The sequence below is a fragment of the Lissotriton helveticus genome, chromosome 5_1 (assembly GCF_964261635.1).
Source record: "Lissotriton helveticus chromosome 5_1, aLisHel1.1, whole genome shotgun sequence".
NCBI lineage: Eukaryota > Metazoa > Chordata > Amphibia > Caudata > Salamandridae > Lissotriton > Lissotriton helveticus.
The window spans coordinates 658056573-658200751 of record NC_136065.1 but is presented as its reverse complement, the minus strand read 5'-3'; the positions used below and the strand labels follow the sequence as shown (position 1 = coordinate 658200751).

Below are 144179 nucleotides of genomic sequence, written 5' to 3'. Positions count from 1 at the left end.
CATCTCTCGCAACATGTGCAGGACCATAGTAGTTTCTTGCCATTGGTGACAACAAACTGTCAGGTAAGACTGGTCTTCCATCTGTGTGCACCCACACCTCATCTTCGTGTCTTTGTGTGCAACCTGCTTTGGTTCATCCTTGTCTTTCTGTTTCTGACACTTCATGCTGTAATGCTTTTATTATCCTCCCATGTTTCCACAGCTGAAAACACCAGCCTGCATTCTGTGACATCAGGTTGTCGTTTTAATGGATCCCCATTGAAGATTTAACAATTTAGGGTGTAATAGCGCACGGTCTCAGCCGCATAGCGGTTGCCGACAATCACACGATCATTTCCCTGTTGATGGGCTGGGGATTTTAGCACTGAAATTTGGGCTGACAGTTGTAATGACAGCAGTAGGTTTTTCACACTCTCTCCATTTCAGATGGGTGAACCCGAAGAGGTCATGAACCCATGCTGAGACCGCAACTGCCCAAAATCATGGACAACCTCAAATTCGTATTGGTTTTCCGCGAAAATGGTGACTCAAAATTGTTCACTAATGCTGCAAGTCCTGGTAAGCACAATAGGCTCAGCCACCAGGGCTGAATACACTCCTTGCAACCATGAAGCCTCACCACTCCCACAACCATACAGATGGCATATGCATCTCTCAAGTTTTTCCTCCTGCATCACTCAAACATGATCCATCCACATACAACACATGGTCTGACTCAGGCAATGGTACATCCAGAATAACCAGATGAGGCATTGTGCATAGCTCAGTCACATCCAAGCAATCATGATCTGCTTCATCGATCACAACTTCATTTCCTGGTATGGGCATCACTGTAGCCAGATTAAGACCAATGACATGTTCTCATCACCCAGAATCACCTGCTCATACTTGGTTAACTGGCTACTTGTGAGATGTTGCAAGCGGGTGACCCATCACAATGCTCTAACACTGTTTCAAACTCACACATGTGGCAGCAACTGCCTTTAGACATCCAGGCAATGCCGCAGTTACAGGATCTAATGTAGCTGAAAAGTATGCAACAGGTCTGTGTGCAGTTCCGTGCACCTGCATTAGAACTGACAATGCACAGGATTTGCACTCACTACAGAACAGAGTAACGTTTTTGTTAAAGTCGGGCATTACCAATCCTGGAGCTCGACACAGATTCTCCCACAGTGCATTAAAAGAGCGCATGTATTCATCACTCCATGGAACTGGATCTGATACATCAGTGTGCATCAGTCTCTGAAGTGGCTTAGCTGTCAATGAGAATTTTGAACTCCACTGGTGGCAATAGCCAACCATTCCCATAAACATGCAAATTTATTTTTGTGTGCTTGGTAGATTCATCTGCAGAATGGCAGTAATCCGATCCTGTGACATCTTTCTGATTCCCTTCTCAATGTGATGTCCTAAGTAAAGGACCTCCCTCCTGCAAAACTGTAACTTTGTTGGTGACACCTTATGCCCACTTACTGCCAGATGATTTAGTAATGCAATGGTGTCATATATGCAAGCCTTCTGAGTACCTGACGCTACTAGCAAGTACACAATGTACTACACCAGAAAAGAATGATTTGGCACTACCAATGATTCCAAGTTCCTTTTCAAAATTTGATTGAAAATGGAAGAACTCTACGTTTAGCCTTGTGGAACTTGGCACCATGCCAAAACACAGTTTACGAACAGGAAAACAAATACAAATTGGCTATCCGGGTGCAAAGGGATGGAGAAGAAAGCTTGAGACAGATTTAGTTTGTGAGAGCGCTTCCGTGAACAATCCTGCCGAGGGTCTGGAACGAGAGAAATGTTGCCGTTTTCGTGGCGCTATCCGATCTACTGCTTCCTCTAACCATGCCAAGACTTGCCGGTTACTGATCTGTGGCCAGTTTTCTAGGCATGGCGGATGGCTGCTCAGGGCATATAGAAAAGACTCCTGACTAACCTTATAGCAATTCTGAGTTTTATTGGATCAGGCCTGTACAGGTTTTGGTAGGGGACTAGTGTCCGGAGTCTGAAAAGGGATAATATGGTGATCGGACCAAGCAATGGGAATCAGGGCAGCAACTGTCACTAAATCAGGATTAGCAAAAATAGGATCAAGGATATGCCCCCAAATATGTGTTGACTCCTGTACCAGTTGTTGGAGCTTGAACGACTTTAAGTTATCCATTCTACACTTGTGTGTGAGGTTGGATCATCAAAATGTAGGGTGAGGTCCCCTAAAATTAGGAGATTAGAATGTTGCAAAGCGAAGGCGGAATAACATCAAATAATGCCAAAGTGAAGGAAACTGCTGCCCCAGGAGGCCCATAAATCAACAGGTCATTGAGAGAACAGCGGCCTGTGATAGTTAGGGAGAAAAAGGCAGCTTCAACGCTGCTGATCTCGTACCAATAAATTTCCTTGGCGCTGTTGTTTATATATCACTGCCAGCCTGCCTCCCCTCCCCTGAGGTATAGCCAACCTAGTATTTGCTTAGTCCATAGGAATAGCATATAAAATATAATATAATATAAAATGTTCGGAGAGGACTGCGTGTGAAGCCAAGTGTCTACCAAGAAGAGAGCCGTCATTTGTCTGGCCACTATGAGGTCAGCAATTTCAAATCTGTGCTTAGAAAAAAGAACAAAAGTTTATTAGAAAGTATTGGGCAACCTTCAGACCACATGAAGTACTGGAAAGACGTGGGTGTAACACAAAAGAACACACCGAGCAGGCACTTTGCCCCATATCAACCATAACCAAGTGCTGACATGTGGTTTTGTGCTCGTATTTCAGTGAGCGCAGCTCATCTGATGATAATTGCACCAATCCTGGGCTAAAAGATGCAGGGTGCCTGGCCCCTAGTGCTGTCCAGGTGCAGACTGGTGCAGACGGGCTTGCCTTAGGCACACCTACGGCACGCCCACTGCGCGATCGCATCAGGTTTCTATTTTTATAGCCTGCACAACTAGAACTCACAAGTTCAAAGATGGCGGCCCCGCCCCACCCTACGTGAGCCTAGACGGACCCCACAACAACCTCCCAGGTAAACCAGAAGATATAGCGTGGTAATTCAAATTCAAAAGTACATTTCACAGGTAATTCAAAAATATGCAAGTTATGCCAGTTAAACAGTTAAAAAGATTCACCAACCAGTAGTTTTTTTAAAGCGATCAGTCAGCCTCTGCCACTGACTTCCTGACCGATAATGCCATCCACATAAGGACCACTCTGGTCTACCTCTAAGGATGTGGCAAGCATGAATTACCCCCTTCCCCCTCAGGCACCGTCAATGGGATAAGTCAGAATCACTGTCATCAACTTGTATCAAGTATTGTTGGGTTACATTTGGGTTTGTGTCGATTTGATCAATTGTATAGAATCCCATGTTTACATTATATTTCTGCACCTGACCATTCATGTGGGGCATAGAAGCTTGTGGCATGGTCAAATTAAAAATGTTCTGCATTTGAGTCTGCTGATTCTGCATCATATCACCTGCTTGGGCCTGCATAGTGGAGGAGTGTGGCTCACTGGTTAGAGGAGGCAGACCTGGAAGCAGAGGTCAGCCCGGGACCAGGGTTCAATTCCCGGCTCGGCGGGGTCTTGAGTCCTAAAATGTCCATGGACTCGACAATTCTCGCTCCTGTGCCTACTCGATTTATGGGTTCACACTCTGCGACTCTGGGCAATAGCTTGCTTAATCTCCACAATGGCCCCTCGCGGCGGGATGCCTGGCTTTCACCTTGCGGATACCCTGCCGGGGTTATCTCACAGGGGAATACCAGGACGGGTTCCCTAAGCAAGCGCTTAGAAACCGCTCGGTGATTTGCGCTATATAAATTCCTGTACATTTACATTTACATTTACATTTACATAGTCTTACCCTATGTCACCTGCTCATTATTCTGATTCAATGGATTAAACCTGTACTCACACTTCCAATGCCCGAACGTGCCGCAACTGTGACATGAGTTAGTCTTCTTCAACATTTCTATGGATAGATCAGACCCGAACGGTGAAGAGCTGTGACCGTCCTGACCTAGTCAGAACCGTTCGCTCCACCCGCTCCTGGTCATCCTCTCTGTGCCAGACTGTGCCCCTGCCTCCATCGTGCCTGCTGCATCGCGTGGTTTCATATTAGTGCCAGCATCGTGCCCCTGTCTCCATCGTGCTGCCTGCTGCATCGCGTGGTATCGTATTTGTGCATTGTGCTTTAATTCCGAGTAGTACTCTGTGCCAGACTGTGCCCCTGCCTCCATCGTGCCTGCTGCTTCGCGTGATTTCATATTTGTGCCAGCATCGTACTCCTGTCTCCATCGTGCTGCCTGCTGCATTGCGTGATATCGTATTTGTGCATTGTGCTTTAATTCCGAGTAGTACCTGTGTCAGACTGTGCCCCAGATCTCGCCCGGCATTGTTATTGTTATTGTTGGTGCCATTTGGTTGTCCAGCCCATCTCTTTTCCCCCCTCACTGCCGCTGCACCCCCGCGGCCCCACCCCCGCTCCCTACAGCATTTCCAAACATTCACCTCCCCACTCGCCACCCTGCTCCCGCCTCCCAGCTGCTCCTCCCTCCCACTGAACTTAAGATCAGACCCGAACGGTGAAGAGCTGTGACCGTCCTGACCTAGTCAGAACCGGTCGCTCCACCCGCTCCTGGTCATCCTCTCTGTACCAGACTGTGCCCCTACCTCCATCGTCCCTGCTGCATCGCGTGGTTTCATATTTGTGCCAACATCGTGCCCCTGTCTCCATCGTGCTGCCTGCTGCATCGCGTGGTATCGTATTTGTGCATTGTGCTTTAATTCCGAGTAGTACTCTGTGCCAGACTGTGCCCCTGCCTCCATCGTGCCTGCTGCATCGCGTGATTTCATATTGGTGCCAGCATCGTACCCCTGTCTCCATCGTGCTACCTGCTGCATCTCGTGATATCGTATTTGTGCATTGCGCTTTAATTCCGAGTAGTACCTGTGCCAGACTGTGCCTCAGATCTCGCCCGGCATTGTTATTGGTATTGTTGGTGCCATTAGGTTGTCCCAGCCCGTCTCTCCTTCCCTCTCCCTGCCGCTGCACCCCCGCGGCCCCACCCCCGCTCCCTACAGCATTTCCAAACATTCCCCTCCTCACTCGCCACCCCGCTCCCGCCTCCCAGCTGCTCCTCCCTCGCTCCGCCCCCCTCCACTCGCCACTTATGGTAGAATGGCAAACGCGCAGCGGGTGCACCCCATGCGCGCCGAAGGCACGCCAAAGTTAAGCCCGTCTACGCCCGTCCGTGCCTGGACCGCACCCAGCGCCAGACCCCCTGCCCCCGCAGAGGCCATCCCACCCGCCTAACGTACGCCGCCGCCACCCTCACTGCGCTCAACACCAGCCGACTCCCCGACTGCAACCTAGCCGCCCCAGGACGTACCCATGGACCCTTCACCTGCCAATCCTGCAAGTTCTCCTGCATCAAGTCCCACACCACACCCACAAACGCCAAACAGAGATCCGACAATAACCACCTGAAGTGCATCCTACTCAACACCCGCTCGGTCCACAGACACGCCATTGAACTATGGAACTTACTCGACACCACATCGCCGGACGTCCCCTTTCTTACGGAAACCTGGATGAACGCCTCATCAGCGCCCGACACCGCCATAGCCATCCCGGACGGTTATAAGATCGTCCGAAGAGACCGCATCAACCAAACAGGAGGAGGAATCGCCATCGTCCACAAGAACACCATTCGCATCTCGACCAGCTCTGAAGACACCCTCATAGCCACCGAAAACCTCCACTTCCAGATACACACCGACCCCAAGACCACACTCAGAGGCACCCTCATTTACAGACCCCCAGGACCCCGCACACAATTCAGTGAAGACATCGCTGACTTTATCAATCCACACGCCCTCCCCTCCGATGACTACATTCTCCTAGGGGACCTCAACTTCCACCTAGAGAATAACAACGACAACAACACCACCACCCTACTGGACAACCTCGCCAATCTCGGACTCAAACAACTGGTGAGTACCCACACCCACTACGCCGGACACACGCTTGACCCAATCTTCTCCTCCAGCAAGCACATCTCCTTCAATCACGTCACAAGACTCCACTGGACAGATCACAGCTGCGTCCACTTCAGCTTCAAAAAGACCACGACCCACCACCACCCGCAACAAGTTCCCCGCAGAAACTGGAACAAAGTTACCACCGACCAGCTCACCACATCTCTGAACCAAAACCTTCCCGCCATATCAACGGACCCAAATAAAGCAGCCATCAATCTCGCACAGTGGATCACCCACTGCGCTGACGAATTAGCACCCTTGAAAAACCATCACAACAAGCCAGGAAACAAAAAAGCCTCTTGGTTCAACGACGACCTCAAGAACTCCAAAAAGAACTGCCGCGCCCTCGAGAAAGTCTGGCGAAGAAACCCAACCACAGATAACATGACCGCCCTCAAGGACGCCACCCGCAAACACCACCAACTGATCCGCTCCACCAAGAAATCAGCATTCAAGGATCGACTAGACAACAACGCACACAACAGCAAGGAACTCTTTAGCATTGTCAAAGAGCTTACCAATCCCAGCGCCGGCAACAACGATATCACTCCCTCTCAAGACCTCTGCGACTCTCTAGCCTCATTCTTCCACAGCAAAATTGCGGATATACATAACAGCTTTGGCGACCAGTCCACTCCCTCCACCACCGAACTGAAGCCCCCCCCCACCACCCTTCGCGCCTGGACCCCGATTAGCACCGAAGACACCATCCGCCTGATGAACTCCATCCACTCCGGATCTCCAACCAACCCATGCCCCCACCACATCTTCAATAAGGCCGACTCCATCATCGCACCCCAACTCCGGAACATCATCAACTGCTCCCTCAACACCGCTACCTTCCCGGAAAGCTGGAAACACACCGAACTCAGCGCCCTCCTGAAGAAACCTACTGCAGACTCCACCGAACTTAAAATCTACCGCCCCATCTCACTCCCATTCCCCGCCAAAGTCATAGAGAAGACCGTCAACAGTCAGCTCGCCCCCTTCCTCGAGTCTAACGGCTCCCTCGACCCCTCACAGTCCGGCCTCCGAGCCAACCACAGCACAGAGACCGCCCTCATCGCAGCCACAGACGACATCCGGACACTACTCTATAACGGGGAAACAGTGGCCCTCATCCTCCAGGACCTCTCCGCAGCATTCAACACTGTCTGCCACTGCACCCTTGTACAACGCCTCAGGGACGTCGGGATACAAGATAAGGCCCTGGATTGGATCATCTCGTTCCTCCAAAGAGTCCGCCTCCCCCCTTTCAGATCAGAGGCCACCGAAGTCATCTGCGGCGTACCACAAGGATCATCGCTTAGCCCCACCCTCTTCAACGTCTACATGAGTCCCCTCGCATCCATCGCACGCCAACACAACCTCAATATCATCTCATACGCTGACGACACACAGCTGATCCTCTCCCTCACCAAAGACCCAAACACCGCCAAAACCAACTTACACGAAGGAATGAAAGACATAGCCGAGTGGATGAAGAACAGCCGACTGAAACTGAATTCAGACAAGACGTAAGTCCTCATCCTAGGATCATCCCCCTCTGCATGGGATGACTCATGGTGGCCACCGGCCCTAGGAAGCGCACCCAAACCAACGGACCATGCTCGCAACCTGGGATTCATTCTAGACTCCTCCCTCTCGATGACCAGACAGATCAACGCCGTCTCATCGTCATGCTTTAACATCCTACGTAAGCTCCAAAAAATCTTCCGATGGATCCCAACCGAAACAAGGAAGACTGTCACCCAAGCACTTGTCACAAGCTGACTGGACTACGGAAACACCCTCTATGCCGGAACCACAGCCAAATTGCAGAAAATACTTCAACGCATTCAAAACGCCTCCGCTCGACTCATCCTAGACATACCCCGCCACAATCACATATCCGGCCACCTGAGAGACCTTCACTGGCTCCCCATCAACAAGAGAATCACGTTCCCTCTCCTCACTCACGCACACAAGGCCCTCAACGACCTAGGACCCAAATACCTCAACACTCGCCTGACCTTTTACACCCCCACCCGCCAACTACGATCGTCCAACCAAGCCCTCGCCACGATTCCACGCATCCAAAGAACCACCATGGGAGGAAGATCTTTCTCCTACCTAGCGGCCAAAACCTGGAACTTCCTCCCCACCCACCTCGGTCTTACACAGAACCACCTCTCCTTCAGAAAACAACTCAAAACTTGGCTGTTCGATAAGTAGCGATCCCCTCTCCCCCAAGCGCCTTGAGACTCTCTGGGTGAGTAGTGCGCTATACAAATTCTTGACTTGACTTGACTTGACTATGGAAGCCCCTCTTCCTCTGCCTTGAGTTGTCGCAATTTGTTGCTGACCTCCTGCGACTCCTCGTATACCAGCATTCATCTGACCATTTGCCTATACTATAACGGGACAATCGGCACCAACTCTCCACATAACCTTTCTTTGCTGTCTTCATCTGAGCCAACATCCATTTTTCCTTCAATCGCTTATGTTTGGAACCCACTTCATCGTCACAATATTTTGCATACTGAAGAATCTCATCTATGGGCTTGCTTTGCCAGCAAATCAAATGTTGCTGTATAATTGCACTTATTTCATATCTTAATCCATACACAAATCGATATACAAAATGACCAATATCTTTTCCTGACACATTTCTATACCACTATGCTGTTTAACTGCCTGAAGAAGTCTCTCATAATATGCGTTCACTGTCTCTTTCAATTCTTGCATCGACCTGTCAATCTTTGCCTAATCAGTTTACTTTGGAGAAATGTTTCCCTTTAAGTAAGTAATGACCGGATTATATTTTTTAATTACTTCAGGTGATGGTGCACCAGTTTTCAAATCTCTTGCAGGTTCTTTTTCTGACCAATCTACTGCAATCTTGCACTCAGTGCACAGATCACTTGGTACCACAATGTCAAACAAGGTAGCTAAATCCCCCACCCTGTCTATACCATTCAACTGGTTTTCTCTTAACTTTGGGAAACCATTGGTAAAGGACAATATGTCTGGTCTAGTTCAAGGTACATGAACATACCCACCTCCTGGCACTTCTCTTATTAGAAATATTTTTGTTTCTGAAGTTCTCGGTTTACCCTTCGAACATTGGATAATATGGAATTGTTGCCTTCTTTGTTTCCTTCTTTTTAGCCCATCAACCTTCTCATCTTCCTAACTCATCCCATTTCCTAAGTGGCAACAGTAATTCCTTAATCTGTAATCTTTTTCCTGATGGGTTTAAACTCTTGGGATCTTTATCACTGAAATTCAATTGATACGTTTTTATACTGCTTTCAATTTCTATATATCCACCCCATATTTCTGTGCAGCCCCAGTCAACTTTTCATGGGTATTTTCAGCTCTCCTAGTGATATCTTTACATATGAATAATAATTTATCATCCCGATAATTGACAATTCTTCCAGGATTATAGCTAGTAAAATCATTTCTTGCATTTCCACCTTAAGCTTAGCAACACCAACTGTATTCTCACTTAAATTCCTCATCCCTAGAGTTCCCTTCTCTTTCTCGCCATTGTCAAAAGTATAAGGTGCAATATCTTTAATCCAATCATTGAGCTCTTGTGGGGTAGGCACTACTGTTTTATTTGTTACACCCTCGTGTGATCCTCCACTGGCTCCGTCAATCTGTGGTGCGACACAAATTTCAAAACCTCTAGTTCCCATTCTTAAAGCTTTTCTCACCACAACCTGTGGTCCTCTATTAGGAGTTTACGTAATCCCTTCTTCAGTATTAGATAATGAGATTGGTCTCACTTGATTATAAGACACAGTAGTTTGAATTGTCCCTGCGCTGACTCCTGATTCATTCCCTTGGGGAGAGCTATCTACATAAGGAAATGTCAAACTGGAATGTATTTGATCTCTACTCAATTCCTGTGAAACACTATTTACCCCCCCAAATCCAATGGGAACGGTTAGTGCATGTATTTGCTGGTCACCCATACCTGACTGATAGAAGGGAACCACAGGTCCTATGGTTATGGTTACTGGAACTGAAAGAGCATCTGGAGCATTTGGTATTATGGGGTTATTATACCCTACTCCATTAGGCATCTGCTCAGAAAGGATTTACAGAATGTAAACTATTTGGTAATGCAGGTGCATCTGGTTGAATTCCCACAAATGGATTTAATCCTTTCTGTGACTGATCCTAATTATATGGTGGAGGTCAATTCATCAATAATTCAGTCAGAAACTCATCATCGATCACTCATCAACACTCTCATCAGCTAACGTGAGAGCTTGAGTGTTTTCTAGATGTTTCTTCTTCACTTTGCATTTTTCTCCCTCATTCTTTTCTGCGACTAATACAGGATACTTTTGTGCTCCCTGTGCAATATCCCTTCTCTATTTCTCCATTGCGAGTCCCAATTAGCCTTGACATAATTATTTAAAGTATTCTTATATCAGCCCTTATATTTCTCCTTTTCTTTCTGATGGGCCACATTTTCCCATTCTTTAAGATCTTCAAATTGCGTAGGTCTTGGTGATGGCCCAATATCATTCATCTGTCTCCTTATATTTTCAAGAATTCGTACATTAAAGGTACCATATTGAGGGAAAGCTAAATGTTCATCTTTCTCAGTATATTTCATACAATTCTTTAACAAAGTACATGTATGGTATCCTTTCTCTAAAGACATGTACAAAGCAGGCGTGCCTTCAGGTGAGAATATATGACGTTACAACACAAAAATTTACAAGGCATGCATTTACAATGTTGTTTTTACATCGCAACTACCATTACATCGCACGATTTTACAACGCATGCCATTACAACGCATTTTTAAAAACTACCATTACAACGCATTCCATTATAACGCATACCATTACAATGCAAACCATTACAATGCATAATACTTTTATTTTAACAGTAGGGTAAGTGTTGGATAGTGTAGGGGTAAAAATTACTATTCCCATTCCAGTGAATGCAACAGTAGGGTAAGTGTTGGATAGTGTAGGGGTCATAATTACTATTCCAACTCTAGTGTGTGCAACACTAGGAAAAGTGTTTGATAGCGTGGGGTAAAAATTACTATTCCCATCTACCCCAAAACCCATACCCACACTAAAACTAAAAAATCTCCATTACTTACATTATAATGCGTTGTAATGGCATGCATTATAATGTATGCATTGTAATGGCATGCATTGTAGTGACATGCGTTGTAATGTCATTTGTTGTAATGGCATGCGATGTAAAGGCAGTTGCGTTATAACAGTTGCGTTGTAAAAGCAGTGCAATGTAATGACTGTGGTGTAATGGAGGTTTCCCTTCAGGTGCTAATGTTACTCCTTCTCTATTAGGTACCAACACATCTCCATTTATCAGTGTTTTCAAGCTCTTTCAAATTTGCATGATTCCCGATTAAAATATTTGAAAGTCCTTCACAATTATTTCACTCATATTTCAAGAGAAATATGCTTCCTTATTATCGTTTCTAGCTTCTAATCACTGTATGCTCTCTCTAACACCCTCAACCCATCCCAGCACATCTCTACACCAACCGTCCTATCACAGTGCGACACTATGGAGTCAAACTAACTCCTCGCAGCAACTGACCCCTCCTTCACAATTCAACTTCTTCAATTCTGAACTTAAACTACCCATTAAACACAAATAAATTCCTGTCTGCTCCACTAAAAGAAATTATAGATCTCCATACAACCAGAATTTATTCATCAAACCTAAGCAAAATCTTGACCAGAGCGACAACACCTGGAAAAATCCTTATGATTAATCTCCGTGCAGTAGAGAAAAATCCCAATTATTTTTAATCTTCACACTCTCACAAAGTTCCCTTCTCTGGTGGTACTGCTGATGATGTCACACACACAGGACCTGCAAAACAGCAGACAAACTTACTCAGCATATGCCACACTGATTTCACCCTTCGGCATATATATCCCAGGATCGTAGGCCACTTCGGAACTGATAGCAGCCTCAATACAACAACTCTATTCAACATAAAACACTAAAACATTTCTCTATCAATTCTCATTTGTAACACATTTAAGCAACACTATTTCACAACCCTATTGATACTTACACCACTTGTCCTGTAGTCCTGTTGTCTTCAGAACTGGCATTCTGTGAAAGGATCACTGAACTTTGGGTTTGGGGAAATCTGTAGTGGCCTTATTACACATTCCCCTTCTATCCCATTTTTGTCAGACAGTAAACCATCCGACACACTACCAGAAAAACTGTTGTAGCGTCAGAATAGTGGGCCTTGTGAATTCATTTATTTGATTTAGTTTTCTCTAGTCACTGAATAATCTCAGCTACCATATCAAACCACCTAGGTCCTCCGATGGATCTTGTTCTGTGGTGATAGGGACTGGAATATTTAGGGGATGAGCGATTATCATATGAGGACCTCAAATAGATTTGGATAAAATGAGATGATGTAGTAAATAAAAAGTATACAAATCCGGAAGAATAAAGTAATCCATAACACGCAATTTCCGTTGGACCTCTGTAGTATTGCCATACAATCGTTTGTTGCATTTAGAAAGTAGGCAAGTCCGTGCTCTCCTCTCTTGTCAGTCCATTATCAAGCATTGCTCTAGGAAGTAACACTTTTGTTGAAAGTTTAATCAAATATGCTACAAATGTGAAAGGAGACAATTTAGTGTTAGAATAATAGTGGACACCTTACAAAAAGTTCCCATAGGCTTCAGAGTATTCAGTTCATAAGTTCATACTAGGAAAGAAAGCAAGGTTAGAGGCCTTCTTGAAACTAAGCTCATACACGATGAAATTGTGCTAAAATATGAATCTCAACTTACACAGAACAGAGCATTAATTATTCTATTAAGTATATTAATATCATTATATTTCAAATGGTAACAAATTCTTGTAAGTATTGGGTACTCATACAATTTTAACACTCACCATCATTTCACATATAATTTTGTAAATCTCTTTTGCGTGTTATATGCCAATAGATCAAACAGGATTGAAAGGCACCCTTGAAAAAAAATTTTTACGAAGTACAAATCATAACATGACATTGGGTAACACCTACTTCTATCAATATCAGTGCTCACGTTATACATTCTAGTGCTATTACCTATTATCAAATACATTAAGCAATTTATATTCTTATATAGAGCTTTCTGTATTATCGTTTATTTAGCATGTACATTTATGCATATGAACACATATCTTTAAGATGTCAAATTTCACATCAACTTATTTACTGTTAGTCATTATCCGAGATCTACTTCCAACATTCTGCATGCTTTAAAGGTGCAGTATCTAAATCAGAATCTCATTGATGTGGTTCTTGAAACAAAGAAACCTAATGCACACTTTGTCATTATCATGTAAAATAGTGTCACAATCCATTTTCTGTTCAAACGTAGTAAATAGGTGAATGACAACATCTCTGCTCCATCAGCACTTTAGCAGTGAACAGTTAGACACATACAGTTGGAACAAGATGGGCCCCGAGGTGAGCTGCAAGCGATCAGGTTCAATATCTGAATAGGCTGAAGACCATAGAACATATCCTGTTTTGTTGTCCACTGTAATCTTCAGCGCAGACAAAATGGCTGAAAACCTGTTGTCAGAGTCTGGAGCTCTAGCATTTTTTACCCTCTTTTTGAATCTTGAGCTCTGACATGAGCAGATTAACTGTTTTCTGGTTAAGCAGATACCTACTGGCACTGGGTGTGATTAGAAAGTGACTCCATCTTCTGCTATAACACTACAGCTCCGTGCTTTAGCTGATGTGGCAGTGGGATGGATCAGGATGCAACTCAGCCTCCCGCCTTTGTTACAGAGCACTTGTACTTTACTTAACTTGGTTGCCCTGTGGGATTATGTAGGGTATGTATTTGTACCTGTGTTGTGATATGAGAGCCAATGTTGCTAGCTTACGTTACGCCTATGCAGTAATATTTTAGAGATGTACTACATGAGTTTTATCTTGCACACTAAGGAGACTATTATTGATGTTTACTGGTGTACTTTTCTTTTATTGTAATCATTTATTTGATGTGCCATTGCACCTAAACTCAAAATATTACTTATACTATGATATGCATGATACTTACCTTTAGACAAGGCATACCACTTTAGGTTTTCATCTATGTTCTGCGCTTGTGAATTATCTTTCATGTCGTCAGGCCAACAGTGGAGTACTTTTATGCCTACAGCTAAAATAAAGTATCTTACCTACCTACAAAATTACTCTACTAATGTAATCCAATAGTTATTCTTATGTAGCATCTGCTAATTAGGCTAATTTCAACCAATCACAATTACGATCAGTGTACATTCTTCCATGTTGCTTAAATTTGTAAATTTGTAACAAAAGTGGGCATCTACAGTGAATGAGCATTTCTGATCTTTGTTTAGCAACAAGCCATTTTCCCAAACCAGTTCTATGTTCTGATGCTGTGCAAATGAGGATGTGTTATGTTTATGTTAATGTTACTGGCGTGTTCCAAGGGAATACTTTGGAGTGGAACATGACAGGTCAGCTGCTTCGATGTATTGGAGGTTTGTGAAGGTTCTATCTCTGCCCACTGTATTGCAGTAGCAGTTGGAGTCTTCTTGTTATGCTGTCATGTTTTGGTGAAGGCTTTATAGAAATAACAAATAAGGGAGAGAGAGAGTAGATGTGGATTTGTTCTCCCTGTTCAGAGTTTCAAAAACAAATTGAATCCACTGCTATATTGTACCCAATTCACTTCATTAAAGGAGGTTTCTGCGAATAGCGAACTCATTCTCTTGACGTGGTTCCAGCAGAGCAGCGTCGGGGGCAGCAAGGCAGAAACTCTTCCTCGTAATCGATGCATACTGGCTCGATTGGTCCCCAAAGTTAGGAGGCTCATGAGGTACATCGTACAATGATAATGAGTTCGCTATTCGCAGAAACCTCCTTTAATGAAGTGAAATAGGTACAATATAGCCTTAATTTATAATGTTCACTTTTCTATAGAACACAGATTTTTTGTAGTATACGTGAGTAAGGTGGTGATTTGTGCACCCCATGTCCTGAAGAAGGAGTTTTCACTCTGAAACATGTTGACGCACACATGAGGCGATGTACATTGTAATACATAAGAACCTCAAAACACACCATTTTAACAGTAAATTCAACAATGGCAACAGTTCAAAGGAGCGCACAGCAAGTATAGGAAAAGTAAATCCACTCAGTTTAGTTGGTGCTCGAGGTGGATCAGAGCCTGTTACCACGACTCCAAAGGACCACTAGGGTGGTTCAACCACAATTATAAATGTTCCACCAAGCACTCCAGTTATTAAATGTAACAATATTATGTTGTAACAATATTATGTTGATACATAGTGGGAAGCAAGCCGAATACTCCTGAGCAGATGAGAATGCCCGATCGTAAATAATTGAATTTTAAATCTGTAGAAATTTAAATAATTAATCACGAATACTCAAGATACTAAATATAAGCCAGTCGAATATTCATGGGCCGAAGAGTATGCCCAATCGTAAATATTAGGATTTTAAAACGGTAGAAATATAATCAATCAATCGCGAATACTGAAGATAATAAATAGAAATATAATTTGCTGATATATTCGGGCAAACTAAGAAGTGAAAGAGTGCTTGACAGGTGGGATAATAATAACCTGTGATAATTATTCATGGTACTGGGATATTAGACTAAAATAGATGGGACTAACAGCCCAATTCAAAATGGCGATACCGAAGTTCGCCGATATTTACATTATATTATATATACCCTCCTGTACGTTCTATAATATGGTTAGAGGTAATAAAGACTTTAAAACCAGTTAGTAAACGTCTCCGGCCAAATGATAATGATCGACAAATCTAATTCTTGTCGAAATACTAGGCTAAGATGGCGCTAGTAGCTGAGGACTACATAAAGCCATTACAAGATAGCGACGGTGTAGCACGCGAATATACCATGGAGGTTCATGCCTGATACACGGTAAGCAGCACTCGGAAGGGACAGTAATTCCGAATATTTGTTAATAGAATACTGAGTTTGGCTATATTTATATTCACAGCAATATGGACCGTGACTAATACTTACTGCGGGACACTGAAAAGAAAACAATTTACAGGTAACGAATTTGATCAGTTTCTATAAACTGAAAATAAGATTGGAACCTGGCGCTGAGCCTTACCAGGGGTATATGTATTTTACTCCCTTGTTTTATAGAAACGTGCCAGATGAACAGATACCTTGATTTACATTACAGAATTTTGAAATCGTGCTACAGGACCTTATATATTTGAAATAAGGTGAGCCACAGGAGGTATTCAGAAAAGGTATAATAGTGAGATGTACACATCAACTACATTTAGAGAATAGTTTTTGATTGGGGTCGTTTTTTCCTTTTAGCACTATATATTAATTTTGGAATTTTGCGGAGCGGATCTATTGTATAGAATTAAATTGGACCTCATAGGGGTAGGTCATACATGCAAGGAATTATTAGTTTTTTCTAAAATCTTGGGAATCTAACTTGGGTCCTGCCCACTTGGCAACTATATATTTATTTTTTTTGATTAAAAACTTTTATTGAGCAATCAAATAAGGGTTACAAGGATGGCCCTACAACCACACGGGCCGGCCGCTAAAATCAAGGCACCATGTAGAAAGGCATACGATCACTCCCGTGGTCAGGCACAAATCAGATACCAAATGTTGCTCGAGATATAGAACAGGACACAACAATTTTCTGTTATATACACACAAAAAAACAAACTACAAAAAAGGCGAATGCATACTAATCAAAGTCAGCCCAGAAGGCGGAGGGGAAACTCACTAATCAGGAACACGAAATCACAATCAATGGGACTCGGCAAGGTGGGGGGGGGGACAGCGGGGAGGATAAGAAAATCAGAGAACAGCACAAGAAATTTCGGGAACACCAGTCTAGGGAGATAGGGCAACATCGGGTGCGTCAACCAAGGGAGGAGTACAAATGTTCCCACGATATTCGTTCCACTGACCCCAAATCTTCGTCCACGCCCTGGGCCTGCCCCTAGCTATATAGACGGTCTTCTCGCGGAACATGGACCAGTCCATGTTGTCCTCCCACGCCGAGACATCGGGAGGTCTAGATGCGCCCCAGAGTTGCGCAATGTCCCGCTTTGCAACCATGTATCCCAAGGTCGCCCATCTGGTCTGGGCCACAGAATAGTCGGTGGGTTCCCACACATTCAACAGGCATCTTCGGGCCTCAGGCCGTAGGGCAATTCCAGTCACAACAGTCATCACCGCAAGCACATCAGTCCAGTAAGCCGCCACCCCTGGGCACTCCCAAAGAATATGCAGAAATGTAGCACTCATTCCACATCCACGTTTGCATAGACCGTCCGGGGAAAAACCCATCACAACCAGACACGGACCAGTAACATACACCCGGTGGAGGATCTTAAGCTGAACCAAACGGAGACGGGCAGGAATGGCGACCTCTTTCGGAGAAGAGAGTGCCGATTGCCAATCTTCGTCATCCAATTCCAGCCCGTCGCCGACCCAAACCTCCCTAAGTCGGACAAGTAGATCAGCGCGGTTATTGATCAGCTTTTTGTAAATCAGGGAGATAGTGCTATCGGGAAGGTGGCCATCCAGAATGCGATCTTCGAGGGGGGAGGACTCGGGGAGGGCAACACCAGGAGTCAGAACAGAGGCAAGGGCATGGCGGACCTGCAGATATCGAAAAAATTCCCTATCACTCAAGTCATATTCGGTCCGAAGGGCCTCGAAGGACTTCACTCTATCGTTCACACAGACATCACCCACTCTGCATATACCAATCATATCCCAGCGGTCAAAGCCCTTAGTAGACCAGAGACATCCCAAACGCTCGGAAGCATAAAGCGGAGTCGCCAGAGTCAGCCGATTCTCACATCCCAGACTCACATTCGCGGCGCGCCACACACTGACTGCAATCCTGGACGGGCCCGTAAGATGGCGCCCAGCCGACCTGGAATAAAGCGCTCTATTAAAATCCCCTCCCGGCAGCTGGAGTCTGTCCATTTCAAAGGCCGGATCTCGACCCGGGGAATACATTGCGTGGTTAATGGCAGACAGTTGGGTGGCCCAATAATACCTCTTGATATCAGGGAGCGCCATGCCCCCGTCATACCAAGGGATGGTAAGTTTCGCAAGGGCGATACGCGGACGCCCGTCCCAAATCATTTGCCTTTGGAGACTCTCAATCTCTCGGAAATAGGCAGCGGGAATGTCATCATAGGAATTCTGAAGTGCGTAGAGGAACCGTGGCAAAGACATCATTTTGAAAAGGGCAGCCCTGCCCAGAGGAGACAGGGGTAACTTACGCCAGCGAGCCACATCCAGTCGCAGTCTAAGAAGCGGGGGGAGGAGATTACGTTCAAACCGGAGTGAGGAGTCCAGCGTAATAAAGATCCCTAAATATTTGAAGCCAGACTGGACAACCTGGATAGGAAATCTATCCGGCAACGGGGGCAGAACACCCGAAAGAACATACACACAGGACTTAGCCCAATTAATAACCAGACCAGAGTTAGCGCCGAACGAAGTGAGAACGTCAAATAGAACATTTAAAGATTTGCGCGGGGAAGTAAGGTAAAGAAGAATGTCATCCGCGTAAAGCGAGACGCGGTCCTCAAAATCTGGTGACCAACGGATCCCTTTGAGTGAAGGTTCCCATCGAAGCCACGCAGCTAATGGCTCCAAAGCAAGAGCAAAAAGTAGCGGAGACAAGGGGCACCCCTGTCTGGTCCCCCTACCGAGGCAGAAGGGAACAGAAACTCGACCGTTAACCACAACCTGCGCCAAGGGTTCGGCATATAGCAACTTCACCCATCCAATAAATCCAGGGCCGAAACCAAATTTCTCAAGAGCCGCCCAAAGATAGGGCCACTCTATCGTATCAAAGGCCATCGAGGCATCCAGCGAGGCCAAAATGGCCAGCTCCGCCAGAAGCCCCGCCCTCGCAATGGCTCCGTGGAGACGACGCAGATTAAGAGCCGTGTTACGATGCGGGATAAATCCGGATTGGTCCGGATGAATCAAGCCGCTAATAACCGTCAGGAGGCGGGTGGCCAGGAGTTTAGCCAGAACCTTGGGCTCAACATTCAACAGGGAAATGGGCCTATAGGACGAACAAAGGTCCCGGGGTTTACCTTCTTTAGGAATAACAACGATCGTAGCCAGACGTTGATCATATGGGAGAATGCCCCGCTCCCGGGACTCCAAAAACATGGTACGAAGATAGGGCGCCACCCTATCAGGACGTAGCTTGTACAACTCAATTGGCAGTCCATTCGGGCCCAAGGCCTTGCCCGAACGGAGTGAGCGAATGGCCGTCGCTATCTCGTCTGTGGAGAAAGGAGACTCCAAAGCGACTCGGTCTAAGTCGGAGACACAGGGCAGAGCTATATCACGCAACAAGAGGCGAGAGTCATCAACATCCCGGTCAGACACAGGGGAATAGACCACACGAAAATAGTCAGCAAAACATTCTACTATTTCAACCGGGTCAGTCACTCCCACACCATTCAAATTCTGAATCACCGGTACCACACGATTCGCCCTCTCCTTCTTGTCCAACCACGCCAGCAATTTACCCGCTTTGTCCCCCACATCATACAAACGACCCTGTTGCTCCCGAAACATCAGTTTAGCCGCGTCCGTAACCAGAGACCTATAAGCAAATTGTTTCAGACCCAGGGCGTGGAGTCTATCAGGAGTAACAGTCAATTCCAAGTCGGCCTCCATCTCAACAATTTCCCTCTCGAGTTCCACCACCTCCCGATTCCTTGCCTTCTTGGATTCAGCAATAAGGGAAAGGGCCTGTCCACGGATCACTGTCTTAAAGGCCTCCCACAGGGACACCGCAGAGGAGACGGACCCCTCGTTGTCTAGAAAGTAATTGTCCAACGACTTAATCAAGGGACCACGGGTCTCGGGGGAGGTTAGATACCATGGATTGATAGGAGCTACCCGGCCCGCCGCCTCCACCCCCACCTCAAAACAAAGCCAAAGCGGAGAGTGGTCGGAGATGCCCCGGGGGAGGTGTCTAATCTCCCGAACAGCCGACGACTGCGCCGCTGGCATCAGGAAATAATCCAGTCTAGACAGACTCCCATGGGCCCCAGAATGGAAAGTGTATTGAAGCTGAGTAGGGTGCATGAGTCTCCAACAATCCACCAAACCAAAAGTATCCAGAAACCCACCCAGCCATTGTTGGGCCGAAGGAGTGTCCCTAGGGGGGTGACGATCATGTAGACCGGAAAACACAGAGTTAAAGTCACCTGCTATGAAAAGATGACCGTCTGGGAGGCTCAACAACACTCGGCCCAAATCGGAAAAGGTAGAGGTCTGTAGACCGGGGGGTACATAAACGGCAAACAGGGAAAGGGTCCGACCCTCATAGCGTCCCACGAGGACGGCGTAACGCCCCCGATCATCAAGGATCACATCATCAATTGCCAGGGGGAGGGAAGCCCGGACAAGGATGCCCACCCCCCTTGAACCCGTGGTAAACCCCAAATGGGCGACTAGGCGATAGCCCCACCTGTTCATTGCACGACAAGTATTGCCCACTAGATGAGTCTCCTGCAGAAAGACAATGTCAGGAGACAGACATCGCAGACATCGCAACACCACACCCCGCTTTATACGATCCCCCAGACCATTGACATTCCACGAAATAAACCTCAACTCGCTACCCCCATCCCACACAATGATGCCGGACCCCCCCCCCCAATGAGCATGACATCGAAAATACCATTAGCAAGATAGAGTCGCCTTGAAAAAACAAAACACAAACATCAAACTTCCCATCAACCCACCCCCCAACGACCAAAAAAACACCCCCCACCCTGCACCCCTGCAAGAAGCTAAAAAGCCACCCCAACATGCAGTGTGCCTGTCGCCCAAGAACCCCCATTCTACAAAAAGACCCCGGAGGAGGAAAGGCCCTGTCCCACCCGCCACCCCGATCAAGATAAAGAAAGAGGAGAACACACAGAAAATAGAGGCACTTAGGCATAAAATCCCGGGAGAAGTTACGTGGCACGTTGACCGGGGAATAGACAATAAGTTCAGCTTTCTACACCACCCTCGGCACCACCCAGGTGTTCGGTGGGCTCAGTCCCAGGAGGTCGGTCCGGCAGAGAGTCCAGCCAGTCAGTCACGGAATCAGGCCGATCAAAGAACAGGGTCCGTTCATTGTATTCAATTCGCAGCCTGGTCGGAAAAAGCATTGCGTAGCGCAGCCCCAAGTCCCGGAGACGCTTCTTGACTCCACGGAAGCCCATACGCTGTTTCTGCACCAGTTGAGAGAAGTCCGGGTAGAAGTTCACCGTGGCATTCTCAAAGGCCACCGGGCCCTTCACTCGCGATGCCTGCAGGATAGCGTCCCGGTCCCTATAGTGAAAGAGTTTCGCAACAATAGGCCTCGGCGGGGCGCCCGGCTTGCCCTGGCCTCCCGGAACACGATGGGCACGTTCCACTGCGAAGAATTTAGTCAACCCAGACGGAGAGAGGTAGTTCTGTACCAGGTCCTCGACCAGGAGATCAACAGAATGCGGGTCCGGATTCTCCGGGACGCCAACCACACGCACGTTACAACGACGTGCTAGGTTTTCAAAGTCCTCCAAGCGCCGGGTCATGAAATCGTTCACCCTTCGGAGATTGCCAATCTCCGTCTGTATCTCCGAGACGTCGGCCGTGAGGCTGGATGACTTGAGATCCAATGACTTCACCTTCTCATTGGTTTTAGATAGGTCGGCCCGAATCAAGTTCACATCAATGGCCACTGTGTCGATTTGGTGGGCCAAGGCTTCATACTGTTGGCCTATTGTTTCCTTCATGCCAGAAATGGCGCCCATGATGTCCTGCAAGGACGGCTCCGTCGACGCCTCCACCGTATGGTCAACTACACTCGGGCCAGGCAAGGCGGCTCCAGGGGACCCCTTCGAATGGGTGTACCGGTCCATGACGTTAGACTGGACCGGGCCCCCGCGAAGGGGCGTTTTGGTCTTCCGAGTCTCTCGGTCCCCTCTGCCCGCCATGTTGGAGACCACCTCCCAGGGAACTCACTCGACCCAGTGAAAATGGCCGCAGGAGAGCAGGGCGGCGTAGCCAAAAAGCAACGGCGAGGGTACCTCTAGGTGTGAACCAGCCTGGAAGGACAATAGGCAAGCCAAAGGCACAACAGCAGCCTCGTGCCGCTGGACCCAGGAAGGGCCAGACTCCTCTGCCAGATGTCGTAGTCCGAGGCAGAATCGAAACCGAAACTTAAGAGGGGGACCCACAAGTCGAAACCCCCTGCCGCTGTTGTTCAACTCAGACACGGCCACAGCGCCTCACCCAGACCCGGGCGCACCTCCAGGGCGGACCCCGAAAGTTCGAGTCGTCGTATCTTCGGTGCCCCTGGTCCAAATCAAAATCCAAAAACAAAAGGAAGATCAGCCCAGCGTCCTCTACACAAATCCTCGTGAAGAATCAGGATATAGTCAGGATAGTATGCCGGGAGTGGCGGGGGTCCGGAGAGCGCTGTGCTCACGCGGCCATCACGGATGCCCGCCAAGCTCCTCCTCTGGCAACTATATTTTATTGCACTACGGTGATTCTTATCTCTCTCTTGGCACCAGGGTCTTCTTGATATGTCTATACTTTGTTCCACTATAATTCGGTGGTTCTTAAATGCAATGACTTGACCATTGCAAGAACTTGTTGTAGATAGTGTTAACATAACCAAGGTTAAATGATTATTATAATTACTTACAGCCCTGAAGAAGTCTGTTTGTCAAAGACTGACTAAGACGAAAGACTTGTTGGCTGTTGGCTGTTTTGAAAAAGTTATTTTGGAAGAAGAAGGACAAAGAATAAAGAAAAGACATTGAAGAGAAACAGAGAATACATTTGTGGACTGCATTTAATAACTGGAATGCTTGGTGGAACATTTATAATTGTGGTTGAACCACCCTAGTGGTTCTTTAGAGTCGTGGTAACAGGCTCTGATCCACCTCGAGCACCAACTAAACTGAGTGGATTTACTTTTCCTATACTTGCTGTGCGCTCCTTTGAACTGTTGCAATTGTTGAATTTATTGTTTTGGGTTAGGAGCAGCCACATAGGATTATGAATAGGGATAAAGAAGCTGAGCAACTTTTTGAGAACTTAGTCTCAGGCGGATCTATAGGGACCGCCATGAGACCTCCTAAACAGACCAGTAAAGAAGGCCTTAGAGCTAAGTTTGTTAAACTAGAATCACTTAAACGTACTGAACTTAATAAGTGGTGGGATGCTGCGACTTTGAAGCAGTACTTGAAGTTGAATAGAATTCCTCGCGGGCTCATATCACAAATCATACCGACGTATGAAGATCTTGAACCTGATCTATATCCATCATGGGAAAAAGAATTGAACACAAACTCTAGAAACCTCATTGGGATATTGATAGAAAACGCTGAAAGAAATATTGCAAAGTTGCTGATTGAAATCTCTAAAGTGGAGGAGGAGATTAAAGAAATAAACCTTCCTGAAGCAACTATTAAAAACTACAATATATTGGATGAAATATTGAACGAGTTACAAACTGATATTAAACAAAGAAAAGCTAGAAAGTTAAAACGCGATGAAAGAGATTACTGCTCTGGCCGCGTATATACTTTTGCTAAAAGATTTGACTATTTTATCAATAAGACATCTACTGGTAAACAAAAGAGCGGTACCCCATCCACAAGCAAAACTGAACCTGGGTCTAGCAATGTATCAAGTAGTGAAAATGAAGATACTCCTGAACCCCTAGTTCTCCCAACACCAGAGACATCTTTTTTAGACGAGGTTCGCAGACTGAGACGTGGGAACAGGGATTCAGAAAGGAACAGGGATACAAATATAATAAAACCAGGAGAGGGGGGAGAGGCAGGAGGAAGTCAGGGAGGAAGAGTAGGGATGAGACTGAGATCATGGAAACCTTAGCTGAAAGAGATGCAAAGGGTATAGAAGAGATTGAAATTGTGAATCTGTCATCCATAGAGCTAACTGATGATATGAGGAGTTTACTGAGTAAAGGTATGGGCTTCTGCCCTACGGCTATCTCTGATTGGTATATGACGAAAATAGACCTATTCAGATTTGTAAGGAAACTAAAATTAAAAAAGTTTTTTGCAAATGTACCAAAAAAGAAAAAACATGAAAGAATAAAACCTTTGAGTAATCTTACCGTACAAGAATTGAAAGTGACTCAATTACTGCTCTCCATCTCTGAAAGAGAAGAAGATCCGATAACTATAACTAAGCTATTGGATGATTTAGAAGTAGATAGATTCCTAAGTGAGGGGAGCGGGTTGAAGGAGAAATCTAAATGGATGCCCAAAATTACATCTGGAAGTACGATAGAGGCTTTCTATAAAGCAGTCAATCTAGATATAGATAAGCTAATTGATCGAAAGCGTCATCAAAAACTCAGACTGTATAATGATAATTTAACACCTGGTGAAAGGGTTGCACTGAGAGAGCTAACACGGAATTCAGAGATAACTATACGTAGAGCAGACAAAGGTGGGAACGTAGTGATTCTCAATACTAGTGACTACAAAAGGGAGGTATTGTCACAGTTAAATGATGTTAAATACTATGAGAAACTACCTAGAAATCCTTTAATACCTCTGACAAAGACTATTAATGACCAACTGAAGATCTGGTGTGACTTAGCGCTCCTGGATCATGATGAATATGTATACCTACAGGTTACAACTCCAAAGGCACCATGTATGTACACACTACCAAAAATTCATGAATGTAGAATTAACCCTCCTGGTAGACCTATCATTTCAGGGATTGGAGGGCCAACTGGACGCCTATCTCAATACGTTGACACGTTTTTACAGATGCACGTCCGTAATCTACCGTCTTTTATTGAAGACACCAAGCATGTGCTGAATCTAATGCAAGATCTGGTATGGGATGAAAGGATGATACTTGTAACATTAGACATAGTGTCATTATATACGAATATTGATCATGACCTAGGAATAAGTGCACTAGACTATTTTCTGAGTAGAAGAGCTGCAGAATTTTACGACCATACACAGATGGTCCTGAGGATGACAGAAATGGTACTACATAATAATGTTTTTCTTTTCGATGAACAGTGGTTCAGACAGCGTCTTGGTACTGCGATGGGTTCTAGATTTGCTCCGTCCTTTGCGAACCTCTTTATGGGGTGCGAGGCGGAGCGAATCTGGGGCCCATCAGGAGAAAAGTGGATACAGTATATCCATTACTGGGGAAGATATATAGACGATTGTCTGTTAATTTTGACAGGCTCAGTAGATGTACTTAATGAGTTCTTTGATTATATCAATGATAATAGACTGAACTTGAAATTTACAACCCACTATGATACCGCTAGCATCACTTTCTTAGACATTGAATTATTTATCGAAAATGGAAATTTGTGTAGTCGGATGTATAGAAAACCAACAAGTTGCAATGCTGTACTACACGCTAAGAGTTGTCACCCTAATAGTCAGAAGAACGCCATTCCCTATGGAGAAATGGTTAGGGCGAGATGTAATTGCACAAATGATAAAGACTTTGAAACTAACCTTTTAGATTTGTCAAGACGATTTATCAACCGAGGTTATCAGAGTAAAGTAGTGGGGAAAGCAATGGAAAGAGCTAAGAAACTGAAGAGAAGCAAAACATTGGATAGAAAACCGTGTAACAAGCCTACAGAGAATACAAGATTAAGGCTGATTACATATTACAGTTCTGATAGTGCGCACTTATTTAACATTTTGAAGAAACACTGGCACCTGTTAAGTATGGATAAAGACTTATATCCTTATATAGGTAACACACCAGGTGTGACTTTTAGGAAAGGTCGCACTTTATCTAATTTTGTCAGTCCTAGCAACCCTTTAAAGGTAACAGAACCAGATTGGCTTACGGCTAGAACAAAGGGATTCCACAAGTGTGGAGAGTGTAGATCTTGCAGGTGGGCGAAGAAGAAAGTTACGACTTTTAACTACAACAATACTGGAGAATATGTTATAGATGAATTCATCAATTGTGATACCACGTATGTGGTCTATGTAATAGTGTGTACATGTAAAAAGATATACGTTGGAAGCACTATTAGGAAGTTGAAAGAAAGAATGGTTGAGCACTTCAGAGCCCTGAAAACTGGAGACACTCGCTACCCTATAGCGTCTCATATTGTAAGGAATTTTGAAGAAAAAGAAAGGCATATATTCAGCTATCATGGCATAGATCATGTTAAACGAGACCCAAGGGGTGGTAACAGACTGCTGCAATTACGACGCAGAGAAGTAATGTGGCTAATGAAATTGAAGGCTGTAGAACTGGGTCTGAATATAGACCATGAATTGGAATTTGTTTGGGACAAGACTGAAATGTACTTATATGCTACATGAATCTGATAACCATAGATTGAATATGTAGAGATGCTATGAGGTTATAAGGAGACTGCTGTGTTCTTGTGTTTATACTATGACTCTGCTCTTATCCTCTGTCCAACCTACCTGTAGCCTCCTTCCTATCCTTCTCTCTATAAATGAGCCCATAATTATATATTTGAATCATTGATAATAGAAGAGTAAAAAACACCCCTATCTATTTTCTACACTCTATGATAATTTGAGTAATAAGAAATAATACTGAGCTAATTATTTAGGAGGTTTCACTAATATATATCTGGTTACGACCCCAAGCACTCGAAACTAGTGTAGCTATAATCAGTTTATCGATATAAACATACAGTAACAATATTATGTTGATACATAGTAGGAAGCAAGCTGAATACTCCTGAGCAGATGAGAATGCATGATCGTAAATAATTGAATTTTAAATCTGTAGAAATTTAAATAATTAATCGCGAATACTCAAGATACTAAATATAAGCAAGTCGAATATTCATGGGCCAAAGAGTATGCCCAATCGTAAATAATAGGATTTTAAAACGGTAGAAATATAATCAATCAATCGCGAATACTGAAGATAATAAATAGAAATATAATTTGCTGATATATTCGGGCAAACTAAGAAGTGAAAGAGTGCTTGACAGGTGGGATAATAATAACCTGTGATAATTATTCATGGTACTGGGATATTAGATTAAAATAGATGGGACTAACAGCCCAATTCAAAATGGCGATACCGAAGTTCGCCGATATTTACATTATATTATATATACCCTCCTGTACGTTCTATAATATGGTTAGAGATAATAAAGACTTTAAAACCAGTTAGTAAACGTCTCCGGCCAAATGATAATGATCGACAAATCTAATTCTTGTCGAAATACTAGGCTAAGATGGCGCTAGTAGCTGAGGACTACATAAAGCCATTACAAGATGGCGACGGTGTAGCACGCGAATATACCATGGAGGTTCATACCTGATACACGGTAAGCAGCACTCGGAAGGGACAGTAATTCCGAATATTTGTTAATAGAAAACTGAGTTTGGCTATATTTATATTCACAGCAATATGGACTGTGACTAATACTTACTGCGGGACACTGAAAAGAAAACAATTTACAGGTAACGAATTTGATCAGTTTCTATAAACTGAAAATAAGATTGGAACCTGGCGCTGAGCCTTACCAGGGGTATATCTATTTTACTCCCTTGTTTTATAGACACGTGCCCGATGAACAGATACCTTGATTTACATTACAGAATTTTGAAATCGTGCTACAGGACCTTATATATTTGAAATAAGGTGAGCCACAGGAGGTATTCAGAAAAGGTATAATAGTGAGATGTACACATCAACTACATTTAGAGAATAGTTTTTGATTGGGTTCGTTTTTTCCTTTTAGCGCTATATATTAATTTTGGAATTTTGCGGAGCGGATCTACTGTATAGAATTAAATTGGACCTCATAGGGGTAGGTCATACATGCAAGGAATTATTGGTTTTATCTAAAATCTTGGGAATCTATTTTGGGTCCTGTCCACTTGGCAACTATATTTTATTGCACTACGGTGATTCTTATTTCTCTCTTGGCACTAGGGTCTTCTTGATATGTCTATACTATGTTCCACTATAATTCGTTGGTTCTTAAATGCAATGACTTGACCATTGCAAGAACTTGTTGTAGATAGTGTTAACCTAATCAAGGTTAAATGATTATTATAATTACTTACAGCCCTGAAGAAGTCTGTGTGTCAAAGACTGACTAAGACGAAACACGTGTTGGCTGTTGGCTGTTTTGAAAAAGTTATTTTGGAAGAAGAAGGACAAAGAATAAACAAAAGACATTGAAGAGAAACAGAGAATACATTTTTGACTGCATTTAATAACTGGAGTGCTTGGTGGAACATTTATAATCACCATTTTAACAGTGCCAGCCCGGGGGCCTATTAAAAGTTTTTTTGAGTACACCCCACGAGCCAGGTACTTTTTAACCATCGCTTATAACACTTTGAACCCCACCACTCACTGATCATCACAACCTCACACACACCACACATAGTCTGTGTATAAGTGCTCCCACATAGGCGTAGGTAGTAGCATGCTGAATCCCGTAGAGGGGTGCGAAGACCCCGATGATGAAGCATGACACCAAGGGTCCTTTTGGTGTGTGAGGGATATTTTAAAAACACTTTGTGCTCCCCACCATGGTAGGGACCACACCCACCCTCCAGTGGATTCAATTTGTTGGTGAAGGCTTTGCCATAAAAAAAATCTCTTCAAACTCCTGGTTGGTGTATTCATTGTTTTCTAATTTTGTTTTGTTTGAACATTTAGGTTTGTGCATTTTTAACCAGAATGTGTGCGTACGTGGCATATCGTTGTTACTAAATACTAGTATTCCCTTGCGTGCTGGCAGAGCAGTGGTTTCCATTTATATACTTTTTATGACTTACCCACAGGGCAAATAGGTATTTGGCTATGCCAAAGATCACTACAAGGCTAGTATCAGTTTTCTGTTGTCTAAATGCTTCCATGTGCTTTCTAGTGCCCAGATTCTTACATAGTGGAGTGCACAATCCACTTCTTCTGAAGCTGGCGTTAGGATGAACAAAAGAAAAGTATTTGGGTAAGTGATTCCAAACCTCCTTCGCAAACAGGGTAAAGGTTAGTTTCAGTTTCAGTTTCAAAAGCTTTATTCGGTTTGTCAATAACAACCATATAAGCATTATGTTAAAATACAGAAACTATTATTAGCAGGCCACTTTAAACTCTCAAATGTTTGCTTAGCAGCATGGGTAACTTAGAGGCAACATGTGCAATTTTATATTTCATGCAAAATCGCAAAAAAAAGTGCCAAGGGCAGTCAGTTTACATTTTGTGCAAATATCGCAATAGAATACCATGTGCAATCATTTAGGTTTCGTACAAATTTTGCAAAAAGTGCAATGTGCCACTAATACTGAAATAAGTATTACAATCAGTACATAAACACCCAAATTAGCCACATAAAATATTGTATATGAATCACGTGTTCTAAACCAGTCTCCAGAAATTCCATAAAGTGATTACGTGCTTTTTTAGGTATTTGAGTCGTAACATATAATTATGCATACTCAAAAGTTAATAGATTTTCCAGGAGCTATACATTTTAAAATATAAGATGAGACATAAAAGCATATGTCTGGACCTTCCAAAGAAAATAAAAACTTCATAGCATTTTTAGTTGATCTTACATTATGTTTTAAAAAGATGGGTTTCAAATAAAACTTTCTTAAAAAAGAATAGAATTTACAAAACATTAAAAAGTGACAACAACTTTGGTTGGATATATTATCACATGGGCATGCAGTACTAGAACTTTTTTTCATGGTCGGAAAAGCCACGAGATGGTGAACAATCTCTAACCTTAGGCGTGTCAATACAAAACGGTGGTAGGTTCTAGTCACTTCGGTCAAATATGCCTGAAAGACGATTCTAAGGTCTAATTGCTGATAAAATACAAGATTGGGTTGTTCCCCAATTGTTCTCCCATGAACCTCCCTTTTACATGCTAGAAAGGTTGTTTTTAACTCATTCTTAGCAATTGAGGCTGCGTACTCGGGCTCTACCTGAATGGTACAATTAAACAGAAGACTATACCAGTGGTGGATAAAACAGGGAATACAAAAACAGTGGTCCAGCTTCAAACAATCTTTAATAATTGATTGAGTAAATAACGTTTCTTCTTTAGACCCGATAGATCGCCACAATAACAGGGGGCGTAGGGCAGCTAGGTCCGAAATATATTTGATTCCCACTTCTTGGTGTACCAATTCTGTAGAGGCCGATGTTGGCACGCTCAGCAACCGTTTGAGGAAGGTGTTTTCATCTTGCTGAAGTGACTTTTCATGACAGTGTCCCCAGACACCTGCCCCATAAAGTGCGGAAGACACCCACCTAGCATTATGATGGCCACCATATTTTTTACTCTACGATCCCCCAATTTTGCAGAGAATCTAAAAGTGCTATTAGTATTCCTGCCCATCTTGTAACGTACGTTTTCATGTTCACATGTCCATTTCCTATTACCAGCAAATATTATACCCAGGTAACAGAACGATTTGACCGATTGCATTTTGGTATTCTCTATATAAAAAGTCCTAGTTGATTTAACATTTTTCCTACATGTCATAGTAAATCTTTCGGATGTATTAATTAAAAGTTTCCTCCCGTTAATAAACAATGTAAAATTATTAATAAGCCGCTGGAGACCAATCTGAGTACGTGATAATAAAACAGCATCGTCTGCATATAATAAAATAGGTACAGCCTTGCCGTCAATCAATGGGGCATCCGCGGATAACTGTATTAGTGTTGCGTCAACTTGATTGATAAATAATAAAAACAATAGTGGAGCCAGGACGCAACCCTGTCGGATGCCTCTTTTTACGTTAAAAAACGGTGTACATTCCCCCATGGGCCCATAGCGAACTCTACTTGATAACCTCTCATAAACTCTTGCTAAAAAATATACAATCTCCTTTTGGGCACCAGAATCAAGTAATGTAGACCACAAAATTGAGCGGTCCACAAGATCAAACGCACTACTCAAGTTGGCGAAACATAAAAACATGCTCCCCCTTTAGCTAATGTATATTTATTAATGAGAAGAACAAGGTTAACACACTGTTCCAGGGTTCCTAGTCCCTTTCTGAACCCATATTGTGCTTGTGAAAGGATATTATTATCTGAAGCCCAACTTTCAAGCCTTTTTAGCAGAATCCTGCTCATAACCTTGACAGATGAGTCCAACAGTGATATTGGACGGTAGTTACATGCTTCTGATTTTGAGCCTTTTTTAAATAACGGTATAATTAGTGACTGGCCCCAAGACAGCGGTAATTTGCCTACTACAGCAGCATTAAAAATCCTAGCTAAAATCGGGGTCCACAGCAGCATTAAAAATCCTAGCTAAAATCGGGGTCCATAAATTCATTTCACTTTTGTACAAGTATTGGCACCCCTTACTGTTGACCAACCCTTCGTCCACCTCTTTGACATTTATTAACAAAGGTAATATAGGCCACATAGAATCGTTATTTGGCAGCGAACCTATAACATCACTATCTGGGTTAAAAATATTTGTAAAATGTTCGATCCAGGCATTCCAATTTACATGTGAAATTAATTCTGGTACATGTTAGTCCTTTAAAAAAGGACAGTTTATTGTCTCCCAAAACAATTTACTATTGTTAGTAACTGCTGCTAGGCTAAGTTGGTCCCATGCGTCAGCTTGAAGTTTTCTTTTTCTCGCCTTGGTAGCTAACTTACAGTTAAGACGTAATTCTTGGATGTGGACTGTATTTCGAGGCTTGATACCAAGGGCCTGTTTCAATCTATATAGAGCTTGAGTACAGTTATGGTCGAACCATCGAACATGCTCCTGTTTTTTTGCTCTATGTCTCTCGGTTAATAGACCTTCTATTGTAATATTTATCTTTAAAAAACTAGAAAGCAATAGATTTAAATTGGCATTATCACCAAGACAATAATCTATTTCCCTTCTGCATTTTCTTACAACATCCCTTAGTATCTTTTGCGGGTGGGTCAACACTAGCCCATTTTATCGTCATACCATTTGGTCTTTTGGGGGCAATGTTGGAAATGCAATTATCATTATTAGATGGTTTATTCCCCCAACTTAACAGTGATAAAGAAATACTATTATGATCACTTACGGCTTGCTCTGTAATCCATACGTTTGAGTAATCACTGTTACACGAGATCAATATATGATCGATATTGGTGGCGGCATTCCTACCAGTAAAGGTTGGGCATTTAATATTTCCCCTAGTCATAGTACAGCTTAGTAATTCAAGATCGAATTTTGCTATTAGTTTATTTAAAGCTGTACCATATTCACAATGGCGGAAGTGCATATAATCCTCATTATCATCGACGTTATGGCCCTTCCTAAATCCACATATCTTAGCTTGAGTCCGCGGACATGCCTGAATGTTAAAATCACCAACCCAAAGGATGATAGCTACCTTACTGGTCAATACGATCGCCCTTTCAATTTCTTTTTCCAATGTATAAACAACAGACCCTCGTCTATTATCAAACAAGTTGTTGTAGTAGTTGACTAAAATCAAGTTCTTACCCTTATAAAAGTGAAGCCTCATCACTTGGCTATACATATCGACTGATATGCAACTTTTAATTTTGCATGCATTGAATTTGTTAGAGACAAGAATCAAGAGGCCCCCCCCCTTTGCTCTACCTGCCACAGAGTCTGCAGCTTTTAGCCAATGCGAGGTATAACCCTCTACAAAGATCGGTTCTCTGCACCAGGTTTCCTGCAAACTAAATATTAAGTATGGGCGAAATCCCAGAATGTTACAATTTGCGGATTTTTTTTTTCCTGGGTGTTCGCGGGGCGCTGTGCGTGTTCCCAGGCTTTTTTTCACCGCAATGACCGTAAACTTACCCATGCGGTCGTACATGGGCGTGGCCATCTTGTTTCACGTGTTTGCGTTGCGTATTTCCGGTTCCCGGCCTCAGTTGCATGCTGGCATTGTGCAATTCCTACGTGCGGGTCTCAATTACGTGTTAGCGTCCGTTTTTGCGTGTTCGTGGGAGAAATGTCACGCAAACTTACCCAGGCGGTCCTCAATGGTCGCGGCCATCTTGTTTTTCATTCATTTCTATGGTCCTGGGCATGCTTTTTGTATCCAGCTTGAATCTTTGCCATCATTTCTTTGTTTGAAGTTTTTTTTAATCTTTTTTACTCATTTTCTATCCCTCTCTTTTTCTACATCTATATTTTGTTTTTTTCTACTTTTGGTTACTTTAAAACTTATTTTTTAAACTCTTTTTTCTTTTCTTTAATTTTCCCCTATTCTTTACTTTTTTTGAAATTTTACTTTACTGTCCAGGACCATGGCAAAGAGAGCCGTCAATAATCTGAAGGGGAAGGGTCCTGCACCCCGTAGCCGGCTCCCTTGCGGGCGCTTAAGAGGGGAGGATGTGACGGCCATGGAGATTTTCAGCCCGGTGGATATGGATGCACTGAGGTTTTATGTGCAGCACCACCTCCCTAAGACCGTGGCAGCAGGGGGCAGGCTCGCATCAGGGTATGGCCTCCGGTAGCGTCGCCAGCTGAGGGCTAAGGTGTGCCGGGCCATGCGGAGGGAGTCGAGGGTCCGGCGCACCTACCATCAAGCGACGCACCGGTGGTCGGACCTCCTTGACCGTGAGCAGGACTTGCTCCACCTGCTAGGTGTGGAGATCACTGGCCTTGGTGAGTAGCTATTTAATAACTACTTTGTTTTCTTCTGCTCTGTGTTATATTGCTAATATGTTTTTCCCGAAGAGCAAGAATGCTGCCGATTCGATTACATTGCAGGTAAATTAACGTTTAAATAGCTTCTGTGATTGCAGGTGCTTGCCTGCTCAGTGGTGTTGATACTATGCTTACTTGTTTGCAACTTTGTGCTTATTTGAGAGCAGAACTGCGTAATGCTAGAGAGACTAGAGACTCAAGTCTTGTCCTTCCTTTGTACTCCTGCTGCCAGTAAGAAGAGATAGTGGTGGATTGATAGTTTGAGTATATTATGACTTGTTATTTAGTAGTAGGACATTTTTTTAGTGGTCTGCAATCATGATGACAGACTGTGTCTGTCACGTCACGTGCTGTTGAGTGCTGGCAGTCGTAGTAGAACCTTTTTGCTGTTGGTTTAGTTATTGATTTACATAACTTTCCAAGTAGACGGTCTGCGAATCCAGCAATACTGCACTATCTATCTTAGTTGACCAGATGAGATAGGTCAATCAATACATGTGGTGCAATTGTTGGTAATTTGTTTCCCCGAGATAATTTTAGATTGTGGTCAAAGATATCAAATATTTTTTAAAAAACAATCATCCATGTTTGTGTTTATTTCATGATCATCAGCACCTCCCAGGGGCAAGAAGACTGAAACTCCGGCAAAACAAGGTTGGCAGGAACGGTCCTCTGCAGGCTCTTCTGCTGGCCCCAGTAAGTTGTTCTGTTGTTAATATTAATAATTATACTTCCCTAACTTTTACAGGTCCTATTCATTCAAAATTGTTTCCTAATTCTATTTTTTACAAAATAGTCTTTGATCTTATTGTAGACTGTTTCTACATTCTTATCCTGCCTCTGCCATCACTCTCTGTGCTACTACTATTATTTACTATTATTATGAGTCAGTCTGTGTAGGTAGCTAAGCTTGCCCAGTCGGCAAACGGTGTTAAACAAAACTCTGATCCAGGCACTGAGTGCAGTCCTCTGGGTTGCCCTTGCTGTCTATTCCAGTCTTCTTAATGTAAGTGCTTTGACAATTTCCAACAACAAAATGTCAATGTGTCCAACAAGAATAAGCTAGTGGTTGGCTTTTTTGATTTGATAGGAGCACATTCCATACCGCTAGTGTTTCAGGGACTATTCTGCACATACAGAAGTATGGACAAGAGAAATAGGACATTATTGATGATAGGTGCAGTTCGACTTTCCACATACCTCAGTCCGAACAGAAGTTGAACCCCCAATCCCCTGACCAACTATCTAGTGTGTCTGACCAATGATTACGTTACGACCCAGAAGAACAGAAGAAGACTACCACCCAGTCCCGACCTATCAGAGTCACGGAAACATGCCTGCACAGTGCAGTAGTTCAAAGTTCAAACCCTTCCGCTCACTCACTCGTGAACAAAAACCACACAGTGTTTATTAGTTTTAAAGTTTTATTTTCAAATAAGAAATAAAAAAACTATTTCTTCATTTTTAATAGGGCAGTATTGCGAGCGAGCACTGGTGATGAGATAGATGACGTTAAAATTTAAACAACATTCCCTTGAATCAATATAACTTAACACATCAAATTATTAGAATAACTGTGCGGGAGCCCCACCTTCTTTAAAGTACTTAAAGTACTGCTGGTGATGAGGAGTAGCTGGTGAATTGTCCTGTTGGCAGAAGGGCAATGGAATCTTCTGTCTGTAAATATAAAAATGATGCACATTAAAAAGCAAGCATTCATCAGTTGTTCCAAAAAGTGTAGCATTTATTGGCTAACCATATAAAAGGTTATCACCCTCCCCAAAACCGTCACTTTTTTTCATTCCCAATAATAAAAAATTGTTTATGTATTAACATTTTCTTTCATTACGAGACGACATAGGGGGTGGCGTATGGCATCCGAAAATATTATATGTTTTTTCTAGACGTCACAACATCGGATGCGGCACCTAACACCAGTGCCGGGGCCAGCAGTGCGGAGGGGTCCACTCCAGGTGATGCGGCGGCGCCACAACAAGTGGCACCAGGAGGAGTTGGGGGGGAAGGCTCAGCGGCGGCAGACGGTGGTAAGTTATTATACTCCTTACTTATTGACATTTTTGAGTAGGCTCGTAAAGGAGTGTATGATGTACTGTACAGTAGACAGTACACTAGTACAAGTACACTGTACTGTTAAGAACAGTTACTAATTTAGAACTACATTTTTGCCAATCACGGAGAAGACAGTCAACCTTGACCTAGCCATAGCATTAGCGGCGGTAGTTCTCGGGTAAGCAATGGCCCCCTCTATGACTTCAACTGAGCTAGGAAACTTTTATCGTGAAGCCAAGTCATATCAGATGAACTTGAGGGATGTGAAGAATGAAAAGGGAAAGAAGGGCGAAAGGAAGGACGAGCGAGTCGTAACATTTATGACTGTAAAGAACGATACGTGTTTTTGAATGCAGACAGAGGTGGCTGATAGGAAGGGATCGCATGCATGGCTGCTTGAAGCAAGGAGGTGGAGGTTGGAGGTGAAAGAAAAGATGACTGACTGTGTGGGTGAATCAGAGAAAATGCAAGTGGTGTGTGCGTTGCAATATATCATTTGGGTCAAACTCAAATGCAAGTCAAGACGGTGGTTTACCAAATAAAATGAAAAGGGTGTCAGTTGGTTGTTGAGAAAAAGTAAACTTGGTACAGTTGAGACATTAAGAAGAATGATAGACGTTTACTTTGGGAGCCTGGATGGTATCTTCTTCTTCCTCATAGATAGTAGAGGTGTATGTAGTAGAGCAGACGCTCAGTGGATGAAGAGTGTTACTTTGAACTGCATGTCCGTGCCAGAGCAGGAAAGGTGAGGAAATCCAAATACTAGAAGTTGTGATTGTTCGGAAATATTCCCTTGACTAACAGTACAGTAGTTTACTTTGCAAGCACAGCATATATTGTCAATGTATTGTATAGTTGACATTATATCGAGTAAAATCCCTTCCTCTGGCAATTATGGGTACCACACTCACTCCCTATGTTAATAATTTTCTTTCAGCTGTGTCATGGGTGGACTATCGCTGTTGTTCACTCAATCTTTCAAAACAAAGCACCTAAAGCCATCCATCATATAAGCAAAGATCATGTGATCGGCAGGATATAGGATCAGAAATGAATAATCTTCATTTTCCTTTTGTAGTTATCAAGGCCCGGGGGTGCAGTACGAAATACAAATTACATTGAGCAGTAGCCCTTGATGTAACCGAGTATGGCCAGTGCCACCCCTATAGAAAAGTAAGAGCTTCCCTATCACCACCTGCATGTACTGCTTAAAGTAATGCGAGTCTGTGTCATCATGCCTTGTGTCTGTTTTTCTTGGGTGCAAGCTGTGTGAGCTGGCATTATGCTGCCGGCTAGGCTACCACAAGTTCACGTACAAGTAATTTCTTTTGCAAAACAAGAGAAAAAAAGAAGAAGACTGGTATAGTCTCTAACTCTCTGACTACGTAGTAGTGAGTCCATAGTGCTGCTAGTAGAATTCCTGAAACTCCCACTAATGTCACAGGCCTACAAAGACGGCAGAAAGATACATGCCAAAATGTTATACTGTGCTTGCAAGTTGCTAGTGTTACTCAATGTGAGACAACTTTCTGATTAATTATTTTACGTTAATGTTAAAGACTATTGGCTACAGTATTTTTCTTTCTTTCTTCATATAGATGCTTCGCAACAAAAGCTCACCCGGAAGGAGATGGCTGTCCGGGCCAGGGCCCGTAAGCTGGAGGTCATTTGCGCTGAATATCGGCGGCTGTGGGCTCGGGAGCAGGACGAGGAGGCGGCAACTACTGCATCCTCCTCCAGTGCCCCCGGGTCCACCAGCCAGCAGCCTCCAGCTAAACTGCGCCGTGGCCCGACAGCCTCCCGCCGCCGCCGCACAGCAGCAAAAACAACTGCTGCCCCCCCCAGAGCCTGGATGACACGTGTGCGCCGCCTCAGAAAAAGAGTGGACTTCCTGGAGCGCTTGGCTGAGAGACAACAACGCCAGATGCGGGACCTCCGCAAAGAGCTGGGGGACCACCTGTCTACAGGACACCGCCGGAGGAAGTGACTGTCCCTTGCCCCTTTTTTAAAGACTGTTAAGGGGGTGGGAATCGAGGGTTGGGGGTTATTTGGGACTTTTCAGAGGACTATTTGAAATGGACAATTGTTTGGGTTAGGGAGGGGTGGGACTAGTTTATTTTTGTTAGGGTAAATACAATTATTTATTTTACATACTTCAACATAGTGTACGCGTAGATCTTGTTTTGTGGGGTGGTGGGCGGGGGTTACGGCACGTTTGGTTTCCTCAAACTTACCAGCATGAATTATCTAAAACGTCCAAAAATGTTCAAAAGTGCCACTAACAGAGTTAGTGAATTCAATTGGCCTACTAGTACTTTACTAGTACTACTGTCAGTCTCTCCTCCGAGTCCTAGCCCATTATTCTACCTCCCCAAAATGCTTATCTTACCTGTGATTTGTGTTTGAGAATAGAGCTAGGCACAGCGCTGGCTGCATGGCAAATGGCGATTACGCCACCCCGGACCGAAATTCCGTTGTTGTGATGTTAGTAGGAGTGGTACCACACTAGCAGTAGCAACATATGAAAAACAAAGTAAAAAAATGAGACATTGAGTGGCCTGAGAGGAGTATTTGAAGGAACAGTAGCCTAAGCAATGCTGAAGATAAGTATGGGGAAAAAAGTATTGCATGGATGATTATGGCTACAACAAGAACAGTGACACAGCAGCGTAACAAGTCTTCTTGACATGTAGGAGGATGATGTTGACGATGGATCCAATCGATGGTGGGCATGAAATTCAGAATTTATTTTAAAATACTCATTGTTTTTTTAACCAGAATTAGCTGCCTTAAAATTGATTTGAGGAGGTTGCTTGCAGCTTATCCTCCCCAGCAAGTGTGTGGAATTATTGTTGTAATTTACTCAAACTCAATGAAAACCACACAGCCCGGGGGAAGAGGATTAGGGTTGAAAACTTGGATGGGAATGGGGTTTGTGGGGAAAGTTTTGTGGAGAGAGGAAAAAAAAACACAGAATGGGCAAACAACAAATGAAGATAAACAAATCTTTGGATACGAAGCTATCCATAAATCTTTTAAGGGACATAAAGGAAGTGCATGCACTACTGCATGCATGAAGTTGTTTGCTAAATGGATAGGTTACTGAAAAGTAAGTAGTACTTTCTACAATGTACTAACTATGAAGAAACAATGTGACAGTACAGGGCTGCAGTAATTACGCCATTTCACTTGCCTATCTGTCCTCAGAGAGAAGAACCACTTAGTACATTAAATTAGTTTAAAAAATAGCAAAGAAAAAAGTATACAATGGCTGGAGGGATGAATTGAAGCAGAGACAGAGAGCAAACAAATGCACAGAGTCACACTCATAGAAGTTCACAGCAATAACATTACTTAAAAGATAAGTAGAAATGAAGATGGATACTGTAACTGTATGTTGTTGTAGTTGTCCTGTTGAATTTGGGAAGTTGCATGCATCCAGCCATTCCTCTTTTTCGCGGTAATCCTCCATTCTATCTGACGCTCTGTCGATCAATGTTGGGGACCAGAAGACACCTTGTCCACTGCTTGCCTGGCGGATGCTGAATTGCGGCTCGCTAATGGTAAGCCTGAGTTCATCCTTTTTCTCATTGCACAGGGTAAAAGCAGGCCTGTCATTTTTGATGGAAAAACAGGAAGTCATATTAAAACAGCACGGAGAAAAAAATATAAGGTACGCTGTGTAGTGCAAAATAACACTTTCAGTTTCAGAGTCGACAGTATTACAATACATACAAGCATCATTTCGAAAGTGCGTACTCTGTGTCTCCTTTTCAAGGATAAATAAGTGTGGGCGAAATTTGCGGATCTTTCTCCTCAAGCTAGGTGTAAAGTGTAAACTGCGATTTTAGAACACAATTAGACCACCCCAGCAGTGCCCCCAGACCCCTCAACCCACCCCCAAAAAAGTAGAACACCCCCAAACAGGCCAAAAGCAAAAATGGAAAATGCCACACTTGAAAATCTACAGAGGCATACCTGAAACTCGCTCCAAACCCGCTCTGCAGCTAGGCCCTAACCCCCTTTTCCACCATGGATTTTCTTCAAACCACTTGCAATCAAAATTAGACCTTCCCAGCCAGCAGTGCTTCCAGACCCCTCAACCCACCCCCAGAAATGGAGAACACCCCCAAACAGCGCCCCAAAAACACGCAGGAGAGCTATCCTCAGCGAGGCCTACTTTAAATCGTGCCAAACGCGCTCTGCAACTAGGCCCAAACCCCCCTTTTCCACCATGGATTTTCTCCAAACCACTTGCAATCAAAATTAGAACTTCCCAGCAGTAATCCCAGACCCCCCAACCCACACTCAAAAACATAGAACCCCCCCAAACAGCCCCCCAAAAACACACAAGTGAGCTGAAAAAGAAAAACTTTTTCATGATGGATTTTCTCCAAACCACTTGCATCCAATATTAGACCTTCCCAGCAGTGCCCCCAGACCCCTCAACCCACCCCCAAAAAAGTAGAACACCCCAAAACAGGCCAAAAGCAAAAATGGAAAATGCCACACTTAGAAAATCTACAGAGGCCTACCTGAACATCGCTCCAAACGGGCTCTGCAGCTAGGCCCTAAACCCCCTTTTCCACCATGGATTTTATTCAAACCACTTGCAATCAAAATTAGACCTTCCCAGCAGTGCTCCCAGACCCCTCAACCCACCCCCAGAAATGGAGAACACCCCCAAGTAGCCCCCCAAAAACATGCAATACTGCTAGGCCTCAGTTTAAATTGTGCCAAAACGCTGTCTGCAACTAGGCCCAAATCCCCGTTTTCCACCATGGATTTTCTTCAGACCACTTGCAATCAACATTAGACCTTCTCAGCAGTGCTCCCAGACCCCTTAACACCCCCCAAACATCTAGAACCCCCCCAAGCAGCCCTCCAAAAACATGCAATACTGCTGTCCCCAAAACATGGGAAATCTCAAATCGCGCCTTGACAAAAAGTGCTGTTTTCAGCACTTCCACTACTTCCATCCTCTTGAAACTTACCAGGACACTTGTTCCAGTGATTCCCAAGAATCTCAGCAAGGCAGAACAAAATCTATCCACTGTAAGGTGTACGACTAGTTTAACCAAACACATGTGCCCACAAAACACCAAAAAAGGCCACAATTCAGCCAATTCTGAAAAAACGCCAAACCCCCCTAAAACCTTGTCAACATCATTATGAACGAGCCTGCATCGGGCCCTGAGCCCTAGACTCCTGGAACCCTACCAAATTATTAATTAAACCCAAAAACCCTAGTAAACCGCACTGAACCCTAAACCCTAGATATGCTTTGTCTTTCTGCGTCAAAGAGCCTAGCTATGCTGCACCAGGTTGCTTCAGTCAGTGGTGCCTGCCTTGACCGTCTGCATGGCCCTGCCGCAAGCATGGGCCAAAAACAAAAATCCGTTCCGTTCGCGAAATTTAATGTTTTTCGGCGGCAAATTCACATCCGAGAATCTCGCGAAATTGCCGAAAATTCGCAAACTCTTGAGCGTAACAGATTTTTGGCCCATGCTTGCGGCAGGGCCATGCAGACGGTCAAGGCAGGCACCACTGAGTGAAGCAACCTGATGTAGCATACCTAGGCTCTTTGACACACACAGACAAAGCATATCTAATTGTATGCAGCAAGCCACATAGCCCCAATTTTACATGAACTGCTGTACTCTGTAATCTGCCTGGCATAACAACATTACACTGCCTGGACCACTCCATACCACGACTAGACAGACATGTAGTTCTGCTGTAGTAGTTGTTGTAGACTGGTTTACTTGTTTGACACTCACGAATTGGCCATAGTTCTTCCCTAAACCGACGCTGATGTTCCATCCATCCCAGTGAGTGACTGTAAAGAAAAAAGATATAATATTTAATCAATCATCATGGTATATTGGCAAACAGTAAGTCCAAGGACATTTTTTATATTGGAAAATGTAACGTAGTGGCCCCTGCAGTTGACGTACAATTTGAATTAAACATGGTAAAAAAAGCAGAGTAGACTTGAGTTACATTTAGTGTGAAAAAGATTAAATAATAACAGAAGACATATGATTAATTTCATGCACAACAAACAGCAATTGCTTTCATCAGACACAGACAGCCATTGCTGTCCACTGCATGCCATCTTCTTCTCATTCTTCATTACCTGTTCCACTTTTTGTCCGCCTCTTCTTCTGAAAGTGAGGGACCACAGGGCAGCCTCTGCTGTCATTTTCAGAAGTAACTGTCAGCAATCAGCAAGCATGTAGTCAGTAATTCCAGTCCCACTTGAGGGGACTCGTCTACGAAGACAAAGTGTCTTGATTCTGCGTAATCCAGCCATCTGCCTTGAGGGAAATGGATAGGGGGAGTCTGGTGGAGGAGGATAGAGGAGCATGATTTAGTTGTGAACTTGTGAACCTCAGGAATGCAGACTGCGGCACCTTCAAATCAATAAGGAAATATGATGAAGACAGTGCTGCTGATGGACTTGTTGTGATTAGGTGATTAGAGTTTTGCTGTGGTAAAAGTTGCAAAACAAAGAAAGACACACAGGAATAAAAGTGAATAAGGACAAAAAACGGAACTCATTTTCAGGCCTCGGTGTCAGGGAAGTAGAGCTCGTCCTCAAACTCTATGAATTGAGACGGGAGTAGGTCAGCTAACAGAGAAGAACTTCCGTCACCTAAGTCGGTGTCCTCTTCTTCCTGCGTGCATTCACGTATTTTGTAATTTTGTGGTATGAAGTGCTGATTCATCTTGATCAGTGTTAACCTCTCCACATTTTTGGGCGAGAGGCAGGTCCTTTTTGAAGTTACAATGGCACCAGCAGCACTGAAAACACTTTCAGAAGACACACTTGCGAGTGGGAAAGACAAATAATTTAGAGCCAGGTTGATGATCAGTCGCCATAGAGGCCTTTTCCTATACCAATACAGCAATGGGTTCTGATTAAGAAAGACCTCTGTTGGGTCATCCAGATAGGCCTGCACCATCGACTCAAGGTTCTCCAGGGTCGCTCCACTTTGCGTACCATCTGTGGCCTTTGCATCACTGGAACGAGCAAACCCTTGATGAGTTAGCCAATCCGCTTCTGACAATATTATGGCTGGGTCTGGTGCAGGTGAGGATGATGATACGGTTGCTGGTGTCGTTAACGGCTGTGAGGGAAAGTGACTCACTTCGGCCACAGACTCAGAAGTGGAACTTGACGCCGGATGGCCTGCTGATTCAGTTGTACTTCTGCCGCGTCCTTCAATTTTCTGCCGCTCTTTTTCAAACCGAGTGGCTGACACAGCTAGCCAATGTTTGTACTTTGAAACATCTGCTTCATCAAAAGGAATGAATGCTTTGCTGGCCACTGCCTTTTTGTAACGTGGATCCAGAATAGTGGCACAAATGTAATGTTGTTCTGTATGTATGTTTTTAAGCCTTTCATTGTCAACTAGGCGGCTTAATAACTTCTCCGCCAACTGATATGCGTCTTGCTTTTCAGCATCAACTCGGAACGTTGAAGACACCGCATTCATTTGGTGCTCTAGCATGGGATAGCTTTGCCCAAAGAACAGTCCTCCCTGCTGACTTCACGCGTGAAGACCTCAAAAGGACGAATCATGCTGTCAGGCTTGCAACTAGCTTCCATTCCTCCAACTCTAGCCTCATGTCTTTCATAGTAGAACCCAGTTTATAGACATAATCATGTATTACCCCCCACTGCTCAGACAGACGCTCAAGCATGTAAAAGGTTGAGTTCCAACGTGTTGCCACCTCCTGGATGAGTCCTTTGACTGCAGTCTACGTTCATGTTGAATGCTCCTCAGCTGCTTCCGGGCCTTAAAAGAATGGCTGAAATGTGTGCAGATTCTTCGGCAGGTGGTCAGTAACTTGCTGACTATGTTTTCTTTTTTCAAGAAATCTTGCACCACGATGTTAATACTGTGCGCCAAACACGGCACTCTGAAGTACTTACCATCATGCATGGCCTTAACTATATTACTGCCATTATCCGTGGAAACATAACCAACTATGCGATTTCTTGGATGCAGCCATTCATAGACCTTCCTATCAAACTCCTCCAAAAGGTTAGGTGCAGTATGAGTTTTCTACATGGCAAACATGGCTACTGTTGCATGTTTCCGCGTAGCTTGAAACACTGTGTCAGTGTCAACACCTGTTTTTAACTGGTCTTTAACCCCTGCAAAAGAGACCCAGTGTGCAGTGATGCACATGTAATCAAGGGCTTGGCAACTGGTCCACATGTCTGTTGTCAGGTGGATAGTGTGAACAGCACTCTTCAGAATAGCTGCGCCAATCACCTCCAGCACATCTTGATGTAGTGCTGGAACAGCAACCCTGGCAAAATAGGACCGGCTGTGAACCTTCCATTTAGGGCAGACTGTTGCCACAAATTCTAGAAAACCCACCCCTTCCACGAAAGAAAAAGGGAGAAGGTCCAGCGCTAGCATTTTAGCCAGTTTTGCGTTATACAGACGTGCCATTGGGTGGTTGTGTTCAAATGGCGCATCCGACCAAAACATTCTGCTAATGGTGGTCTGGACTGTTTTACGTGATGATGATGATGCAGACTTCTTCAAACCTGTTAGGTTCATTGATGTACTTTTTCGCATTGGTGTCTCTCCCAGACTCTTAGTGTGCCTCATACATGTTGCAGGGGTAGAGGGTGTGGGCGCTACCACTGCAGTGCTGCTGCCAGGGGTACTGGGTGTACCAGAAAAAATGTCGGTCGGTTCTTGACTTCCCCCTTGCATGATCAGCCCCTCGTCATCATCAGATGCAATGTGAATGGATACATTTGGATCAGTTCTACTTTTGGCTTACCGGAGCTTCCTTAGGTGCGCCTCCCACTGGATAGTGTGGTGTTTTTGGAGATGACCTCTCTGGCCTCCGGTACCATAGTTGGTACCAAGCTTACCCCGACTAACTACTATTTTACAAATCGAACAAACGACCATGTTTTCCACCTTTTTGCTAACACTAAAGAAGTCCCAAACTGGGGACTGGAGATGTCTGCTGGTGGTGGAGGTGCTACTTTCAGTGTCAATGCCAGTTGAAGTGGAGGATGGGCGGGGCTGAATTCGACTCTGTTGTTCACTTACAGCACCACTACTTGAGGTAATGGAGGTCGAGCTGGATGGAGGTCGCTGCCGGCCCTTCTGACTAAAAAATATGGAAGCTGTAGGTCATGTTGGTGTTGTAGTTAACTACGTTGGTGGTGGTACCAGTGCCACGCCGCCCACATCCCGCTCAGCAGGCATTCGGGATAGGGTGAAAATGTCTGTCTGCTGCATGCCCGCTGGGGCTGGAGTGACGACTGTGATGACTGGATTGTCGTCAGACTGTTCATCAGCAGCAGAAGACACCACTTCTTGTTCGTCGTCATCACCCATAAGTCAAAGCCTTGCGGCAACCTTCCTTTTAGGCTTAGCTACCTTTGTCGGCTCATGGCGTGCCTCATTCTTAGACTGCATTGGTGGGTTCCAATCAAGATCAAGGTCATCAGAATGAAGGGGGCTTGAAGAAGAATTTGTAGTAGTAGTAGCCCTCCTTGACCTTTTTCTTGCTGGGGATCTGGAAGACAATGGATCATCATCAGGAGGAGTGGCTTCCTCGGATGATACCTCCGCTTGAATCTCAATTTCCTGATGTGCCCCTACTTCTGGAGGAACAAGCGTTGTAGGCAGTTGTGCCGCTCCATGGACCTCTAGTTGCACCTCTCCATGCACCTCTCCATGCGCCTCTCTCATTGCGCCTCTCCTTGCGCCTCTCTCATTGCGCCTCTCCTTGCGCATGTACTTGCTCCTCTCCTTGCGCATGTACTTGCGCCTCTCCTTGCGCATGTACTTGCGCCTCTCCTTGCACATATACTTACTCCTCTCCTTGCCCATGTACTTGCACTTGTACTAGTTGCACCTGTGGTTGTCGTTGCGGCTGTGGTTGTTGAACACTCGTCAGCTGAGATACACCCGGCGTTGATTGGATGGTACTTTGTTGTGATGAGCCAACATCACTGGTCGATGGTGATTAAGAAACTAAAGTGGCTGCCTCAGCTGCACTCATGGTCTTGGACCTAACTTGGCATGGTGGCACTGAGCCCAATGAAGCGGAGGTGCTGCTTCCAGCTTGGTCCCCGGCGGACACCACTGCTGCTGCAGGCGTAGTTTTTTTTTCCCCAAAAAAGGTGTTGGTGGGCCCACCAGTCTCCTTGGTAGGTGGTGCCACTTGCTTCTTCTGCTCCTTCTTACTGGCAGTGGCACTGGCAACTTTTTTCGCAGAGGCGCTAAGGCCACCTTTCATTGGGCCCATCTTCTTCAGATGTCAGAACAGCAGGCCAGAGTTGCACGAGTTGCAGGGTTGTCTTGTCTGTGGCCACACATGACGTCACGTGACGTTGTGCTGCACACACCGCTGCAGGACTTCTTCCTGGTACTGGTGGTTCTCTTGTGTACCTAAAAGCAAAGGAAGCCAGAGGAACATCAGTTAAACACCCCAAAAAGTCGGAAAACACAAAAATCACCACAATCTAATGCCATCCATGCCCTAAATGATGTTTAAATTCAGGACACCACACAGAAAGACTTGGTCCATGGACCACTGAGTACCCCTGGGCCTAATGGATGAAAGCAAGGCAAACTGGGTGCAGGCCTGAGCACACTGCCTGGCTTCAAAAATGGCCCTTTGACCCCCACCACATGGCCAGGCCCTGTATGGACCAGGCCTCAAAATGGCCCCCACCCACATGGCCAGGCCCCAACAACACCCCACAAAGTCGAAAAACACACAAAAATCACCACCATCCAACGCCATCTATGCCCTCAATGATTTTTAAATTCAAGACACCCCACAGAAAGACTTGGCCCATGCAGCACCACTCAATACCCCTGGGCATAATGGATGAAATCAAGGCAAACTGGGTGCAGGCCTGAGCACACTGCCTGGCTTCAAAATGGGCCCTTGACCCCCAGCCACATGGCCAGGCCCTGCCTGGACCAGGCCTCAAAATGGCCCCCACCCATATGGCGAAAACCCCAACACCACCCCAAAAAGTTGAAAACCACTCAAAAATCACCACAATCCAATTCCATCCATGCCCTCAATGATGTTTAAATTCAAGAGGCAACAAAGAAGCAGACCCTGCTTAGGGGCTGTCCCCTAGGTCACAGCGGGGAGGCCATGACAGGCTTGAAAATGTTTTAACGATGTCCAATAAGTCAATAGTATAAACAAATGTAGAACTGAAATTCTGAATGTTTTCTTTTCATATAGTCTGTAACTCGCAGGTTATCCAATCATAAATGAATTGAAGAAGCATTCATAAACAATCTTCAAAGGCAAAATCCCGATGCATTTCGGGCATTGAAGTGCCCTTCTTCAGGGGTTCATCTGAAAGCCAAAAAAATAAATAAATGCGCTATATCCATACTTATCAACGAGTCAGTGAGTTACCATCACCGAGTCACCAGTGTGCCTCAAACAAAAGAAGGAAGTTTGGTGCCAACAGTAAAACATACACAGTGTAAAGAAAAGGTGAAATTACCGATAAATATCTGACGTATTAAAGTGTGAGTTAGAACGAAGTGAACAGCAAAAGTGAGAGAAAGGGTGAAAAAATCAGGCGTATTTAAATCAGAAAGGGTGCTCGAAAAAGGAGAGGGTGATGTGAAAAACACGGAGGTTCTTACTGTCTGGGGTCACAGAAAGAAGACTGATAATGTAATTCCAAATGGGGCGAAGGTGTCTCAGTCGTCCGACCCTGCAATAGAGCGGCGACCGCAGCTAGAACTTATAAGTGGCCACCGGTAACAAGACCAGAATGGATCAGAAAGGTAAAGTACTCACTTAGAAAGTGTAGAATTGGCTGTGAACTTCCAAACCGCATGACAGGAACCGACACGGAAAGGATGTGAAATGCGAAGAACACGCAAGTGCTTCCATATTAGTAGTATGTACATAAAAAGGGTGAACGGACTAAAAAGCGCCACGTGATCGGGACGATCGGGGCAAAAATAAAGAAAATAGATTATCGCAAGTGTCAGGGAAAGTGTCTATAATAGCGACCATGTTGAAAGGAGAAAGGGTGAACGAAATTAAATAATAGTGCAGATGGGTGGAAAAAGGCAAAATAAAAGACGAGAGTATCCACCAGTAAAGGCATTCCCTGTTAAACGAGACAGTTTACCAGTAATGTGAAAGTAAAGTCTGCTGACTCATGAGTTAAACAAATGAATGTCCATCAAATGACCAAACAAAATATATGCAAGTGCAACATCTGAAATAGAAGGTACCAGTGTCCATATCTATTTTACAAATAACAAAGAAACTCCATTCTGTCATTAAGACCATTAGGATGCATTGTGCTCAAACAACGGATCCAAAAGTTCTCTCTTTGTAGTAATTGATTGTTCAAATCAGTTCCCTCAGGGTTCTCGACGTTCTCCAAAATAAGAAATTTTAATTGGGAAACGTTGTGTTTCAAGTTGGTGAAGTGAGATGCCAATGCTGATTTCGTGTTTCTCAAGCGAATGTTACTTTTGTGTTCCAGAATTCTGGTCCGAATTTTGCGAGAGGTTTTCCCTACATAACAGAGGCCACATGGGCATTTAATCAAGTAAATGACTTTTGAAGAGTTGCAATTGGCATGTTTAGCTCCAAGCCCCATTCATGGCAGAATGACTGAATGGACTTTAGTAACTGCTATAACCCCTGTGGCATCTTGGAAATCATCAGGGTATCGTCTACGAAGAATAGGGCGTGAACCCTTCTCTCCACCTGTTTTTTGCGCATCACAGCCATCCCGGTTCATGTACTCGATCACTCCCTTGATGTATAGGTGGACAGGGTAGGGGCCAAAACACACCTTTGCCTGACCCCCTCAGGCTACCTGAATTGAATCTGTCAGTGTCTCTTCCTCCCCTCATCTGACTTGGGTAAGATCGTTCACAACGCAACCTAAGTAGGAAGTTCAATAGGATGGGGGCATGCCCATTTCTTTAAGCTCCCTCCACAACTTTCCCCTAGGGACCAGGTCAAAAGCAGACCGGAGATCTGCAAAGGCAACATAGATTTGACCTTTGTAGATTATCACCTCTTTCCAGTACAAACAGGTGAAGCAGAACACCTGACCCACAGTACTTACATTGGCTGTAAATCCCACCTGCCAATCTGACAAGACACTTTCTTGGTTTATCCAGTCTTAAGATGTACCAAAACCTACTTGCAAAATGTTTTGGGAGGGATTCAATAAGGCCTGTAGTTTCCCGGATCGCTCGCACTCTGATACATCGTTATAATTTCTGCTACTTCCCATGAGGAAGGGATGTCCATACCAGAGAGGACCAAGTTAGAAAGCGTATTTATGTAGAGCCCCCAGATTTCTGGATGTGCCTTATAAAGATCATTTGGTATCCTATCAGGTCAAGAGGCATGAGCTGGGATACAAGAGTTAATTGCATCTATTTTTTTATAACCGAATATGTAAGGGTTTTTGCATTACATGAATCGCTATATACTGGGAACTTCCTGGCTTCTTTATTTGTGTCATTAGTAATAGTGTACAATTTGCTAAAATGTGCCACCCAATCTAGGGGTTGAACAAAGAAATCTAGTGGTGCTTTTTGGCCATTTGGACAAACTGAAGCTGTCTTCCAAAAATCCTTATAGTTTATAGTAGTCAGTGATACATACAGAGACATCCACAGAGCTTTCCCAGTCCCTTTTCGCTTGGGCCAGTGTTTGTCAATAGAGTGACCTGCATCTAGCTATCTGAGGTTGGGTCTTTAATTTAATTGCAACTAGGATCTCACTTTTAGCTAGCCTGCATTCTCTATTGTACCAGGCATCAGGTTTTGGCACTGGCTTTCCCTTGAGCCTGGCTTTATCCTAGCATCTCCATAATCTGGGTAAATAGTCAATTGTGGCAGTTTATAGGTCGACGGGCCCTACTGTGGAGCAGTAGCAAGATAACATTTCAGCCTCCTGCTTTATTCTTTGTGTTACTGCCTCTAGTGCCTCAGGATTTTTTTCATCCAGTCCCACTTGATGTGCTTCCGATTGTTTGTGTATGAGAGATCTCCCAGGTCCCTATTTCCCCGGCTTACAAATGTTGTACTGGGCTTATGCATAAGAGTCAGACCGAGGGCATTGTGGTCACTATCTTCATGGTCCACCACTGCCATGTCCTGAATAACTGGCCAGAGCTTTACATTGGCCAGAAAGTATTCTATTTTGCGCCAACAACCCGGTCTGTTAAAAGTCAGTTTACTCTGCAGGTCATAGGGCGTTTGGCCATTTGTGGCCCTAAAATCATAGTTTAATGTTAGTGCCAGAACCTGGGCAGCTTTAGATGACCATCTTATATTCGGTAATTCAATTTGTGGAGTTCCATACTGTCTATCCCACTCCTCAATCAGGTCAAGAGGTGGCAGCGAGCGGTTCAAAGGTACAATTAAGGTCTTTTGCCAACAACAATAAATCTTTCCCCGAGTGTTCCAAAAGGGCATGCTCTAATACATCAAGTACTGTGAACTCAACACTACAAGTACCTGCTCTGTTATAAACATTGAAGATCTTTAGCTATAGACCAGAGGGGAGTACCAACCTTCATGCTAAAATATCAGGATATATATTATACCACATTGGACTGTGGTCTTAACCAAAATTCCTAGTCCTCCCGAGGGCCTGCCTCTACCTGGCTTGGATGCATTCACACAAAAAGATGTGAACCCACTCCTGCGAAAGGGGGTTAACCACCATATTTCCTGGAACAGGCAAATATCAAGAGTCCATAAACTGACCTCAATCCATTTCAGATAGTAACTTGGATACCCCAGCCACGTTCCAGGATAAGATTTTTTATCAATGGCTCATGGTGAAAACTAGCTTCATTAGGGATTGGGGGTGGGTGCCATCACTGTGGTACCCTTCCAAACTAGCATCATGGGGGCCAGACACTAAATAAGACTCCTGAATCAACAAGCAATCAATGTTGGGCCCTGGAAGACTAGCCCCAACATTGCTGGGGCGCTGAGCAGTGCGTGGGATGGGGTAGCATTGGGTAGCATGCCTCCCCCATAGAACACTACGTCCACTGAGGTATTCCAAATTGCCAAAGCTTTTCTTTTTTTTTTGCAAAAGAAACAATTGATGGACGGAATGCTGGACAATGCAAACATTCACCCCCAGTCACAAGGTTCTGGGTTAAACCCATCATTCTTTTGCTCACCACTGTGCCCATTGGGCGCTGGGTCAAAACTGATTTGCATATGGCTGGGTCCAAACTAGAATTGCATGGTGGGCAAAAAAAACGATGGATTTAGGCCCAGATCTCTGTACTGGGGTGAATATATGACATTGTTCTTCATTCTGTCCATCAATTGTTCTTTTTGCATTTCTTTTTTTTTTTTGCATTAGTGCTGGCAACCCTTCCTGAGGTGATCACTATTTATTATTTTGCATGGGGTGGCCACAACACCAATAATTGTATCTTGAGATGATTTTCATTGAATATAAGTAGCTCTTGTTACAGAAAAGGTTGGAGGCTCATGATCTAAATCAATCATACCAACAGACCCAAATTAGACACGAGACTCACTATTTTTGAAGAAGATGGCGTTATTTTTAGCAGTCTCCTGTCTGAGACTTTCTCTGCCTCAATAGTAGTCATGTGGAAAATACATACCCCCGTTTATTTTCCCAAAACCTCCCACTTTCCTGTTTAAAAATGTTGTCATGTATGCTAAATCAATAACAAAAGGGGATTGTGTTCTATATGTAAGGTTTAGTCATTCAATAATGCGCTCTAGATTTTTTAAGTGTTCTTTCTCTGTTCAGGGTGAGTAACCGCACTAAAGGACATTTGCTAACACCATGTTTTGTTATTGTCCGACCTAACACTTCATTTTATTTATGTTAATGCAATAAACCTCAATTGTTTGATAAAGGGAGACAGTTATTTTCCGGAGATCTTTCTTTTTTACCTTTTATTTTATTTACTTTACTTTTTGCCGTATGCCTGATTTTCATTAAGGATTTCAGACGCTCTCCTCTAACCGCACGATGCCTCTTCCTTCGGCGGGAAACAAACAAAGACGCAGCGTCTTCAAGAACTCGGAGTCTTTGAGACAAGAAGAGGGAAAAAACACATTAAAAAAAGAGAAGTGCATTTTTTCTGCAACACTCAGGAAAAAAATGTTTCACAGGGGATTGGAAAGGCGAAATTTTTTCACATCCAAATGGATTGCAATTTCCCTCCATTTAGCACCTGAAGGTAATTAGCTCGCAGAGACTGCCGAGTGAGAAACACGTTCATGGAACATTAACTCTCATACATTCTCCAGTTGCAGGGAATTAATAGGAAAGATTAAAGTTTAAAGAGAGCAAAATGCCATTACCTCGCGAGCCACCTCTCTCAGCGGCAGTAACTAGCCCTCACTAACCTAGAAGCACCGCCGGAGTCTCTGGTTCCTGCTTCAGGCAATGGCAGATTAGACAACGCTCATCTGTTCCCGCCAATATGCAGCTCCCCACGCCTTATCGAGTCGCCGGCATGTGCACGTGTGTGAGCAGAGGTCATGTATGGGGGATGCTTGAGCACCTGAGGTCATGCCTGTGCATTTGCATGGGGGCCGAAAATCCATATTTGCATAGCGCCACAGGCCCCCGGCAGGTTGGAAGCGCCTCCGACTTGTAATGAAGTTACCGACGAAGAAAACGAGAAAGCAGGACTTATTGCCAAAATCCAAATAAGGTGTCAGTAGTCGAGTAGGGTCTTCAAATCATGTAATTCGACTTTAAACCCATGCAGTTGCCAATAAGAACACGCCTTGTGTAAACTTTTTTATGTTTATTCTGGTCACAGTTTTTTTAAATTGATAAATAGGATGAAAGCAGATGCTGTTTCAGTCAAGTGGTGACGATAATCGTGTGCAAAATTCTGCTTGCGGTGAAACATGTATACATGGACACACATAAATAATATACTCTTGTGATTTTGCGCAAAAATACAAAATGTCAGCATTGAGCCCAACTGCCAATGGCCAGATCCAAAATGGATTCCATAGTGGGAGGTACTCACTACCTGGCCAGGCAGTAACCAGACAATAGCAAGTTAACTCGGGCAGCAAGCTGAGGCGACATAGTCTCCCACACAAGCAAACGTAAAAATAAAACAAGCCTCTCGAAGGTGTAAATAACACATTTCCCTCAGGCGCCGCACCTTCTCAGACGCAAGACAAAAAACATAAAGTAAAGTTTAGATAAGCTTTTACACTTTAAAGATTTCACTGTTGCTTTAGCATTTCAGGGAGAGGGTGAGCAAGCGAGAGAGGGGAAAGAGAGAGAGAGAGAGATGAAATTGAGACATGGAAGAATTTATTGCCCAGAAAATTCCATTCTGCTATCTGATTCGAAAAGTCCAGTCCCCCCAGCTTCGGAAAATCTATTTTCCACATTTTAATACCCTGCAGAACAGTCCTCATAACTCATCCGAGTGTGTTAAGCACAGTTTTATTAGATCTGAAACAAATTTTGGTGGGGAGATAGTATAGGTCATTAACCATGGAGTAATTTTATCCTTGTTTCCCTAATGATGCCATAATGGCGAGCGAATTTCTTAACTAAAGACCAAAGAACATTTTGAAGGTCAGTTTCATCTGTGAGCTCCTTCAAGCGCTTCTCCGAGAAGATTGGAAAACTCGCAGATTTTTTGAAGAGTCATTAATAATGTGAGAGCTGAAAGCGCTCTCCCATTTGCGTTCCTGCTTTTTACCTTTTAATTTTATATCGCTTTATTCCCACCGCCCCCACCCTCTGCCACCGTGACTTGGTTTCCCTTTTTTCTTTCTTTCGGTCTTTTATTTCACCTCTTTTTTGAAGATACCTGCCTGCTGTTGGAAATGAAATGAAACACTTTCTTATCCACGATGTCATGTTTTGTAGGATTTTTTGTGTCGATTTTTAACATTATTTTTAAAGAGTAGATTCCCGGGAAAGGGGCATGCACCGCGGAGCAAAGCGGCACATACATGTGTACATTCGCAAAACATACATGCAGTTTTGCCTCCAATGAGAAACGAATCTTGAGGTTTGCAAACACTATAAGGGCGAGCATACGTACACAGATGCCTATAGATATTGTCACTTTCACATGGATCACTTGTGCAGTGTTCAGTATGGTCTCCTGCTGACGCACAAGACATTTTCTACCCAGTTGAGCATGAGGTATGTCAATTTACGTATTGGGAGAATGTGTATTTGGTGGAGTTTCGTTAAATATGGATTATTAATGTATTGTGTACATGTGGGCACATGTGGACGCATGCAGGTTGGTACCAGTTAAACCTTGAGTATAAATGAGTTTAACTAGAAGTGTGATAAATGCATGAAGTTACATGAATTGTACTGCCCTGGTAAATTTGGTGTATACGTTTCATTTGTTGCATGTGCATGCAGGGCACAAGTCGGAAAAAAAGAAGTGGGGGGGACGCGGTCACCGGAAGTGACGTCACGACAGGAAGTGACGTCACGGAAGGTGCTGAGCTCCTCGTCCCAGAGAGCCCAAAGAGTGAAGTCCAGCTGTTTGGCAGGGGGGACGGCGTCCACCCAGTTAAATAAGTGGGGGGACGCCGTCCACCTGCGTGGTACCCCGACTCGAGCCCTGGGTGCATGGAATTACTGTGCAAACATAGGGCGTAATTACGAATCTGGCAGTCTGAGGACCGCCAGACTCATGGTGGCACGGTGGTGGCGGTCTTGCAACCACCACATTACGACCCTAGTGGTTGTGCCGGCCTGGCACCGCTGACTCCACCAGGGAACCACCGTTTCCTGGAGGCTGCGCTGTGGTCAAGAGGTATCTATATGCGTACGACTTTCATCTCCACCACTGATTTCATGGAGGTCTTTCCTCCATGAAAACAGTGGCGGAGATGAAAGAAAGGAGGCCCTGCAGGGCTCATTTGTGCCTCATGCCTTGTGGATGCACACTGGGGCACAACATGTTCCCTCCTGTCTGCATGTACAGAAGTTCCAGCAAGCAATGCATTTTTGAGTCCATGCTGTGCTGGAACCTCCTTTGACGTTCCCATTGTGGTGACTATTTTAGAGGCACCTCCGCGGGAGCAGCAAGGTGATCGCCAGCCAATGACAAAAAAAGTCATTATTTGGTGGGTGGTTCTCACGTGGGTTTGGCGGTACAGCCGCAGAGTGGTCCCTCCGCCGCACCTTCAAACTTGTAATCGGGCCTATAGAGTTTACCAATGTTTGTGTTAAGTATATGCAGATACAGGAATTGTTAGTGCCCCAGTAAATATAAAAGTATATGCAGGCATGCATCGGGTACACAGAAAACCACAAGATTTGATACCAGTTAGGCATGGAGTATTTGCATGCATGTGCCTGCAGATATGTGAGTTTTTGTGGGTTTGTAAATATGGAGCATATACATGCCTTTTTTGGGTACTTGCTGGTGCTAGAAATTTGGTACTGATACATCTGGTGTTTACCCACGTATGCTGGCAGATACGTTAATTTTGGTGCCCAGGTAAATATGCATGAAAACTAGTCACATATTAGGCAAATGCAGGTGCATACAGTTGGGTACCAGTTAATCGTGGAGTATTCCCATTCATACGTTAAGTGCATGTTAGTACATTACTTTTGGTAGCCCAATTTATATGCCAAATACTCATGCATGCATTGGGTACATGTGGGTGCATAAAACAAAGTCCGGTGGTGAAGGAAACCTGCAGGATGTGTATATATAATTTGTCTATATGCCAAAGCATGGTGTTTGGTGCAGTATACTTTTACATGTGCTGTACCGACTGGTGAAGTTTGCTACTCTCACCAATAATGGACTGTCACCATGTAAACCTAGCTATGTGGAAGGTGGTGTGGTGGCTAACAATGCTAAATAAATACATATTTGTTGGTTTCAGACAGGGGAATTACGTTTGTGACCTGGGTAAGCATACAGTATTCCAAGGTTTAGTCTTGGTACCCGAAGGCACTTATCTTTGGCACGTAGGTAGACATGCAATTTACTTATGCAGATGCTTACATAGAAGGCGTAAGTTACCCATATTGGCAAACGTGTCATATACCTGCGCTTCTGTTGAATACAAGTAACTGGGAGATGTTTGATATTCATTTAATTAGTGTACCTCTTGCATGGGCTGAGCATAAGTACATTTCAAGTTTGGAACGCAAGCAAAGGTTCAGTGTTTCTATGCATCGAGTTGCATTAGTGCTGCGGTGCACACGCAGTATAGCTTTTTGATTGATTTTGCTACACAGGTGTACAAAGATTTGTGCCAGACTACAAATGATACAGTAGGTTTATTTATGCTCTAGTTACATCCTGCGGCAGGAAGTTTGGGGCCTGCACAAATGCGACGCACGCATAAGCCTGCCTGTATGTAGTTTAAAGTAAATTGTTAATTTTGGGCCAACTATACAAGCATTAAGTTTAGATACTTAGTAAACAAGTAGCATAAATATACCTGTGCTGGGTGTAGGTTGATGGACGACGTTTGGTACCATGAGAAACATGCAACAAACCTTTCAATATGCAAGGTACTTCTAGGTGCAATTAGGGTCACACAGCATAATTAACATGTGTGTCTATACATGTGTGTTGCTTGACTATACATGTAATGCTCCTATGTTTGTGTAGAGTACACAGGTACAGTATGCATTGGTGCCTGGGCAAAGACGAAGCACGTCTAATAATGTATTGACATTTACAGGCAAAGGGAGCTTGATATCTATGTACATATTTATGTATTGCGTACATATGTGTATTACATTTGGCTCCCTGGTACATGGAGTGATCAAAAGCAATTGTCGGATGCTTACATGTGTATGAAAGTTGATGTCCTGGTGCACATCCAGCATCCAAGTGCATGTGCTGGGTATTGTGTAGGTGCATTACATTGGGTGTTCTGGTGAACATGCACTAAACATACGAGTGAACTGCGTGTTTCTTACACAAGGCTTGGTGCTGATTAAACCTGCACCTTAATATGTACTGATTGCATGTAGGTGCAAAATGTTTGGTAACAAGTCGTAATTCCTAAGACTCCGCTGGATATATTCAGGTGATTGAAGTTTTGTGTCTGAGTTCAACATGCAATATAGCTGTGAATTTGGGTACATATAAATGAATGGACAGTTGCATATGGTAAACCATAAACTGCATAAAATGTCATGGATAGCTGAAAGTGTAGCTGTCTTCTTTCCATGCAAGCAGCAGCATTTGCGTTGTGCTTGCTTATTGCTCCTTTGCAAAGAGTGAGCCATGCTACTTTTGCATGTGTGTCAACATTGTGTGGTACATTCGCAAAAAACGTTTTGCCACAATGCATATTTACCTAAGCCAATCACCAACTGCACCAAGGTCCAACATGTTTATCAGAAACTGCGCTTTTCTGGTGGCCATGTGGCTCTAGCAGCCATATTGTATGTGCTGAGGGAACACATTACCTTTACCTTCTAGTATGTGCATTCCACTTGCAGCTAATAGGAATATCTGGGTACAGAGGGTTGAAAGACCCACTTCAAAGACCAATGCAGGGCACCCACAACACTTTTATATTTCAAGGTGCTTTTATCTGTAGCAAAGGGTGTGTCTTTTTACCCTGTATTCTAACAGTAGCCACCAGTCCTTAAATGTCAACCAGGAGCCCTATATATTCACTGGCAATACTGGGATGGCACGCAAATCCGGGCTTTGACAGAGGCTGACAATGCCATACACCTGAATTCTTGTACTCCAGGATATTATAGAAATATGAAGGTGTACAAATCTAGGGTACCTAGGTGTTTACCAATTCTGGAGATCAACTCTTTCTGCTCACAATCTTGGATCTTTTACTTAAACCTACATTTTGGTGTTTAGACCTCGCAAATAGTATATGGGATTCTTCCACTTTATTTGACTTGGTGAAATTAGCATGCACACTCCTGGTTCAAGAATTCCCAGGGGCCCCCTTCTTCTGGGTGTTACCCCAAATGCTCTATAATCTATACAGATGACCAAGGACTTCAGAGTCAAATTCACATGAACGTTTCTGATTTTCTACTCTCTGCAGAGTTTTGAGACCCCCTGCTGGTCTGCCCTTTGCTTCAAATAGCTTAAGCTTGAAAAGTCTATACCTTTAGTCTCTTTAAAGTGTTTAAATCAACTTTGGGAAGTCGGGGCTTTCTCAAGTGGGACTCCTGCTCCTTGGAATCCCTTTCGTCTACACTAGAGCGCCTACCATGCCTCAGTGTTCACTGCCGGACAAAAATCTCATCACATAGGCCTTTCATTTCCCAGAATGTGTCCTTTACCTTGTTATCAGTGGTTATATAATATTTGTGTTATTTGATCCTTGTTTGTCCCTTCTGTGGGAGTGGCATGATCATGTATTAATGACATAAAAATAATTGGTCTGTAAGGGTTGCCATAAGAATTTGCCTATTGAATGTCCTGGGGGATTACAACCTTCTACTTTGACAATGTGACCGCAGCATGGGATTTATTGGTGGATGATTGGAGGTGTGTAATAGTTGATCAACACACAGATAATTTGTTTTAGAGGTTAGAGGTACATTTTGGTGAATTTCCAGTGTTGAGGCATTGTCTGTGCTGCAAAGCGGCTGCAAGCATGGTGGACATGTAAACAAATGTCTGATGGAGAAATTGAGTATTCTGAAGCATAATATGAAGTTTTTCTTAAAAATTCGTCCCTGGAGGTGTAACATAATTGAAGAACCAGTTAGTTCAGGACGGAGTTGAAGGGTTATTGGCTGGTTGTGCTCCACAGACAGGTGCCATAAGTGACAGCCACATTGTGTTTTCTTGGGCACATCGGGCTACCATTGTGTTCCACAGTTGTTGAAATTGGAAGGGCGAGATTTTGATCGATACCTTATATCTATTGATCTAAACCTCGATCTGGTCGACTGAACCTTTGTTGCCTGTCTTGGAGGAAAACAGTACATCCATTTCCAAGTTAGTTCACCCAATAAAGGACTCTGCTCCCAAAGATCACAAACAACTTCTAGCTTTCAAAAGTTTATTGTAAAGATATGATAAGCTGCAAATACAGGCATCTCAGAATGAGATTCACGAGATACACAGGTCCAATTACATACATGTGCTCTCGGAAAGCCCTCAGACGAGCAACGGAAATCACTAACACAAGTTCTAAGAATAATAAAGCTATCAGCATTGACGCATATCTCTCCTTCATTTAAGTTGGAGGAAAACACACAGGTTAGGCTGTCCCTACCCTGCTCTAGATGGTATCCCTACTTAACCAAGTCCCAACCTAACAAAGGTGTCAGCAGTGAATGACCCCCAAGGGAAGTCACTCACTCTAAGTCTCTTGGTGAAAACCTATAGTTCTCCAGTCATGACCCCTCTCTGCCTACCCGTCCGCTCTCTAAAGGGTCCTCAGGTATCTGCTCTAACTCCACCCAGGGGTGCTGTCCCTAATACAAAACAGTCAACAACATTTGAGACGCCCCTTGCGAGACGCCCCTCACGTGGTGTAGCTTCTGGCTTTTTCCATGATGCTTTGTATTGGGCCTCATACGTTAGAGTTGACCTTGCTTCTCAGACTCTTCTCCGGCCCGCTGATACCCCTTAAACATTCCGGAACCCTCCTCCATGTCTGGGCCGTCTACTGAACAGACCTCTATTCATTCATTTATAATTGGATCCCCCCTTTCCTTTGCAGACAGATATCTGCAGCCAAGAACCCAACTCTCATAGACTTCTAAAAAGGCTTGCAACATTTCTCAGCCCAGACATGTACGTGTAAATCAATGTTAAAACATTTCAGGCCTACAATATTTCTCAACATGATTATAGCATTCAACTTCTTCATTAATTAAAGCATGTTAATATTCTTATTCTATTATTCAGTAAACATCTCTATAAATCATGGCCCATTTAATGCAATGACCAAAACATTAATACAATCTGTGTCGTGAAAAGAAACACCTTCCCTTTAGCTCCAGCTCTGGCCCTGAGGCCTACCACATTCTGCGTTTAACCACATACCATCTTACATTTCAACAGCTACACGACATAGATTCAGAAATAATCACATCTACTAAAATCATATAATGTCACACATTTCTGTATTAGTTCCACTTCTACTTAAATCTCTACATTAGCTATACATTTAGAATATAATTGCAGATACTATTAGCACTCATGGCATTTCTCCTCATGATTTGTGCTTACTACAGGTAAGTGTGATGTACTCATACATTTAAATCAGTTTGCGCTCTCTCAGTTCCCCCCTTTGATGACCTCTCGGGGTCATCACTAACATTTAGACTGAAGTTATTGGTAGCATTCTCTGCGCTTCCAGAGCCCTCAGGCTCCTGTACTGATTATCTTGTATGGCAGCCAATCTCTGCAGCTGTTCTCTTTGGGCCCTTTCTGACCTTCTTGCTCTGTACCATTTGAATACCCTCACCAATCCCCACAATATAATCCCACAGATCAATATTGTGATGATAGGTTTTAGTATGTACCAAACAAAGCTTTTGCCTAAGGTGGAAAACCACCCTCCAACTGTACTCATTCCGTGGCCCACCTTTTCCCAGACATTTTCTCTACTCAAGTCTTCGATCTCCTTGTGAATATTAGTTATGTTCCTAATAACTTTCTCAAGGGGCTTCGAATTGTCTGGAATGTAAGTGCAACATTCCTGGACCTTCAAAGCCTTACAGACTCCGCCCTCTTTTGCTAGCAGGACATCTAATGCAAGACGGTTCTGAAGAACCATAGCCCTTATCGATTGCATCTCTCCTTCTACCAGCATTAAGGACTGAGCAGTGCTGGCAGACAACCTGTCGACAACCGTTGCCAGTCGTCTAATTTTAACATCATTAAGGATTAAACCCAAAAGAGGGAACATAGCTCCAAAGACATCTCCAACCATTTCTGCATCGCCTACATCTCTCTTTCCCCTCGATGATGTCTTGCCCTCAATGATCACTAAGTCTTGTGCATGATATATTTTGGGGAAGACAATTGCTAAGTAACATGATCCATACCAGTTGTCAGGTAGTCTCACGTAGGCATTTCTTCCACATACAAAATACACATTTGGAATCACTTGCATTCCCTTCAGGAAATCCTTAGTATAGTACTCTATATTGAAAGCATGTTCACAGTCTACTTCTCCAACGTATACATTTTCATAATACGTTTTGGCTCGGTGAAGACATAGCTTTCCTCTCTGCGTCTTATCTAAAGCTATTGGACCACTACTACCCTTTCTCTTGTGTGCCTTTTCTTCCTCGGTCCAATCTGTTTTCCATTGTCCTGATTTTTTCAAAATCTTTTGTCTTCTGTAACGATCATCCACCTGCCCTATGAACTTCTTCTCGACTTCTGACACCTTGCATGTCAGGTTATTTCTACGGGCATGTGAAGTATCTAAGGTAATCCAAGGAATGAAGAACTTGGCCAATCTGTCTTCACTCTTCCAGTAATCCCATTTGTTCATCTGCTTATAATTTGGGACTTCTGGCAACACTGAATCATAATTGGAGAAATAGTATTCAAAACTATCTCTCTCATAAAATATACTAAGCAATAAGCTACATGTAATGCCATATGTCAGCGGGAGGTGATGATATCGAATTCCTTCATCTACAGACGCCGGCAACTGCATGCAGACGTAGCAATCCTTAACCTCCATGGCATCCACGTATTCATATAAGAGTTTAGCATAAGCATTTGACCTAAAGTCTCCTTGGGACTCATCTACGTGTAACCTGCGGGCTTCTGCAGCTAATAACGCTTTCTCTTGAGTGTTTTCCCTTTTCTCACCAGCAACAGTAGGTGTAAGCGTTTCTACAGAATTCACATCAGTTACCTTCGCCTCTTCCTCATGTCCCTTTACATAAGAAATTGTTACCACTAAAGCTATTAATATTATCACTCCTACTATTAGTGTACCTATTATACATTTAGCTCTGCGGTTCTGGGTGCCGGCCTCCATTTCGTCAGACAATATGGCTCTCTCTTATCTTAGCAAAAAGTTCTTTTCCTCTCGTTCCTTTACAGTCTCTTTTTAATCCTTTTGTCTTTAGAATCCACACAACTGGAAGCTGACAACCTTCTTCGCAAAAGTCCTTTAACAGTTCAAAAAAAGACAACCCTAGCCCTTCTCCATCAACTCAAGGGAAGTTCCCTAAAATTCTCTGCTTCCTGGGCGCTAGGTAATCTTCTTTTTCTGCTTGCTTTATTTACAAAGTCCTTTAACAGTCTACTATTAGGTTTGTTGTTGCAGCTTCAATAGCATAGTTCAATATTTCCAAGCGAAGATTGTGCTCTTCATGTGCTGTTATCGTTGTACCAAAATCGGGGAATTGCAATTCTGAAAGAAACATGTGTTTTAACTTGCTGAGGCGGGGAGGTCTGGGGAGCATGAATGTTAGTGACCCTTCTTGTTCGACACCGGGTACCAACAGTCGTATTTCCACGGTGATAATGGGCTCAGAACTGGACACCACCACCGCTCGGATCCTCCCTGTCTCCGGTTTCACAGACATTTGTCACCAGATATGTCCACTCAGGTGTGGAGTATCTTCTGTTAGGCACACGCACTCTTCTTGACCTTCTTCGGTCGGGTGCTTCAGCGCCCTGAGCACCTTCTTCTGGGTCTGAGTCTTCTGATATCGGAGGAAGGGTTACTTCTGGAGTTGACCTCAGGCTAGAGCTCCTTCCTTGCGGCCAATTAGCTTCTCCACGTGCCCTTCTACTCCTTCTCCTTCTTGTCTGTTCTCGCTCTCTCTCAGACCTGTCAGGGTCTGACTCGTACTCCCAGCTACTTTCTCCTTCTGTAGCGTCGTCTGTTTCACTGTTGTACTGACCGTCCTCAGCTTGGTCAGACTCTTCCCCTGCTTCCGCTGGCACCTCTACAGCTTGGCTAGCCCCCTCTATGGCTTCTCGGTCCTCTGCTGGACGTCTATCCGAGAGAGGAGCTGTTTCTTCCAGAGGTGCTGGAACCCTTCGCGTATGTGACGCGTGGATCCAATTGGGCAGGCCTCCCACCTTCACAGCTGTGTTCGTGATCAGGATGATCTGGAAGGGCCCACGCCAACGAATATCCAAGCAGCTTCTTCTCACATGTTTTTTCACCAGGACCCAGTCCCCAGGGTACAGGTCATGGCACGGGCCCTGGCACGCTGGAACCTCGGCAGCCTGCACCTGAAGGGACACAGAACGAATGGCGTCAGACAGCCCCTTACAATAGTCCAGGATCATATCATCTGTGATATTTAACAGTGCAGTAGCTGGGACAGATGGCAGCCTCATTGCTCTCCCCATTAACACCTCATGTGGTGACAACCCCGTTCTTCTGTCTGGGGTACTACGAAGGCTCATGAGGACCAATGGCAGGGCATCAGGCCAACTCAGGGTCGTTGAGGAACAAACTTTGGCTATTCTGGCCTTGATAGTGCCATTGATCTGCTCCACAATTCCTGAGGCTTCTGGTCGGTAACTGCAATGCAACTTTTGATCAATATTTAACGCTACACAAATCATCTTCACAAGCTCGCTGTTAAAATGTGTTCCCCTATCTGATTCCAAAAAGGCCGGCACCCCGAAGCGAGGAATGAGTTCCCTAAGCAGTAACTTGGCCACTGTGAGGGTGTCGCACCTACGTGTAGGGTATGCCTCAACCCATCTGGAGAACACACAAACAACCACCAGGACATAGCGGAGGCGGTTGCACCTTGGCATTTCAATGAAATCTATCTGCATTCGATTGAATGGACCTCCAGACCTTCCTATGTGACTTAGTGCAACTGGTGTTCTTTTTCCTACGTTCAGCTGCTGGCAGGTCACACAACGCTGGCACACTGCTTCTGCTGCTATTCTAAACTTAGGATTGTACCAAGTTTGTCTAAACACTCTCAGCATAGCATCTCTCCCTAAGTGTACGGGACCATGTATGAGTCTAGCCATTGGACTCACCATCTCATTGGGCAACACTGCTCTGCCGTCTGCTGAGACCCAAAAATGGGACTCACCCATTACACATCCTGCCTTTTCCCATGTTTCTTTTTCAGAATCAGGAGCATTTTCTTGCATGTTTGACAGTTCATCCCAAGTATCAACAGTTTCCAGTATCATGGCTAATTCAGTTCTTACATTTATTCCACCCACTTCCACCTCTGTGAAAGAGTACCCTTGTTCCGCGCAATACCGCGCAACTTCATCAGCATATCTATTGCCTTTCGAAACAAAGTCCTCATTTCTGGTATGTGCGGTGCACTTTACAACTGCGATACTTGCTGGGCATTGCAACGCCTCTAACAACAGGCGCACAAACTCTCCATTGCGAATGGGAGAGCCTGAAGAGGTCATGAACCCTCTTTGAGACCATAACTGCCCGTAATCATGAACTACCCCATAACCATACTGGCTGTCGGTGTATATGGTGACTCGAATTTGATTGCTTGCCAAGCAAGCACGTGTCAGGGCAATAATCTCGGCTACCTGAGCGGAGTGTACTCCTTCCAGGCACCCAGCTTCCACAACTCCAGTAATTGTACAAACAGCATAAGCTGCTCTCAACTGCCCAACTTCGTCTCTTACACATGAGCCATCGACAAAGAAAATTTCGTCTGGGTCGGTCAGTGGCTCATCTACGATGTCGGGTCTGGGTTTGGTGCATAGTTCAGTCACATCAAGGCAGTCATGGTCTGTACATTCATCATCATCCTCGATATCATTTGGAAGTGGCATCAAGGTGGCAGGGTTCAAAACAGAGCATCTTTTGAGGGTCACATTCTCTGCAGCAAGAATAACTTGCTCATAGCGCGTGAGCCTGCTGTTGGTCAGATGCTGTGTTTTGGTCCTGGTCATCAACAGTTCAACAGAATGGGGCACGCACACCTCTAACGGGTGCCCCATGACGATATTTTCACATCTTTCAATGCTGACACCCGTTGCAGCAACGGATTTGAGACATCCGGGCAACGCTGCGGCTACTGGGTCTAAAGTAGCCGAGAAATAAGCAACTGGTCTACGGGCATTCCCATGGATTTGGACTAACACAGACAACGCGCAACCTTCTCTCTCACAACAGTAAAGAAAAAATTGTTTATTGTAATCAGGCATTCCCAATGCCGGAGCACGACACAGGTCCTCTCGCAGCTGTAAGAATGCCATCAAACAGTCTTTGTCCCATGGTACCGGATCACTCACCTCTTTGTGCGTCAGTTTTTGCAAGGGCTTTGCTTTCAGTGAAAAGTTCACGATCCACTGTCGGCAATAACCCACCATCCCTAGGAACATCCTGACCTCTCTCTGTGTCTTAGGCGCATTCATTTTCATGATCGCCTCTATCCTGTCTGGTGACACCTTTCGTTTGCCTTTCTCTATTCTGTGTCCCAAGTACTGCACTTCTGTCAGGCAATACTGCAATTTTCCCGGGGACACCTTGTGCCCATTGGCAGCTAGGTGATTTAACAAAGCAATGGAGTCCTCCCTGCAAGCTTCTTCTGTTTCTGACGCCACAAGGAGGTCGTCTATGTACTGGACCAGAACTGACTTCTGGGGCAGCACTAGACTTTCAAGATTTTTCTTCAAAAGCTGGTTAAAGATCGATGGACTCTCTGTATACCCTTGAGGGATACGACACCATGTTAGGACGCGATTTTCCAGCTTAAATGCGAAAAGAAAATGGCTTTCTTCGTCCAGAGGGATCGAAAAGAAAGCCTGACAAAGATCGATCACAGTGAACCACTCAGCTTGGAATGGAATCTGAAACAGTATCACTGATGGATTCGGTACCACTGGACAACACGAAACGACTATGTTATTAATCTTTCGAAGGTCCTGCACTATCCGAAATTTCCCATTTGGTTTCTGCAGACCCATAATCGGGGAGTTGCATGGACTACCCACGATTTCTTTCAGTATTCCCTGTTTAATCATGGACTCGATCACGGGTTTTATGCCTGCAATCGTTTCTGGAGTCAATTTATATTGGGGTGTTCTTGGGAACTCAGCATGCGGTTTCACTACAATTTTCACTGGGTCCACCCCTTTGACCAATCCAATCTCTTCCCCAGTGAAATCCCATACTTCTGGTGCCACTGTCTCTCTCAAGTCCCAAGGGAGCTCATCTACTGTCAAAGTAGGGTACAGCTCCACACATATTCTTGAGTTTGCAACTTTGAAATCTGCATCATCATCATTGGTCAATACCTCCACTCCCTGAGGTGTACAATATATAGTACAATTCAATTTACACAACAGGTCTCTTCCTAGCAGACACACAGGACTTGAATCGCAAACTACAAACTGGTGCTCATCGCTGTACTTCCCTATTTTCACCTGTACCGGTTCTGTCAATTGGCTGGTTATTCTCCTATTTGCGACCCCTACCACTTGTATGGTCTCTCCAGACATGGGCAGGTCTGGAACTGCAGCTGATCTGATCGTGGATCTAGTGGCTCCTGTGTCCACCAGAAATGTCGCAGGGCACCCTGCTACTTCTGCTTCCACATAGGGTCCCCTCTGGTCCACCTCCAAGGCTGCCCCGAGGGTGCAGTCTTCTCTTTCCACTCTCTGTCCGGTTAATGGGTCCACATAATAGCACTCTTCACCTTCCACAAACAGGGGCATTTGTCTATAGGTCTTACCCACAGTCCCTACTCGAGGAGGCTGCGGGAACTGGGCTCGGGGAGGAGCCCCCCCCCCCTTTGAGCACCTTTCCTTGGTATGGCGTCCCCCCTCTTGTAGGCGCGCTCTGGACCTCTTCCTCCTCTATCTCTTGTTCTCCTATCTCTACATTGTAGGGACACTCGCGTTTCCAATGCCCCACCTCGTTACACTGGTGGCACCTAGTCGTTTTCTTCAAGGCAGCTATATCTATTCTGGGTCTAAAGGTGGAACTCTCTTCATTGCCCTTGTTCTGACTGTACTGCTTCTTTCCTCCTGTACCTGTTCCTTGCTGCTGTTGCTGTTGTCCCCCCTTCCCTGCTGCCTGCATCTGTACCACCATCAACTTTTCTTTTAGTTTCTTAGCCTTGGAGTCTATCTCATCACAGCAGTACCTGGCATATCTCAGTATTTCATCTAGGGGTTTAGTTTGCCAACAAATCGAGTGTTGCTGAATCATTAAACTAATATCCGGTCTCAGTCCCAGGACGAACTTGGACACAAATTGCCCTATGTCCTTTGGATCCATTACATCCAAGCCGCTATACTGTTTAAACGCCTTCAGCAATCTCTCGTAATATTCGTGAACTGTCTCTTTGGGTTCCTGTCTTGTTCGGTCTATTCTGACCCAATCTATGTCTTGCATTGGCACTTTCTCTTTCAGCCAAGTCATCACTCTCTCGAATTTTGCCATCACAATCTCGGACGGCCCATTAGTCTTAGCATCTCTCTCTGGCTCCGTTGTGGGCCACTCAGCGCTAACCTTGCATGCTGTCCACAGATCTCCTGGTACTACAATGTCAAACAGCGTATTCAGATCTATCCATAGGACCTTTGAGATTTTTACAAACCTCTCGACTTGCTTGTACCACTCCACTGGGTTTTCCCGCAATTTGGGGAAGGAGGTGGTAAAAGCAGCTAAATCTCCCCTACTCCAAGGGACATGTACATAGTTCCCATTTGCAACTTCACGCAAAGGGTAAGCTTCTATTCCCTGCTGTCCTCCTGGTGTCATACCAAGCGTGCTTCTCCTGCCGGTCCCTTTCTTGGACCACCTCTCTTCCCACTTATCTAGTGCCCTCCATGTCCTTATTCCAGCGATCAGTTCCCTTATGTGCGTTTTCAGCCCAATCGTTCTCCTCTCATCTAGGTCTCGATCTGTATAATGTAGCCTGTGGTTACCCTGTAATGCTTTGGTTCTTGACAAGTCCACCATATATTTGCCTGCTAGTTCGACTAACTTCTCATGGACTGCTCTCGCTTTTCGAGTAATGTCCTTTGCCATATACAGTATTTCATCCTGTTCATACATTTCCATTCTTTCTAAAGGCAGGGTACCATCTACCATGTCATCCAGGTCTGACCTTAAACTGGCGACATCGAGTCTCTTGGCTTTTATCTCAGCTCGCAATATGTCTTTCGAAGGGGGCTCACTGGTCTCCCTACCATCCCAACTTCGAGCTCTACGTTTGGGCTCGGGAGAGTTAATGGGTGCCCTCCCTTGCTCCCATCTCTCCAGGTCCCATGCTCGGCCATCCGATCTTGGAAGGTGATGGAACACGGGCCTGTTACCCCCACTCTTTCTCTGCCCACTCTCTTCTTCTTCTCTCCTTTCACCGTGCGCCTCTCTGTTATTTTCCCTCTGGTCGCTACTCTCCCTTTGCCTAGTATCGCTCAGTATCCGATACGATCCTTCCTGGTTCCCCATATTCCCTGGGCTGCGCTCATTCCCGTCATCACAGGGACTATGGTGCGACCTCTCACAGCTCCCATTCTGTTCTCTGGTGCCGGGCACACAGTGTGGACACTTAAAGCTGTTTCTGTACTCTTGCGCTCTCCTCTCCCCTTCACTGAGTATTGGGCGCGCCACCCCTCCACTCCCGGGGCCCCCGTTTTCCAGGTCTGTTCTATCTCCTCTCCGGGCCCAATGGGTGACTCCCCTACTCTCTCTCTCTCTACAGTCCCACTCCGGGCTGCTCTCCCCAGCCCCGCAGTGAGTCCGAGCTCGGCTGTCCTGACTTTCCCTTTCAGCTTCCGCAGCTATGATGCACTTTTGAGCCTTCACTGCCTCATCCCACTGCTTCATGTACTCATTTAGTTCTTGAAAGGATTTTCGTCCAGATCCCCTCAGATCCATTGGCCATCTAGGGCCCCCAGGATCTCCTCCTGGGTCCCCTGCTGTGTGCATCGGGGTGCTCCACTCTCTGGGTATCGGCATCTGACTTGGGGAATTAATGGTATCGTTCCTCCTTGCCTTCTCTGCTCTTTCTCTGTCTTTCCGTACCCGTTCTTCCCCTCTTGCTCTCTCTTGGTCATATATCGATATTATAGGACCTATGGTAACAGGTACCTGTAGTGCATCTGGTAATGGGTAGGATGTGGCGCTTTCCGTTTCCGGCGCTCTTTGTACCACAAACCTCCCGACTACCTGTTGCACCTGACTAGGCTGGGACAGCTCTTTCTTTGCCTCAGGATCCCACTCTGAACTGGGAAGCGGTCTATGCTCTCCTGCATTGCCCCCCTTTTCTCCTTCAGTATGCTCGACCTCTCCCCCTGCTCTATTATACGGGGGTGGCCTGTCTGTCAATAATCTGTTTATCAGGCTGTCCTCTGTTTCGCTCTCATCATCTTCTTCTAGGGGGCTTTTATTTACGGGCACCTCTAACACTGGGTACAGTTTATTTACTTCCATGTTATGCACTCTCCATCTTTTAGCATCCGCATCCCACCTGGCATCCTGCACTGCCCTTACCGATCGTTTCACCCTTTCTTGTCGTCTGTTCATATTCTTTTCATGCGCTGCCCTAATCCATGCATCAAGAGCTTCAAACTGGGTTGGTCTAGGCAAGGGTCTCATTGAGGTCATGACTGATTTTAATCGATGTAACACCTCTAATCTGAACGTCCCGTACTTCGGGAACGTCAGTTCCTCATTTCCTTCAGTAATCTTACTCCACTCTGATATCCAAAGGATCGTATGCAGCCCAACATTCACTGCCATATAACGAGCTGGCGTACCCTCCGGCGGGGCTTCTTCCCCTTCATACGATCCCCGCTTCTCTTTTTTAAACACCGCTTTCAGCCATTTAAAACACTTCATAATTATGCGCACAATATCCAGCCTCGCTACTCTGTTTACTTCCTGATGACAATCCACCAATCCTGTCGCGGCTTTGCTAGCTTGGCCTATCGCAGCGCGGTCTTTCTCCGGTCGGCCAATCACGTCGCGACACTTTCTGACGTCACTTTTCTCCGCTTCGCAGCAGCACCCCTCCTTTCTCAACTCGTCTCCCGGTTATGCATGCGTCCCATTCATACACCGAAAAATGACTACTTCCGACCAAGCGGTCACTTCTCTCGACTGTACGTCCACAGTCTATCTGTAATTGTCAACACAACTGACGAAATGTCTATCGTCTCTCTGATAGGTTGCTTACACACACAGTAACTTCCGACCAGCGTCCGTTACTCACGCACTCACTCTTACGGTCCCCCTATCTCGGTCTTTCGGGTGATCAATGGTACCTCATGACCCCCTTCACACTAGTTGACAATTACTCTGGGTGTCCGATACACCCGAACCACTTAAGCTCTCCTTGAACTTAAGATTTCCACCGGTTGCGCGCGCTCACAACCTGTTCCACAGTCACTCTACAGACATTCAACTCCGCCAGACATTACAACATAGATACAATACAAAACACCGCAATCTAACACGCATAACCCTTTATACTCACTCTCGACCGATACTGCTGCCTTTTCTGTCTCACGTCATCCGGATCTTCGTCAGCGGGCTGTTCTTCCGATCATCGATTTCTAGGGGCCTTGGGGTAAGCTAACCTGGCCTAGGTCACCGTCCTCAAGAAGGCAACCATCCTCTATAGCTACCAACTGGAAGGGCGAGATTTTGATCGATACCTTATATCTATTGATCTAAACCTCGATCTGGTCGACTGAACCTTTGTTGCCTGTCTTGGAGGAAAACAGTACATCCATTTCCAAGTTAGTTCACCCAATAAAGGACTCTGCTCCCAAAGATCACAAACAACTTCTAGCTTTCAAAAGTTTATTGTAAAGATATGATAAGCTGCAAATACAGGCATCTCAGAATGAGATTCACGAGATACACAGGTCCAATTACATACATGTGCTCTCGGAAAGCCCTCAGACGAGCAACGGAAATCACTAACACAAGTTCTAAGAATAATAAAGCTATCAGCATTGACGCATATCTCTCCTTCATTTAAGTTGGAGGAAAACACACAGGTTAGGCTGTCCCTACCCTGCTCTAGATGGTATCCCTACTTAACCAAGTCCCAACCTAACAAAGGTGTCAGCAGTGAATGACCCCCAAGGGAAGTCACTCACTCTAAGTCTCTTGGTGAAAACCTATAGTTCTCCAGTCATGACCCCTCTCTGCCTACCCGTCCGCTCTCTAAAGGGTCCTCAGGTATCTGCTCTAACTCCACCCAGGGGTGCTGTCCCTAATACAAAACAGTCAACAACATTTGAGACGCCCCTTGCGAGACGCCCCTCACGTGGTGTAGCTTCTGGCTTTTTCCATGATGCTTTGTATTGGGCCTCATACGTTAGAGTTGACCTTGCTTCTCAGACTCTTCTCCGGCCCGCTGATACCCCTTAAACATTCCGGAACCCTCCTCCATGTCTGGGCCGTCTACTGAACAGACCTCTATTCATTCATTTATAATTGGATCCCCCCTTTCCTTTGCAGACAGATATCTGCAGCCAAGAACCCAACTCTCATAGACTTCTAAAAAGGCTTGCAACATTTCTCAGCCCAGACATGTACGTGTAAATCAATGTTAAAACATTTCAGGCCTACAATATTTCTCAACATGATTATAGCATTCAACTTCTTCATTAATTAAAGCATGTTAATATTCTTATTCTATTATTCAGTAAACATCTCTATAAATCATGGCCCATTTAATGCAATGACCAAAACATTAATACAATCTGTGTCGTGAAAAGAAACACCTTCCCTTTAGCTCCAGCTCTGGCCCTGAGGCCTACCACATTCTGCGTTTAACCACATACCATCTTACATTTCAACAGCTACACGACATAGATTCAGAAATAATCACATCTACTAAAATCATATAATGTCACACATTTCTGTATTAGTTCCACTTCTACTTAAATCTCTACATTAGCTATACATTTAGAATATAATTGCAGATACTATTAGCACTCATGGCATTTCTCCTCATGATTTGTGCTTACTACAGGTAAGTGTGATGTACTCATACATTTAAATCAGTTTGCGCTCTCTCAAAATTTAACACATGACATTCTTAAAGCCAGCCCGTTGTTGCAGTATTAAGAATGCAGTGAAGAATTATAATGCCACAGAAAGTAGTCCTTCCCCTGCCCTCGCGCACAGAAAGCGCCCCCGTGGCTTGAGATGAGATGGAGTTACTGGGGCGCTCCCTGGGGAAGCGTATTCCCATCCCTTCTTATTGCTTGTTTCAAGGCTGAAGAGCATGGTGGGGCTCGGCATGTGTGCGTGAGAGTGTATCCGGCGGGGAGGGGGAGGCGCGCGCCCAGTGTGGTGACACTCTCCGCTCCCAGATGTGATGCCAGTGATAATTTCAATTTTATGCCTTTGTTATGGCTTTAATCACTTTCTTTATGCGTTTTGTTCCAGCGATCAGGGAGAGACACCTGATAGGCAAAAAGGATATCAGGGGAACAATTTTTATTTGGAATGTGGTGAGAAGTCTAATTAGAATTTGAATTCTGCTGAGCCTTGAAATGGTGGGTACTTTATCCTGATCGCCTTAGATATTGTTTGGAGTCAATCATCTGTCTTAGTGCGGCATGCTGGAAAGACTCTCTAGCCACCCTCGCTCTCTTTTTTTTTATGGAGGGGGGGGCGTGCTGGAGGCACAGAGGAGGTAGGGGGCTGCATTCTGCTGTTGAGAAGGTTCAACCTGGAGAAAGATATGCTGAACAAAACAGCTTCGTGTAACATAGCGATACTCACTGCAGATGCATAGCATGGCGGCTCAGCCTTTGCTGCAGGTGCGTCACAGCGCAATACGTCATCTGCAGTAGCGTCACTGCGCAATACGTCATCTGCAGTATTACCGCCTTTCAGGTGTAGGGCTTGAGTTTGAAAGGTGTTCAGTGGTCAAGAGGTGACGTCAGAAAGGCTGCTGTTTTCCTATAGTGCCCTTCCTCTCCTATTCCTGCCTTTATTGCGGCCTGTCGGCAGAGACCCATACTATTCATTCCCTCCCAGCATGAAGGCAAAATGGCACTGGGGTAGTGTGTGGTTGGTGTACAGGTAGATTTGAGACCATGGTCTGGTGACAGCAGAAAATAAAACTAAGGACTTGAGTGTGATAGATCCAAGTCCCTGTTAAATGATTTGTGGCGCGACCCCACCTGTTCTTGATCAGTCAACGGTGCCAAGGCCCGCTTTTTTTCCCTCTCTAGCATGCATTTTCGGTAGGCCTTGTTAATGTCCTGGAATCTGTACCTAATGTGACTGCAGCAAACTCAGAACTGCAAGTTGGTGACAGAATGTTTTAAACATGGACTGCAGGTTAGTGATTGTTGTGAGTAAGGGTTACCCATTTCTCCCCCAACCCACAGTTCATAGCCTACATGTTCAGTCTTCTATTATGCAAAAGCGTTGGTAATTTCTTCAACCAATCAGTCACCTTGTCTTGAGGGGCTGAAGGGGCACTCCACAGAGGATCTTCTATTTGGCAGGTCTTTGCCTTGTCCCATTTCTTTTTATGGGTAATGATACATGAGTAGGGGCAAGGGACTAACTGCGATGCCTAGACCATGTTTAATGCACTCCCATGGGCCTCGTGTACAATATTCATACCTTTTTAGTCTTTGTCTGAAGGTGCACTTTCATGTAATTCCCATTTCATTTCGTTTGCAAAACATTTGCTTTTGTGTAATTTGTTCTCATGTATCATTATTGTTCCTATTGTGAAGCGCTCTGACACCTGCGGGTAAAGTCTGCGCTATATAAAAACGCATAAATAAATAAATAAATTAATTAATTAATATTTGTTAATTTTTGCCCCTACAATGTGAGCACCTGTGGCCAATTCATTTTTAGTGCATTATTTAAAGACTACTCCCTCACTCACTTAATAAACAGTATTGCTCCTGGGAAAAATAGGTGAACAACTAACTATCCATTTCTAACATTGTTTTTTTTTTTATTATATAGCGCAAACTCGACCAGAAGGTATCAGAGCGCTTTACATGAGCACCAGTTGCGTTACAGCCGGACACATTCATTTTGTTAGGCACTGGGAGATTAAGTTATTTGCCCAGAATCACAGGATGTTGAGCATCCCTGATGAGACTCTAACCCGAACCCGGCTCCCAGCTTCGAGGTTGACCGTTCTAGCCATTAGGTCACATCTAATTTAATAAACACAATCATCAGCGGTGGCTCCGTCGTTAAGGTGGAGGAGCGTCGCCCCATTGCTCTGCGAGCAGTTGAAAAAGGAAAACTAAAATGATAATAACCATTGTTATTATCATTTTAGGTTTCCGCTCCTGCTTAGGTGTGGGTGGCGCAGGGCTGGGCTGGCCAGGACAGCGGCTAAGGGGAGGAGTGTTAAGCACACTTTCAGTGTGCATGACGGTTTGGCCGGCCGTCTTGCGCCGGCCAAACAGTCATGCGCATTTTGCATGTTCTCCACCGTCTGTAATGCACAGCCTGGGATTAGAACATGACATCCTCCCAGTCCCTCAGTCCCACAGCACTCAGACTAATCACAGTAGTGCTGTAAGGCAGCGTCATGGTTGGCTAGGGGAATCTGGGAGCCTGTATGCTTACTAGTTCCTGCTTCCTGCTCCTGGAGTCAACGAGGAGCCTAAGAGAACCGAGATGTGGCAGCCGGACGGCCTGCAGGAAATTGTTTTTAAATGTAAAAAAATACATTATACCCATTATACCCCCCCCCCCCCACTCCCGTTAAGTAGCGGCCACCACTGACAATCACAGAAGGTTGCGAGTAACCCAGAAGAGACGTTTGAATGGTTTTGGAATCCATGTGGTATGGGGAGTCCATCGTGTGAGCTGAAACCACTGCACATTTCTGCGCTGGGTATTGTGCATCACCGTGTGCATCATTGGGGTCAGGCTCTACTCATTGGGGCGCAAGCCTGCAAATACCTCCCCGAGCCACTCACTTGTCCCTGCCTGCCTTGAATACAAGCTCTATCAATGATAGCTTGGACTGTCTGTACACCTCGACTCAACTTCTGAGCGGCTGTGATCTGAAACATCATGGAAGCAACATTGAATGGACTCAATATCGTGACCAACATATAAAAAATCAAAATATCGAGGCGGTAAGTGCACGGAAGAAGGTGTAGATTTACTGGGGCAGATTTATGTCGGACTTGCGCCATGGCGGCGTAAACGTGGTGCATCCCTGCGACCCATTTACAACGTGACACATCTAGGCAGATGCATCACGTTGTAAAGCCCTGCGCCACATGTGGACGTTCCGGCGCAGGGTGGGTGTTCTGGGGCAGGTGCGCCTCGCAAAAGTGCCTGCGTGAAATCTACAAGATTTCACGCAGGCACTTTTAGGCCAATGCTGCGTCAAAACCCTGCGCCTACTTGAAGCAGGTGTAAGGCTTGACGCAGCATTGGACAGATAGGGCCCCCCAGAGCATTGCTGGAGCTGCGTCGCGCTTGCGACGCAACTCCAGCAATGCGCCGCCTTTACGGCACAGATGCGATCCACATTTGTGCCGCTTTTGCCCCATGGTGCGCCGCATTGTAAATGCGGCGCACTATGGGTGGCGGAGCTGCGGCGCACAATAACTGGCACATCCCTGGGGATGCGCCAGTTATTGTAAATCTGCCCCACTGTTCTTAACTCCCCATCCACAGAGAAAATCTATATTTCTTACTTGCCATTTTGGTTCTCTTTATTCTAGTCATGATATTGTGACAACTTAATATTCCTTCCAGTTTATTCTGGACCCATGCCCTCCGAGTAGAAACATGAAAAGGTAAAGGAGGCTTTAATAGCGTTCTTACCCTAGGCAATCTCCTCAATGACAGTCGCCTCCTTAATGAGGTATCATTACGAGATGAAACAGACATCAATGCTGCTTTATCTTATTTTTCAAAAAACATGCACCTGAGAGCATTTATAAAGTGCCAACGGGCTAAATGGGTCACTTGGTGCTTACTTCTACACTTGCCATCCTTAAAAGGCCGTTCTTATTGACTGGCTTCTATTTTTTCCTTTCTCTTAGAGAAACAGGGCCATACTGAGATGTTTACGTCTGATAGTTGGTGACTCTTCCCTTGTTTTACGTGTTTTGTCTCCTACCTCCTTACCCATCCAGGGCCACGGATGTGACAGGGTCTAGAATGTGACAGGGCCCTGCCAATGCAGACAGAGCTTGGTGAGGCAGAAGGGTGTGCAGATGTCTTAGTGCAGCTCAGGTGCTACCTGCGGTGTCTTGTACCACCTCTTGAATAGATAAGTCAGAGGGTGAAAGAAGGAATGGCAAGGTGGATATGGGGTTGTCAGTTCGCCCTTCCTGTATTATAGATAAATTGTGACGAATACAGCTTAATGCTGTGGGAATGTTCAGTGACAGAGGTTTTTCTTTCTCCTCTCAGCATGACGCACAAGAGGCATAAGAGCCTGCAGAAAAGAAGTTTGGCCTACTGGAGCCCGGCAATGTGGCCAAATTTGCTAGCCAAATAGGGCCAGATGTATCAATATTGGGAATAGTGATGACCTAATTGCGATTCTCTGCGAATCGCAATTAGGAAATCCCTATTCCTAATGTATGACACTTAGGGCCAGATGTATCAAGCGTTTTCCCATTCGTAAACGGGACGATTCCCAGAATTGGCCCGTTTGCAAACCGTAAAAAGCCTTTTGGGATGTATCATCGCAAAAGGCATTTGCAAAATCGGTAATCACAATTTTTGCGATTACCTATTTTGCAAATGCATTTCGGGAATCACAATTTGCGATTCCTTAAATGCAATGCAGGAAGCAAGAACAAATTGCGACCTGGCTTTATGGAATTGCAAATTACCACCAACTTATAATTGATGGTCATTTGCAAATTCCTTTAAAATGCACTTTGTAGCATTTTGCAAGTGGCATGTAACACACATACATGCCAAGGGCATGCCTGTGTACCACATGTGCACACATCCATATTTCAGGGGTGCAACAGGTTTCCTTTTGGCACCCTTGCACCCTTGAAATTGCATGTGCAATTTGCGAGTACCTAAATGCAATTTTTAGCAAATCCTACATACATTGCATGTTGTGATTCTTAAATAGCAAATCAATAAAATTCGCTAATCAAGAATCGCAATAGCAAGACACCCACATAACACAGAGCACTTTTCTTTGGCAGAGGCACGCCGCACTTTACTCCCGTCGGAGAGGCCCACGGCACGCTGCACCTTTCCTCGCAGGGGGCCCAAGTTCTGCCTCAGAATCAACACGCCGCTGTTGTAGCCTGTGGGGAGGACTTCAACAACCACAAGGCCTAGCGCCAGAAGGCGCCAGCGTCACACCTCTGCTCCTGGAGGCGCATAAAGCAGGCCCAGGGCTCCTGCGACGCGGGACGCGTGCCTGCGTGTCCGGGCGAAGCCCGGGCCAAGGGCGGGTCCATCTGCGCCCGTCAGAGCCCAGAGGAGGCTGGGCCACCTCCCTGACATCTGGACATCGGTGTGGTCACAACCAGTAGCGTGCAGGTACTGTTGTGCAACATTTTTGTTCATCTGTGGGGGTTTTGTAGTCTGCTTTTTGTGTGGACCAGTGTTTTAAGGCAATATAATGAATAAGCAAAATGGAGTTGTGGGTACACTGGATGCTTTTTTAGTCAGGGCAGAGTCATTACTGACCCATGAAATAGAAATAACTGAACAACGTCTCTCTTTGGATCTATCGAATTTTCAGAGACGGTCTTCACTGGGCATCTCTCACCCTGTTCCAGGGGTCTTTACACAAACATTGTTACCTACAATGCCTTCAAGTGTCCCATTAGGTCCATCGGTGATAGTTTTGGAACAAACACTACCTATGGTTCCAGAAGTACCCTGTATAACCACCAGAGCACGGGATCGTAAATCCTCTGATTTAAGAAAGGAGACAGAGCCACCAGCTAAACGAAAGTGGGGTGTTGGTGCCCAAAGACCTAAGAATACAAAGGGACCCCAACCTGATAATCGCGTTAAAAATGCAAACTCTTATGATACATTGAAAACAATTTCCTTTGGCACTCAGACTGATCTGGCCCCTTTTCGTCCTATGCCAATTCACGAAAGTACTGTGAACGCTTCGTATGTTACTCATGCTATTGTCGAGTGCTCTGCACTAGGAACTGCGCTAGCTCATGTTCATGAATTGATTGAAAAGAAATTTACTCAATTATGGGAAAAATTGGAACGAATGGACACTGTTATAAATAACTTAAGCAGCACTAACGTGATCCAACAATCAAATGCCACAGAAACAGTAGGTCCAAATTCTGTAGTAGATGGTAACCTAACTGTAATTTTGAAAAACCCAGATGGTAAAGTGAAGGATTGCCCTATGATAAACAATATTGCTATTTTTATTTTATTTATTTTTTATTTTATTTATAAAGTTTTACATAGCGCGAACAAGATCCCGAAGGACATCAGAGCGCTTTACAATAAATTGGTAGAGAGGACAACATGAAATAAACATAGTAATTGAGAAAAGGAGAAAAAAAACAGTAAACAAAGGAACAAAAATAAGGTATAATATTGCTTTGGTTGATTTCTTCACACTGGCAGAGAGGAAGTGCAGGAGTTGTCTTGTCAGTAGAGCGATCTGTGGTGGTATCTTCTTGACTTTATAGTTGTTGGATTATACCAATTGAAGTAGGGATGACAAGACTTGACAGGGCTGTCCTAACAGCTGTATTCTTTGTATTTTTTATGAGTGATATCTTGTCATGGTATATGGCATCTGAATATTTCTTCAAATCCTGGAAACCTATCCTAGCACAGATGGTCATGAGTATGTCACAGACTGTTTCGGAATCGTCCACCATCACAGTTTTCACAGTGTGTCCAACATACGGATTTTCAGTGGTTGCTGCTTCTTGTACTCCAGAGTGTCCCATTCCAGCCATCATCTGGCTACTGTATGCACCACCAGTGCTACCTGCTGTAGAATTCAGGAATAGTTCGACGTATCTGTGTTGCATATTTGCTTTGTCTTTAGACATGGCAGCAACAGCATCCTCGTATCGGTTATCAGTGCCAAAGCCATAGCCGCCATCACTGTACCCATTGTAATCGTCATATCCTCTATAGCCGCCACCGTAGCCTCCACGTCGCATTTGATCAAAACCAGGTCCTCTGCCCATACTATATCCTCTTCCGGCACCTGGTCTTTCATAGGGGCCAGGCCGCTGCATGGCCATGAGCTACCGAGGGGGGTCATAATGAGTGCGTACTTCTGCTCGACTGCTCTTGAATATTTCAATGTACCCCTTGTGTTTCTTTAGAGCCTTTTCAGCCATTTTCTGTGAAGCAAACTGCACGAACGCCTCCCCCGTACTCCTCCCCTGGAAGTCCACCAGCAATGTTATCCCATTTGGCACGATTTCCAACCCCGAGAAGAATTGCACGATCTCTTCTTTACTACACCCGAAAACACTTTAAAGCACAGAAAGATCCTAAAGGTTTGAGTGTGTAATGTGGCGTTGGGGGTGTGCACAATATTCATTCTGTATATTTAGATGCAGGCACTGTATCTAGCATTATGTCTAATAATTCAGTAGATGGCTTAACCAACACTTGCCTGAAACCTGATATTGATTTGTTGAGCTTACCGCCGGCCACGTGTCCATATATTTTAGTTATAGCTGGTGCACCTGTCCTTAGGGAAGGCCAAAGGGAGATGTGGGTTGAGTTACACAATAAATCTGTGGACTGGTTAACAAAACATAAAAGGTTCCACCCGTCTGCTACAAGAGAGATCTTAATGGTTCGCAGGGTTGGGTGGGTGGGTCCATCCTATCAACAAAAGGGAGCCTAGGGGGTTCTAAACGGAACAGGTCGCCCCCCCACTCAATACTGCAATACAACACCAAACCTGTTCCTGCTATATGTGTGGGAATGAAGCCACTAAATATCTCTCGGTAAAGACACCCTTCTTAGAGTGTAACCACAGTGGATTTTATTTTCACAACTGCGCCATTATGTCCTAGATCACTGCATTAATTTAAAAGAGTGTGATATAGAAGCTGCTACATCCCACTCGCATCAGTGTACACAAGGCATCAGAGAAGGAGGCTGAAAGGAAAAAAGGTGTTGTATTGGGTGGGTCCATCTCCCAAGTGTATTGATGGTGACTGTATTGTGGTTAACTTTCGCCGGCCACAGACGGTTCGCTACTTACTTAACTTTCACGAGACACTACCTATTCAGAATAATGGTATTTGTGCTCTTCCCCTGGGATATTTTTACAAACGACCACTTGGTCCCCTTGCAAATAATACCTTTTCACTCTCGCTGTCCAACAGGTTTCAGGCCCTGTCAGATTTAAATGCCCAAGACTGACAATTATTTGTAACACAACACGAATCACATTTATTGGATGGGTCTCAGGCTCTAACACTTGTCTCCTCAATCAATATTCAAGATAGCCAACTAGTTTTAGATAGGGAACAAGAGTGGATAGGTTTGACAAACAAACAGGAAGCGGTTAGGCCTCATGGTATATTGGATGCAAAACCAGTCTTTTGCCTGGCAACAGTATGGCTACTGTTGGGGTAAACCAGCCGTTACAACTTATTGGAATGGATTCCCTTAATTGTAACTGCCACATTGATAATAAGTGTGATGAAAGTTTAGGATCCGGGAACAAGATAGAAGTAGTACCCATTCAGCAAATAAGGAACAAAGGGCAATCAGAAATACGATTCACATTCTGGAATATAGCAGGACTGACAAGAAAACAAGTGGATGTAGAGTGGCAGGAGTACATCGGGCTAAGCGAAATAATACTTTTGCAAGAAACCTGGGCCTTGGAAACCGCATATAAAGTAGGATTAAAAACATATAGCGTTAATGCTATTCGTTCGGTTAGAGGGAGGTCATCAGGCGGTCTTGTTATATGGATAAAAATTACCATATGTATTGATATAATTCAGTTGGATTTTCCTACACAGGACATAGTTGGAGTGAAGATCCAAATGCAGGACAAGACTGAAATATATATAGTAAATATTTATAACAGCCCTAGTTTAGCTCTTAAAGAATCACCTGTAATAGAACAATTGGACCAACTTCTATGTTCAGTTGATTTAAGGGCAAGGGTAATTGTGGGAGGTGATTTTTTTTATCTCAACCTTAAATTTGAACCTGCTGTTGGTTTTGAAAACATCTCCAAAGAAGAAGACATGGTAAATAATATTCCCCCATTGGAAAGTAGCCCGGTAGTACCCTGCTCAGTTGCCGTCGCACAAATAATAAGATTAGTCGCAGGACATGGACTCCGAGCCTGTAATGGTCGACTGCCTTCTGATAGCCCGAACGCAGCCATATTTAGCAGGAATAACTGCAAGAGTTGTATTGATTATATACTGATCTGGTAGTTGAGGATAGATCTGATAGTGATCATTACCCCCTATGCCTGACACTAACATCCCATTTTTTTCACCTAACTCCCTTGAACAATGGAGATATCATCTCTAGTGTCACCGAACCATTAATAAGTAATAATCACAGAACCTTAAAATGGCCTTCTATAGGGGGAAATGACAAAGCTATGAAGCAGATTTGTGATACCTTTGTAGATATATCATTCACCGTATGTGGATTCCCCTGTTGCAGATTTCCCAATTATGAATATTCATCACGCATTGGTAGACTCTTTGACACCTATCTTAAGTAAGATTCCTACAGAATGTAAAAAGGGGGAAAACTGAGATAACTATCCTAGAAAATCCCTGGTATAACAAAGAATGCCGTGAGGCAAAAAAGGAACTCATCTTGTCAACAAAAACAAAAAATATAGTGGCCTTAAGAGAGAAAAGGAATAGGTACAAGAAATGACTAGCACAAACTAAGAAAAATTGGGACGATAGTATATGGACTGAATTGATCATTGCAGCCAAAACGAAGGACCACTCTAGCTATTGGTGACTGATATCCAAAGGAAATAAGGTGGGGAGATGTAGTAAGGACCTTTTTTTAGATGCGAAAACATGGTTCAGCCACTTCTCCTGCCTTTATTCAATATCCACGAGTGACACAGAATTTTAAATGCAAGACTTTCTTACCTTCCCCAGCACGGACCCCTTAATTTTAGTTTGAAAGAAACTTTGTTAGCTATTAATGCGGTAAAACCGGGAAAAGTGCCAGGTCCAGACAAAATACCAGGAGACTTACTGAGACACGATAAAGAGATTTGGGGCCCCTATATTAACCTTTTATGTAATTCAGATGCCGCAAGTGCAGCCACACCGGAATCATGGAAAGGGGCTGAAATTACAACAATTTTAAAATAAGGTAACCGCCAAGATCCTTCACATTTTCGACCAATTAGTTTAATAGATGTTTTACAAAAAATATAAGCTCGACAAATTAAAAAAAATTAAATGGTTGGATTGAGAAGAATAGTATTTTATCAATATATCAAGCTGGTTTTAGAGCTAAAACAAGCACAATTAGCCAGGTTTTTAAATTCCTCTGCATGAGTTGGGAATACACAGTTTTTAGGTCTCACCTGAGCCAGCGCATGCGCTGTTCTGGCGAGACATTTAGTAGCTGCTTTAAAAGTGCTACCTTGACGGCCACCAGCTTGCTATTACGCGCACAAGCGCGCGACGTGCACAGCTGCCATCTGGCTTTCAGCGCGCTAGTGAATCTCCTCCCCTACCCCCTCCCTTCACCCACTCCCTCCTCGTCAGCTTTATTTTCCTTTCACTTTCTCACCGTGCGGCCGTGCCACTTTCACGGCTGCGCGGCTATCAGCTTCATTAAAAATTTTCTTTTTTTAACTTTGAGAGCGAGGCGCGCGCTGGTTCTTTTTTGCTCTCCCATGTTGCTCTCACATCCACCCCCTCACCCTTCCCTGTGTTGCTTCAGCACTCACCGCCCCCCGCTGCTTCCATGTTACCCTGTGTGGCTCACTTTTGTTTCATGGTCGCTCGGCATTACTTTTACGGCCACGCGGCCAATGCTTGTTTTTTATAAAGAACTCTTCAGGCATTTGTCCGTGCCACATTACACCTAAACAGCAAATAGGATGCATGCACGTTGCCAATGCATGTGCTTTAATTAAAAATAAACTGAATTGGACCTGGAAGTTCATATTCCAGTGTGGCGTAAATGACAGTCGTACAACTATTGCCAAGATAAACAATGAAAGCGGGCGCGCTTCTGGGAATCGATATTTGTGTTGGGCCACCACCGGGCGTCACTAACTCTATCTTGCAGCATTTTACTCAGCCTGCCTGTGACGATAGGACAACATTGCTGAATACATCTGCCTGCAGGCAAGGGCATGTGCACACAATTAAAGACCCAGGTTTCAACACGCCCGTGTTAGGCTGTTCTACAACTGTGCTCTTCCCACCCTCTGAAGCTGGCGCCATATCATATGCCGTCGATCCCTGAGAGAAAATCTATCTCTCTCACCTTTATTCAAAAGTTAACACTAAACACTGATACATGTATTCATGTAAAAAAGTCAGATTTAATATACATTTTTTCACTTAAAAAGATTGTTTTGTGTTGTAATATATATTATATAAAATACAAAGTCATAAAATAATTTTTTGTTTCTTCATTCATATATCAAATTCTCCGATAGTGTATTTTTCTCAAGAATATCAGTTCTCAATTTAATACACTCCTAACTCATCATTCAATCGCCCAAAATTAAAATACAACAATAGTTTAAAAAAACATAAAAAAGACTCAATTATACAATATCACATTGCATTGCATCCAAATTCTTAGCAACTGAAAAATTGACAATTGTTAAAATGTCTCTCAATTAATAATTAGCTTGAATAATGAATATTAGTTGATATATGCTGGCGGAGAAAAGGGAGACTTTTTCCATTGGTGATTCTACTGTGTAACCCGGTCCCTATTTCCATATAATAGTGTGCCTCTCCCAATTTTGTGGGGCTCCAGGCAGTACCTTTAGGCCTGAAAGCAAAGAAGGTTGCCACACATTCCTAGTCAGTCTGTCCATTTTTATATGAAGTAAGTGTATAGCTATTACATAAGGTGCAGCAGCAACTCTTTTTTTTCATGTGTTGCTTCTCTTGGACAATTTTAAGTAAAGGGAAAGCAACCAGTCCTTAAAAATGACAAGTAAGACTGTGTGGCTGGTTTCCGCTCAAGACTTTAATTGATTTATTTGTTCCTCCCCCTGCATCCCTGTAAAATATAGGCGATGTATCCACATGCACAGCCATGTACGCACAATTCGCCCTTTTTGGAGTAGCGTAATGTGTGGATTTAGCACAGGTAAATGGATTAGGAATATTTGCTCACAAATTACTGAATTTTATTGGAGTTTCTAAATAACTAATTTACCACCGTTTTATTATAACTGATATTAACAAAAAAGTTCAGACTGGGAATATTTAAAAGTGTTTTGTGGTACCAGACTAATTCGGACTCAGTTATAACTTGGAAAGGACAATAGACCAGAGGACCTCCCTCATCTACTGACTGCATATCCTTATTTAGAGGAGAGTATGATATCTGAATCAAATATTTATAATGTATACCAAAATCTCCTGACAGGATGCTTTGTAGTTGGTGGAGATATTGATATGATTTGTTACTAGGGTGGTCTCATTCTGAAATAAAATGTAACTGAACAGTAGTGTGGGCTATATGGGCTGCACCAGTAACTAAGGGGCTGATTACGATGTAGGGCGCTCACCATCCACACAGGATCACTCAACGCCACCACGGCATCACTATGCGATACCACAGCATCACTCAGCGCCACCACAGCATCACTCGGCACCACCACAACATCACTCAGTGCCACCACAGCATCACTCAGCACCACCACATCATCACTCAGCACCACCACAGCATCATTCGGCACCACAACAACATCACTCAGGGGCACCACAACATCACTCAGCGCCACCGCAACATCACTCAGCGCAACTACAGCAACACATAGCACCACAACAGCATCAGTCAGCACTACCACAGCATCACTCAGGCCCACCACAACATCACTTAGGGCCAGCAAAGCATCACTCAATGCCACCACAGCATAACTCAGTGCTTCTTACACTTTTTAATTACAACTTCTCTGCAAGCTGCACAGCAGCCACACTTCTCTACTGCACAGCTTAGAAACATTGCCAAAGTCAATAGCTCTACCTAAACATGTATAAGGCCCCCCAATGCATAGCCAATAAGTCTCACCTTTGGGACATTATAAATGTTTAGTTATCCAGCACAATATCCTAGATTAGACAACATCAAGTGTTGCATGGCTATTCACTTGTAAGGTCCCAAAAGCGAGACCTATTGGTTATGCCAATGCGTGTTAGGAAGGGTCATCTGCACATCGACTTTGTAGACTTGAAGGCTGCCTTCGACCTGATCCCTAGAAACCTCCTCTGAAAATCCTTAAAAATTCAAGGGGTACCGGGGAAATACTCATGCAAATCATAAGATTGCATGAGGATAAATTTGTAAGGGTCAGATGGGGTCCGAGAGGTGAGCTTACTGAGCAAATTAAGGTAATCGGGGGTGTAAGGCAGGGATGTGTACTGGCACCCACCTTATTTTCATTGTATGTAAATGACATTCCAGAATATTTATTGGGCTGCAAACATGATTCTCCCAAGTTAGGTGAAGTGCCAGTGCCCGCCCTCCTATTTGCAGATGACGCCATTCTAATATCCCAAACTCCCAAAGGTTTACAATGTTTAATAGATACCTTTGGTGTATATTGCAAGACTAAGGGCCTGGAAATAAATGCTAGCAAAACTAAATACATGGCAGTTATTCCGCACAAGTCTTTTAAAAAGAATTTAACTGTTAAGGGACAAAAGATAGAATATGTTCACAATTTTAATTATCTAGGTATAACCTTGGATACTAAAATGTTTTTGAAAACGCAATTGGAGGAAAGCAAGAGCATTTTAGTCCAAAATTCCTTACCTATAGTAAAGAAACATGAGAGTAGCATGTCTAAAGCGGTATCCCCAGCCCTTGAGGTATATAAATAAAGGGCACAGTCTGCTTCTCTGTATGGGACAGAGGTATGGGGACCATCAAGTAATCATACTTTTATGGTGGGAGAAAATAAGGGGCAAATTATCAAGCACAGGCGATAACATTTTCGCCGCTTTATCGGCAGGAAACTGCAGCTAAAGCGGCGATAATGGGCTTGATAATATGCCCTTGTGAATTCCCATAGCAGCCCAGGTTAACACCAGAACCTGGGCTGCTATGGGAATTCACAAGGACATATTATCAAGCCCATTATCGCCGTTTTAGCGGCAGTTTCCTGCCGATAAAGCGGCAATAATTTTATCGCCTGTGCTTGATAATATGCCCCTAAGTTGTTTTGGAACATTTTACACCTTTCAATGCGCACACCACTAATACCCATTGTAATGGATCTTAATGTACGCCATATGCACCACCAGGCAATTTTAAGACAACTATTGTTCTGGGTGCGACTGTGGTCCACAGAAGAGCTAGTGCACTATAAAGAAGGGCTGGAGGAAATTTGAATGGCTCAATCACGGAATAGGTTTTCCGTGGCTTAAGCATGTTTGCTGCTGGTTTACAAAAGTATGGTTAAAGCACCTTTGAGGTGAGCCTGCACAACTGTCTATGGGTTCCAAGAAAATACTAAAAACAACTTTCTGGACCTAAATTCAAGATCGTGTGCTACATAATTCAACAATTGGTACATTAACAATACTGTTACTTCTAATGAAACAAATTTGGAGCTTCGAGTCCTTCCTGGACAAGGTGCAGCCACAACTAGCAAAGTCATTATATTTGAAATGTCGATATGGAATCTTGCAAAAAAACAAAATCATATCGAAATGGCCTTGCGAGCAAGGGAAAGAAAATATTGAGTGTTGTGCCCTATGTCAATCAGGTGCAAGAGAAGATGATTTCCAGGTATTATTCTTCTGTCCAGCTTATGTAAAAGCTAGAAAAAAATGGATTAAACCTATTTACCGGTTACTGGGTATTAGATCTTGCCACGAGGCAGCAAGAATATTGAAAACTGATACCTCTCAAAAAGTTGTTTTTAGTGTTAGTAGGTATTTGTGTGATATAGGTTTTATAAGAGCAAAGGAAGGGCTGAAGTTTTAGCATACTGTACCTGGAACATTGCTTTTACTTCAGCTTTGAATCTGTATTTTTTTTCTACCATACTAGTAATAATGTTACTTTACTTGCACTTTAAGATTTAATAAGAAAATTAGTAGGAAGACGCTCTAACTACACATATTGCTCTTAAAGCACTTGCACTTTTTCTATTGATTTTTTATCTAAGTAACTGATCGAAAAGGCTGCTAGCCAGATGCAAATAGATCTGGGCCTCCTATAATGGTATTTGCTGCCACTCCTCAGTATGTTTTATCTATGTAACAAGCTCATATTTTACCTGTTTTTATTTAATGGCCTAGTGGTACTCTTTGAAATGTAATAATATTATGATGTCTCAATTGCTATTGTGTATCTTTTATGGCTTTTTAAACCGAAATAATATTGATGATTGATTGAATTTTATATTCCCTGTCCGCACTCTCTCAGGCAGGAACAAGTCAGTGCCCCGGGGATGGAATCCCCGGGACACAGTTCTCTTTGGGTCATCAAGGGATGGGGTCTCCAGGGCCCTCCTTTGACTCGAGGATGGGTCCTGAAGCATGCCCCCTCCCCAAAATTACTAAGTCAGCCACAGGGAAAGGGGTCCACAGACCTTTCAATGGCTGAGGGAGGCAGAACTTGCCCTCCATCCCCATAATAACAGATATCGACCAGGGGGATGGGGTCGGAGGCGCCTTCCAAAGCTTGGGAGGGGCGACAGCAAGCCTCCTTTCACTAAATATTAAAGAAGCCCAGAGGATGGATTTCCCAGGCTTTTTAAAGGCTTGTGGAGGATGCTGCACTGCACTTTCCTTCCCCTAAATATGAAATCGGCCACAGGGGCTGAGGTCCTGAGGGTTTTCTAAAGACTCAATCAATCAATCATGGTTCTTTTAAAGCACAGCTAATCACCCGTTAGAGTCCTAAGGCGCTGGGGGCAATGTTCTGCAGTTCAGTCGAAGAGCAAGGTCTTGACATCCCTCCTGAATTGAGGCAGTGAAAATGATTGCCTTAGATGTAGAGATAGTGTTAGATTCCATATAGGCTCTATAAGCTCAAGTAACATCCTAACCTTTCAGTCTGACACCAATCCTACAGTGTATGTTGCCTAAAAGTGCAAATCCTATACATGTTTTATAGGAACTAAACGACATTGAGTCACCAGCGTTGCTTGGGTACTTATTTAACAGTCAAATCTGAGTAGTTCAGTTGTGCTATTCCCAGAGACCCCTACTCACATTTCCCAAGAGACGTCGGGAGTGGGAGGGTACAAAAATCCACCGCAGCTGAGTAGACAAAATCCTATTTATTGGCTGTTGGTTAATCAAGCTTGAAGGACACATTGTTCCTATTTGTGCAACACCTTACCTTGGTTCCCTTGGAGAACTCTTCTTACTAAAAAACAGTGACTGAGCAAGTGGAGAACGTTGTACATGAGCTGAATCTCTCAGCCGAAGAAGAAGATGCAGATGCAATACAAATTACAGAAAATGTTAGAAATGCCATCACCCTAAAACTAACTTCATATGGGTTAACAGCTACGGGTGGGCCAGTAACCTTCGTGAGTGAGGCACACAAATCATTTAGAAGAGAGGTATTCTATTCATGGGTTAGATTCCCACAGGCAAATGCACGAACAAAAACATTTCATTACTACACAGAAGATGACTTACCAAATGAATATTGTCCACAGTGAAGTTCCGCTCACTTACCAGGACGCATTTATACTCGTTTAAAGGCGCTCTCGCACATACAAAAAATAAAGTAAGACTCGGTCTGCTCACAAGAGACTAAGCAACATGGCCAGTACTAGCGGCCCATACACCACATCCTGACATTGAAACAATGACTTAGGTACACTTCTTAAAGAACTAATAAGACTTTACAGAAACTTGACACAGTTCGTGATGAGAACACTCACACTTCAGCCAGCGACAGCTACACCAACAGGTCAGATTCAAACATCAACAACTAAAATTACACCACAAACTTTACACACAGTCGTGGGCAAGATGCCCACAAAACGTGAACAAATACCATTCTGGGTGGCTCAAAAAATAACACAGCTAGAGGCGGTATTTCCAAACACCAGCCCACAAGATAAAAAACACAGAATGTTAACAATCTGCTTGCCCATGGGGATAACCCCCAGAAAGATGATTGTACCTCTTGGGGTCAGTTTTTGCTGCCACATATACCAGGACTCTTGGTCTCCAGTCATTAGTAGTAATACCAGATGTATTAAGGCAAATACAGAAAGAGTATGGAGCAGAACCTGCTCTGAACTTAGGGATGAAATTACCAGGTATCAGTTATATTATTAGCAAATATTAAAGGGGAAGCAGCAGTGGTGGCGATATCCCAACGCCTGCGGGACTTCACTTCTTTACAGCACAAACATGAATTACCTAAAATAATTGAAATTGCTTTTGCAGAAATAGGTAGAGACAGTTTGGGAGTTAGAGCGTTAAAACCTCAACTGATGGGTAGTACTGAAAAAGATTCCTTTAAGCAAGTACCTGCTTCTTCAAAGAAGAAATGGGAAAATAACAAACAAAAGAATAGAGAGAATAGATCTCTTTCCAGAGGTAGGTCTCCTCAACAGGAGCCATCCGAAAGGAGGTATAACCTTAGGAATAGGGATAACATTCGAAAACCTGACAGGTATCAGGACACTGATACATGTTCTTCTCGTTCCTTTCAGGGTTCATCAAAAAACTCTGAGAGGGCAGGACAGTCAGAACACAGACAAGAAGAGCATGCAAAGTTCAGAGACACGCAACGCGCTCCAGAATACACTTCAAAGAAAGAAGAGAAACCAAAATCAAAACCTGAATTCTAAAAGAAGAAAGTAGCAGGTATTAAGATCAGACATGCCAAGAATTCTGAGAACTCAACTACTGAACGGTAATGGGCTCTGACGATGCTAGACAATGCATCAGAAGTAACAATAGCTCGCCAGAACCTGATGGAATTTCTGGTGACAGCGGTGCTGAGTGAACATATCACGGTGGAAACACCTGATACTAAGGTAGGTGTCTCACATAGGATACATGAAATATCACTCCAAATGGAGAGGGATAAGCCCAGAAAACTTAAAGCTCTCTTTTGGGAGAACCTGACTTATGGCTATGACATTCTTTTAGCTGAAAGAGATTGACTGGCTGCCCTTGTTATGGATTGCCCAACGGGAGAAAGGGTCATTTTTCCAGCCTTTTCTGACCTAATTCCTAACCACTTAAAATACACATACGCGCAGGAGTGGGTGGTAGGCCTTGCCCCTGCACTATATCGCAACCATGTTGGGTGGGATGAAGATTCAACCCACCACGTAATACTATTAAAATCTACTCCAACGAGACAGTATTCAATTAAGAAAGAAGCTAAAAAACAAGTCAGGGAGATCTTAGATCAACTTGAATACCAGGGGGTGATTGAAACTTGCACCTCTTCCATGAATAATCCTTTGTTTCCCGTAATGAAACCTGACAACTCATATCATCTAGTTTTAACCTATAGACAAAAAACTCATGTACAAAAATGTTTGCAGTAGAAAACGCACACAGTGCCGCATTAATGAATACCATTGTGTGGAAAAAATACAAAACAACACTAGATATCTGAAATGGATTTTTCTGTCAAAATGTAGCACCTAAGAGCAGATATTTGACAGCATTCTCAGCGCTGGGGTCCCAGGGCAGTTTTGACAACTCCCCCAGGGATATAAAAACAGCCCGGGGTTATTCTCAGCTAGAATAAGTGAGTTACTTCAGAATCTGGATGAGGAGGTATTGTCCTATGTAGATGATATGTATCTGACGGATGATGACCTAGAGGAACGCTTGACCAGGGTGAGCACCGTAATTTTGGGATTCACTATAATTTTGGGCTACAAATTCAACTTAAAAAAATAGCCCACCTCAATGTCCTATTTTTGGGATATGAGCTCTCAAGTGAAGGAAAAAGCATTGCAGCTAACGTTTTAGATAAGAGTGCGCTGCTCTAACCTCCAAGATCATTGAAAAATTTACAATCCATACTGGGCTTCCTGAATTTTAACAGAACATACATTTTGGATTACGCAGAAAGGGTTAAACCTTTCTACGATCTCATAGGATCTGATTTTTCAGTTAGGCCATGAACACAGGAACACACAGATATCCTTTGTTCCCTACAAGCTGACATGATAGCATCTAAACACATACAGAAACGCATAAATGTCTGCCACCTAGTGTTCCGTATAGTTGCGGGTCAATCTGGGTACACCTATCTAACATACTATGAAGGCGAAACAGTAGCCATAGCATACCAATCACACCTATATACGAAGGTGAAGCTGCGTTTTGCATCCACAGACTTCTGTAGTAAGAAAAAGAGCACTGGCTCAGGGAAAACAAATAATTGTCGTGACTCCGGTACCGGCCTTAGAGGCTGCTAAAAAGGTCAGAGTTCTAAATGCAAAAGCTCTACATCCAAGATGGATACAATGGGCAACATCTCTCACTGCATCAGACGTAGAATACAGATACGACCCAAGTCTAAAAACACAAGCATTTTTGCAATATGAACAGGAATATCCTCTCCCAAATGAAATAATGCCTCTAGATCAGTAGGAATACATAATTTACACTGACTGATCTGCTCAGCTGACCATGGACAGTAAACAGCAATACAGCGCTGCATGTGCGATTGTAAAAGGTTGTATGCAGGACGGAAAGTTCCATTCAAGCTGTACAAAAACACAGTGTCTAGGAGACTGCATGGCTCAGCTGGCAGAATTAAAAGCTCTATGACTGGCACTGATGAATACGGATTGAGAATTCCCCACACTAGTTGTGTGCGATTCTTTTTACTGTGTACAGTCATATAATGAATATCTTCACCATTGGGGACAAAATGGGTTTAAAGACTCAAAAGGTTGCACAATTAAGCAGAAAACGCTATGGGAAAAGGTAGCTGAGTTGAAAAACAAACGATCAAAGGCTCACGTGATACACACGCTGAGTCATCAACGTGATGGTGTTCACTTTGATGAGAATTCATTGACTAACGAAGCCGCAAAGGGGGCAGTACGAACTGCGTCTATGGCTGCAATCTCTCATTCAAAAACGAGAATAGACGGACAGATAATGGTAGCTGTCATTGCTTCACGCAAAGGCAATAAGGCATTGCCGAAAGGTTTTCCACTCAAGTACTCCTACAAGTTAGATGCAAACAACGTTCCATTTGCTGAGATTCCCGGAGTGGGGGGATAGAGTAATACCAAACATGGTTTGCAGATTGGGCTTCATATTAGCTGCACAAGAGGGTTTGGGTTCTGCAAAATGCAGGAGTTACGGTGACTATTTCTTTACTGAAACAGTGCTATTGGTGGCCAGGGTTAACAAAGCAGACCAAAGATTATGTCTTAAAATGCGACATCTGTCAACAGATTAAGGGCACCAGCATAACTCGTCTAGAGCAGATACCATTGCTAATATCAGAGAGACCATCACGGGTGTCTATTTGGACCACTGCGGCCCCTTACAATCTGATGGGGCTTACAAGTAGGGGTGGGCGTCAAATTCTGTTCCGCTCGCAGAAATTGCGATATTTTGGCATTTTCGGGTTCGCCGGAGAGCGCGAAAATGCCAATTTCGGCGATCCGCAGCGTAGCAGAGATTTTTCAATGCATGCGCTTTGAAAATACGTTCTCGCGCGCGTGATCCCCTTACAGGGATCCCCGCGTTCGCCGACAGGTTTTCCGATCCGTTCGCGTGCTGCACGAGATGTTGGTAGCCGTTCGCGCTATCTCGCGAGAGTTCGCGCCCACGACCATGTCATTCGTCTCGCCATCAGGCATCGCAAGAGTATGAGATCTCGAACACGTCATTCTCCACCGCGAGCGAGAGGGCGCGAACACATCAAAATCCAACGCGACAGAGAGCATGAGAATGCTAACACGTCATTTAGGACACAACATCGACATCCGGCGGAAGTGTGGTGAAGCTCGAGAACTCGAACTCGTAAAATAATCAATCTGGAGAAGAATATCATCTCTAGCCGCATAAAACCTTCTGTAAATGATGATTTAGATCAAAAACAACTCCTCAGATTGACATTTGGCTGTCCTTTTTTGTGCAAGGAGTCCTTTTTTTAAATGGGGGAAGAGGGAGGAAGTGCCACAGCACAGAATCTCCAACTTCCTGTTCCTGTCCAGCAGCCTCCTCCCAGTGCTTTGTCCATCTCCTGTTCATTCTGCCTTTGGATTTTGAGCTGGAAGGATCACTCTTTGTGTCTGCTGCATCATTATCATTGGATTTGAGGACTTTTGAATTTGATATTTTCCAAGTAAGTTGGTGTTGTGTCTGTTTGATTGGGGGCATTGCAGTTGCTGCAACTACAATTTAATTTTGGTACTTATCATTCCTTTTTTTAAAATTGTTATGGGTAGTGGTAGTCAGTAGACCCAGAGCTAGTGATGGGTGGGTGTATGATGAAGCAACTGTTCCTTTGGTGTGTTTTGAATGCATTTCAAGCATCATTTAGGGCATGGATGGCATTGGATTGAGTTGGGAAATGTGTTTTTGGGGAGGGGGGTTCCTGTTGTTGGGTGTCTTAAAGAAATGCCTTTGTTGTGTGTATCTGGTGTGGTGTGTTAGTGTTCAATGCATGCACCTTGCAGACATTTCTTTTGGCCTGTGTATTTTCATTTTTGCATTTTAGTGGATTCAAAAGGCAAAGCAGTGTGATTTAGCATGCATCCTTTGCCTGGCTTTTATAGGGCTTTTGTCAGTTTATTGTGTTTCCCAGGCCTCCTGCTTATTGCTTGTGATTTGTGAGTGTCCATGTGGCTGGTGGCATTTTGTGGTGGGAGTTATTAGTGTGCTGCTTTTGCCATATAGGCCTGCATGCTATTCCTCTGTGGCCTAGGCTTCTTGTTGTGGGTAGGCATGGCCATGAGGCTGGTGGCCATTTTGAACGCTGGCAGTGTGCTTTTTGCAATAGACCTGCATTGTCTGTCTTCTGTTTCTTGTAATTGGGTGGGCCTGGCCATGTGGCTGGTTGCCTTTTTGAAGCCTAGGCCTGCAAGCTTGTGTGGCCTTGTCTGCCAACAGGCCTGCTTTTATCCAGTAGGCTCAGAGCAGGTAGCCACAGGTGCATTAAACACGTCTTTCTGTGTGGTCTGTTGAATTTAAACATAATTTAGGGAATGGATGGCATTGGATTGAGGTGGGAAATGTGTGTTTTGTTTGGGGGGGTTCTGTTGTTGGGTGTCTTAAAGAAATGCCTTTATTGTGGGTGTGTGGTGTGGTGTGTTGGTGTGCAATGCATGCACCCTGCAGACCTTGTATTTTTGTTTTTGCATTTTATTGCATTAAAAAGGCAAAGCAGTGTGCTTTAGCATGCATCCTTTGCCTGGCTTGTATAGGCCTTTTGTCAGTTCATTGTGTTTCCTAGGCCTTCTGCTTGTTGCTTGTGATTTGTGAGTGTCCATGTGGCTGGTGGCCTTTTGTGGTGGGAGTTATTAGCGTGCTGCTTTTGCCACATAGGCCTGCATGGTTTTCCTATTGGCTTACTGCTTCCATCCATCCATCCCCTTTGCCAGCAGCAGCTCCCTGAATGATGTGATGCTCAAATAATTTAATGGCACACAGGGTCCACCCCACTTCTAGTACATTTGTATTTTGGTGGTTCTTATTCTCTTTCCTATCCTTCCTGAGAGTGTAGTGTGTACACAGTAGTATACCATAGCCCTTGTTTACAAAGTCTCAGAAATGGCTAGACTATATCTTTTGTTTGTTTGTTTGTTTGTACTAGTACACTAATATTTGAACCACAACAACAAATGCAACATTTCACTGATGTTCTTCTCCTGGCTTATTTGCTTTTAGCTACACAAAAAGACAGAGGAGGAGGTATCATCAACATCATCACCACCCATTGTACAGCCAGACAGAAGTCCTGCTGCACATCACGTCCACATGCGACCACAACTTGTGCCCCTGCGTCCTGTTTGACATCTGAAGAAGTTGGCCCCAAAGAAAGGTGCCAGGTCCAGTACCAAGAAAGTTGTCGGTGAGAAGAAGGAACAGAAAAAGGAAGTGCAATTAACCATGACTGGTGTGCCGGCCAATGTGTTTTTTAGGACCAAACAAATTACGCATGCAGCAGCGTTGTCCGGGAACCAAGCTGGGAGCAGCACCTCCGCACCAGCGGTCCAACCCCACCAACCTAGGCCCAAGCCCTTGTGTGTCGCAGAGGTAGCCAGTCTACTAATGAGCAGCGATGTTGAAATGTCATTATCGCAAAGTAGTACACAATCAACGTAGGTGGAAACTCAGCAGATAAGTGTGCAGCAGCAGCCGCAAGAACAGCAGCAGCCGCATGAACAGCAGCAGCCGCAAGAACATCAGCAGCCGCAAGAACATCAGCAGCCGCAAGAACAGCCCACAATAGTAGTTGTTGCTGCTGAAGCAGGGGCATTTCAGGAAATCGAGCTTCCTGCAGGCAGAGTGGAGCAAACCACTGTTTCGGAAGATCTATTGTCTTCCTGACCACCAGCAAGGAAAAGGAGGCTTAGTCCATCATCTTCTTCTTCTTCTGATGATCGTGATGCCACTTGGAAGCCACCAGCTCAGTCTGAGAGTGATGCACGTCACAAGACAAGGCTAGAGAAAAAGGAAGGTTCCAGAAAGACTTAGAGTTATGGAGGTAGATGTACAAGAGGGGGATGATGTTGATGATGACGAGCCAGTCATTATGCACATCACTCCCGCCCCAAAGGGGATGGAGACCAACATTATTACCCTATCCAAAAAGGCTGCTGAGTGGGATGTAGCACGGATACCACCAACACAGGTTATACCACCATGACCTCTAGCTTCCATATTTTAAAAGGCCCAGCAGGGACCTACGTCCAGCTCAATCATCTCAGTAGGTAGTGGTAGAAGTCACAGTGTGAGTGTAGCTGCACAGAGTCACATTCCAAGCATACCCTCCAGTTCATCTGGTATTGAAAGTGGCACATCCAGCAGTGCCATAAAGTTTTCCTCCCCAGTTTGGGACTTCTTTTCGGTTAGCACTAAGGAGGAGAACGGAGCTATATGCTCAATTTGTCGACAAGGTTGGTACAAACTATGGTACCGGAGGCCAAACAAGTCATCTCAAAATACACCACACGATATTGTGGGAGGATCACCTACTTCACTTACAACAAAGTAAAAAAACTCAACCCATTGATGTTGGGCATGAAGAATCAGGGGACAATATTATTGCGGTGGAAGGTGAAGAAGAGGGAGGCATTTCTAACCCTGTCCACAGTAGTGTAGTGGTACCGCCCACATCCTTCTCAATAACATCTCAGTGGCACCGCAGTAAGAGCCATACTCAGAGTCAGGCTGGACACCAAGGCGACCGAGTACTGCAATGAAACAAAGTGCGTTGTTGAGCCTAAGTGGGTTAAAGAAAACAACAGCACCACAAAGGAAAGTAATCCAGCCTACCATTGAGAGCATGCTTAGGTCGGAGGGGCAGTTCCAATGCAACCACCCAATGGCACGGTTGTACAATCCGAAGCTGGCTAAAATGTTAGCGCTGAACCTTCTCCCTTTCTCATTTGGGGAAGGGGTGGGTTTTGCTTGATTTTGTGTCAGCCATCTGCCCTAAATGGAAGGTTCCCAGCCGTTCACATTTCGCAAGAACTGCTATTCCGGCACTACAATATGATGTGCTGGCATTGGTTGGACAAGCTTTGCAGCAGACTGCTGTTCACAATATCCACCTGACAACAGACATGTGGACCAGTTGCCAAGCCACAGATTACTTGTGTATCACTGCACACTGGGTCTCTTTTGTGGGGGTTAGAGATAAACTATCTGAAATAAGTGCTGTTGACACAGCTGAGATTTTTAACGCTACTCGGAAACATGCAACTGTAGCCATGTTCGCCATGGAGAAATCTCATACTGCTGTAAACATTTTGGAAAAGTTTTGCAGCAAGGTTTTTGAAAGGCTGCGCCCAAGAGGGTCTAAGATTGGTTTTGTTTCCACAGATAATGGCAGTAATGTACTTAAGGCCATGGAGCTTGGTTCCTATGTCAGGGTTCTGTATTTGTCGCACTGCATAAACATTATAGCTCCAGACTTTCTAAAAAAAGAAGCCATAGTCAGCAACTTACTGACCACCTGCTGAAGAATATGCCCTCATTTCAGCCATTCTTTTAAAGCTCGGAAGCAGCTGAGGATCATTCAACGTGACTATAGAATGCCAGTCAAAGCACTCATCCAGGAGGTGGCAACACGTTGGAACTCTACTTATTACATGCTTGACCGTCTGTTTGAGCAGTACAGGACACTTAATGAATATGTCATGCGAAGAGGGGATGCTACAGTGAAAAGCATGACCCTTCAGATGGACCCATGGTGCCTAGTTAAATGCCTGGCTGAGATGCTTCGCCCTTTTGAGGTCTTCTGTAGTAAACAAATAAAGATGAATCAAGCAGGATCTTCTGTTGAAGATGTGAAGTTTATTCACAGCACAGAAACAAACGAGCAGACCACCACCTGGCCAAGCTCCAACTGCCACAGTAGGAATGCAGGGTAGAACATTAGCAGAGAGAACAAACACCATGTTCTAAGTAAAAGACATAAAGAAAAGACTAACCCACAAATAAGAGAAAACATATTTACAACACATCTCCCTCCCTTGAATCGTTAAAGCAAAGCAAAGAAAATAAAACAAAACAGTTAACAAATGTAGTCATCCAAATAAACAGGAGGACGGCGAGTACGAGGATTCCTCAAATTGATACAGATACACACGCCAGACCTCTTCGCCAAAATGTGGTAAACAAATAAAGATGAATCAAGCAAGATCTTCTGTTGAAGATGTGAAGTTTATTCACAGCACAGAAACAGACGAGCAGACCACCATCTGGCAAGCTCCAACTGCCACAGTAGGAATGCAGGGTAGAACATTAGCAGAGAGATCAAACACCATGTTCTAAGTAAAAGACATAAAGAAAAGACTAACCCACAAATAAGAGAAAACATATTTACAACATCTTCACACGTGAAGTCAGCAAGGAGGACTGTACTATGGGCCTAGGTATCCCATTATTGCAAATGCTAGAGCATCAGCTGAAGGTGGTGTCTGAATCGTACAAAGGTGTAGAGGGAAAAAAAGAAGCCTATGAGTTGGTGGAGCATACAAGGGTGCAAAATAAGATTTTGTCACAAGAACATTATATTTGTGTCACAGTTCTGGATCCACGGGCAAAATTGGCACCGAAGACAATAATTCCTTTTTCAGAGATGGATGTTGCCCGCTACAAAACTTGGATAGCTGAGGCAGCAAGTAAGTTGGAAAATAACGGCTGCTAATTAAGAGCCCGCTAGATCAACCCACAGCAAGTACTGCAAAAGGGCATCAAGTGTGACTTCGGAGGCTGAGGCCATGCGTTTGGCTCAGAAGACTCACCATCAAAATCGAGAACAGCAATAACTGGATCATTAGGCCCAGTAACATCGTTACAGGATTGGTATTTACATTTAGGCATTGGTAAAACCAGTGCTGATGCACAGAGAAAAGAGCCCAAAAAAAAGTTTAGCACCCCTGAACGTGGAGCGGATGGTCCATGCCTATCTGGACCACCCAACAGAGGTGTACATTGATCAAAACCCATTGCGGTATTGGCATGGGTGTTTGTATTTCGTGTTTCGTGTTTGTACGTGTGGGCTGGGTGGACGCTCTCTCCTGGTCTCCTCGCCTGACTTTCGAAAATCACGGAGGCAGGAGCCGTGAGTCGCTCTCTGGTGCAGCGGGACCTGCGAATTACCCCCTGTGAGCCGCGAGTGCCCTACAACGCGGCAGGAACCTCAGGGCATTGCTGAGAGCGCGACGGCAGGAGCCGTTAGTTGCTCTCTGGTGTGACGGAGCCACAAATTGCCCCATCATCCGCGAGTGCCCTACAACGCGGCAGGAACCGCAGGAACCTCAGGGCATTGCTGAGCACAGCGGCAGGAGCCGCAAGTTGTTCTCTGGGAGCAGTGTATTGCCATCCAGTGCGGTGCTGTGTCCAGTCCAGGTTTTCGTTGTGCCCGAGCGTGCAGCAGCAGGTGCAATAACGGGCGGTGGCCGCAGGAGCTATCTGGTTTTCCAGTGTGGGTCATTCTTCACCAAAAACTGCAAACAGCAGCAAAACTGCAATTGCCTCGGACCTCTGGGAGTTCCATGCAGGAGCAGGCGGAGTTGGCAGCAGCGACTGGTGCGTCTCCCATGCAGCAGCCGTAGGATCTCTCAGGTCTCCCGGTTGGGTGAGGTGAGCCACAATTCCGCTGCAACAGCGCCGCAGTAGTGCTGCAATCAAAAAAAAAAAAAAAAAGCTACAAGAGGTCCTAAGTTTTTGAAGCAAGGCTGGAGTGGGTAGAGCACTGACGGAGCGCAGGACAGTGCAGAACAGCCTCCTTGCTCCTTGTTCCCCTGCGATTCTACTTGCCATTTACCATTTTAGCCATTGCCCCTTCCATCTACTCTCAAGCAACGAGGGTAGACAGTGGTTAGTGAGAGGGAGGGCGCAAGAGCTGCCAAAAAGATACTACGGTGCATAAAATAGCACAGAACAGGCTCCTTTCCTGATTTCCTGTGCACCGGTGGTCTGGTGTACCGTTGTACATCGGTTTTGAATCATTTTGATTTGGATTTCAATTGTAACGCTGCCAGACTGTTGAAAGGGCTCACCTTGCCTGGTGGGGTCCGGTCCTCTGACCTTTGTTTTCTTCTTTGACCGCCACCTGTTGTTGCCTCCTAGCTCTACCCCCGCCGTCGCAAGCCACCTTAAGATCTTCTGCGGCCGCTGTGTGGGGGAGGGCAGCTGACACCGGGGGACACACGGACTACAGGTCCCAGCGAGCATAATGGCCGGAAGCTGCCGCCACCGCCAGAAACGCGCCAGGAGGCGCTATATTATCAGTCACTTCCCCCGCGTTGTGGCAGCGCGCGGGAGCGTCGCCTGAGGAGGCTGGGTTGGGTCACACTCCTGTCAACTATTATAAGGTACCTTATTAACAGTGTCCTTACAGTTTACTACAGGCGAATGCGGGTGGATTAAGACAACTCCTGTATTTCTCGTCGTGACCTTGGGGTGAAGGCAGTTATTACCATGTCTCTATGGCAAGTAAAAGGGGGAACATTAACTTCAAATGTAGGCTGTGGAAGCATAGTGGGAACTATGGACAAATATATTACCAGGGTTGTTGATGCCCTTGATCAAGAGACTCTATCTACCGAAAAAAGGCTCTCTACTGAACTCTTCAACTCCAAACAGTCGTCCCTGGGCCCAATTCAAAACAGCACAACACCCGAAAACCGGCTGAGCCAGCAGCTTAGCGACCTAGGTCTGCCTGACATTAGTATTGGCTCAGATACATTAAGTGGTGTTACAGCCGGGAATAGCACTAGAGACAGTGTCACTATTCTGGAGGATATTGCACAATGTGATACGAACCCCCTAGATAGCTATGAACTCTCAACTGTTAATATAACACCTATAAGTGTGAATCTAAACGGGAAAAGAAAGAGGGGAAGTGGAGGGTGTAAAGGCAAACAGGCCAAGATCCCTAAATTAGGAGAAAAATTAGGCACATCCAAGGGCTCTAATCACCTTGACCCCACACATGACATAGCCCCTGTACAAAATAAAGGTGCCCGCCTTACTTATAACAATAACCAACAGCAGCCATCGGAAAAAATACAAATAGTGGAGTCCGAAGAGGGCGGGCTGATTGGGAAAGTGGAGCACCTTGTAAAATCTCTAATACTCCCTATTATTGAAAGACTAAAGGTAATTGATAAAACTCTAAATAACCTCCAAAAGGTCACAGTAGATAATACCCAAATACTTAATTCAGTCCTAAGCAGCATGAAGCCGGGGGGCCAAAGACTAAATAGCACAAGGCCAGAGGGTCAGGATGAGAACACAAAGAGCTTGGTTAATCCAAAACATCCTAATATTGCAAACACGGGCCACTATGCATTACCATCGGAGGATGGGATGGGGGAGCGTAGCAGAGGAAGTTCCAGGGAGAAACAACAGGGAATAGAGGGTAGCGATAGATTAACAAGGCTGCCGGAGAAATCTATAGAAGTGGAAAAATTGCCAGGCCCAAAACACACTGTCAAACAAACTATTTGTGTAGGCAACCAAACCATTCTAAATTTACCACCTGAATGTTCCCCGTTAGTAATAGTCCTGGGAAATGTTCCTCCACTACGACAGGGTGAGAGAGAGGAGTTTTACCAACTAAAAAACAAGGTTATACATTGGTTGAGTCGTAACACCAGGGAAGGATTGGGAGTAGGAGACCACATAATAATGGCACGAAGAGTAGCATGGCTTGGAAAAACGCGGAAATGTAGAGAAGGTGATTGTATAGTGGTTAACTTTAATAGCCCGGTCCCAGTGGATAGGCTACTGAGGGAAGTGCAGGGTGGCACACTACAGGGTAGACAGGGCATTGTCATATTGCCTCTTGTTTTTTTTTATAGGCCAGGTATATATGACACACGCACTCATAGAAACACGATTCATATACCCAACCCTACGGTGCTTGACAGATTATCCGGATGGGACACTGTACCATTTAGGCACCACAGAGCTAGGATGGTGAACACATTTGGACAGCTTACACCGGTGGAGGTGACGATCAGATTCAATGCCCTCTCTGGCATCGATGACTGCGACTGACAGAGAGAGGATTCTAGTAGTCATTCGCTCCCGACTGAACAGCCTAATGTATATGTTAACCCCTGCTCCCCCGCTAAAACCCTGGTACTGGATCAGGCATCCCAGCCTTTAGTTACCACCATATTGGCTAATAGACATACACCTAGTGATGAGATAGAGGAAAGGTTGTCTGTGAGTTCCAATTTTACTGCTGGGCCTATCAGCCCCTTGGACTGTGTATCAATTAAGTCAGGATCAACCGACCCACCCATAAAGATCTTGTCCTGGAATGTGGCGGGACTGAAGAGTAAATTGTCTATTCCTGAATGGGGTACTTTCATGGCATAACATGATATTTGTATGATACAGGAAACTTGGGCGTTACAAGAAAGTTCAGTGTCGGGCTTTGCTACCTTTGATATTTTAGCAACAACGGGAGGCAGGGGAAGGCCCTCGGGAGGGATGTCAATCTGGGTAGGCACCCACTTGGGAGTTCAGGCTACCCAAATCCCAACCAACTCACCAGACGTCCAGTGCGTACTACTTTCCCCGCTAAATAGGCAAAATATAGCCTTAATAAATGTATATTCAAGGCCAGTTAGGCGGGGTCTGGAGTCTGAGGCAATTGAAACTTTATTAAACTTTATCCAGTCGATAGATTCTTCCACCGTCTTAATCCTGGGTGGAGACCTCAATTGCCATTTTGAGCCACTTGTGGACCCGAATCTGGGTGTTCAGGACGAAGTTGACCAGTTTTGGCATATCCCAGACCCGCTAATCCCTCAGGTCAAGGTATGGACCCCTCTCGTCCTATAATTACAGGCATTTGCGCTAATTACATCACTGAGAGCATGTAATGGGAGGGTCGAGCCCGATAGGCCGGGGAGAGAAACATTTAATAGATTGAATCAAACTTCAGTGATTGATTATATATTCATTGAAGCTAGGCATTGGGATAGGTTGCTCGAATTTAGGGTCCTTGAAAGGCATGATAGCGACCACAATGCTTTAGATTTGTCCCTTAAACTGGGGAGTTTCGGGCTGGCAAATCCACTGCCCCCCCAAAATAGTGCTCCGCGACCTTTAATAATATCTAATTGTAGACGAAGGGTAAAATGGCCAGACCTCCAAGACTCCCCAACAAAACTTGCTGAATTATATGAGATTATTATCCCATTTATTGTAAAAATGGGGAATCTTGGTACCAGGGGAAGGGCCACCGATATCCATAACCAGTTGGCCGCCATTTTAAAGGATGCCCTTTGTCCTGTGAGAAGGGTAAATTCACCCCGGTCAAAGACGCACCCATGGTTTAATGCCTCCTGTCGTAAGTCAAAAAAAGCCTTGCTGTTAGTTTTAAAAACTAAGGCTACTACAGCTATTAGGGTCCAACGCTCTATGTACAAAAAGGCAATTAATGACGCTAAGAAGGAATGGGAGGCCATGATGTGGGAGGAGCTTGGATCTGCACTAAGGTGTAGGGACTCCAAGCTATTTTGGTCCATTGTTGCAACCGGACTGAGTGGGCTTCCCCTGAGTTTGCCCCCAATATCGCTCCTGCAATATGGGAAAAGCACTTTGAAGCACTCTACAGAATTTCTGAGATTGACATCCTAACCAATGAACTCACTGGACCCCAACAATTCCAAAGTATCACAAGGGTTGTAGATTGTAAAAAGATGACCGTAGTTCCTATTAAAGGTCCCCAAATTAAGCATCAACACGTGGGGACTCTGGTCAATCCCTGTTGGAGGAACCAATTGAGAGTAGGAAGAGAGTCCTGTCTCCCCCAGGTTGAAACTATCACACTGAGAAAGGTTGAGGTAGCAATAGGAAAATTGCTCCCAAATAAGGCCCCAGGTCTGGATAAATTGCCTGGGGATTTGTTTCTTACCGAACCCAAAATTTGGGCACCTTACTTGGTTGTTTTAATTAACGAGATGTTGCAGGGAGCTGATTTACCCCCAACTTGGGTGGGTGCGGAGATCGTGCCAATTTTTAAAAAGGGCTGTCCACTTACTCCATCAAATTATAGACCCATTAGCTTAATAGATACATCACAAAAGCTAATGGGGAGGATTGTCCTTGATAGGATCCTTGGGTGGATAGAAGAGAACGGGATTCTAACAACACTCCAGGCAGGCTTTAGGTCTGGCACTTCTACCATAGATCAAAATTTTCGCTTGCAGGTCCTATACTGGAAAATAGCAAGTGTGGACGGTGGCAGCCTCTACCTTGTCTTTGTGGACCTGCGGGCAGCATTCGACTTAGTCCCTCGTGAGAAACTGTGGAAGGTGCTGGCAGACCTGGGACTCTCGCCCTATTTATTGGCCATTCTATCTAGACTCCACACAAACAACTATGCACAGGTCAGGTGCGGAAGGTATCGCGACCTTACGGATCAATTTTCTGTCCAGAAAGGAGTGCGCCAAGGGTGCGTTCTGGCGCCCACACTATTCAGTATCTACATTAATGGTCTTGTGGATCATCTGAATGGTGTGGCGGACAGCGATGCCCCAAAATTGGCCACAGTCAAGTCAAGTCAAGTCATAAAATTTGTATAGCGCACTACATACCCAGAGGGTTTCAAGGCGCTTAGGAAGGGGAGGAGGATTATTTGTCAAATATCCACGTTTTAAGCTGCTTTCTGAACGCTAGGTGATTCTGGGTGAGGCGAAGGTGAGCGGGGAGTGAGTTCCATGTTTTGGCAGCCAGGTATGAAAAGGATCTGCCTCCCATGGTGGTCTTGTTGATGCGAGGTACAGTGGCGAAGGCTTGGCTGGAAGAGCGAAGTTGGCGGGAGGGGGTGTAGAAGGACAGTCGAGAGTTGAGGCAATCTGGTCCGATGTTGTAGAGTGATTTGTGTGCGTGGGTAAGCAGTCGGAAAGTGATCCTCTTATTGACGGGTAGCCAGTGGAGGTCTTTAAGGTGGCCAGAGATGTGTTCGTTGCGTGGGATGTCTAATATGAGCCTGGCTGAGGCGTTTTGGATTTGTTGTAGTTTCTTCTGGAGTTTAGCGGTGGTACCTGCGTAGAGGGTGTTTCCGTAGTCCAGTCGGCTCGTGACTAGAGCGTGGGTGACTGTTTTCCTTGTTTCGGATGGGATCCAGCGAAATGTTTTTCTGAGCATGCGAAGGATGTTAAAGCAGGAAGAGGATACGGCGCTGACTTGTCTGTTCATTGAGAGTGAGGAATCCAGGATGACGCCAAGGTTTCGTGCATGGTCCGTCGGGATGGGTGCTTTTCCGAGGGCTTCCGGCCACCAGGAGTCGTCCCATGCTGAGGGGGAAGTACCTAGGATGAGGACTTCTGTTTTGTCTGAGTTCAGTTTCAGACGGCTTTGTTTCATCCATTCGGCGACTTCTTTCATTCCTTCGTGTAGGTTAGTTTTAGCGGTGCTGGGGTCCTTGGTGAGAGAAAGGATCAGTTGAGTATCATCCGCGTAGGAGATGATGTTGAGATTGTGTTGGCGGGCGATGGCCGCGAGGGGGCTCATGTATACGTTGAAGAGGGTGGGACTGAGTGAGGATCCTTGAGGTACTCCGCAGATGATTTCAGAGGCCTCGGACTTGAATGGTGGGAGGCGGACTCTCTGGGTTCTTCCGGTGAGGAACGAGGTGATCCATTCCAGTGCTTTTCCTTGGATTCCGATGTTTCTGAGGCGTTGTAGAAGGGTGATGTGGCAGACTGTGTCGAAGGCTGCAGAGAGGTCGAGGAGGATGAGGGCGACTGTGTCTCCATTGTCCAGTAGAGTTCGAATGTCGTCTGTAGCTGCGATGAGGGCGGTCTCAGTGCTGTGTTTGGCGCGGAAACCAGATTGTGAGGGGTCGAGTGATTTGTTGGCTTCGAGGAAGGCGGCGAGCTGGTTGTTGACAGCTTTCTCGATGACTTTGGCCGGGAATGGAAGAAGCGAGATGGGGCGGTAGTTTTTGAGTTCGGTGGGGTCTGCTGTTGGTTTTTTCAGAAGGGCGGCGAGTTCAGCGTGTTTCCAGTCTTCTGGGAAGGTAGCGGAGTTGAAGGAGCAGTTGATGACGTCTCGGAGGTGCGGAGCTATGACTGAGTCTGCTTTGTTGAAGATGTGGTGAGGGCATGGGTCTGTGGGGGATCCAGAGTGGATGGAGTTCATCAGGCGGATGGTGTCCTCAGTGGAGATTGGGTTCCAGGTGTTAAGGGTGTTTACGGGGGGAAGATGGTCAGCAGATGGTAGGGTGGGTTGGCTTCCGGGTTGGTTGTCAAAGCTGTTGTGGATGTCAGCAATCTTGTTGTGGAAAAAAGAGGCTAGGGAGTCGCAGAGGGTTTGAGAGGGGGTGATGTCGTTGGAGTTGGCCGAGGGGTTGGAAAATTCCTTGACGATGTTGAAGAGCTCCTTGCTGTTGTGGGCGTTGTTGTCAAGTCGATCCTTGAATGCTGTTTTCTTGGCTTTTCGGATCAGTTGGTGGTGAGTACGGGTGGCGCATTTGAAGGCGTCCTTGTTGCTGGTGGATGGGTCTTTTTTCCAGGCCTTTTCAAGGGAGCGGCACAGTTTCTTGGACTTCTTGAGATCATCGTTGAACCATGAGGCCTTCTTGTTGCCAGATTTGTGTTGACGTTTTTTCAGTGGTGCTAAGGTGTCGGCGGTGTTGGATAACCAAAGGGTGAGGTTGGAGGCGGCTTCGTTGGCGTTAGAAGAGAGGGCTGGGGAGGTTCGAAGGAGCGATGTGGAGATCTGATCCGTGGTGATTTTGTTCCAGTTTCTTTGTAGAGTTGGTTTGAAGTGGATGATGGGTTTCGGCTTGTTGTAGGTGAAGTGAACGCAGCTGTGGTCAGTCCAGAGGAGATTCGTAGTGTGGCTGAAGGAGACATGGTTGCTGGAGGTGAAGATGGGGTCGAGTGTGTGACCTGCGATGTGGGTGGGGGAAGTGACCAGTTGTTTAAGTCCGAGGTTGGCGAGGTTGTCCAAGAGGGTGGCGGAGTTGCGGTCGTTGATCTTTTCAAGGTGGAAGTTGAGGTCTCCCAGAAGGATGTAGTCTTTGGAGGGGAGCGCGTGTGGGGTGATGAAGTCCGTGATGTCTTCACTGAATTTTGCGCGGGGTCCTGGTGGTCTGTAGAGGAGGGTGCCTCTGAGAGTTGTCTTGGGGTCGGTGTGGATCTGGAAGTGAAGGTGTTCGGAGTTAGCGAGGTTGGCGTCGGAGCTGGTAGAGATGCGGATGGATTTTTTATGGACGATAGCGATACCTCCTCCTGTATGGTCGGTGCGGTCCTTGCGTGTGATCTTATAGTCATCAGGGATAGCGGTGGCGATGTCAGGGGCGGAGGAAGCGTTCATCCATGTTTCCGTTAGGAAGGCGACGTCAGGAGAGATGGTGTCTAGTAGGTTCCAAAGGTCAATGGCGTGCCTGTGGACCGAGCGGGTGTTGAGAAGGATGCATTGTAGGTGGTTGGGGTCGGGAATCTGTGTTGTGGTCGTAGCGGAGATGTTGTTGGTGCCGCTGAATTTGCAGGAGTAGCATGAGAAAGGTCCATGGGTGTGTCCAGGAGCGGCTTGGACGCAGTTGGGGGCGCGCCCGGTGTTAAGGGCTAGGAGGGCGGCGGCATCGTAGGTAATGCGGGGGGGCTGGGCTGCGCGGGGGGCAGGGGGTCTGGCGCTGGGCGCGGTCCAGGCGCGGACGGGCGTAGACGGGCTTACCTTTGGCGCACCTTCGGCGCGGGTTGGGCGCGGACGCTGCGCGTGAACGCTGCGCGCGGGAGCTACTGTCATATATGGATAGTGGAGGGGGAGGGGCGAGGGCGTCTCAGCTGGGAGGCGGGGCGGGCTTGCTACGGAGGACAACAATCATCAAAATGGAGGCGGAGGGGTCTGGGCGCCGATAGCGCTTGGGGAGAACGCAAATGCTGGGAAGAGTGCCCGCTCTGATGTTCGCAGAGGACACTCTGTTGTTGTCTAGAACATCATCGGGCATTCAAAGAACGCTTGACGGATTTGTAGCATTTGGCGCGGCGACGGGATTGGAAATCAACCTAGAAAAAACAAAGTTCATGATTTTCAACCCCCCGAAGCGGACACGCCCAAACCCGGTCTTAAATGGTATTCCCCTTGAGAGGGTTAAGACCTTTGCATACCTGGGTGTTACCCTGACAGAGAGCTTTGAGTGGAATACGCAGATTGCCAAGTCGGCACTCAAATTATCACAGCTAGCGGGGGTATAAGCAAAGTATTTAGGGGGTCAGTCTTTAAGCCGGTGTCTCCGGCCTTGGAAATATATTGTCGTCAGGCTAGAACTGCGGCAATATACGGTGCTGAACTTTGGGGGCATAAACAGACTCAGAACCTCATAAGGGTGGAACAAAGCTTCATGAGGAACCTAGTTGGACTACCAGTCAGCACACCACTGATTCCTCTTAGATTAGACCTTGGGATGGAGCCAATAGAGGAGATCACAAGTGCAAGACCAATTATGTACTGGAAGAGGATCTGGTCAGTCCCTGAACTGGCCGCCTACAGAGCAGAATTATCTGAGGTCTTGATCTCCCTTAAATGTAAAAAGATCCCATGGCTGCAGCATATTAGGGCCGTTAGTATCCAGATAGGTCTCCCGGAACTTTGGGAGACAGCGGAGATTCATTGCCCTGGGATATCAAAAAGGGAACTCTATACCCAGATACGCAGGCAGAATTTTTTAAAACACCAGAGCTCTGCAATCATGGGCAGGCTAACGACAGAGTTCCTCCTTGTTAAAATGGAATCTAAATTTGAGGAATTCATGGATGTTATTGAACCTCCGTTTGCTAGAAAGTTGTATCTCCAGTAAAGGCATGGCACTTTACCTATTAGGTCATTTACATGTAAATGGTTAAAGTCTAATAATGAAGCTTGTCCTGCATGTGATTATAAAAATGAAAATGTCGCACATGTACTGTTTTTTTGCCCTGCTTACTCAGCAATTAGAAATTGTTGGTTGATCCCAATTTGCAGGAACCTCAAACTTCTGCATTTCATTCAGGCTTGTCGGATCCTGACCTATGACACTCACCCCCTATTGTGTTCGCCGTATCCCGTTATTTACTTAGTATGTGGCGTAGAAGACAAACCTTTTTAACTTAACTGCAGTAAATATGATATTTTCTATTCTCCTGTTTTTGATAACTCAAAGTTTAATTCTCTTTTAACGATTTGATGATTATTTATTGTCTTAATATTTCGTGCTTGTATGTATTTTATGTGCACTTTTATGGTCTATGACCGAAATAAAGTTATCAAATGAATGGTATGGGAAAAGGGCCCAATGGCCACTGCTCAGCAGGCTGGAGATAAGCTATCTGTCTTGCCCAGTCGCAAGTGTCTCTTCTGAACGTGTTTTCAGTGCTGCTGGTTCCATTGTAACAGTCTCTTGCCCAAAAACGTGGAGAGGTTAACAATGATCAAAATGAATAAGCACTTCATACCACGAATTACTCAATACATAAATCAAGGGAGGAAGATGAGGACAGCGGCTCAGGTGAGAGAAGTAGTGTGTTACATGATGATTACCTACTTCTGGTTGAACCCCCAGAGTTAGAGGATGAACTATACTTCCATGACAATTAGGCTTGCACTTACTGTCTTCCTCCCTTATTGTCCTTTATTTGTGTGTCTGTCTTTCCAGTTACAACCTTTGAATCACAACAAATCCATCACCACCGTCTTCTACTCTTTTTATTTCAATATACGAGTTTCAGCTGTCTGCATTTCACAGTACAGTCCTCCGAATCCTGCTCCTCCGCTCCATCCTCCTGAATCTCCCTAAATCCATTGCGCTCAAGACAGATGATGATTGGATGATGCAAAATAGAAGTAAAAATAACATCTTTCCTAGTCCCTTCAAAAGAAGTGGAACATGATGATGACTACTATAGCTATCCTCCTTTCCGAGCCGAGAGAGACTGCACATTAACTGAAAATGAGATGGAACAGGTAATGAATGATGCCATGCATTGGACGCAGACGGAGTGATTTTGTTGTTGTTTGTTGTGCATGAAGTTATTTTATTGTGTACTATATATAATAATCATCATCCTACACACTAAAAGTAACTCAAGGCAATTGTCCCCTTCTTGCAACTATTTTTAATAAGAAATGTGTACTTCTAATGCAGCCTGATACATTGCTTTTAAATACAGGAAGGGGACTCAATCTGTTCACTGCACACTGAGTAGGACAACAGCACCATGATGATGATGGCGAGAGAGACGGCCCCTCAGCTTAAGATGAGAAGGAACAGGTAATAAAAATGAATGGCATGTATTGGACACTGACTCTGAGTGATTGGTGTTTGTGTTTTTTTGTTTGTTGTGCATGAAGTGAATTCAAAGTGTACTAGTCTACTCTACACACTAAAGAGTGACTCAAGGCAATAATATTTCTAGTCTTGTTGTTTAATAACAAAATTGTACTTCTCTACTGCAGGCTGATCTTCACAGTCACTCAGTACAAGTATCGGAGATGATTGATGGAATAATAAGTCAGGACGTTTCATGAGTGGCATAAAAGGCAAACAAGTCAACAACAACCACAGCAGACCTAAATGTCTGTGTAGCAGTGGAGTCAAGTGTAGCGGTGGTATGACTGCGGTGCATTGATTTAGTCACTTACATTGTAAAATGCTATGTTGCTGGATATGTGCTTTGTCCAACTCTTTCAAAACATGTACACTAAACAGAGGATGTGCTAAGCGACGTGCTGTCACTGTGGGCCTGCTCTGTCCTGTTGTTCTGGTAGGTCAATGCTGGAAACAGACTAGTGCAGAGATGATGCATACATGCTGCCTCGGAAAGTGTTCTTGTTGTATTACACCATAACTTGTGCATTTGTTCAACTTTGTTTCTCAATATCCCTTTTGTTTTTCCATCTACAATTACAGGCCAGGCCTTACCCTGTGCTATACTTGGGAAAACAATGCACACTTACCTTACCAATAAATCTACATCTGCCAGGCAGGCAGTGGCGACACCCAAGATTGATGGACGAGAGGACCAAGAGGAATGCCGAGATGCAAATCCACATTTTTGACCAGGATAACACAGTAACAGTTTCAACTTTCATCATCTTTTAAATAATTTCATTCATTTTTTGTGTATAATCTTTACAACAGTGTGTTCTTGTTGTTTTTATTATTATCATTAGGTTTGCTCTCTGTTTATGATTTATCCCTACAGATATTTAAAAATGTTCTTTGCTATCTGTAAAAGTAAGCCCGGAATAACTGAACACAAACTGTATGTAATCCGGTCTCCTTATCGATCATCATCATGCATGCATTTCCTTTTTCTCCCTTAACATATTGATATGGATATGGTAGTCTACAGAGTTTGTCGTTTGTTTTTTGTCCATGCAAACTGTTTTTCATTTTCAAACATTTCCCCAAACCCCTCTTCCCATCCATTCAACAAACCCTAACCCTCTTCCCCCGGGCTGTGTGACTTATTGAGGTGTGACTAAATTAAATGTACACCAATAATTTATCACACGCTTGCTGGGGCGGTTGTGGCAAAAGCAACAGTACTCCAATTTCAAGGCAGGGCGAGGATCTTCTTCTGCTTGCCCACCCATGAGCAGTATATTTGTGAGGTGATTTTTATTTACCAAAGGAACCTATACATCCACATTAATTGCTGGCATCAATTGGATTTGTTGTCATCCTCCTACATAGCACTAACGGTTACGCTTGTGTCCAGTGTACTGTAGGCCTAGTCAAGCGACTCAACACAACTATAGTTTGTAACTCTGTGTACTAGGCTATCCCCACCACCATTATGTTTTATTGTAAAAAATGTTTGCATATTTTTGTTTCGCGGTAAGTTCTGTATTGTACTTCATTCTACTGCTCCTCGAACAGTCTCTCTCAGGCGACTGACTGTCTCATTTTCTTTTTTTGCAAATGCTGCTGCCAGTGTCTACTACTACTACCACCACAACCATGGCATGTTAGGAAAGGAAACCATCACCACCATGCAGCCATCGCTGTGCCTAAGTTAAACATCAAGCAAAGGTAAGATAAGTTTGGGGGAGGCATAATTAATAATGGACATGTTTTCAATCAATTCACACACCCCTTTGAGTCCAGTTAAAGAATGCATAGACTAGAAGAGACTGACAGTACTAGTAGGACAACTCAATCAGTGAGGGGTGCCGCATCTATCTGTTTATGTCTCACAAAGTCAGCCAATTTTTTAAGTCAAACACTGGCTATGGGCAACCCTGCACCAGCAAGGAAATAGTGTGTTGTAAAACAGTAACCACACCCACAAAACATTAACAACATTGTATGTAAAGTTGAAATATTGATTTAATAACCCTAATAAAAATAAACTATGCAAAAAAAACACAAAACCTGACCCTCCCCTCTCCCTAACCCCAACCAATGTCCATAAAGAAAAAGTCCAACCTAATAGTCCAAAACACGAAACCCCAACGCCTGATTCCCACCCACCAAAAGAATAAATAAAAAAGTGGCAATGAACAGGGTCTCTTTAGGTTCGGCGGGATCGACTTTGGAGGACACGCACTTGCTCCTCCAAAATGGCGACACAGTCTTCAAAGCGTGGCAGTTGCAGCCACAGTGGGGGGGCACCAGTGATGCTAAGGGAAGGGCAGCAGCAGGCGTCTGCCAGACGGTGGCACCGTACCACTGGATGGCGGTGGCTGGAGACCGGTGCATTGGAGGAGGCTGCAGCTGCTGCCACCTCCTCCTCCTCCTCTTCAAGGACCACCAGCCGACGATATTCACACTGGATGGCCTCCAGCTTCCGGTGCCGGGTCTTGGCGGCCAACTCCTTCCAATCAGGTTTCCCCGTGGAAGGAGTAGCTATATATCAAAAAGAAAAAAACAACACTATTGTAAAATATACTCTTAGAAAAGCAGTAAGACAAGTTAATTGCACACATAGTGGCATGGTAGCACTATCAAGCACAGTACATAACATTTGTGGTATGTGTCTATCCTCCCACTTCCTTGGGCTTTAACATTTGTGGAAGTTTTTCAGGCATTCAACCAACCATGCATCTGATTCCTATCAGACACCTATTCATGCATGCATGCATGCATCACACGTATCCTTCTCTGTCAGTCATAAATATTAAATCTCGCCCCTCCTTCTTCCTTCCACCCGTCTTTCCCTTTTGGTTCAACACCAGGTGATCTGATCTGTCTTTTAGTCTTCTCCATAAAACTTTCACAGCGGAGTTGAAATCAGATAGAAGAGGCCATTGGTTGCTCAACACTCCCGCCACTAATGCCTTTACTAATGCAAATTAAAGGGTGTCTTCACTCTTCAAACTTTCACAACAACTTCTTACTTACTAAGTCACAACAGTACAGTATACAGTATACCCTTGCAGTGAGTGTAATGTCAGTAAGTAAGGATTAGGAATCTAACTTACCACCGCCCGCCACTGGTGCTGGCTCAACCCCTGCAGCTCCATCTGCAACTGACGCATCCTCTCCAGCCGCTGGCCGCGGCACTGGTGGTCGGTAGTGCGCCTAGAAAAAACCTTACACATTTTTTAGGTGTCATATACACCTCCCCCTATTTTTCAGTAGCAAGATTGAAAAGTGAGGTAATAGTAATACATACATATACAACATACATCACCAGTACAAATCAGGTAGTAGTAGAGTAGACACTAGTAGTTATATATGGTCCCTAGGGTCATTCTAGTCTTTGCTTAGTTAGCCCGAGCCATGCAACCATTTTACCTTAGTGTCTTTTATTTTTGCACACGTGACGTTACCTTGCAGCTTGTTGTACAAGACACCTTTGAGCCCACATGACCTCATACTGCTACTGTCAAAGCGCTGCGTACCAGGTCAACCAAAACATTAACAAGCCACATTTTATGGAGTTCTGGTGTTAGTCCATATTGTTTATCCATAAAAATGCTACACTTTTTGGCACGGCTGAGAAATGCTTGCAATATACTAATGAGCACCATTCTTCTCATTACAGACGGAAGATTCCCTTCTACGAAACAGAGCTTTGCAGAGCATATGATGTAACAACTACCAGTACTAGGTTCTTCTAAGGTGCGGGGTCCCCAGAACTCGCTCAGAGAACTTCATTTATAATTTTATAATTACTACATTCCTACCACCACATTGCTTCCACCACTGTTCAGTTATCATGATTTCCCATTTTTCTTCTATGGACTTGTAGTTGTTGTAACTAAGTGTAACAATGTTTATTCAATTGAAAATAAAACTTTTGAACTTACATAGACTCAATGGTATTTGGTGTGGACTTACACTAGTGAGCGAGCAAAAAGAAGGGTGTGCATGTGCATTGCTTCCATGACTGAGAGGTCGGGAGTGTTATGTTCTGGGTTGTCTACTTGTCTACTTGTTGGGTATCTGGGGGAGGTTCGGAGTCATGATGAGACACTACTATAACTAGTCGAGCAGGGAATTGTGGTGGGTTCTGAACTTCTGATTGAGGTGTGAGGAAGGTCCAACCTACCATCACCAACATCCTATTTTCTTGTGCAAAGTTCTGTATGTGCAAAATCCCTAGAGCAGTAGTAGTATGTCCTATTCTATCAAAATAGTAAAATCGGGTTGGGCATTTGTTGGTGGGAATTGTCGAAAAGCCTCAAGATTAACAAAGACTCAAGATCAATAAGACTAGAAGTAGTACAAGAGGACAACCCAAAGGACTGGACTCAATGGGTAGAGCTACAGGTGAATATGAGTTTTATTTAAAACCTTTTAAATAAAGAGTGGCCAACTGGGCAAGCTTAGCTACAGACAGACTAATAGTAGTAGTACAGAGAGTCATCATAGTAGAGGCAGGGATAACAGGAATTTAGAAACAGATAGTCCAGATTGAAGGATAATTGTTGGTAAAAAATAGCATTAGGAAACGGAAACAATAGTTCGGAAAAAATATGGTGCAGTAAAAGTTAGGGAATAAGAAATAATAATATTAAAAGCAAGAAGACTTACTAGGGCCAGCAGAAGAACCCTCGTCATGGTCCTCCTGTCCCTGGTGTTGTTCTTGTACTCCTCCTGCCGACTCAGACCCTGTCTTCTTGCCCCTGGGTGCTGATCATGAAAGATATAAGAAAGAGACAAACATTGATGATTGGTGTGAAACAAATAAAATATTTTTAAAGGACGGTCAAAAAAACATTTATGTAAACAACAATTGCAATAAATAAATTGACCTATCTCATCTATACAACAAGTAGTATCGGGGGATTCGCGGATCGACTACTTATTATTTATCAACACTAATCCAGTCTTCCATTCTGATTCCAGAATACTAACTAAGCCTAAGTAGTACGTACCACCTGACCTAGCCCACTTATTCCAGGTGTGCCAATTGTACATTAAGTATGCATTTCCACTTCTTTTAGTCCTCAAAAATGCAGAAATGGAGGACATATGACTGCATTTTTGCATACACCAAATTGTTGATTGATTGATTGATGCTGATGTTCTGCTAGTGCTAAGCCTATTACCACTCATTGAACAAACTACAAAAGGTTCTACTAAGCACTGGGGAAAGCACTAGCAGCACGTGATGTAACAGAGGGGGCGTCACGCATACCACTAAAAAATCACAAACTCATACTAATAAGTAACTAAACCTAAGTATCAATCCACCCCTATCTCTTAGTGACAGGACAAAGTAAGGACTAGAGTCACTATAGCATTATGTAACTTAAGTTCTCTAAAATAAACTCTTACATAATCACGCTAAGCGAGCACAAACGCAAAGTTGCAAACAAGTAAGATTAGTAGTGCAGAAGAGCACCTGTGTCATACCAATCACAGAAGACTTTTAAATGTAATATACCTGTAATGTAAGCAGCAGCATTCTAGCTGGTTGGAAGAAAAAGATATTCGCAATATATAACACAGAGCAGAAGAACAGACACAAAGTAGTAATAATTAAATAGTTACTCACCAAGACCCGGGACCTCCACTCCTAGCAGGTACAGCAGGTCCTGCTCCCGGTCCAGGATATCGGACCATCACTGCGTCAGCTGGTTCTGTGTGTGCCGGTCACCAGAACAGCGAAACACTGCCCGTCGCACCATCCCCCACCGCTGCCGACACTCCCGGAGCCCAGACCCGGACCCAGGCCTGCCACCTGCTGCCAGGGTTAAGGGGAGGTGGCGCTGCACAAAGAAAACCAGTGCAGCCAACTCCACCTCCCCAAATAAGGCCTGTTCCTACACCCCTTGTGGGTGCCGCCTTCCGCAAGGAAGGCGGTCGCGGCTCTGGCAACGGCGTCAAGCCCTGTGGCCTTTTGACATGGTTCTGGGGTAGGCGGGGACGGGAAAGAAAAGGTAAAAATTAAAAAAGCAAGTAAAAGAAATAAAAAGAGCAGGCAATAGAAAAAGAGTGAAAAAGTAGTTAAAAACACACACAAAAAGTAGACAAAAATAAAAAATATAGAATCAGGAAAATAGTCTTAGATATAATTAATAAAAAAGATTAAAAAAAAGTTTCCACAAACAAAGGATTGAAAAGATACAGAGAGGATTTAAAAGTAGGCCCCAGAACCATAGCAATAGAGTGAAAAACAAGATGGCCGCGCCCATTGCAACCGCGAGGACAAGTTTGCGCTATATTTTCCCCCCGAGCACGCTGAAAGCGTTGCGAACACGCAATAGCATTCCCGAACAGGAAATACGTATCGCAAACGGGCACGAGCATGCATTGCGCAACCCCGAACAGGAAATAAGCATCACAAGCGGGTGGAACAAGTGAAAACAAGATAGCTGCGCCTATAAGCGACCGCATGGGCAAGTTGGCGAGACATTTCCAACGCGATCATGCAGAAAATATCAGGCGGGAAAAGCACTTCTGCGTCTTCTCGATATTTCCACGTGTTCGCAGAGATTTTTGACATTTTCACAAAGAGTTGCGTAACGCGATTACGCAATTTCCGCCCACCCCTACTTACAAGTAACCCTAGACAAATCACTATGCTACGCTCGCGTAGTTCGCGAAGTTTGCGAAACTTCACACTATGCAAACTGCACGTAGCACAGTGCGAACACGCAAAGCGTTTTGCAGCGGTCATTTTTTGCTTGCTCACGGTTCTCAACGTCAAGTTGGTGACCGTGAGCAAGCAAAATGACATCCTGGTGAGACTTTTTCCTCGTTTGCGATCAGCAACATCAAGTTGCCGATCGCGAGCGTGGAAAATAAACCTCCCGGCGAGATTCTCAACGCGGGGAGGTCAGGTTTCTCATTGCGAGTGGTCGCGTATGCTTGCGACCGCTCGCGATGAGAAACTACCAGTCTGCATTGAAAAAGCTGCCGCTCGAGTAAAAATCTCCTTGAGCGGCAGAAAACTACAGCTCGCTCTGTGCAAGATGCCGTTTTCAATGGTTGCACAGTGCCGGATGCTTGTCTGCACTGTGCAATCAATGAAAATGGAATCTTGCATAGTGCGAACAGGGTACTACGCAGTTCGCGTATTGCTACGCGTAGTTTGCGTAGTGCAAAGTGCACTTTGCGTAGCTACGCGTAGCGCTACTTCGCAAACTGCGCCCAGGGTTACTTACAAGTACATAATGGTTGCAGTGGATTCCTGCTTGAGATTCCTATAGGTATGGCCTCAGTGCTCGGCTGACACTCGAACTGTTATGAAAGATTTGTGAGTGTTTATAGGGACATAAACAGTTGGCACATTACATTCTGATTGTGGCCCGTTTTAGCTCTAAGACTTCCAAGAAAGCCAATGGAAGTTTGGGTGTTGCACTGAGGTACTTCTCTACGTACCATCCTGAGGGCTGTTCGGTTGTGGAGAGTCAAAACTGGGACTTAAAGCAATCATTAACAGTGAGAGTATTAGGTGCAGATAGCAGTTGGGTCAATCATTTATATGGGGTACAGTGGGCCTTGAATAACATGCCAAGAAGTTCTCTAGGGTGTGCCACTCTTTATGAGGTTCTTTTTGGGACAAGAATGTGGGCACCTGATCTTGATTGTGAAGGCACAGTGGCTCATGAAAGAACTTTGACATCAATAAACGTTTGGCTGTTTTACAGGATCCAATTGAATCCAGGGCACTACAGAGTAATGTGCTGGTAAAGCAGACCGCCACTGGGGAAGTCAAGTCAGTCACAGCAAGACCTATCTGTATTCCTAAAGTCAGGGATCTGGTCAGGGAAAAAATAGTGGACAAAAAAGAATATGGGCCATTGTATAGAACGCCTGTCTGTACCTGTCCTGGCCGTCGATGGAAAAAGAACTGTAATTCTGCCATCTCTTGCAGGAAAAAGGAGAAGAGATTTGTCTCTATTGATCTGCTCAATTACACTATGTGGCCGATACTGAATAATAGGCATCATGGGCTCCTTAGTAGCTGACTCCCTCCTCTCACTACTATACAGGAAGTCCAGACAGAAAGGCTCATTGCGTTTGAAGAATCTTCTATACGGAATGATGGACTATGCAACAACACCATGGAACTCGTTCCTCCTAAAACAAAAATTCAATATTAAAATGAAAGACAAATTTCAATTCGACCAAACATTGTTGTCTACATCAATATGCCTCGAGAAGAGCAATCTACAAGTTCAACAAAACCTACTGAGCTACCAAAAATAGATCGAACTGCATCTGGTTATTTCATTGACTTTGATAGCTTTTCCTTGGATCCAAGTGAACCTGAAACAACGCCAGTCCCAATATCTCGTCAACAACAAATCAAACACTTCTTCATTTTTCTTAAATAGACATACCTGGTGTCTCCTTGGCTAGAACTTTGGATAATCACCGGTATACTGTTCTTTCTTTTCTGGATAGGCTTAGTAACTGTTTTCTGCTTACTTATTAATGGAACTTATCTGAGCCAAAGCTCTGCAGCATCGAAAGTGAATTTGATCCTGAAACTTCATGTTTCATCACATCGTGAACAAAGAGACTTGTCATCAGTGAACATTACAGCAGTTCCGATACCTGATGGTGAAGTATAGGACAAGGTGCTAGGATTTGCGCCATAAACATGGCTAATCCTCATACTGTGCATTAGAATTGAACCAATATATATATAGCATGTTCAGTCTTTATTTTGGTTTGTTTTATGGAATTGCACAAGTGTGAAGTTTCATGCTTGTATTTGTCTTATATAAATTGGTGTGGTGTGTTGTAATACTGTTATAAACATTAAGTAGTACTTGGTATCTGAATCCATTCATATTGAAACAACTTGATTCAACAGCACTAATGACAGTTAACATGTGCATGCCACATCCGCTTTCCAGTTGGCAATTTGCATTTCTGTATAACCACCCCACCCACCTGAAGCCTATAAAAGGCTTGAAAGCAGAATGAGACATGCTTGCGCTCGTCTTCACGACTCCCCACTTACCTGATTTCCTTCGAGTTCCCGCGCAGCATTCTTCCTCATCGGCTCCAGTCAGTTCTTGATGGTTTCCAGGACAACGCCATGACTTCCTCCTTCGTTCCGTTTGGGAAATAACTCCGGCCTGCAACAAAGAAAGTAGTGCTCTGTTAAGTAAGGCATTTCTAATTAACAAAGATAGCACTGGAAGTGTATCACAAATTAAAAAGGTACTTTTCGGTTCTATTCCAAAGGCTGATCATTTATGACTTCTGCGCTCACAGAGGAAATACTCCAAGGTTCATTAAATAATAGTTTCTTTGTATTTCAAGAGTGAGACAAATAAGACTTTTCAAAGTAAAGAGAGACAGACTCATTTCATACTAATAATATATAATAATAAGTGGACATTTTCTGCTGAAACATTTTGTGTTGTATTACTTTTATTTTATGATATTCTTGAAGACAAGAAAAAGGTGTTTTGTTTGTTTAGAGCAGCATTATACACATGTGTTTAAGAACGTCACTTTAAGCATGTGATACATCTGAAGATACAAGGAAAACATTATCTAAGCAGCAAATTAAAGTGAAAGATATTTTCCCAGAAGAATTTATGTGTTTACAAAGTGGTTAAGGTATCACGATCAGCGCCACAGTCATGCCAAGATCCGAATCCAGCAGAGTTTTTTCTGTCTGTTCTTTTTTATTTTGTCCCATTTTCCCCCTTCCCCTGAAGTTCTGTTCTTGTTAAGCTGTGTTATACATACGGTTTGACAGGCGTAGATTTTTGGGGGCGTAGAGAACAAGTGTCTCATCTCTCAAATTGAACATCCTGGATTTCAGGTGAGTGGAGACTTGACACAAGGTTCATTATGATATATTTGGTCCGACCGAACTTTTAGAAATAGCTCAAATATTTTAAATTTCTTAAATGATATCATTACCTCCAGTACATTTTCCGATGATTGGGATTTTGAAACTGTAAACAATATGTTGTATGATTTAAAACAATCTGCCGCATTTTCTAATAAGGAAATATTAGATGACACATCAGATTTTACCACCATGTGTTGTTATCAACATTATGGTCATTATTTTCTACACAAATCCAGTACCCCTAGAAATGTGTTCATATATCACCAATGGGAACATTGCCCTACACCACCGAAAAGTAGTTTGAAAACATTTGCACAGAAATTTTCATATTTTTCAGAGTTCAATATTTCTGGCCCATCCTCATAATACTAAAAGGTTGCACCAACATGTGCATAAAAAATATGCTGACCAACACCAAACAGATTTACTCTGCCTCTTTTATTACCCAACTGTCTGAGTAGGGTTTTGACTTATGGAAAGACACTACAGACTAAAAATCAGTCTGGGGTTCTAAAGCCTGGCAAGTCCTGGGAACAGAAGTGCTATTTAGAGCATGCCTCATTCCTCAGTAGATGATATTTCTAAATGATACTGTGTAACAGACTTCCTGTCTTGGAATGGCCAAGAATAAGGATTTTAACACACCTCAGATTCCAACACCATCACATACCGAGGGTAATTTTACATCACAAGAAGGGATTACAATAGATTACATTTTACAACACAATAGATCAGACCCCAATTGAAAGGGATGGTTGGTTTGGCACAACAGACAAAAACAGATGTCAGGGAAGATTCTGGGGTACCACCGAAGGGATCAGTATCCACAGGCCAGACCCACGCTATGTACAAAGAAAACATCCAGGGGTGGTGACATCATATAGTGTTGGGAAGTTATGCCTCGATTGGCTAAAAACCTCAACACTACCACAGGTGAAACAACACTTATCCTTACTTACAGAGGATGTGGACCTACGGGATTTTTTATTAGGTCCCAGAAAGCCATGTAAAAAAAAATTCTATTATACTGTCTATAACGAAATTTGGAAAATCTCCCAACAAGAAGTAGCGGAGAGACTACAAGAAATAGGTAGGATCAATTTACAAAACGCGTTAGCTGTATTTGACAACGGTATGACTACGATAACATCCAGGATGTATTGACTGGGCAGCATTGTATCTTCTGCTATTGATGTACTAGAACAAGATTTGAACATACTACAACACGGGCAATCATAATTACGTTCTATTATGTTATTGAGCTGGACACTGCAATCATTGCGCGCAGGTCATGTGGTCTTGGCGTTTTATCAACAGTATGTCACTTTTTTTTTAGCATACAATCTAAGGGAAAAACAGATGAAATTGGCACAAAGGGGACCAAAAAATACAATGCCGGGTATTGAAAAACTGGACAGATTATTTTTTACTGTAGCAGAATCACCATCCACAGAATGGTTGATCCATGGCCATATAACATTACCAGTACAAAAGGGGGTGGTGATGGACGGAGCATCTGAACCAATCAAACACTCACACCCAGTCAAAAGATCTGGGTTTGATCCATCACCGTTCTTTAGCCCACTCTGCCACCCCAGTTCAGACATGGCTATATGCAAATCAGTCTGACCCTGTGCCTCATGGGAACAGTCCAGCCCGAACTGCCAAGCCATGCCTTCCCTGGACCGGAAACAAGCTTTCGAGGACTGGTTTCTGGCATTACAGCCGTCTTCAGCCCGGCTTGCTTGAATCCAGTGGCATAGTGAGCAAGGGACTCACGTCTGAGCATACCCTGCCACACTTATGACGGCCAAAAGCGGTACAAAAGGGGGTGGTAATGGACGGAGCATCCGAACCAATCAAACACTCACACCCAGTCAAAAGATCTGGGTTTAATCCATCACCGTTCTTTAGCCCACTCTGCCCCCCCAGTTCAGACATGGCTATATGCAAATCAGTCTGACCCTGTGCCTCCTGGGAACAGTCCAGCCCGAACTGCCAAGCCATGCCTTCCCTGGACCGGAAACAAGCTTCCGAGGACCGGTTTCTGGCATTACAGCCGTCTTCAGCCCAGCTTGCTTGAATCCAGTGGCAAAGTGAGCAAGGGACTCACGTCTGAGCATACCCTGCCACACTTATGGCGGCCAAAAGCGGTACAAAAGGGGGTGGTGACGGACGGAGCATCCGAGCCAATCAAACACTCACACCCAGTCAAAAGATCTGGGTTTAATCCATCACCGTTCTTTAGCCCACTCTGCCACCCCAGTTCAGACATGGCTATTTGCAAATCAGTCTGACCCTGTGCCTTATGGGAACAGTCCAGCCCAAACTGCCAAGCCATGCCTTCCCTGGACTGGAAACAAGCTTCCGAGGACCAGTTACTGGCATTACAGCCGTCTTCAGCCCGGCTTGCTTGAATCCAGTGGCAAAGTGAGCAAGGGATATTATGCTGCACGGGCCTGCAATGGTTCAGTAGCGCATCTATCCTATCACTTGAGGAGTACCCCGGCAACCATGATTACCCCAGTACTCAGGCTACTTTCGAATGGGAGTTACTTGATGCTGAACGATCAAGATTGTTGTGGGATGCTTCTAGGCATCGCATATCTTGACACCGAGAGCTCCAGGGTTACTTGCTGTATGCAAGTATTGTTTCCACCGACACACTGAGTCAGGGAGGTGCTGCTATGGCCTTCATTGAATGTTTCCTTCATACGGTTTGATACTCTGAGCAGAATGAAAGCCATGCTTCTACAGAAGACAGTGCCCTTAACCTCCGCCCAGGAGACTTTTGATCTCCAAATAGCAAGGTCCTTGGCTGAGATACAGGCACTCATATGTACAAACTTCCCCTTCAATTTCACAGGAATGGTAAATTGTATATTTAGCATGTCTGATACGACGAGTATAGTCCACCTATTTAAGACCATAATTTTGGGACTGTTAAGGACCTTTCAGACGGTCCTCGGAGTTATACGAAACTTTCTACACTACGTATACGGAAGCATTTTTCGAGGACTTCCGCTGATCCTCTTTCTAATAGCAGGTATCCTAATTGTAGTTTTTCTGCAACGCAATGGACGTTCCAGTCACCAAGAATATGGAAAAAGCACTCCTGGAGCGTAAATACCATGAAGGCATGGTACAACATCTGGGCACACCTTGCCTATGGGAACTGAGCGCCTCTTGGTTCCTGTCATTTAAACCAGTCTAGATGGACTGCATCCTACCTGTTCTCCGATGCCTGTTCTGCGGAGAGGAATGTGTGTTGGATCTCTGTCTGACACTTCCATCAGTTGCGCAACCGATCGTTGATGCTTTACTGGATCCGATAATGGCCCATGTTCTGCAGTTTCCTAAGCGTGCTCCTATTTTGATGGCGGCATTCTCATAGCCTCCACAGGAAGTCTCTTCTTCTGTTGGAATGGATACCGGCTCCTCCACTGACACCCAGGCCTTGGATGGCGCACAGGCTGGCCAAACATCAGCGGCAGGCAGTACGGAGAAGCATATGTGCTCAATTGATGTAATCTGCGAGGTGTTACAGGCTCGTCATGTGCTGGGAACAATTCGGCTTTTTTTTACACAAACTAAAATTGGAACTCCAAAACAATTGACACTTTTTATAACCTGCTTGGCTTTTCGATGCTTGTAGTGGTTCGAACTATATATATGGACACATTAGAGCTGTTGCTTGAGTGACAATTTTTTCTTTTACCATATTTTAGAATTTTTAACAAATTTTTTCAGCAAAAACTATTTTTTCACTATAGTTGTTTGCATACCAGTGCCTAGACAGCCTAGCAGTAAGTTAGAATTGAATTATGTTGTCCATTCGGATGGGGAGTGGTTGTTATATTCCATATAGGTGCCCCAATATAGTCTCAGGTAATATCCTAACCTTTCACCTATATTCTTCCCTACATTACACACACAACGGTTCTTAGGGACTGACCTTTTACCTAGATGTGACACTGAACACAGAACGCTGAATTTTCCCTGATAAAAGCCTCATACATTATGCATGAGGGTTCTTGGAAACTCAGCAGGACTAACATCTCCTGTAAAATAACTATGTATGCAGTTTGTTCCAGAGATCCTCTTAAAAAAGCAGTACTTTTAAATCTCCATGGTACACCACAGAACTCAGAGACCTCAGAAAAGCCTGTAAAAAGTCTGAACGCATCTGGAGGAGAGACTGGGCAGTTAACAGCAAAGCCTCCTATCAGTCTGCCTTGAGACTTTATAAAGCTGCACGGCAGAAAACTAAGGCATCCTTCTTTGAGGAAAAAATTAACCTATCGGTCAACTCCTCAAAGGAAACGTTCAAGATCGTCAAGCAACTTCTTAAAGTCCCTGCTCCAACGATCGCTCAAGAAGATACTGAAGCAAGGGGTAACCAGCTAGCGGAGTTCTTTGATGGTAAAATACAAGGAATTCTTGATAGTCTACCACAGACTATCACAATCTTAGGCGTCGATGCTTCCCCGCTCCCGACAACTGGCCCCCGGTTGGACGCTTTTAGAGGCATTACTAAGGAGGATTTTTGTAAAACGCTATCCTCCCTGAATAGTGGTTCTCCTTCCGACCCGGCGCCTATGTACATCCTCAAACAAATTGCAGGTACCATTGCCCCCCTTGCTACAGAGTTGTTAAACTCCTCATTCACCAATGGGGTAGTGCCCCCTATCTGGAAGCAGGCCAGAATTAAAACACTCTTAAAGAAGCCGGGGCTAGACACTACCAATCTAGCTAATTTTCGCCCGATCTCTTTGTTACCTGGTCTGGGCAAAATCGTGAAAAGATAGTGAATCAACAGCTCTCAGGATTCTTGGAAAGTAATGGCCTACTGAGAGACTCCCAAGCGGGTTTTCGCCCAGGACAGGGCACTGACACAGCCCTCATAGTGGTGGCTGAGGAGGCAAGGTGCATCTTAGATTCAGGAGGATCAGCGGCTCTGATCCTCCTGGATCTGAGCGCTGCATTTGATACGGTGGACCATGAAATACTAGTCCACCGTCTTGCTAGACTGGGCATTGCAGGATCAGCCCTTAGATGGTTGGAATCCTTTTTGAACAAACGATCCTTCAGGATTTGGGAAAATGGCGTCATGTCTAAGTCTACTCCCCTCCAGTGTGGAGTCCCCCAGGGCTCGTCCCTGAGTCCCACCCTGTTTATTGTCTACATGGCCCCGCTGGAGGAGGTTGTAGCCCCTTTTGGGATTAAATCCATCACCTACGCAGATGACACACAACTATTCGTCTCGCTGACGCAGCAAGTGGGATGTTCAGACAATCTCTCGGCTTGCCTAACTGCAATTTACACCTGGATGACCGGATCAAATCTCAAATTGAACGGAGCTAAAACCGAGATCATGATCCTGGGCCATCAATTTACATCCTTGCCCACAGATTACTGGCTGCCATGTATGGGTGAGTTGCCCCAGTCAAAGGAGAAAATTAAAAGCTTAGGGGTATGGTTCGAACCCCAACTAACTTTTAGGGCACATGCCCAGAAAGTCGCAGAGGGATGCTTCGGCCTGCTTCGGGCAGTACGGAAAGTTCTCCCCCTCCTGCCTTTTCAGTCCAGGAAGCTACTAATCCAGGGATTAATCCTATCCAGACTGGATTATAGCAATGCTCTTTTCCTGGCAGCACCAAAAGCCACGATCAATATCTTGCAGCGGGTGCAGAACGCTGCAGCTAGGTTGCTTTTGGGGGCTCCAAGAAGAGCGTCGGCCAAACCATTGCTGAGAGCCCTCCACTGGCTTCCAGTCCATGAACGAATTGCCTTTAAATCATCTTGTATCGCTCATAAGACACTTCAAGGCAAAGGTCCTCCGGCTATGAGAAGCCTGATTCGTCCCTACAGACCAGCTCGGGCCCTCCGATCGGATGGGGATAATCTTGCTATAGTCTCGAGAGTGAGGAAGGCCCGTACAGGAGGCTGCCGCTTTTCTATAAATGCAGCAAAAAACTGGAACGCTCTCCCCAGGGATATCCGGAATGAATCTTCTTATCTTAAATTCCGAAAATCACTTAAAACTTTTCTTTTTCCTAAAACCCCTTAAAAATTCCAGATCCTTAGAGTTTTCTGTTATCAGTCAGGTAGCGCTGGGACGCTCTAGTGCAGCCATGCGCTTTACAAATCAAATTTCATTTCATTTCATTTCAAGTCTGACATGTGGCACAGCAAGTTAGAACCCGGGTGGAGACCTCTGGGTATATAAACATCACATCTGGCTGAGAAAAACAGAGGAGATCAGGATTTCCGTGCCGACACACTGACGCCAAATGCTGAGATTCCTGCATTTAGATACTCCAGCAGTAGTCTAACATCCCTTACAGTATGTCCAACTCGAGAACAAGACGGGGTCCCACAGTCTTTCACTTCAGGTAATGGGGTTGACTTGATCCTAGAGGGATTCTTGGCTTAACACCTACATACGTGCTAGGTACACTTAGGTACATCTAGTTAGGGTAGCATAGTAGGAGTATGCATTTTATTGTCATGTATTTTATATAATTGCCTGTATTCATGGTTATAGCAAAATGGTAGAAATCTACCATCCTTTCACTTTCTTAGTGCTTCTAATCATTTACATCTGTTACTGTCTAATGGTTGGTTCAGCACGTCTATTTAACACTAGAATAACGACTGTTCAATAAATACTTATTGAAAAACATCCACACTGTTTATTCTGTGTATCTCTCCGAGACTAAGTGAGCACAAGTGACTGAGCGAAAAGTAGTACACTGTTTTCATGGTCCTGAGTGATCAGGGTAGTCACGTTCGATAGTTGCCAAGAACTATTCTCTCCCTGGTAAGAGGAGTTTCTAGTGGCACTGTGAGCTAGCTGGTAAACAGGCCAACATACCCGGTGGGGGTGTCTAGAATCAGTCTGAGGCCAATCCTACAGTGTATGCTGTTTAAACACGCTGATCCTATACAGGTTTTATACAAACAACACAACAGTAGAGAGTTCCAGGTCTTCACAGCGAGGTAGGAGAAGGATCTTCCTCTGGCCAAGGTCTTGTGGATCTGTGGGATAGTAGCCAGGGCCAGTTGAATGGAGCAGAGAAGTCTGGTGGGTATGTAGAAGGAGAGGCAGTGGTTGAGGCATGCAGGTCTGGTGTTGTGGAAGGCTTTGTAGGCATGTGTGAGGAGCTTGAAGTTCATTCTTTTGTTGATCAGTAGCCAGGGAGAGTCTCTCAGGTGCCTAGAGAAGTTGCTGCAGTGGGGGCTGTCCAGGATAATTCTAGTGGAAGTGTTCTGGATGCTCCGGAATTTCTTTTGGAGTTTTTGGGTGGTGCTGACGTAGAGTGTGTTGCTCGAGTCGAGCTTGCTGCTGATGAGCACCTGGGTGACCATTCTCCTGGACTCAGTGGGGATCCACTTGAAAATCAACGAAGCAGGCAGAAGGTGTGGAAGCAGGTGGAGCATGTGGAAGTAGGTGGCATGGCGAGTGCATCCCCAAGCAGCTTCCCCAAATTAATTGCTTGTGCCAAACACCCCCAGGCCCTGCCCATCCCGGGGCTTATATTTCAAAGAGACGGAAGACAGCCCTTTTTTTTCTTTTTTGATGGCAGTGCAAATCTGCAGTATCCATTTAAATAAGCAAAAACAAAACTTGTTTTGGCTGTGGGGGTGGGGAGGGGGTGTCCCTCTGGGAACCAGCCACCGGGCCTTTGGGTCAGGGTATCCATGCCCTACGATCCTAGATGCTTAGTCATAAAATGGCGGCCACTACATCTTTGTTGATGTGGTGGCAGTCAGTTATATCCATCTTTAGATTTGTTATGTTATGTTATGTTTACTGGTGTTTTGTTGAGCGCTCAGCTACTCAAGCAGAGTATTCCGGCGCTATCAGATCCAGCACAACATAATCCCGGCAGAGAGGGTAGATTATTGGCGGAACAGCCACGTTTTGAGCTCTTTTCTAAAGGACAGTAAGTTTTCACTCTTTCTCAATGACAGTGGAAGGGCATTCCAGGCACGGGGCGCCAGATATTTAAAACATCGACCTCCGGTCCGAGCACGCCTAATTGCCGGGACCGTGGTCAGTGACAATGACGCCGAGTGTAAGGCTCTAGACGGATGGGGAAAACCAATTCTCTTCCTTAGGTAAAAAGCACCGGTGCCGTGAAGTGCCTTAAACGCGGTGGTAAGAGCCTTAAACTCAATGCGTTTCCGAATTGGCAACCAGTGGAGAGACTTCAGCAAGCCCACAGCATGGGAACTACGGCTGAGGCCAAAAATTGCCCGTGCCGCCGAGTTCTGCACTACCTGTAAACGCGATAGAAGATACTCAGGAAGACCAAGGTAGAGCACTTTAGCATAGTCAAGCCTTGATCCCACCAAGGCTTGTACCGTGGTTTTCCTGTGGGCAATGGAAAGAAAAGGGAGGAATTTCCTTAGCGTTTTTAGTATCCCAAAGCACTGTCCAACCAGGCCCAGAATCTGTGGTTTAAGAGTATGACAATTGTCCATCTTAACTCCAAGATTCTTAGCCGCCAAGGTGTCGGCGGAAGGTGGAAACATACCCACCGGCCACCAAGACTTCCAACCGGGGTCCGAAGGACAGCCAAAGAAAAGAACCTCGGATTTGTCTGAGTTACATTTTAGCTGGTTAAGTTGAAACCAGGCAAAAAACGCACCCAGACAGCTCTTAATGCGATCCCCATCAATGTCCATATTCTTTCCACAGGTGAAGAGAAGCTGGGTGTCATCAGCGTACGAGACAATCTGGGTGCCAAATGACTCGACCAGTGTCGCCAAAGGGGACATATAAATGTTGAAGAGAGTGGGGCTTAAAATCGACCCTTGGGGGACTCCCACCTCCAGAGGCGGCACTCGGCCGAGTACGGAGGGGCCCAGACTGTCTGTTGTCGGTTGGAAAGAAAAGACTCAAACCATCTGAACACCGTTCCCCCGACACCAATCTCCAAGAGTCTTGCCAGGAGTCAGTCATGGGGAACGGTGTCAAACGCCGCCGAAAGATCTAATAACACCAGCAGTGCTTTCCCTCCAATGTCCAGGACCTCCTTGATAGCCTCCGACACCTCCAGCAGTGCCGATTCAGTACTCATATTTGCCCGGAAGCCGGACTGAGTATGATGCAGGACACCATGTGACTCTACAAAGTCAGAGAGAACGGTCTGCACATGCTTTTCCGCAACCTTAGCCAGGACTGGGAGCAGAGAGATAGGCCGATAATTGGCGTGGATGCTAGGGTCCATAGACGACTTTTTTAAAAGAGGGAGAACCAACGCCTGTTTCCATACTGGCGGCACTACCCCTGTCTCCAAGGAGCGATTTAAAATCGGGTTGATCATAGGGTTGATGACATATGCCATTTTAGCTAAAAACCTAGCGGGACAGGGGTCCAGCGGGGAGCCGGATCTCATTTTAGATAAAAATTCAAAAGAAGCTTGCTGCCCAATGGGAGGAAAATTCGACAGACTAGGCTGTCCCGCGGCAGACACAGAGGAGAGGGGTCCTGGATTAGACACTCCCACTATCACTGCAGGTGGAAAAGCTGCCTGAATGCTTTTGATCTTATTAGCAAAAAAACTTGCCAGTTGGGTAACCCAAGGTTCCGAAAAAAAGAACTTAGGAGTTATGGAAGCCGGCGATGTAAATTCCTTTACAATCACGAAGATTTCTTTGCTGGTGTTAGGGGCCTCCTCAATCCTCCTGGCAAAGTAGGCTTTCTTTTCCAGATAGATTTCCCTGTGATAGGCCTTGATGCAACGCCTGTAGGCCTCCTTCAGTGGTTCCAGATAGTTTATTCGCCATGCTCTTTCGGCCTTCTTACAAAGCCTACGTCTGATATTGAGCGCTGGCGTAAACCACGGTGCCGAAGCGCGAGTAGAGATCTTAAGAGCCCGCTCAGGTGGTGCCAATTCCCTCAAGCAACGCGTGAGCCACGTTTGGAAGAGAGCATTTGTCAGGTCCACGGTCCTTCTGCGACATAAATACTTACATTTAGAACTTATATCTCTTTAAAAACTACAGAACAGACTTACACTAAATCACAAAAAGTACACTGGGCTATGATCTAACTCTAGATTGCGGTCTTTGGTGTAATTCCATTCAGTTAGTATTGTGGTATCATTGTTAAATTTTCCTATGGAGAATTGCATGGGGAAAACACATTTTGGAACCCCCTCCAAGCAGTATTGCAGTACTTGTTAACAACCCCCCCCCCCAAAAAATGTGGGTTGGATGTGTCTGCAGAGGAAGGGGTGTCCATGGGGGTTGGGCACAGGGCCTGGCCAAAGATCATGCACAAAGTAGAGGGAGTTGGGCCACCTGCTGGGTTGGAAACAGGGATTGTGGCCAACCCTTCTCTGCTTCTGGAAGCATCTCATTTGGTCAGTGTGAGTGGGTATGTGAGTGGCTGTATGGGTGATTGATTAGTTGTCTGATTGTCTGTGTGGGTGGGTGAGGGGGTGGGTGACTGCCTGTATGGATGAGTGAGTGGGTGAGCAAGTGACTGTATGGGTGAGTGAGTGTGTGTGTGGCTGTTTGGCTGAGTGAATGTGTCAGTGGTATATGGGTGTGTAACTGGGCATGTGAAAGGCAGTGTAGGTGAGTGATGGGGTATATGAGTGACTGTATGGGTGAGTGGGTGAATGTGAGAATGGCTCGATGGGTTAGTGTGTGCTTGTGAAAGTGACTGTACAAGTGTGTGTGTATGTGTTAGTATCTGTATAAGTAAGTACGTGGGTATGTATGTACCTGTGTGGGTGAGTACGTGGCTGAGTGATTGTATGGGTGAGTGAGTAGGTGTGTGAGAAGCTCTATGGGTGATTGACTCAATGTGAGAGTGGCTGTATGGGTGTATGAGTGGATATGTCAGTGGCTGTATTAGAGAGTGAGTGAGTGTATGAGCAGCTGTATGGGTGGGTGAGTAGGTATGTGTAGAACTATGAATCAGTGAGTGGATGTGTAAATACTGGTATGGGTCTGTGAATGGGTTTGTAAATGGTTGTGTGGGTGTATGAAAGGTTCAATGGGGTGTGAGTGGGTGCGTTAGTGATTTAGTAGATGATGTCACCAGTGATGTAATTTGAGATGTCACCAGTGATGTCATCAGTGATGTCACTGACTATGTCATGAGCGATCTAATATGTGAGTTAAAAAGCAGTGCATTGCGGCGGTACAAGTTATAGTTAGCTAACTGCTGAATTTCACTGGTTTTGTATGAGTGAAATCTGAGCCTAACTATAACGTCCCTGTAACCTTAGTTTTTTTAAGTGAATTTATAAGGTTGTTTAAAATTTAATTTCCTAACTATAATGTCCCTGTAACCTTTGTTTTGTTCAGTGAATTTCTATGATTTTTTAAAGTAGTATGGCGTTTGCAGAGTGGTGGAGAAGGGAGCCGGGGCCTCTGACCAGCTCTCAGGAATCCCACAGTATAGGACTTACAGGAAGTATCATGAGGGCTTCTTTGCCCCCAAGGTCTGTCAGCATCTAAGAGTGCTGACAGACTTCATTCCCCAACCAGTTGTGCACCAGGAGACACATTTGCAGAGTGGTGGGGAAATGGGGCGTGGCCTCCAAAGGCCTCTTAGGAATCATGCTGTGTGGGTCTTACTGGAGGTAACAGGGGAGGCTGTTTGCCCCCAAGGACCCTCAGCAGCCAAGGGGACTTCATCTCCCAATTAGTAGTGTGCCAGGAGGTGTGTTTGCAGAGTGGCAGAGAAAGGGGATGGGCTGCGAAGGCATCTCAGCCACCCCTCAATGTGGGACTTACTGAAGGTAACAGGAGGGGTACTTGGCCCACAAGGATGTCCTTGGGGGCCAGCAACAACTCCTGTTACCTCCAGTACGTTCCACACAGTGTGATTGCTTAGAGGTCTAAGAAGGCCACTGTCTCATTCTCCACCACACTGCAAACGCACCTCCTGGAACACTGGTGGTTGGGGGATGAAGTCCTCTTGGTTCCAGAAGATCCTTGGGGGCCAAAATGCTCTCTTGCTACCTCCAGTAAGGCCTATACAGTGGGATTGCTGAGAGGTCTTCGGAGACCACACTCCTATCTCCACCTCTCTGCAAATGTACCTCCTGGTGCACCGCTGGCTGGGTGATGAAGTCCTCTTGGCCCCAGAGGGTCCTTGGGGGCCAACAAACCCCACTATTAACTCTAGAAAGGCCCACACAGAAGGATTGCTGAGAGGTCTTTGGAAGCTACGCCCCCTTTTTCACCACTCTTTAAACGCGCCTCCTGGAGCACTGCTGGCTGGGGGATGAAGTCCCCTTGGCTTCAGGTTATCCTAGCAGGCCAACTGCCCCTCCTGTTACCTCCAGTAAGTCACCCACAGTCGGATTACTGAGAGGTCTTTCAGGACCACGCCCCCATCTTCCATCACTCTGAAAAGCTCCTCCTGGCACACTACAGGTTGGAGTATGAAGTCTACTTTACTCCTGAGGTCATTGGGGGCCAACTACCCCTTCTGTTACCTCCAGTAAGTCCCATACAGACTGACTGCTAAGAGGTTGTTGGAGGCCATGCTCCCTTTCTCCACAACTCTGCAAACAAACCTCCTGGCACACTATTGGTCGGGGGAAGAAGTCAACTTTAGTCCAGAGGCCCTCAGGGGGCAAAGGGACATCATCCCCCACCTACAGTGCGCCGAGAGGCATGTTTGCAGAGTTGTGGAGAAAGCTGGCATGGCCTCCGACCACCTCTCAACAACACCACTGTTTTGGACTTACTGGAAGTAACAGGAGGTCTTGTTGGCTCCTAAGTACCCTCAGCAGCCAAGGAGACTTCATCTCATCTCCCAAGCAGCAGTGTGCCAGGAGGCATGATTGCAGAGGGGTGCAGTAAGGGTGCGGGACTTCCTGCATCGTGCCGTAACACTTTCATTTTTTTATTAGAAAAGGAGGAGGGTCATTTGGGCCCTCTTCACTGTGCACTATTTATCCCCAGGGCCCATATCCCCATGGCGAGGTATTTTTAGAATGGGGAAAGGGACCAAGTGGCTGCCCTCCCAGGGTCAATTATGGTCATGGGGCTCTCATCCTCTGGGGCCCGTTTTTTTTTTTTAATTATGTTTTTAATGAAAGGAGGGGGGCCATGTGACCCCCTTCCCTGAATTAACTTTGGCCTGGCCACAATCTGGGTGCCCTGGTCCCACCCAGGGCAACCAGTCTTTCATATTGGGGATGGTGGGGGGAGAATCAAGGCCCCCGCGGTCCCTGCCAGCTCCCGCATCCTACAGAGTAAAGCATTGGTTTTGGACAGAAGGAGCTGTTAACATGCAGCTTCCTCTGTCCAAAAGCAATTCTGCTACACTTCATTGAATCAAGAGAATAATTTTTCATGCTCTCTGTTGCACAAAGTGGAGCAGCGTTTGCTATGGGTTAGCGGGAGCGGTGCTCCCACCAAGCAAGAGCAAACAGCAATGTCCCTGGGGTGGGCACCCCGGGACATTGCAGAAGCCGGCCCTGGGGGGTGGCGGTCCCCAAGGCCATTAATGGCTCCAGAAGGGGGGGCGTGCGGCATCCTACACTTAATGTAAAGGCTGTTGGAGGTTCACCTGGCCCCCCCATATTTCAAATTAAAACCCCGGGGAGCTGGTGGCCCCTGCATACAATGTAAGGGCTGCAGCAGGGTTAGCACGGCCTGTATTAAAAATTCAAGCCCTGGGGAGGTGATGATCCGCAGGGCTGTAGGGGGTCCATGAGGCCCCCGCATTTTTATTGTGAAGCTCGGGGAGGAGGTGGTCCCATGGGCAATATTCAGTCCCAGGAGGGGGGCCCGAGTGCCCCATTCCTTATTAGAAAAATGCTGCTGTGACCTGGCCCACTTGGGGTGGATAATGAATGAGGTGTGGGAGCCAGCGCTTAATTTTTTTTTTTTGTTCAATAAGTTTATTAGAATTTTAAAAGGGTAAAAATAGTTAAATACAATATAAAATGATACAACAGCTGGAGAAAAAGACAAATACAGAAGTTCATTACAATAATCAGTTCAATGTCAGAAAAATATCTCATACAATACATAGATGAATCAGAAAAGAAAATTGGAGGGGTCGCGTTCATGAACCATAAAAACCATTATCCAGGGTATCATTTATCATAAAAGAAAGAGATACAGATGTAAAAGAAAGAAAAAGAGAGAGAGATAGAAAAAGAATAGAGGGGAAAAGGAAAGAGATGGACAGGAAGAAAGAAAAGGAAAGGAAAAGGAAGGATCTAATCTAGTGCTACAAAGACACAACAAAAACAAACAACAATTAGTTCGACAACCCAAAGGGATACTGGTCAACCAACCCCCTTGAGGCCAAATCCATATACGTGTCCAAAGCTTTCCAAACATTACTAGAAATAGCAGGAGTAAGATGAGCACATCAACAGTAGTGTGTGCACTTCTTAAAAAAGAAACCCATGCCCACCATGTATGATACGATACGGAAGAAAAAGACTTCCATTCCATGAGAATCACCTTAACAGCAACTGTTAATAAAAGATCCAACAATTGCATATCCAAGGCGTCTAACGGCACAGGCTCTCGAGAAGCCAATGGCCCCAGCAAAATCATGGAAAACGAAAGCTGGAACTTAATTTGAAAGATTAACATAAGATGTTTATGTATAAGATCCCAAAAGGGTTGCAAAAGTTAACAATGAAAAAACATGTGTGGATAATCACCAGCAGCCAGGTCACAACTCCAACAAAGATCATCATCCTTTAAGGTTAGAGAATGCAGCCGCACCGGAGTCCAATGAAGAAGATTGAGAGAATTGTTTTTAGATTGCAATAGGTATGGAGCAATTTTATCACGAAGTGAAAGCTTACCAATCAACTGCCATGTGTCCGGAGACATATGCCCAGTAAACTCGTCACCAAAGTGACGTAGCCATTTTTGCTGTGTAACAGTAGATAAAGTCAAGGGAGATGAGGACAAAAATGTATAGATTCGCGAAGCGATATGACCAGATTTGAGCCACAAAGAAAACAATGCAATAATAGGAGAATTGGGCTGTAAACATACTTTGCCAAGGGCAACTTTAATTTTTAGGAAGATATAAAAATCCAAATTAGAGAGTGAGAACTGTTGAGCTAAGGAAGAGAAAGGTAACGGATCATTATTGGAGTTATAAAGATGACGAACCAAGGTGATACCTTTGGAAGCCCAATAATGTATTAGTGGAGAATCAATAAGAATCTTAATTCTAGGGTTATGCCATAATGAGGACCACCTTGATTTATGACCGGCAAAGGAAAAGGGGATATTCATGTCCAAAAGACGTTTCCGCAAATTGAGAAAACCTTTCCTTCGAATCACAGTGTCCCTGGCAAAATCCTGTGAAATAGAAATCATATGACCTTCCCAAGTCACTGACTTAACCTTCCTCTTATGAGCCAAAATTTGCTCCGAATGTTGATGATGCAGTGGCTTAAAAATGACCGCCCTTGGAAATGTGGCAGATTTGGGTCTGAACGTAGGAACTCGATGAGCCCTCTCAATTTCCAAGTCTCTCTGAAAGGAAATTTGCAAAGTAGAAGGGAGCCATTGGGAAAGAAAATCAATCATCGAGGAAGCTGATTTCTCCACATCTTCCAGGAGACCAAAAATACGTAGATTACTCCTCCGATTGCGATCCTCTTCCTCCGTAAGGTCTCTCCGCAAAGCCGCCATTGAACGTTCCATCTGCTGAAAAGCCCTTGAGTGCTGGTGTGCCTTATCTTCCACCACACTAATACGAGACTCAGCATTTGTAACCCTGACAGATAGAGCCTTAAAATCACTCCTGATACCTGCCACCTCAACTTGCAGTAAGTCTGTATTAGTCTTAGTGGATTGTGCAATATCGTGTACAGCATTTAGGCGCGCCAAAATAGTGTCCAAAGTGGAAGTAGTATCCTTCTGAGAGGACTCAAGAGTGGGAGATTGCTGTTTAGACCTTTTTAGAGTCCCTTTAGAGTCTTTGTTATTGGAAGCAGGACCCATGGTGTCGGCCATAAGAGCAAACCCTAACGAAGGTACCAAAAGTGCACTAGAACAGGTATGCGAAAAGGATAGAAGAAAAAGAGGTCAAAGATGACAAAAATGAGACCTCACCAGAACACACTGATATTAGAAACTGCGTGGACCATGAGCTAAGGCTATGACCATGGCAGCATAACCCAAAATGGCGGAAAAAAACAAGTGAGGAAAAAAGAACACCATGGAAGCTTCCATCAAAGCGTCAAAAACAGGACTGCCCAATCGTAAGGCAACCTCTAGAGCAGGATACACAATGCGCCTAACTCCGGTTAAGAACAGTATTCGGAAAGAAACAGCAAAGGGAAATCCAAAATGGCAGTCATGAGTCCACATGGAGCCAAAAAAGCTCATAAACGTGCTTGTAAATAGTGAGCCACTGTCATGGAGCTAATAATGTAGAAGAAGTATGTTAATTGTCACCTCATGCCATCCTCAGAAGTAAATTGCGATACTCCTCCACTGCTCCCAACATAGAAAACGCGAGCGCCGCCACCACAGAAACAAAATGGCGGCCGCTCACAAAAATGCGAGGAACGGAGCTTCCAGACCAGTTAAAGTAATGTTCCTGCCGTTTTCATAAGAAGTAGCGCACTCTAATTCACTCACGGCATATTCCGATTCAATATGCCAATTGTAGGGACTTCTAGCGGAGTCAAACGGGATCCCAGAATCGTCCCGACAGCCTCCGTCTCACCAGAGCTCGAGCGCGGACCGCCATCACAAAGCAGCGCGCAAGCCACGCCCCCGCCAGCGCTTAATTTTTTAAAAAGTGTCAGCCAATCCACGGATCACACTCAAAAACATGTTTTTAAAAGTACTTTTTTTGCCTCTGGGGAGTGGTCCCAGTGGGACCTTCCCAAGAGGCCTAGGGGGTCAGGGTATTTCTACACTGCTCCCTTTTCTTTTTTTTAAATCTTTTTTTTGAGGGACTGGTTAGACTACACTGCACTGGAACCTGTTAGTAGGCTCCTTGGGGGAAGCAGGGAGTTTAAGTTGCAAATAAATTTAGGGCCTGACGGACTCAAAGGAAACCCTGACAGAAATGCTCTAACCTACCCAGCTCCCTACGTCTCCTTGCGCTATCTCTATCCATAAATGCCATTCTCTCTCTATTCACCTGTGATTCCTTTGCCCACACCTTCCGCTTTCACTCACTTTAAGCCTCCTGTACCTGCTGCAATTAACATCAAGGAGCTGGGTAAAGTTATAGAGGCACCAGCAGTGATCTGGGCTTTCAGTGGCTCCAGCCCACCAGGGAAATACCACATGGAATAAAAGGTTAGTTCAGCCCTGAATTTAAGGCACAGTGTTCCGATTAGTGAGGCACAGTGATGAGCGACGATGTTACTCAATGCCAGACATGTAAACAAAGAATAAAGATCATAATAGAGAGAAAATGGGACGTTTAAAAAGAGAAGCAGAGTGAATACAAAGGTATGTATGAAGGTTTAGCGTTAAATCACTTTTCAAGTGGCATATTTGTTTCATGTCAAACTAATGAAAGAAATCAAACTAAAAGGTTTAACTTGAATACTGACAATCCACACAGCAACATGCATCAAGTCATGGGCAAATAATGGTGGATAGTGGATGGGCAATGCATGATATTAGCTCGCAGCCTCTGGGGAAAAATCCTGTGGAACTTTGCTTCTTTTTAAACGCTTTTAGCCTGCTGGTTTGCTCCCTGCTTCCTGACTGACGAGGACCCGGGACATAAGCGGACGCTGCCGGGGCCGGGACTGCGAGACCCAGGGTGCCCAGCGCTTGAAGATCTCAGCGCACCTGGTGTCTCTTCCCGCCCCCAGCTCTCCGCCCTTCATTGCTTCAGACCGGCTACTTAAGGCTCGCGGCCCCCGCTCCGCGGGAGCCGCTCGCAGCCTCTGGGGAAAAATCCTGTGGAACTTTGCTTCTTTTTAAACGCTTTTAGCCTGCTGGTTTGCTCCCTGCTTCCTGACCGACGAGGACCCGGGACATAAGCGGACGCTGCCGGGGCCGGGACTGCGAGACCCAGGGTGCCCAGCGCTTGAAGATCTCAGCGCACCTGGTGTCTCTTCCCGCTCCCAACCCTCCTATTTTAACGTAGTGGTGAGCGCACACGCGGGACGCGCGCGGGACATAGCCCGGGGCTAAGCCCGGGCAAAGGGCGGGCCCTCTGAGGCCCTCCGAGGACCGAAAGGACTGGACTGGCCGCAACTCCTTGCAAGTTTTATTATTTGTCTATTGTTATTTTCATTTACATGCCCTATTTTCGTATGGGATGTTATTGTTTAGTTTTTAGCACCACCAAGTGTACCAGTTTTTATTCTAGTAATACTTAACATTACAGGGGTTGTTTACCAAACATCTGTCCTTCTACTTTTTCACTAGAGTACCTCTTGAAAGTTACTTGCTGGTGTAATATAATGTCATCACGTAAAACCCGAAGTCAGGCGGTGGCGGGGATAAAAAATATAAAAAACAAAAAACTTACAAATACCCTGGATAGTTTTATCCTACGCACTAACACCCTAATTGATGAGGGTATTATATTGATGGAACGGAGGGTCTCTCAAGATTTGCTCCAGGCCAAAAGATCGTAATTGGGTAATATAGCCTTGGCTTGTACTCCTAATAAACATTTGAATTTATCAGATACGCCCCGATCGTCAACCACTCATGTGACCCCTATATCAGTGGTGGCCCAGTCTCAATTTTTAAATATACTTCCGGTACCCATACTACCTGTACCTGTACCCTCAATTGAGTCCGCCACTATTACTACTCCAATAGTTACCTCTGCTATTATACACATAGACCCTTCACAGGCAGAAGGGCTCCTTGTAGAAGGTTCAACATCCTCCCCAAAATCATCTGCCATAGAGGTGCCTAGTGATACTGTAGCAAATCAGATTACTTTGCCTTGTATGGGGAATTCAGTTTGTGTGGGAAATGGTTTTCAGGAGGGAGGGATAAGTGTGGATGCCCCAGTTGACAATGTTAGGCCACACCGTGTATCCCACCCCCTGCCCCTAGAGTTACCTGACGTAACTGTATCTGATACAAGCTTGGCTAGCATTCTTGATGATGGTAGTCCTGATGAATCTGTAGAGAGTGAAGAGGATGAGGATGCTCCCTTTTTTGATTCCCTAGCGGCCCTTATTAGGTCCTTGCTTTTGCCCTTGGAAACTAGACTCCAGGGTATAGAACATCAACTCGGAATTATATCCAAAGACCTGAATTGTAAGGGGGAAAAAGCAACTCTAGTAATCCAGAAGAATACCCCGGCACATCGGGAACCCCACTGCCATTGGTTAAGAACCTTTTACCAGCACCTAACCAGCAAACTAAGACCCGTCCAACCGTTCCAACTGTGCAGAAGGTTGGTAAAGTGGTCACCAAACAAGTTTCTGCAGATGTCAATAAACCCTTGGGAAAAGCTGGTTCTACCGCTGTAAGCGCTGTCCCTCCTTCACCCCCTGTGAAGACACCAAGGGTACGGCGGAATATTAGTTTACCATCAGACGCCTGCCCATTTGTGATAGTGTTAACGGGTGTTCCTGAGCTTACACCAGACATCACCGAATCATTTTGGGGCCTTAAAAACAAAGTTTGTCACTGGTTGGATAGGAATTTCCCACCCCCTCCCAATATCAATAAAAATATCCTTATGGTAGAGAGAGCACCATGGGTAGGAGAGAAAAAGAAACATCTCAAAGGTGACTGTGTGGTGATCACATTTGAAGACCCTTGCATAGTAGAGTTTATTTGCTCTGGGCATTGCCGTAACAATGACTCAGAGATTCTTGTTAAACCCCTGTCATATTTCTATATGCCTGCGGGGAACCATGATAATAGATGGAGTTGGCTAAGGGCTACCACACACGAAAATGGTTGGAGGAGACTTGAAACCCATGGGAATCAACGCTCCAATAATTGGGGAGGGGCTGCAAATGGAGACTGGCAAGAAGTCCGAAGAGGGTGAGGTAGACCATATAATGGTGGAAATAGGTTTAAGGAAGGATGGTTGGGCCCACAGTTGGATTACCCCATCCAATGCTACAATCGTTTCAATGGCCTGGAGGAAGTCGATTGACTTACTAACAGGCCCATTGAGCGATTGGATAGTTGGGTGGTGCAGGTTTCACCTGGAGATCAAGTAAATCCGCCTGTAGATAGAGTGGCCACTGCAGGTTCCTCCAGTAAAGGTACAGATATTATTGAACCCATGGTTGCAGTCGGTAATTGTACGCTAGATATAGCTTCCATGGGACACATGGAATCAAAGGCATCGGGCCCCTCTATCAATATTTTATCATGGAATATTGCAGGTTTAAAGAAAAATTTAGCAAACCCTGATTGGAACGCTTTTATTAACAACTTTGAAATTTGTATGTTTCAAGAGACGTGGTGCCCAACCCCCGAATACATGAATGGTTATTCTACCTTTTATGTTCCAGCTGTTTCATTGGGGAGAGGACGCCCTTCGGGCGGGTTACATATCTGGGTGAAAATATCCCTGAACTGTAGTGTTATTACTAACAAGTATGTTTCTAATGACATCTTACACATTACTTTAAAGAATTGTGTAGGGGGCTATAGTTTTGAAATCTTCTGTATTTATGCCAGAGGCCTCCAGGGAGGGCTCGCTTCCCCAATATTGGAGTTGTTGGATGTGAAGTTGTCAAACCTCCCGACCAGATCCAAAATACTGGTCGGGGGGGATTTTAACTGCACATTCGAACCCTTGGATGTAGAAGAAGCATTGGGGCCCAATGTAGTGGAAGGTAGACAGATCATACCACCATTAAATCTTAGCCCAATTAAGAAATGGTCTCCGAGAGTTATTCAGTTGAATGCCCTAGTGTTAGATCATAATTTATGGGCTCTGAATGGCCGTACAAAATCAGATCGCGAAGGAGCGATGACCTTTAATAGGTTGGGGTGCCCCTCTCGTATCGATTACATCCTCTTAGATGAACATTCCTGGCCCGATGTAATTGATATGGAGGTCAGGGAGTCTTCTTACAGCGACCACAACCCCTTATGTCTGCAATTTAAGTGGGTAAGTGGCCGCGATCTTAGTCGGGAAACAGAGATGATAACTAAAGAAGTTTTCCCTGCAAATAATAACCGGAAGTTAAAATGGAATGTGGTCAAATGTGATGAGGGGAAGCTCCAAAATATTAAAGATTTGGTATCTAAAGAAATCAGTAGATTGACAGCTCTAGTCCCCTTGTCAGTTAATCCAGTCGATCCCAGCTTGTCGGTCTCTTATAACAATTTAATAAGTAAATTGGGTGCCCACTTTTGTAAGAAGCCAACGGCAAAACCCCGTTCTAATGGTACTAATCCCAAAAGTAACCCCTGGTACACGATTAATTGTAGAACCAAAAGGAAAGCAATTACAAAAGCAATACGAAGTAAGGATTCTGTGGCCGTCCGGTTGGCCAGGAAAGAGTATTTAAGTAGTATAAAATCTGCTAAGAGAGATTGGGAGGAAGAGCATTGGCAGCAACTAAAGGAGGCAGCATGTGGGAAAAATACTGTTATATTCTGGAAATTAATTAATGTTCTAGATAGAAAGGGAGCAGGACCCATTTTAAATCATATTACTGAACAGGAATGGTATTCCCATTTTTTAAAATTGTATTGTGAGGATAGTTTGGACAGCTCGATATCACTATCAGCTACTATCCCCGAAAGTATGTTTTGTGGAAACTTGATCCTCAACACAGACTTATTTTCCCAGAGTGAAGTATTAGATGCTATCTCTAAATTACTGCCCGGGAAGGCCCCAGGCCAAGATGGTCTTCCAGGGGATATGTTAAAGTATGAACCAAATGTGTGGGCTAAGAATATTTCATATCTGATGAATCTGATTCAGGCTGGCCATTCTGTTCCTGAGTCCTGGAAAGGTGCTGAGGTGATAACCATTTATAAAAAGGGCGAAAGGGATGACCCCGCCAATTACAGACCGATAAGTCTGATAGACATTATTCAGAAGGTGGTTGGTAGGGTGATCATAAATCGTACCGAGTCTTGGCTCGTGGATAAAGGTATTTTGTCCCATTTTCAGGCCGGGTTTAGATGCAATATAGGTGCTATAGATCAGGTCTTCAGATTTTGTGCAGTCTTTTGGAAGTCAGTGTTAATTACTAAGGGCAGTCTATACCTGGCTTTCATAGACTTGAAGACAGCATTTGACGTCATTCCACGGGCTAAGCTTTGGTCGGTCCTATCCGATATGGGTTTTCCTAGTTACCTTCTACAATTCATTATTAAACTCCATGAAGGTAATTATGCTAGGATCCGCTGGGGAACACAGGGCCAACTGACTGAGAAGATTCCGGTAAATAGGGGAGTGAGACAAGGGTGTGTGATGGCTCCAACTCTGTTCTCCCTCTTTATTAATGGGGTGGTAGACCATTTGAGGGAGGACCCTGCTGATGCCCCCGTCCTTGCAGGAGAAAAAACACCCACCCTCCTCTTTGCCGATGACACCCTTCTCATGTCAAAATCCCCCATGGGTTTACAAAAACTGCTTGATCGTTTTTGCAGTTTTTGTAAAGATAGGGGGTTGTCAATAAATACTTCGAAAACAAAGTTGATGGTGCTGTCAGCCAAAAAGAAACACAGGAGGGTAAACCTCTTGTTGAATGGCACTTCGCTGGAGGTGGTAGAAGAATTTGATTACCTCGGAGTGAGACTTTGTAATAATTTGAGTTGGTCTGCCCATATCGCTAAAATGGTTTTAAATCTCAAAAGGGTATCAGGAGTAATCTCTAAGAACCAGCGACGATCCATTAGTAGACCCATAGCCCCTACCCTGGCAGTTTATGAAGGGAAAGCATTGGCAGCGGCAGTTTATGGTTCAGAACTTTGGGGGGCGGAAAATACAAAAGCTTTAGTAGTGGCGGAAAATAAATTTATTAGAGATATGGTTTCACTACCCTTATCGTCCCCTTTGAAACCTTTATTTTTAGACTTGGGTAAAAAATCGATTTCTGATCTGGTGCAAATTCGCCCCTTGTTATTTTGGGTTCGTCTCAGAAGGACCCCTGAACTTTTTAACTATGCCCAGGTTTTGGATGAGCTGATTAGTTTGAATGTAGCCAATAAAATTGAATGGCTCAACAATTTAAAGAGGCTGGTGAAATCTATAGGTCTGGAGGAGAGTTGGATTTCTCAAATGCCACCCGTAAAATCAATTGTTAAAAAACTTTACTGGGATTGGGTTGTTGCAAAAGAACTTAGGAATCCAAACTGGGGTCATTTAACTAGTACCTTCCTTGACCACAAGCCTCTTAGAAAGTTAGAGCCTTTTATGGATTTCATCCAGGTCCCTCGCGATAGAACACTGTTTCTGAAATTCAGATATGGTATTTTACCCCTTAATTCATTCAAAGTAGGATGGAAGGGATATAGAGGAACAGAGCTTAAATGCCCAGGATGTTCCTGCCCGAAAGAAACACTGGGCCACTTCCTTTTTGCATGTGCAGCTTACAAACAACCAAGAGGAAGGTGGCTGAAACCTGTTTGTAGGAATTTAGGGGTGAGGGACCATAGAATAGCCATGCATATCATTCTAACTAATGTCATTTCACTGCATATGGTTTGCGGGGTGGCTAAATATGTGGCGAATGCTTGGTTAATCAGGTCAAAACTTTTACCCGATGTCTGAATTGTTTTCATGTACAGCTTATTTTTGCCTTATATTTACGGGTTGGAACACGTTAAATGTATTTTGGATACTGTATATTGCATTCTTATGAAATTTGTTTCAATCGTATAATATAATTTGGATTAATTTAAGTATGGTTTTAATATTGTAACTATGTACTTTTATGATTCACATGAATCGAATAAAGTTTAAAAAAAAAAAAAAAGATATTAGCTTCAGGTCCCGGCTCCCTGGTAAGACTAGTGTGATCCTGGGGAACACACTTGTTTGACATGTCCTATGTTTAATCAGTCATATATAAACAAGCAATTTCAATTGGCGAACATCACTGCTGCTGTGGTGTTAAGCCCTTGTGAATATGCACCTCAGTTTTGAATACTTAGAAACACCACTAACGTCCAACACCGTTTTACACACAATAATTTCCTTTAAAGCATGTTGAGTGGCTTCAGGAAGCTTTTCCTAACCAAATACAATGTAAAACAACAAAACAGGACAAAGGAAAACAAGCACCCTGGAGGAATGCAGAACTGAAAAAGATAAAACAACAAATTTCAAAGCTGCAATGTACCTTGTGTAAAATAAAATAGTAATCAAGACAAACTTCAGCTACACAAACCTCACAGAATATACAAGTCAGCAATCAAAAAAGCTAACAAGAAGGTACTATTAAGACAGATTTCAAAATTCT

At 44.7% G+C, this 144179-nt stretch overlaps 1 pseudogene; it reads right to left on the bottom strand.

Moving 5' to 3' along the window:
• Positions 1-78439: 78439 nt before the first annotated feature.
• On the bottom strand, positions 78440-98436 carry LOC144752535 (heterogeneous nuclear ribonucleoprotein H-like; annotated as a pseudogene).
• Between the last annotated feature and the right edge of the window lie 45743 nt (positions 98437-144179).